Genomic DNA, 144,179 nt, shown 5'->3' on the forward strand with positions numbered 1-144,179 from the left:
AGGCTTGGTCTGCGCTCCGCTCCGTAACGATGTCATTGGTCTACATTTCATTTTCTTTCTTTGTATTATCAACTGTTGCTAATGATCCTTAGCGACAACCACACAGCTATGACGGCGTTCACAGCGGAAGTGAATGAAGGTAAATGAAACAATGGAATTAAATGGAATGATAATGTAGGCTATACCAACTGAGGGGAACTAACATTACATTGGCAGTTGAATATGTGTGGTTATTAGGCCTACTGACGGTCGATACTGATAGTTGCAAATATTTAACATGATAGACATAGGAAACAGAGAAAGTCAGTCGAGGTAGCCTATAATTAAGACATCCGAGAGTGCCCATCCCTGCAAGTTAAAAGGCCGTACAATTTAAATTCTGCATAATAGCACTGCATTTCATAAACTTTACTGTGGGAAAGTTGATATCTTGATATGCTTCAGTTTGCTGCCATATGACCAGTTTCATAATTGTCTCCAGCAGTTATAAGGTAAAATAGATCTAAAACAAGTGTCATTTATATTTACAATTCCCTTATCCAAAAAATATGACTTATTTTCCTAGCTCTTACCAATAACTGTTATGCATGGAGAATGGAGTTATTTCTATTAGAAAAAAAACAAGTAAATGCTTTTTCCACTTGGACTAGACCATATTTATGGTTCTCGTGCATAAAGGTGGTCTAATTATTAGTCTAGATCAGAATACAGTGTATCTGTAGACACACCCCTGCCACACATTCATATATTTCATCTCCACCCCAAATGAATAGCGGGCGAATAGCATGCTACTCTCATGCTTAAGTTCAGGGACTGTTTGTGCTGGCACCGCTTACCTCGGTTTCGGAATTCACCCCTTAGGTAATTGTGATAGAACCAAAGGGAGAGCTAAAACCGGAGCCGTGACATGTAAATGCACATTGACAACACACCCTGGTTCTCATTTGAACGAAGCATTTACACCATTTACTCCCATTAATCCGCAAAACAACCGCGTTCGAACATTAAGCCCAACCGGTAGAATTATTTGAACATTAAACAGGAAGTGTTTTTGTTTCTTCTCAGGGCTCCGGTCGTGAGTTAGGGGGACACGGGCATGTGGGGGGAGGGTGGAGTGAGTGAGGGTCCGACCTGATTGATTAACCTAAGGCACCTCCAGAGCTCTGCTAAAAGCCCTACTGTCAGACTGGACTAATCGTCATACACATAAACCCTGTAGCTACACACAAACACCAATGACCAGTGTGACAGCAGCACTAAATATTTATACTGTACCTACCTCTGTATATTGTATAGGTAAATGTATGTGTATGTGGGCTCCAAGCAGAAGATTAGTTCACTGGTTGCTACCATGCCAGTTTGGAGCGGTGGGTGAGGAATTTGGGGGAGAAGAGGGGGGAAGTGGCCGTGGGACTGGTCAGTTAGTCCCCCTCCCTCCATCCATCACTCATCAAGAGCCCCACCGCCCTCTTGACCAATGGCCTTCACAAAGGTATGTTGGAAGATTGATGGATGCCATTGTTCCACCCCCTTCCTGATATTGATAAGCCATGAAAGAGAGAACCCCAAAGTTTCTTTACTCTCTCTTTCTCCACTTTATTAATTACACATTGGACAGGCTCGACCCCAAGAACAACTGCAGGAAACCAGAGTGGGGGTGTAGGAGGAGTAGGAGAAGGGGTATGTTTGAAAACAACCCCCAGACAAATTGAAGAGCACACGTAAGATGAAACTTCATGGTCTGGCAGCAGCCGACTAAAGCCCAGGCAGGCAGTGACTTATGGGCCTTCCCCAGATCTCCGTTTGTGCTGGCACTGGTAATCTTGCTTGGAAAACAAGTCATTAAGGAATTTCAGTTACACTCCCTTGTATCAGTGTTGCCAAGAATACTTTCCCCTTCCCTAACCTGATTTACGAGGAGGGCTGAATATTCCTGAATGCCAATAGACTCAACATGCCCTTATTTAGAGACTGAGTGTATGAGTGTGTTAAAGGGGAGGGGAGAAGGGGGGGGGGGGGGATGATGAGGGACAGGGAAATAGGGAGGGTTTATTGGTTTGTCCTTGACCCCAGCAGTTCCCGGGTCCTGAGAGCCCCGGGAAAGGTCAGAGGAACTGAACCCAGAGATGGAGCTCCGAGATAAGGCCAGTATTACTCTCCCACCCACGTCCTGTGGAGCCGACAGTGGGGTAGCAGGGCAATGGTGTCATACTGACATACTGCCACCCACCCCTCTTGCTCCAGGACCAGGAAGTGTAATCCATACAGGCTGCATGCCACCAGTATACCCAGAGATTTGCTCAATTGCAGGCACACACATGTATGTGCACACGTGCACGCTTACATGAGTGCACACGCACGCACACACACACAAGTCTAAGGGGTCCCGCTATCCCAATAAATACATAACATGCCTTCAGAGACTTTGGCCCAGAGTGACATGACTCAATCATGTACACTTACATACCTGGTGGTTAGTCTCTACACTCTTAGAAATAAAGGTGCTATCTAGAACCTAAAAGTGTTCTTCAGCTGTCCCCATAAGAGAACCCTTTGAATAACCCTTTTTGGTTCCTGGTAGAACCCTTTTCAGGTCCATGTAGAACCCTTTCCACAGAGGTTTCTACATGGAACCCAAAAAGGTTAAACCTGGAACCAAAAAGGGTTCTCCTATTGGGACTGCCAAAGCCCTTTTGGAACCCTTTTTTGTATTTAGATCTTTTTACAGAGGTTACAGAGTCTGTAGGCTGATTTATGTTTATTTATAGCTCTATGGCTGACTTGCATTGATTTATCAAGACGTCATATAGAGACATCTCTTCATTGATTTGCATGAGAACTTCTGAAAACTTTGTACATTGACTAAAACATGTTTAATCGTCACATACTGTACACCAGATAGGTGCAGTGTAATGTGTTGTTTTACAGGGTCAGCCATAGTAGTACAGCACCCCTGAAGCAAAGTTAGGGTTAAGTGCCTTGCTCAAGGGCACATGAACAGATTTTTACCTTATTGGCTCGGGTATTCGAACCAGAGACCTTTTGGTTACTGACCCAACGCTCTTAACCACTAGGCTACCTGCTGCCCTACCAAACCAAACCAAAATACTGAACACGTTTGTAAGTGCCCACCATTTTTTGGGAGTTGGCCATATGTAGGTAGTAGGTCGTGCAGTTTAGCTTGTCAGGACCTAACATCCTAGTATCCCCTTCTCTTTTCATTATGTTCCCTCTAACATTATCCTTCCAACTCCTCCACAGGGTTGTGTCATTGGGCTTATCAGTTGAACTGCTATGAAAGATCGTACACTCCCCCCTATGTCACCCTAATGACCCTTCATGACAAGCATATGAAATCTTCACAGGTGGCCGTAAGCACAGTGCCTCCATCCCGATAGACCAGTGGATCCATCCACAGGAAGGATGCTGCTGTGTACAGGTCTAACTCAATTCTTCCATTGTGTATGGGAAAGGCTGACCCAAGTGCAACATCACCTTTCAACTCCTCTCAGCTCAGCTGGACCCAGACCCAGGTTCATGCTATTAGATTAAGTCAGTACTTGCTCGCCCAGCATACAGCAGATGAAAGTGGTTAGGACAGTCCCGTTAGGAAATTACAGTCTATGTTCCTAATCAGGGTTTGGCTAGAACAAAGGGAGGCTAAACTCTTACAAAAAAAGGTGCTATCTAGAACCTAAAATGGTTCTTCGACTGTCCCCATAGGATAACCCTTTGAAGAAGCCCTTTTGGTTCCAAGCAGAACCTTTCTGGGTTCCATGTAGAACCCTTTCCACAGAGGGTTCTACATGGAACCCAAAAGGGTTCTACCGGGAGCCAATTAGTGTTTTACCTGTAACCAAAAAGAGTGCTCCTATGGGGACAACCAAAGAACCCTTTTTGGAACCCATTTTTATAAGAGTGTAGATCCCATTGCTAAGTGGCCTGGGCCACATGAACACACGGACATCATGTAGCCAGGGCATGTGTCTGTGAATGAGTATCAGTCAGTGTGTTATTGAAACCAACAATCCTTGCTCACTTAGATATACAGTATGCGTTCAAACAGTCTGTGTCCATTTCCTCATTTATCTTCCACCCACAAATGACTGTTTTGAAGATAAATATGGTTGTCATTATCTAACCATTATCATAATTTGCATGGCTCGCTATCATAGCAGTTGTTTTAGTTTCACCACTTGAAGAACATCTACAGGTGTCATGCACTGCTTTATATCTTGACTGTATTTTATTCACCTTTGTGTGGTAATGAAATGGTAGATATCATATTTAACCACTTTTGTTCATATCTGCCTTGGAGCTTCTTTGCGAATCAAAGTTCAGCAATAGCGTACTGTGGTTTTCTCCTGACCTGGGGGAAGGCTGTTAATAACATAGATCATTAAATAAGACAAACGCAGCTGTCTCCAAAACATCAGAGAGGGTTGGTTCATCGCACAACAGGCTGTAACATTACACTATTTTTATATGCTTGTAAAAGCCCTTTTCACACCACTTTACCCCCCATGTTTGTATACTATAGTGATGGATGAGGAGATTACATGCACTGCATGTCATGCAATATGTGCATTCTATTTATGTATTTTCATATCACAGTAATTATCATATACATTTAAGCCAAATTGTCCTAATTATAGTAAATACTACCATAATGTTCTCTGTTTTGCTCTCCGTTAGTAAAACTAGTGTGAGATTTATGAGTTTATGATAAAAAGATTGTGGGGGCTGTTTTGTTACACTTCAGTGTGGCTTTTGCTGATGGAAAAACATATGTGTTATGGAGTTACACCCCCAGACAGGGGTATTATGTATTGAGATACATGGTACATATTGCTTTTTTGTTTTTACACTTACTGATCATTTCAAAATAATATTTCAATGCTAGCTTAAACAACGTGAAGAGGGGTTTGTTCTCCGTGTTCTTCATTTTATGGATCAAAAATTAACAAATCAACAATGAAAGTTAAATCAGGGTTCATATAATTTGGATCAAAATTAAACCTAATATCAGAGACTTTCAAATGAACATCAATAGTAGTTTATTTTAAAATAAAATCTAACTCACTCCAAAATATTCTGACATAAGAACAGTCCCAAAATAAATTGTCAAGAGTCTCTGGGTCACAACCACAAACTACACATTTGTCATCAATAGCTATTTTGAATCTGTGTATAATAAAGGTCTTTACAGGGGTGCTTGACTGCTGTTGTTGGTACATAACACTCAGATCAACCCTTAGAGAGATGGGTGGGGCTAAAGCTTAAGAGGGTGTGAACAATGCTGAATGGGTGTAGACAAAGAAGGGCTCTCCAGTAGTAGTACCAAAACATTCAAAGGCCATTTTCTCAAAAGTGAGTTTACAAGTTTATCAACTTTCAAAGCAAAATTACTTTCCCAAATGTTCCTCAAATGCAGTGTATGATATACAATTTTGTAGCTCTGAGTCTCTACTTTTATCCAATGAAAAAAAAACTATTTCAAATTTTGCTACAGTACATAACACCAATTTCAGCCAGTTGGTCACATATTGTTGATAAAGAGTTACCTGTCTAACAGAGCACAGAGGGTGTTCTTTAATGGAAGCCTCTCCAACATAATCCAGGTAGAATCAGGAATTCCCCAGGGCAGCTGTCTAGACCCCTTGCTTTTCTCAATTGTTACTAATGGTATGTCACTGGCTTTGAGTTGCAGTTAGTTTCAGAATGGGGGGCAAGGAATGGTGTTCTGGCTTACTGGTGTTCTTCCATGCCGTCCATGGGAGGGGTGCGTCACTTGAGTGGGTTGAGTCACTGACGTGGTCTTCCTGTCTGGGTTGGCGCCCCCCCTTGGGTTGTGCCATGGCGGAGATCGTTGTGGGCTATACTCGGCCTTGTCTTAGGACGGTAAGTTGGTGGTTGGAGACATCCCTCTAGTGGTGTGGGGGCTGTGCTTTGGCAAAGTGGGTGGGGTTATTTCCTGCCTGTTTGGCCCTGTCCGGGGGTATCATCGGATGGGGCCACAGTGTCTTCTGATCCCTCCTGTCTCAGCCTCCAGTATTTATGCTGCAGTAGTTTATGTGTCGGGGGGCTAGGGTCAGTCTGTTACATCTGGAGTATTTCTCTTGTCTTATCCGGTGTCCTGTGTGAATTTAAATATGCTCTCTCTAATTCTCTCTTTCTCTCTTTCTGTCTTTCTGTCTTTCTCTCGGAGGACCTGAGCCCTAGGACCATGCCTCAGGACTACCTGGTATGATGACTCCTTGCTGTCCCCAGTCCACCTGGCCGTGCTGCTGCTCCAGTTTCAACTGTTCTGCCTGCGGCTATGGAACCCTGACCTGTTCACCGGACGTGCTTGTTGCACCCTCGACATCTACTATGATTATTATTATTTGACCATGCTGGTCATTTATGAACATTTTAACATCTTGACCATGTTCTGTTATAATATCCACCCTGCACAGCCAGAAGAGGACTGGCCACCCCTCATAGCCTGGTTCCTCTCTAGGTTTCTTCCTAGGTTTTTGGCCTTTCTAGGGAGTTTTTCCTAGGGAGTTTTTCCTAGCCACCGTGCTTCTTTCACATGCTTTGCTTGCTGTTTGGGGTTTTAGGCTGGGTTTCTGTACAGCACTTTGAGATATCAGCTAATGTACGAAGGGCTATATAAATACATTTGATTTGATTTGATTTGAATAAGTTAGTCCTAAATACTTAAAACTTTAAAGCATTGTATTTGCGACAAATCATTCACTAAACCCTAAAACTCAACTAAATCTTGTAATAAATAATGTGGAAATTGAGCAAGTTGAGGTGACTCAACTGCTTGGAGTAACCCTGAACTGTAAACTGTCATGGTCAAAACATGTTGATACAACAGTAGCTAAGATGGGGAGAAGTCTGTCCAAAATAAGCGCTGCTCAGGCCCCAGTTTTGTCTCACCTGGACTACTGTTTAGTCTTGTGGTGAGATGCCACAAAGAGGGACCTCAGAAAATTACAATTGGCTCAGAACAGGGCAGCACGACTGTGTACACAGAGAGCTACCATTAATAATATGCTTGTAGATCTCCCATGGCTCAAAGCGGAGGAGAGATTCACTTCATCACTAGTTATTTTGTAAGAACTGTTGACATATTGAATGCACCGAGGTGTCTGTTTAAATTACTAGCACACAGCTCGGACACCCATGCATACCCCACAAGACATGCCACCAAAGGTCTCTTCACAATCCCCAAGTCAAGAACAGACTATGGGAGGCGCACAGTACTATAGTACATAGAGCCATGACTACATTGAACTCTATTGCACATCCGGTAACTGATGCAAGCAGTAGAATCAGATTTAAAAAAAAACATAAAAATACACCTTATGGAACAGCGGGGACTGTGAAGAGACACACAGGAACAGACACACATACACATGATAAGACACTCTACACACGCGTAGACATGAATTTTGCATTGTAGATATGTGATAGTAGAGTAGTGGCCTGAGGGCGCACACTTAATGTGTTGTGAAAAGTGTTATAAAATGTCATGTCATGTTTTGGCAGTAGCTAATGGGGATCCTTAATAAACACAAAATACAAACACATCTAAGTCTATGCCATCCGAGGTGTCACAAGCTATAGGTTTAATTCAAAGCATATGATTTACTCCTAACTTTAAGTGGTTAATATAATCCTAACCATAGTGTAACTATGTGTAACTCCAATAAACAGGGTATGGCACATGTAACCGGGCTGGAATGCAGTCAATGTACAGCAGAGTGGTTGTCGGGGGAAGTGTATCCAAGGAGGGTCACTGTTAATATCCTCTATTGGGAGAACATCACTGAACCAAAAGGGTAGTTCTGGCTCTGAGCCAGGAAGTGTCAAGTTGACATTGTTTCATTTCTTTCCCCCCAACAACCAGTGATGAGACTGAACGAAATCGAAGCTCGAACTAACTGCACACCTTGCGTGAACATAATTATGTTGTCAATCAATCCTTCCCCTCTTTTCCCTCCCTTTCTCCTCCCAGCAGCCCTCTCATCCTTTATCGTTTGTTGTTCCCTTGAAACGTGTGTTCATCCCTGTCAGCTGTCACCCTATCTGTCTCCCAGGGGAGATAACTCTGTTAAGTGAATTTGTTCGACTTGACTTTGGAAGCACATGAAAGAGAGGGGTGGAAAACTGTTAACGTGACGCTGCCAAGAGGAACAAATCAGCCAGAACAAGCAGGCACTAGGCGGACCTTTTTGGAAGCCGACCCAGGCCACATTCACTTCAGAAAACACACAGTCCATTGCTTTATTCCTGACGGGGTCCATTCTCTCCATGTTGAGTTCTCAGAGGTTTGTCTGTTGCCTCCCCCTCTTACATACAGTAGTATCACAGGATTGTTGTTTTTCATATTTCTATTGAATGAGGTTTCAAATATATGATCATACATAGGCTATCCGTAGTAATAAATCAAATGCTATGGAAAATAGTGACCAGTTTTATTTGAATAAACTATACAGTATTAAAAACAGATTGACTAAAAATAGCCATGAGGACACTTCGACTATGCTGCAATTAATTATTCAACTCGATTCATCTGCATTTTGAGAACCCACAGTGTTTTTTTTGGGAGCCCAAGTGGGAGCTGTTTCAATTTATAATCCTGACAGCTTCGAATTGTTTCCTCCTTAGTCCTCTCTGAAACGTTTGGTCACTTTGTATTGCCCTGCCAGGGTGTTTATGACCACTTGGACGACTTAGGTGTTTGTCGCAGTAGGGGAAGACCACCAGAGCAGGAGGAAGGTTGCCAGATGAGGGGTGAGGTTGCCAGACAAATGCCAGCCTGAAAACCATGGAAAACTCAATGGAGACAGAGCTCCTACAGACATACAGTGCATTCGGAAAGTATTCAGAGGGCTGTTGTGGGGACCGTATTACCGCCACACCGGTGGTCATAAGTCATGATGGCAGTCAAATTCCACATGACCGTTTAGTCACGGTAGTTAGGCTTCTCCAAGCTCTGAAGCTGCTGCTGGTCATTAGTAGCCTACCAAACTTGCTAACTGCCTGGTACTCAGCACTCTATTGTCCCTCTAATCACTCTGACATCATTGCAAATGTATTCTAAAATCTAATCAAACACTTCATGAGAGCCCATGAGCTCATGTTGTGCAACATTTCTATAGGCTATGCAATTGCGGGAGAAAACAGAGTGATGGCCGCTAATAAAAAGAGGAGACCATTAGCTTTCTATAGACTAGGCCTACTATATTTATTTCTCAACTTTCCTAATATTAAGCACATTGCTTATATTTACAACAGGAGTACATTTTACATTTACGTCATTTAGCAGACGCTCTTATCCAGAGTGACTTACAAATTGGTGCATTCACCTTATGATATCCAGTGGAACAACCACTTTACAATAGTACATCTATATCTTTTTGGGGGGGGGGGGGGGGGGGGGGGGTTAGAAGGATTACTTTATCCTATCCCAGGTATTCCTTAAAGAGGTGGGGTTTCAGGTGTCTCCGAAAGGTGGTGATTGACTCCGCTGTCCTGGCGTCGTGAGGGAGCTTGTTCCACCATTGGGGTGCCAGAGCGGCGAACAGTTTTGACTGGGCTGAGCGGGAACTGTGCTTCCGCAGAGGTAGGGGGGCCAGCAGGCCAGAGGTGGATGAATGCAGTGCCCTTGTTTGGGTGTAGGGACTGATCAGAGCCCGAAGGTACGGAGGTGCCGTTCCCCTCACAGCTCCGTAGGCAAGCACCATGGTCTTGTAGCAAATGCGAGCTTCAACTGGAAGCCAGTGGAGTGTGCGGAGGAGCGGGGTGACGTGAGAGAACTTGGGAAGACGGGCTGCGGCGTTCTGGATGAGTTGTAGGGGTTTAATGGCATAGGCAGGGAGCCCCGCCAACAGCGAGTTGCAGTAATCCAGACGGGAGATGACAAGTGCCTGGATTAGGACCTGCGCCGCTTCCTGTGTAAGGCAGGGTCATACTCTGCGAATGTTGTAGAGCATGAACCTACAGGATCGGGTCACCGCCTTGATGTTAGCGGAGTATAGCCTACCTGGCTGGCATGAAAATAAACCATGGGGAAAGCGTCCTCCATTCGCTATTTAAGTGCATAGATGACATGTATTTTTTTCCCGCTGCCCCTGTTTCGATACAGGTGCATGATAATGGTCTATTCTAAATCAAAACAAATGTCACACATGTATTATTTGGTATATGTAAAGACAAGATTAAATCAAGAATAGTCTGATGGATGACAATATTAGCCTATCACTTCTGAATTATATATCATCACTTGTGAATGATGCCCAGCATTTCTTGTGACTTTTTTGAATCATTATCGCACACCTCATTTAGCCTAGACCATAGGCCTATATGTTTTGATAAGGTTTGTATCATAACTAAAGTGACATATGAAATTAAGCATATTAATTCACTTTACAAGGAGTGTAGAGCCTAACCGGAAAACATAAGCAGCGAGTGAGTTTCAAGTGTGGGAAAGATAATTTCTTAAAATCTCTTTTGGAAGAAGCTAGCTAGCTAACGAAGAACAACAAAGAATATCTAGTTAACAGAAGAAAAGAAAGAGAAAATCAGGACAGAAGAAAAAGGATATCAAAGTGAAACAGTTCTCTAAAGACACAAGAGACAATAATACAAGAAACAACACTTCTGTAGCTTGTCAACTATGTGTCTGTCTATCCCTGTTCTCTCCCCTCTGCACAGGCCATACAAACGCTTCACACCGCGTGGCCGCTGCCACTCTAACCTGGTGGTCCCAGCGCGCACGACCCACGTGGAGTTCCAGGTCTCCGGCAGCCTCTGGAACTGCCGGTCTGCAGCCAACAAGGCTGAGTTCATCTCAGCCTATGCTACCCTCCAGTCCCTAGACTTCCTGGCGCTGACGGAAACATGGATTACCACAGATAACACTGCTACTCCTACTGCTCTCTCTTCGTCTGCCCATGTGTTCTCGCATACCCCTAGAGCATCGAGCCAGCGGGGTGGTGGCACTGGAATCCTCATCTCTCCCAAGTGGACATTCTCTCTTTCTCCCCTGACCCATCTGTCTATCTCCTCATTTGAATTCCATGCTGTCACAGTTACCAGCCCTTTCAAGCTTAACATCCTTATCATTTATCGCCCTCCAGGTTCCCTTGGAGAGTTCATCAATGAGCTTGACGCCTTGATAAGTTCCTTTCCTGAGGATGGCTCACCTCTCACAGTTCTGGGTGACTTTAACCTCCCCACGTCTACCTTTGACTCATTCCTCTCTGCCTCCTTCTTTCCACTCCTCTCCTCTTTTGACCTCACCCTCTCACCTTCCCCCCCTACTCACAAGGCAGGCAATACGCTTGACCTCATCTTTACTAGATGCTGTTCTTCCACTAATCTCATTGCAACTCCCCTCCAAATCTCCGACCACTACCTTGTATCCTTTTCCCTCTTGCTCTCATCCAACACTTCTCACTCTGCCCCTACTCGGATGGTATTGCGCCGTCCCAACCTTCGCTCTCTCTCTCCCGCTACTCTCTCCTCTTCCATCCTATCATCTCTTCCCTCTGCTCAAACCTTCTCCAACCTATCTCCTGATTCTGCCTCCTCAACCCTCCTCTCCTCCCTTTCTTCATCCTTTGATTTTCTCTGTCCCCTATCCTCCAGGCCGGCTCGGTCCTCCCCTCCTGCTCCGTGGCTCGACGACTCACTACGAGCTCACAGAACAGGGCTCCGGGAAGCCGAGCGGAAATGGAGGAAAACTCGCCTTCCTGCGGACCTGGCATCCTTTCACTCCCTCCTCTCTACATTCTCCTCTTCTGTCTCTGCTGCTAAAGCCACTTTCTACCACTCTAAATTCCAAGCATCTGCCTCTAACCCTAGGAAGCTCTTTGCTACCTTCTCCTCCCTCCTGAATCCTCCTCCCCCCCCCCCCCCCCCCCCCCCTCCCTCTCTGCGGATGACTTCGTCAACCATTTTGAAAAGAAGGTTGACGATATCCGATCCTCGTTTGCTAAGTCAAACGACACCGCTGGTCCTGCTCACACTGCCCTACCCTGTGCTTTGACCTCTTTCTCCCCTCTCTCTCCAGATGAAATCTCGCGTCTTGTGACGGCCGGCCGCCGAACAACCTGCCCACTTGACCCTATCCCCTCCTCTCTTCTCCAGAACATTTCCGGAGACCTTCTCCCCTTCCTCACCTCGCTCATCAACTCATCCTTGACCGCTGGCTACGTCCCTTCCATCTTCAAGAGAGCGAGAGTTGCACCCCTTCTGAAAAAACCTACACTCGATCCCTCCGATGTCAACAACTACAGACCAGTATCCCTTCTTTCTTTTCTCTCCAAAACTCTTGAACGTGCCGTCCTTGGCCAGCTCTCCTGCTATCTCTCTCAGAATGACCTTCTTGATCCTAATCAGTCAGGTTTCAAGACTGGGCATTCAACTGAGACTGCTCTTCTCTGTGTCACGGAGGCTCTCCGCACTGCTAAAGCTAACTCTCTCTCCTCTGCTCTCATCCTTCTAGACCTATCTGCTGCCTTTGATACTGTGAACCATCAGATCCTCCTCTCCACCCTCTCCGAGTTGGGCATTTCCGGCGCGGCCCACGCTTGGATTGCGTCCTACCTGACAGGTCGCTCCTACCAGGTGACGTGGCGAGAATCTGTCTCCGCACCATTCGCTCTCACCACTGGTGTCCCCCAGGGCTCTGTTCTAGGCCCTCTCCTATTCTCGCTATACACCAAGTCACTTGGCTCTGTCATATCCTCACATGGTCTCTCCTATCATTGCTATGCAGACGACACACAATTAATCTTCTCCTTTCCCCCTTCTGATAACCAGGCGGCGAATCGCATCTCTGCATGTCTGTCAGACATATCAGTGTGGATGACGGATCACCACCTCAAGCTGAACCTCGGCAAGACGGAGCTGCTCTTCCTCCCGGGGAAGGACTGCCCTTTCCATGATCTCGCCATCACGGTTGACAACTCCCTTGTGTCCTCCTCCCAGAGTGCTAAGAACCTTGGCGTGACCCTGGACAACACACTCCGCTAACATCAAGGCGGTGACCCGATCCTGTAGGTTCATGCTCTACAACATTCGCAGAGTACAACCCTGCCTCACACAGGAAGCGGCGCAGGTCCTAATCCAGGCACTTGTCATCTCCCGTCTGGATTACTGCAACTCGCTGTTGGCTGGGCTCCCTGCCTGTGCCATTAATCCCCTACAACTCATCCAGAACGCCGCAGCCCGTCTGGTGTTCAACCTTCCCAAGTTCTCTCACGTCACCCCGCTCCTCCGCTCTCTCCACTGGCTTCCAGTTGAAGCTCGCATCCGCTACAAGACCATGGTGATTGCCTACGGAGCTGTGAAGGGAACAGCACCTCCACCTCATCCACCTCTGGCCTGCTGGCCCCCCTACCTCTGAGGAAGCACAGTTCCCGCTCAGCCCAGTCAAAACTGTTCGCTGCTCTGGCACCCCAATGGTGGAACAAGCTCCCTCACGACGCCAGGACAGCGGAGTCAATCACCACCTTCCGGAGACACCTGAAACCCCACCTCTTTAAGGAATACCTAGGATAGGATAAAGTAAAGTAGGATCCTTCTAACCCCCCCCCCTTAAAAGATTTAGATGCACTATTGTAAAGTGGTTGTTCCACTGGATATCATAAGGTGAATGCACCAATTTGTAAGTCGCTCTGGATAAGAGCGTCTGCTAAATGACTTAAATGTAAATGTAAATGTAATAATTTTCACCATAAAAATGCACCTTTCTAATAAAAGCATTACATGCATAATTGAATTTGCCGTCACTTTTGATAATGGTGTTTTCCTGCTAATGGTTCGTTAGACCTACTCATCTTATTGGCAGACGAAAAGTAGATATGGACAGTTCTTCCAATATCTTCAATATGCACCTCGGAATTGGATAAGGACGCGCACAGTACTGAAGCTGATCTGTCTGTCTTCACTTGTAGCCTGTGAGAAGGACCCGATCACGTGATGGAGCTCACAGCACTCAGGGAGAAGGGCACAACAGCCACTGGCCGAGAAAGGAATGGATTTTTGTAGGATACATTACGAACACACAAAGGTGATGCCTCCGTGAAATTCTAGGAATTATCAAGTGCTTGTCAAATTGTGAATGAGTGACTGGTGTAGTGTGTACAGCCTGCGCAAAAAAGCAAAGCAGAGCTCATGCCTTTCAAGCAATTTTTTTCAAATCATCATTAGAGTCTCATCATGCAGCCTTATAATGTATTAAAAATCTTAACATATAGCCCAACATTTGAAGAACAACTAAAGTTACATTAATAACTCTAAATTAAGCATATAGGAATACCTATTTCTTTGTTAACCACTCAACACAGAATAGCTGCATGTGCGCACTCCCTCGAATCGTTTGGAGAAGATATCATGCTGTGGGAGTCGGGATCAAGGGAAAGATGTACAGAGAGATCCTTGATGAAAACTTGCTCCAGAGCGCTCAGGACCTCAGACTGGGGCGAAGGTTCACCTTCCAACAAGACAATGACCCTAAGCGCACAGCCAAGACAACGCAGGAGTGGCTTCGGGACAAGTCTCTGAAAGTCCTTGAGTGGCCCAGCCAGAGCCCGGACTTGAACCCAATCGAACATCTCTGGAGAGACCTGAAAATAGCTGTGCAGCGACACTCCCATCCAACCTGACAGCGCTTGAGAGGATCTGCAGAGAAGAATGGGAGAAACTCCCCAGATACAGGTGTGCCAAGCTTGTCACGTTATACCCAAGAAGACTCAAGGCTGTAATCACTGCCAAAGGTGCTTCAACAAAGTACTGAGTAAAGGGTCTGAATGCTTTTGTAAATGTGATATTTCATTTTTTTTTTTTTTTTATAAAGGTGCAAAAATTTCTATAAACCTGTTTTTGCATTGTCATTATGGGGTTTATGTTTTACGTTTTAATCAATTTTAGAATAAGGCTGTAATGTAACAAAATGTGGAAAAAGGGAAGGGGTCTGAATACTTTCCGAATGCACCGTAGGTAAAGTTAGGTACTCACTATGACACGAAGTCATACATTTCACAATATTCAACCACAAAGTCTGAAGAAAACCAATGGGCATCAAAGTCAAGCTTCAACACAACATTATTGTGTAATTTAACATCAGCCGTGGACAGGTATGATAGCATAAAATAACATTCATTGTAAAAAATAAGTTAACTAAAGGGAAAGTCTTATTTTCCCCGCCATCATCCATGCTTTGATTACAAGCAGGCTTGACTACTGTAATGCTCTCCTGTCTGGTCTACCCAAGAAAGCCATTGGTCAACTGCAAAATATACAGAATGCTGCAGCATGGGTACTGACCAAGACCAGACGGAGAGCACACTTTACACCAGTTTTAAAGTCTCTGCACTGGCTGCCTGTGAGTTTTAGAATACATTTTAAGATTATTCTATTGGGTTTTAAATCAATCCACGATTGAGCACCCCAATACATGTCAGACATGCTTTTAAGTTACCTGTATGTACCCAGTAGGTCCCTCAGGCCCTCTGGCACTGGCCTTTTAACTCTCCCAAAGCGTATGACCAAGAGGCATGGAGAGGCAGCCTTTAGTTTTTATGCCTCCAGCCTGTGGAATAGCCTGCCAGAGAACATGAGAGGGGCCGAAACTATGGACATACTGTATATAAAAGAGATCTTAAAACACATATTTTTTTGCTTTGTTTTTCCTTAGTTTTTCCTTGTCACCGTTTCATTTTTTTCTTATGTTTGTCGTGTAGTAAGTATTTCAGCTTTTATTTTCATAGTTTTTTATTCTTTTTTTCCCCTGTAAAGCATATTGCGTTGTATGTCTGAAAACCTTGATTTGATCATTAAAATGAAATATTCTTAAGAAAAAGTAGCTGTCCTAACTACTGCAGACCAAGGTTTTTTCTGCATTTGGAATGCAATGCTCTATGCACCATTATTTTCCAGTACATAAAAAAGTTGAGTAGACCATGTTGGGTGTGAAATAAGATGGAAACCCTGTCAGTCACAGCCAATAGCGAGGCCCCATGAGGTATAACAGACTAGGCTTCCATTACCCATCACCCTATCCCCTCCCTCTGCAAACCCCACAAGTAAGCCTTTGAAAAATATAGGGTTACCTCAAAGCAAATCCCCCTGAAACTGAACACTTTTATCCCGTATATAGTCACTCATTGGCAAGCGGTGCACTTACGTCTGAGAGAATTAAGAGCTATTTCTTGTATGGGGTGCAGAGTCCTCCACTGCTAGTCCACAGTATTAAACAAATGGCACTGTGACTTTCCTTTCTTTAGTGGGCTCCATATTAACAAAAACAGTAGATTATGTTGCCACATTCAACTTCCATCCTAGGAATATGAAGCAGTTTGTAAATTCAAGTTTGGTACACAAAATAAACAAAGAAATGCAAACAAATGAATTAGGTAATGCTCATTGGTACCGCACATTCATTTAAAAATGGATGGTTAAGTCATGCCTGATGTCAGCATAAGCAAATGAAACCGATGGAAAAACTGTGCGCACGCACATAGTTAAAGTATGCCGCACACACTCACTTTGGTGCTTTTTGTGTACCTTCCTAGCTACTTGCCCAGCCTCACCCACATGACATTAGCTTACCAGAGAGCTATTGGCTGAGCATCACCCAAAATGTTCAGATTGGATTGATTAGTGAGTCGTTCTCCAGCGTGTAAATCCAGAACACCCCGAAGGGCAGCTCCCTCACACGACAGTGGGCATTGAGTGATTACACATTCTCTACCACTGTCATCGAACTCATGGTTCTTCCTGACTCTGAATAGAAACGGAACGTGGTGGACACGGTACATGGTACTCTTTCCTCCTTTCTCCTGCTTTCACGCTCACAAACACAACCTTGTCTGGCCTGTAGGTGTGTTCCTGAAATTCATTAGTGAGTGATAACCCTTGATGATTTAGTGAGTGGACGAGTTGGAATCTCTGGACTTAACAGACAGCCAGTGGCCGTAAAACACACTCCCCGTATCCCCCCCCCCCCCCCCCCCCCCCCCCCTCCTCCACTGATGAAGGCCATAAAACAGGGCCTGTGACAAGCAGCAAAAGCAGCTGAGAGTGCAGACTGTTCTAATCGGGCCTCTGGAGAGAGACCCACACCTACGAAAAGGACCCCTAGGACACTGTAACATACATCAGGCGCGACAGGGAGGCCCCATGCATGGTTTTAACAGGGACTATCCCCAAGGCACCCTGTACAGCCGCAGGTGCATGGCTTCACGGAGTCATATGGACGGAGGTTAGGACCACAGCCCATAACCCCCAGCAGTTTCACAGAGGAGGGACTGAACAGGTTTTGGAATGTGCTTTCAATATGTACACTGAACAAAAATATAAATGCTACATGCAACAATTTTTAAGATTTTACTGAGTTACAATTCATAAAAGCAAATCAGTCAATTGAAATGAATTCATTAGGCCATAATCTATGGATTTTACATGACTGGGAATACAGATATGTATCTGTTGGTCACAGATACCTTTAAAAAAAAAGGAGGGCCGTGGATCAGAAAACCAGTCAGTATCTGGTGTGACCAACATTTGCCTCATTCAGCATAACACATTTCCTTCGCATAGAGTTGATCAGGCTGTTGATTGTGGCCTGTGGATTGTTGTCCCACTCATCTTCAATGGCTGTGCAAAGTTGCTGGATATTGTTGGGAACTGGAAAACGATGTCGTACACGTCGATCCATAGCATCCCAAACATGCTCAACGGGTGACAGGTCTGGTGGGTATGCAGGCCATGGAAGAACTGGGACATTTTCAGCTTCCAGGAATTGTGTACAGATCCTTGCAACATGGGGCCGTGCATTATCATGCTGAAACATGAGGTGATGGCGGTGGATGAGTGGCACAACAATGGGCCTCAGGATCTCGTCACGGTATCTCTGTGCATTCAAATGACCATTGATCAAATGCAATTGTGTTCATTGTCCGTAGCTTATGACTGCCCATACCATAACCCCACCGCCACCATGGGGCACTCTGTTCACAACGTTAACATCAGCAAACTGCTCTCAGGGAAGCATATCGTCCTCACCTGGGTCTTGACCTGACTGCAGTTTGGCGTCGTAACCGACTTCAGTGGACAAATGCTAACCTTTGATGCCATCTGCCCGGTACACTTCTCCAGCATGCCAGTTTATGCCAGTTTATGCAAAAATGTGTTGGTTGTCCAAATCCACAGTTTCATCACTTGTCCGGGTAGCTCATCTCAGACCAACCTGCAGGTGAAGAAGCTGGATGTGGAGGTCCTGGGCTGGCGTACTTACACGTGGTCTGCGGTTGTGAGGCCAGTTGGACGTACTGCCAAATTCTCTAAAATTACATTGGAAGTGGCTTATGGTAGAAAAATGAACATTCACTTCTCTGGCAACAGCTCTGGTGGACATTCTTGCCGTCAGCATGCCAATTGAACGCTCCCTTCAAAACTTGTGACATCTGTGACATTATTTTGTTTGACAAAACTGCACATTTTAGAGTGGCCTTTTATTGTCCCCAGCACAAGGTGCACCTGTGTAATGATCATGCTGTTGAATCAGCTCCTTGATATGCCACACCTGTCAGGTGGATGGATTATCTTGGAAAGGAGAAATGCTCACTAACAGGGATGTAAACAAATTTGTGCCCATAATTTGAGCAAAATAAGCTTTTTGTGCGAAGAGAACATTTCTGGAATCTTTCATTTCAGCTCATGAAAGATGGTCCCAACATTTTACATATTGCATTTATATTTTTGTTCAGTATAATTTAGAAATAGTTATTGAGAAACACTGACTCAAGAGTATAGAGAGTGTGTGTGTGTGAGAGAGAGAGAGAGTGAGAGAGAGATTAACTGAGTGAATCTTAGTTGTAATGATAATTGTAGGCACTTGTCACCTTTAGTTAATGTCACAACATAGGACAGGAGAGTTAATCATATGCACTAATTGCAGACCATTTACTTTACTCAGTGTTGAGTGCAAATTACAGGCCAATTACCTTATTTAACCTCTCTAGGGTAGGTGGCACCAAATCGTCCCACCTACGTAACAGCCAGTGTGATCCCGTGGCGCGTTATTCAAAAACCTCAAAAATGCAAAAACTTCAATTTTTCAAACATATGACTATTTTACACCATTTTAAAGACAAGACTCTCGTTAATCTAACCACACTGTCCGATTTCAAAAAGGCTTTACAACGAAAGCAAAACATTAGATTATGTCAGCAGAGTACCCAGCCAGAAATAATCAGACACCCATTTTTCAAGCTAGCATATAATGTCACATAAACCCAAACCACAGCCAAATGCAGCACTAACCTTTGATGATCTTCATCAGATGACAACCCTAGGACATTATGTTATACAATACATGCATGTTTTGTTCAATCAAGTTCATATTTATATCAAAAACCAGCTTTTTACATTAGCATGTGACTAGCATGTGACTAGCATTCCCACCGAACACTGCCGGTGAATTTACTAAATTACTCACGATAAACGTTCACAAAAAGCATAACAATTATTTTAAGAATTATAGATACAGAACTCCTCTATGCACTCGATATGTCCGATTTTAAAATAGCTTTTCGGTGAAAGCACATTTTGCAATATTCTCAGTAGATAGCCCGGCATCACAGGGCTAGCTATTTAGACACCCGGCAAGTATAGCACTCACCAAAGTCAGATTTACTATAAGAAAAATGTTATTACCTTTGCTGTCTTCGTCAGAATGCACTCCAAGGACTTCTACTTCAATAACAAATGTTGGTTTGGTTCAAAATAATCCATCGTTATATCCAAACAGCGGCGTTTTGTTCGTGCGTTCAAGACACTATCCGAAAGGGTAAATAAGGGTGACGAGCATGGCGCAATTCGTGACAAAAAAATTCTAAATATTCCATTACCGTACTTCGAAGCATGTCAACCGCTGTTTAAAATAAATTTTTATGCCATTTTTCTCATAAAAGAGCGATAATATTCCGACCGGGAATCTGCGTTTAGGTAAACAGACGAAAGAAAATAAAGCATTCCGTCGACTCGGGCACGCGCCTAAGCCCATAGTACTCTGATCGGCTACTTGCCAAAAACGATAATGTGTTTCAGCCAGAGGCTGCCTTGATATCGTTCAGCTTTTTCCCGGGCTCTGAGAGCCTATGGGAGCCGTAGGAAGTGTCACGTTATTGCAAAGATCCTCAGTCTTCAATAAAAAGAGCCAAGATGAAACACAACTTGTCAGACAGGCCACTTCCTGCATGGTATCTTCTCAGGTTTTGGCCTGCCATTTGAGTTCTGTTATACTCACAGACACCATTCAAACAGTTTTAGTTACTGGGCAGGAGTAGTAACCAGATTAAATCGGGTACGTTTTTTATCCGGCCGTGTCAATACTGCCCCCTAGCCCTAACAGGTTAATGTGTGTATAAAGATATTGCCCAACTTTACTGCTAATTAATTTACCCCTTCAATATGAAATCATCAGTTTGATCAGTCTGAACACATGGTGTCTGCTCACTGTCTGGTGTCCTTAGTTTTATTGACTAGATTGAGTCTGTAAAATGAGAGTAATTTTCAAAATAAAACAATCTTTCCTTCCAACTAAGATAAAAGGTTAAGTGATTTCACATGGTTAAATAAATTATTTAGGAAAAACAGAAATGTCTGGTTGGAAAATATGGCAACAGATGCAGAATCACTCCAAGATCAAGCTTGCCTGCCAGCTTTAGTGGAATCATTCACTTGGATTTTTCTTCTTGTCTTTCAAAAGAAAAGAAAATCTCCCTTGGCTGTAGATTTAGAAAAGATGGAGAGGGTCGAACCTGCTAATGTCTTTTCATCATAATTTATGTACCATCTGTCTGCTCAATCAGTACCTTGGAGACACCCAGCCCTGTTTGTCTGGACTGCCTTCACTTCTAATGGATATTGTAACACCTTTCAGTTACAGTGCTTCCATTCGCAATCAGCAAAAAGCACATACAAACCTAAGCTTCACTCTTGGCAGAAAGATGACTTATCTTCAGAAACAGGATGTGCCATCACATTCTGCATACATACATTTCTTGATAGTTTACTCAAAGGGAAGGGATTAGCTGGTGAGGTGGTCTTCTTCTCCCTGCGGTGCACTATGATTCCAGGGCTCCTGCCCATTTGAACAGTGGTCTGTTGATTCTCTTGAAGGAAGCTGTTTTGAATGGCACACATATCAGTGAATTCCTCTGTCCTGTGAGTTTACTCTCCCTCGCTCTCTGAACTTCACAAACCCGAAGTCAACCCTATATTATTTCTAAAATGCTTTGGTTAAAAGTCGATATTAACAGTTTTGCGCTGTATGCAGTCAGTACCACCTTCAAATTCGAATCTATACCAGCAAAGCGAGCAAGTGTGGTTATCAAAGATATTTCCTCAGCCTCCTGGATACTTTATGGACATGTTTTATAGGAGGATTCTTTTTTTTAAATAAGAGCTATCCATTGGGGAAACTCAAGTAGGAAAATTACTGGACCCTATGACCAAGAGCTAAATGATAAAGTCGGTGCTATGGCAACAAGTGGCATGTTCTCTCTGTGCCAACACCACTCAGGTGGCAGTGTCCATAAGGCATACATTTTCTGTGGAATACTCTGAAAGGAGCCATACCGTTAGAACTGCCCAGAGTTAAAACTTGTCCAAGTTCGCCACCACAAGATTTGTAACATTATTGGCAAATCGAGAAATGTCTCCCAGAAGGGAATAGCATTTGTCAATGTAAAGTCATCAACATCGGTTGCATTGCTCAAGTGAACTACATGTATCCACCCGAAGCTATCCATGACCTCTTTTTGCTAAGTTTTTCCACAATTGTCAAAATCACATTTAGCCGTCTTTTTACGGATTATCTATTGGAGATTGCTATTGGATGAAGATTGGACATCATTTATTTTACATCCGAGGGCCTTTGGGCTGCAGAAACGTGCAACGCCAGAATTTGTATGAAAGAAATGTGTGTGCAATGTTGGAACGTCATGAAATACGCAGCTTGTTTTTGAGTTTGAGTGATGCAAGTCTAATTGTGTCCGACTCTTTAAAAAAATAATAGTCCTTCCTGAGAACACTGAGTGAAATTCTGAATTCATGACTTGGACAAGGCATTAAGCCTATAATAATGATATTAACACAATGTCCCGGCACAGAGTTTCCCCCATTTCCCAGGTGGTCAAAGTGCAAAGTGCACTTGTCAGACAGAGATATCAGAAGCAAGTTTAAAGAGTAGGCCTACGTTTTAGACCTGAACTGTCAGAGGGATCTTAAGGTTAGCCTCCCTAGTCTTTTGATGGGGAGTGAATGATGTGTGTAGTCTTTCTTATCTACACACTCTGTCTGATCTGTAATATTGTGGTACCTGATAGTGCTCTCACACTACTAACAAAAGCAGAGCATGGCGTCAACCCATGTCTGTGGATATTAAACAATCCACAGGCTGGGTTGGAGGGGATTAGAAAAGTCCATGTATGGTTGGTGTGGGCTGCGGAAGGCAGCAACAGGGGACACCTGCATAGAGTCCAGAAGCTGCGGGGTCTGGCTCAGGACTTATGGGTGCTGTCACAGGGACCAGGGCCATGTCCTTACTGTCTGACAGGGTAACAGATCCCAGAAAGTAGCTTGGTAATGAGGCTGTCCATCTCACAGACAACCTACAGTGCCTCCATGTCTCCGAGCAGCGCCAGGTCACCCTCTCCTCTTCAGACTTCATGTCTCCTCTCAAAACAGCTAGGCTAGCTAGCATTCACCAGTATTAACCAGTATTTGGGTTGAATACTTATACACTTCTCTAAAGACACAATGGAACCAATGGTTTCAAAAGTGCAGACTCTGCACATCAGGCAAGATAAATCAAGCGCACCTCAAGTATTAGAAAGAAGAAAAAAATGCTCCAGGTTTCATTAGCACTAACATCCAGGCTAGCAGTAACCTGCCCTTTTCAATTAGCTTCAGCATTGTGCCTCCTCTTGTCATAGAACTCAATGTCATTAATGGGATGCTGGACATTGGATACAGTATGGTTAACTTCGAGATTATGAAATCCTATGACAAACCAAACATGGCATTTGACTACCATTGCTCAGTCAGGCAATTGTGCTCGCCCAGTTGTATGGTCAGCAGGAATCCGTGGTATGTAGAGTGTGGTGGTTAAAGGGATACTGGGAGATATTGAGATTTAAGTTGTTTTTCTACTTACCCAGAGTCAGATGAACTCATGGAAACCATTCTTATGTCTCTGTGTGCAGTTTGGAGATGATTGCAAGTGCAATTGCTGGAAGTCTCGCGGTAGGGGAGACTGGGGTTGGTTGTCACACTTTTTACTAATTCATGGATTTCTCAGCACCAGTATATCTTACAATAATATTTTCAATATTAGGAGAAAGACCAATGTTATATGCTATTAAACACACTCTGTCCACTTTTGACAACCAGCCCCATTCTGGGGTTGGTTGCCACACAGCATGTGTGTGGTTGGTTGTCACAGTGTTTGCCATTTGTTTTCCAGCAACAATCTAACCAATTGTCTAGAGTTTAAGAAAAAGTAAAGCAGTTGAATATTTGCTTGGACATTGTCATTCTTACACCACTCAAATTGCCATATCAGTGCTTAATATAACAAACAACAGTAACCATCTGATATTTAGATAAAAATGTAATATTTTGATAAAGTGAAAATGTAAAACTCTAAAAAACTAATTCAAACAGGATCAGCTGTGTGTGTGTGAATGTTGACGACCAAATCTGAACCAATCACAGTTTGGACAGCACAGCACACAGTAGAGCACAGCAGGTTACAGTAAAGACATTTTCAATGACGGCCTAGGAACAGTGGGTTAACTGCCTTGTTCAGGGGCAGAACGACAGATTTCTTACCTTGTCAGCTCGGGGATTCAATCTTGCAACCTTTCGGTTGCTAGTCCAACGCTCTAACCACTAGGCTACCTGCCGCCCCTGTACTCAGTACAGTACAGTAGAGCAGAGCACAGAAGGATACAGTACAGTATAAAGGAATTCATTACACAGCCCCCCCCCCCCCCTTGATTTTGAGCAATAAGCACTGTGACAACCAATCTGTGAGATAACGAACCCTTGTTTCCCTACAGTATCCAGCTCCTCTCAAAAACAGGGAAATACGCCTTCTAACTACTCCAAAGCTGTGTGGTTGGTCATTTATAGTCTTACAAAGCCATACATAGTCATCAATATTTTAGAAATGCGTTAATTTTACTGACAGTCCTAAGATCCTATCCATTTCCTCATTCTCTGTCCCATTGTTGCATTGAGATTCATAGAGATGTATAGAGAGCGCAACGTTGTATCTGTCTCAATGGCTTTGCCCGTGCACTCACAGACGCCATAATGGGACAGACACAACGCTGCAATCTCTATACATCTCTATGCGTCAAAGCGACATATATATTTTTAAACTAACAAGGCCTATGCTTTTAGCCATTTTCTTTAACAAAAGCCACAATACCTTCACATACCCGCTCAATTCGAGCCCTAGCTTTAATTTAACACACCATGGTCTTCACTGACACTGAGATATTTAAAGAGTGCATGGTGACTGAAGGAATTGGCTGACAAAATCTATGGATAGTAGACCTCTTATCTCATGAATTGGAAGAAACAGGCTCCAACACAAAGCCCTCTTGTTGTTAGTAGCCTAAAGTCGAATTAAAATCAAGACTGTTTAAATGAATCAGGCCTTCTCGAATTAGCCTACTGTCAGCACCCATCTCCGCGGCTGCTGCTTCTTTGTAATGTAAGTTGTAAATTACTTGAATATGGCTTATTGTGAGGTCAATAACGCTGATAAATAGCTTCATTATGGGCAACAAAACATATTGTTCTTATTCAAATCAATTATTGCAGTAGCAAGCTTACATCCGGTCCTCCTTCTCATCTTCGCACACCCCCTCGCAAACTGAACAGGACATCAGTAGGCCTAGTCCACATGCACAGTGCATTTTGGGAAAAATAAAAAAAAGTATTTTCGGAAGAAGCCTTCAACTCGCCTCCTGAAGTGCCAGCATACACAGCACAGTCATTGGTTAGGCAACAAGAAAGGGTTTAAATCAGCAAGAGCAGTGCAGGCAGGGGCTCGTGATTAAGAATGGCTATTCACTGCACTGTGTAATCAAGCAATAAGGAAATGTTGGCAATATATCACAAACCCCCGAGGTGCCTTATTGCTGTTATGAACTGGTTACCAACGTTATTAGAGCATTACAATTACATGTTTTTTCATACCCGTGGTATACGGTCTGATACACCACGGCTTTCAGCCAGCATTCAGGCCTTGAACCATCCAATTTATAATAAGCAACTAACTCTCAAACCCTGATCAATATGACATTTAATCGATTACAAATTACATGACCCTCCCCTGGACTAAATAAAAATATATTAAAACCTCCCCGATTGAATTTGAAAAAGCATGACCCTCCCCTATTTTCTTCAAGGTAACAATTATTTACATTTCGACCACTCCCTTACTACAGTACGTATAGCTTCGTAAGACTACAAATGACCAAACTCCAAACTGCACGCAGAGACATAAAAATGTTATCTTTAATGTTGAAATCTCGCAGTATCCCTTTAAGAAGTGTGTTGGGAGCAGTCACCTCTTCAGTCATTACTGAACACAACCCAATGCCTCTCTGAAAAGGCCAACTCCGCCCCTGATGGGATTACCGCCCCAAAACCATGAAGCCTCCAACTTCATGGCATTCTTCTTTAACGGGGGCGTGGTGAGATCAAACAGGATCGTTCTCCTACTTCGGAAGGGGCTGATCTGGGTGGCCTTTACTGAGATATTAGGGTACTTCTTGGATACTTCCTTTTCATTTTTTTTCTTCCCATTTCTTGTTATATTTTTCCCTCCACTATTTTTTTGTGATCAACAGCAGTTTTGCTATAGGGTTGCGTTACCAAGAATTGTTATGGTGTTTTCTCGTTGAATTTTTTTATAAAGTGATAAGTGATGAGAACCACTGACAAGTCTATCAGGGCTAAGCCTTTTCTTTGTTAGTGGGGTTTATTAGCCAGATGGATAGCATTGAAGTTTCAGAATCAACAACATGCTCTGTGAATTTCAACACCTGCACTACACTCCCCCATAAAAACCACTATGTATGCCTCTTTCCCAGGAATGAATTAATGGCATATAAGGCTCTATCACATCCCCGTAGACTGGGGCTCCAGGTTTCTCTGACTCGCTGCTGACATTCAATATTTGTCCGTGTTTATCTAGGAATCGCCGTTGTCATGGTTTTCCGAGGACTCTGAGGGCTTTGAGATGACCTCAAGATGACTGTCAGGAAGCTGTAGAATAATATGTAAGCTGAGGTACTTTTATTTAATATGACAGGCTTCTTCTGATTACGTAATGCTATATCAATAAGCAGTTCACTTTTTTCTTAAGTAATTAGTGTGTAGGCCTAAGCATTGCGGGACATTTGAAGTAAGGTGCAATGAGCAACCATAAAATGTTCAAGAAATGTACTTTATTACTGCAGTCCAGCGAGATTATCTAGGAAAAATGGATTACATATTTTGTAAGAATTTGTAATTGTAAACAGGAATAAAGGTAGAATAATAGTGAACAAGTGTTGTTAGCTCTTTGGACTGGTGAAATGTGTGTGGACCTCTCTGGCTCACGCCTGCCTTCATAACATTATTTCATTTAACATGTTTGACTTTACATTAACATTAAATATGTATTTAAAGTCTGAAGACTGATGTGCTTCTATTTCTCTTACCAGTATATCACTAAACTAATGTGCCTGAGAAGTTTAAATGAAAATCTTTTGACTTGTCCCCAATAGAGTTGAATATTTTCCCGGTATTTTACAATTTGTTGTTCCATCCCGAGAATAAAGCACAGTTAGGGACCCCCAGTTAGGGTCACCACTTTATTTTAAGAATGTGAAATGTCAGAATAATAGTAGAGAGAATGATTTATTTCAACTTTTATTTATTTCATCACATTCCCAGTGGGTCAGAAGTTTACATACTCAATTAGTATTTGGTAGCATTGCCTTTAAATTGCTTAACTTGGGTCAAACGCTTCAGGTAGCCTTCCACAACCTTCCCACAATAAGTTGGGTGAATTTTGGCCTATTCCTCCTGACCTGAGCTGGTGTAACTGAGTCAGGTTTGTAGGTCTCCTTGCTCGCACACGCTTTTTCAGTTCTGCCCACACATTTCCTATAGGATTGAGGTCAGGGTTTTGTGATGGCCACTCCAATACCTTGACTTTGTTGTCCTTAAGCCATTTTTCCACAACTTTGGAAGTATGCTTGGGGTCATTGTCCATTTGGAAGACCCATTTGCGACCCCCACAACATGATGCTGCCTCCCCCGTGCTTCACGATTGGGATGGTGTTCTTCGGCTTGCAAGCCTCCCCCCTTTTTCCTCCAAACATAATGATGGTCATTATGGCCAAACAGTTCCATTTTTGTTTCATCAGACCAGAGGACATTTCTCCAAATAGTACGATCTTTGTCCTCATGGCGGTTTTGGAACAGTGGCTTCTTCCTTGCTGAGCGGCCTTTCAGGTTATGTCGATATAGGACTCATTTTACTTGTGATATAGATACTTTTGTACCTGTTTCATCCAGCATCTTCACATGGTCCTTTGCTGTTGTTTTGGGATTGATCTGCACTTTTCGCACCAAAGTATGTTCGTCTCTAGGAAACAGAACGCGTCTCTTTACTGAGCGGTATGGCGGCTGTGTGGTCCCATGGTGTTTTTTTTTTAGCGTATTATTGTTTGTACAGATGAACGTGGTACCTTCAGGCTTTTGGAAATTGCTCCCAAGGATGAACCAGACTTGTGGTGTACAATTTTTTTTTTGAGGTCTTGGCTGATTTCCCCATGATGTCAAGCAAAGAGACACTGAGTATGAAGGTAGGCCTTGAAATACATCCACAGTTACACCTCCAATTGACTCGAATAATGTAAATTAGCCTATCAGAAGCTTCTAAAGCCATGACATCATTTTCTGGAATTTTCCAAGCTGTTTAAAGGCACAGTCAACTTAGTGTATGTAAACTTCTGACCCACTGGAATTGTGATACAGTGAATTATAAGTGAAATAATCTGTCTGTAAACAATTGTTGGAAAAATTACTTGTGTAATGCACAAAGTGGATGTCCTAAACAACTTGCGAAAACTATAGTTTGTTAACATGAAATTTATGGAGTGGCTGAAAAACTATTATTAATTACTCCAACCTAAGTGTATGTAAACTTCCGACAACTGTATATACCGTTCATAATATATTAGCCTACCTCCTCTTTCTCGCTCTATTGTTGCTTCATTCCTTCCTCGCTTTCAGCAGTTAAATGAAATAAGTTTTGTTGTCCTTATCTTCATCATTCTAATGACATCCTTGAATAATATAAGACTAGAATTAGATGCAGAAAGCTTTCACTTCTCTTCACGAAGATTGAATGGTTATGGGTCTGAATGAATAATTGCTACAGCCTACAGCCTACAGCCATTGCGTGTTCGCTCTTCTTTCAAGCTACCCGTGAGTTCTATTGGCTGCTGTCTTTAACGTTCAGCAAAAAATAACTTGTGTCCCTTTTCGAATAGTCTATTTGTAAAAGAAATGCAAAACAAATTATATCCAGCAAGCTATTCTAGTCTAGCTTTTTCTGCATGGGACTCCAAGAGTTAAGGAACATTTTTTAAGGAGAGGCCAGCAACGCACAGGTGCTTGCGTATTGTGCAAGAGACAGAGGCTATAAGTTAGAAGCTTATTATGCATAACTCATTATTAATTAGCTAAATATAAGGCTACTACTGCATTGAATGTATTACCTGAAAGAGGTAGGCTAGGACATCTATAAATAGGGCTATATATCAATCTAGAACAGGATTCTATATTTTGGATGCAATTTGAATGGAGTTAATGGAGAGAAAGAAAGACTGAGAGAGTGCTCAAGTGTGCACTGATTTAAAGCTACGATATTGGAGTGATAGGCTGTTTTAAAACTCTGGAGTGGTAATAAAAAAAACTATCTTTTAAATGAAAAAACATGGTGACCCCCGAAAGCCAGATGGATATGGGTAAATCAGACACACATTCGGTCTTTATATTACTGTAGCTTAGGCTATGCTGCAGCAAATGTAGGCCTTACCTGTCACAAGTAAAAAAGTAACCATGATAAGATGATAGGTATACATGCACTGTGAACTGTGCTCCATACTGAAATGGGCTGTCTGTCCCCACCCTGAGCGTTGATTCATCATGCAGAGGCCGTGGGGAAGCCAGATTTAGACATCGAATATAATTTAACAGTTCCATTTCACGCCATGCTGATCATATCAATCATTTATTCTAATTTACCGGTTTCTCACAGTTATTTATCCCGGGAAACGGGAGTGGTTTTGGGTGGTAAATCCCGGTAAATCTCGGTAACCGAGTTCCTGCTATTCAACCCTAGTCCCCACGGACCAGAAGAGACCTATGCAGACTTGTGGTGCTCTTTCTGTAGTTTTCTCTCTCTCTGCTTGTCCAATCAGACTGGCCTGCCGTAAGGTGTTTAAAGGTTGAGGGACGTTCCCACAGGAAATGACTGCTTCTAGGAACATGGATGGATCCGGCCTCCATGCTCTTTCCTGCTCCACAAACACAGCTCAGCCAGACCGGCGGCCATGATGGATGAAACAGGCAGGCTAGCCCTACCTCCGTCTTATTTATGGGACCAGAAAGCTACACATGGAACAGTGAATGTCATTACACAGGAAGGGTAGAAAAAAACATCTGACATTGAAATGAACTACATGTAACAGTTATGCTGGAAATGGGGAGTGATAGCTGTTTGTAATATGGACATTCCAGAGCTTGAGGTAATGCCGACCACCAGACCCTATTTCATTTTTCAGTCTGGTCTTTGGATCATGTTGTTCGTCCGTGGATACTGATCCAAAGCCTTGTAAGTGTTGTATAGTTGTCCAACTTCTCTGTATCGCTGGCTGTGTACCCAGGCAGTAATGATGACCTGTATTCATTAGGATGGGGTGAAAGTTGGTTTGGTCCTGGGTGGGTCATTGGAGTTTCTAACCGTGACATGAGCAACTGGAATCATGCACTGTATGGTTCAGGATGGTTTTGGCTCAGCAGGGTGTGTCGATGGGCTCGAATTATTGTGGGATCGTGCACAACAAGTGTTTTACCACTCTTGGCATTGATACAGTACAGCAGGAGTTTGTTGAACCTTTTGTTACAAGGTTTATGTAGGCTGGAGAAAATGGCAAAACATTTTATGGAAGAATGGAAACGTAAAAAGTCACATTTCCCTTGCTCCTTTCGTTTGTATTCAATCATGCTATCAGAGTTCCATCTAAGAGTAATTCATTTGTGTGTATTGGAAGCTAAACTGTTGACAAAACAAAATCAGGTTAGATTGGAAGAATATATTTCTAAAACTACTCTGCTTTGACCAAACTGTAAAATATGATATAATAAAAAATTGTACTGCAGGCAAAATAGACATTTGTCTTGAAAGAATTTTCCCTCAAAGGGTGTTATATACGGTCGTCATTTATTTGGCAAGGAAAATGTCCATTACAAAGGCTACGTTATTCACATTAGTTTAAAAGAGATTTTAGCTAGTGAGTGTGTATTGCTAACAGTATATCTTCCTTCACTGCCTCTGTCCCATACCTGGCTCGATCTCCTGCTCGTAGACACACGACTGCCCTCTGTGACAACATACCAACAGTTTGAGCTATCAAAAAAAATATCTAATTCGATAGCTCCATCAGAGTCATTTCAAGCTAGCTGTGGAGTGAGCTTATGGTACGTTCTTACACTCACCCCTTCTAAACTCGCTAGACAGCGAGCGACGCTGGCAAATGAGCCCAACTGGCAATCCGGGTCATGGCACCAGTGAAACGGACGTCAACCAGCTAGCACATAACATTCTGAGAACCATATGTTTCTTAAAGCTTGGTGAGAATGTGGTTGTCCTATGGTAATTTTGCATACAACCTTCCACAACTTTCTGGGAATGGTGCAGGATAGATGCTTGGCTGTGGAACATTCTCAGCATATTTAAGGAACTTGACAAAAAAAACATTATTTTCTTGGTATGTCATTACTTTGGTTACATTTAATTTCAATTTTGGCAATGTTCTAGGAATGTTTTCTAACTGGTTTGACATTGGTAAATGTTCTCAAATAGTTCAGAGAACATTAAAAACAATGCTCTTCTGTGGGAATTTCAGTACTTCAGCATAAAGTTTCCTACAGGTTCTATTTAAAGTAATGTTCTCAAATTGTTCCAAGAACATAAAAAAACAACGTTCTTCCATGGGAATGTCAATACATCAGCATAAATACAGTAAAGATGGAACACAGACCGTGGGGGATAAAAGTCAGTCACTGGATTGGTGCACATTCAACAAATCTGATCTAACAAAGTGGATATTTGTCAAATCCGTCATGATTAAAGTTTTGTAACAGGCCCACAATGTGGTTACTAAAGTACAATATGGATATATTTGGCTGTTTTCACTGCATAACAATTAGAAGTTGTTCCTTTTCAGGCTTAGAAGAAGTGACTGCTAAATGCTAACTCCCATTCGTATAAGCTGGTAGCATAGCTAGCATACAGAAATTGGTGGTGGTAGTCAAAGTTGTGTTTAACTGCAATACCGTTGATTGGTGACGATCACATGAACATGTATTGGGGTTGACATCCATACAGGCATTATACTCAGATTTTTACCTCAACATAATGTGAAATACACATAAACAATAGCCTAAATATAGTCTAATTTCGCTTGCGGGCAAAGAGAAGAATTTTGGGATCATTCCCCCAAGGCATCTTTCCCCCACATGTTTCCATGGCATTTCCATTGTTTTGGTAGAGCTGCATTGACCTCTTTACCGCATCTATGTTTTCTGCAGGTTTCTTCACGATTCTATTTAAAGTAATGTTCTCAGGATGTTGAGAGAACGGTAAGAAACAATGTTCTTCTGTGGGAATTTCAGTACTTCAGCATAACGTTTTCTGCAGTTTTCCTCACGGTTCTATTTTAAAGTCATGCTCTCAAAACAGTAAGAAAACTTTCCATAATAGCATGAAATGTGTAACGTTCAAAGAACATTCTAAGAATGTTATTTAAAAACATATGCAGTACATTCTGTTCTCAGCGTCGAACAACTCTCTATATTCTCTATCTTGTTACTTGTGTTCAGGTGTGTTGGCCTCGCTCTCTAATTGGCCACACCTGATCTTAATGACTGCTTGTTTTCTTTGAAATGGGATCTGTTCAAATAGATGGCACCATGCCACAATAAAAAATAAATGTGTTTGCATTTTAATTCCCATGTGTCCTAGCTGTTCAAAACAGTTAACCTAAGCTAGCGGTGTTATTAAAAATGTTACTGAAACATTCAGTGAAAGATTTAAGGAAGTTATTAAAAAAACTCCCAATAACCATAACATTTAATTGAAAACATTCACAACATTTAGAGAATGTTCTCAGAACGTTATTTAATTAACTTCAAATAACCTATAATTTCCATTCTCAGAACTTTAATAAAACCCAGGAAAACTTTCAGGGAACCCTAATAAAATGTTCTCTGAACATCCCAACAACCTAATAATGAACATTCCCAGAACAGGCAACATTTTCACCTCCGCTTTTACCGGTCAGGAAACCTATTGCTTTTTTCCCCAGAACCAATGTGAAACCAAAAACGTGCGTTCCCACAACTTCTAAGAAACCAAATGTGGTTGCTGGGAAGTGTGCTGCTATCAGTACATTGTATTTTCATCCACTGTCCCTGTACCCATACCAGGCTCGAACCAGTGATCCTCTGCTCGCAGACACATGTGACCGCACTCCTTGACAACATACCAAAGCTATCAATAAATATCTCATTAGATTGCTCCATCTGAGACAATTCAAGCTAGCTGTGTCGTGAGCTTATGTTATTTCCTGCCCAAGTCAATGACAGGCTAGCATTTCTATATGAGAAACCCATTGACCTTCTAGACTAGAACTAAGACTATGCACAGTAGCCTTGTGTGTGTTGCTAACGCAGTTAATTAGCCATGCTCTTGGCCAGGGACGAATCCACAGACATCTGTTTGCAGGATCAACTCTCTCTCTCTCTCCACGGTGGAGGTATAAAATGGTCAGTTTGCCCCCTGTTCCTTCCTCTGGGTCAGATATGCGTACTAGGGGAGTAATCGCAACATGCCACGGCAACAACACCAGATGATCTGAGGCCTCCCTTATGCCCTCTGAGTGCCTGTGAAAGAATGGAGTGTGGAGTGGGCTTAGGGGAAAAGGGAAGGATGGGAGGACGGGGGTGGGGAGAGATGGAGGGATGCAGAGGATTTCACAATAAAGATGGTGAAAAGTTAGGCTGCTCATTGACAGAATGGAAAAATTCTCTCCTCAGTTAAATGATAGACTGTGAGTCATGACAAGGAGCCCTCTCGCTCACAGAGCCATTTTATGAACAATTAGCCGTAGCTGTCAAAACACTACTGTAGTAATCCACCGCACCCAGGCCCAGCTTCCCTCAACTTGCCTTACGCTGCTCTCATCCCTGCCATGAATGCCTATGTGAGAAAAGAGGAAAGGGGAGACCTTGGCAACGTGTGCCCATACATCCATCATACCATCGTCTATCGAGCAGAATGTGGCCCAAAGAAACGAGCTGAATACACACCACTGAGCTTTTCAGATGAACATGGAAACACTTAGCTTTGAAAAGCAAATATTAGTTTCATGGCACCGTAAGGCCTGACGGGCCCAATCAGAATGATGCATTTCACTCAACAAAACAGGGAGGAGTTTATGAATTTCACCCAGATGAGATTTTGGAAAAACCGCGTGATACAACTCCTCAACTGCCCAAACCCATTCAGTCGTTGACATTACAGCAGGGCTTGGAACAAGACTTAAGTGAATTACTTATACAATTCCAGAGGCTGTCTGTCATCTGATAAGGAGCTGGAGAGCTGAATTGATCCTGATCTTAAACTCTCCTAAGTCCAGCAGATCCTGAAGATATCTGGAGCCCAGTCTCTCCTGGGCCACACGGCTAGGAAGCAATTTCCACTGCAGTTTTACTGATTTCCTCGTGTTCCTCGAAGTGGGGGTCAAGAACGAGTCTAATCAGAATAACTAACAGCATTAAAACAGCTTCCACATGGTACACAATCAGAAAAATGTTTCGTGTGGGATTGAAATAAAATAATATTATGTTGAGAGAAAGAGAGAAGGGGTGAATATATTGAGCCCCCCCCCCCCCCCCCCGGCAACAAAGGCCCCGGCTTGTCTATATTACTGGACATAAAAGTGGACAACATATTTTTATGACATTATTGTTATGGTGGAATAAATGCGTAAAAAAGATCACAGTTGACCTCTTTGAACTGGAGTCACAAGATTGTTGTGCAATGTCAGAACTGGTCTTTAGTTGTGTCTTGTGGTTCATGGAGATATCACTCTTGGGGATAGCTAACCTTGGATCCCACCAATAGACTGGCACTAAGTCAGCCTTGGAGTAAATAGACTGGCACCTTTCTGAGTCGCGGGGGAACAAGGGAACCGGGGAACCAGGCTAAGCCTACAGTATGTGTTGAGAGCTGAGGTAATGCTACAGAGACTTATTAAAGTCCTGGACACAACATGTGTCGTCATATGCTCGCTCCAATCCAACGGAGTTCTGTCATGTTCATGTGATGAGAAGTGGGAGGGAGTGCCATGGATGGTGCCAGGTCATAAATCCATCGCTAACACAGTGGAGCTCAGAGAGGACTTCAAGGGAAATCACTTGATTCATACTGTCAACTGGTTCTCTGAGAAGTAGAACTATGAGGGAATTTGTTTGTAAGAAAATGTCTGCCTACTGAGGGCAGTAAATATTTTTCTCATGGGAGATATAATCCCTAACATGCCATGACTACCACACACTCAAATACTTTGCTCCTGTTTCAAAACGTCCCACTAAATGTAATTGTTCTGTGTGCTTTAAATGAAGCAAGCTTTAACAATCATTCCTCCTGTTTTATTATTCACTACTTATGCTAATTCTAACTGGCTTGTTGAAAACCTGCATGAGACTCGAATGTGTTCGATGACCACTGTGTGTGTGTGTGTGTTCTCGCTCACGCATGTGGGTACTTGTACATGTGTGTCTTGTAGTGTGTGTCACACGTGTGGTCATCGATGTCCAAATTGCAATGATACTAACTCTGTCCATTACTCAATAAGTAAAAACAGTCAGGTTCGTTCAAGCACCATCTGGACATGACAGAGCTGCTGATAGGAACCTCTGAATGTCATTGAGTGAGACAGACATATTTCAAAGATTATGAAAGCAGGCAATTATTTCTAAGCCATCCCTTCCCTCTGGCCTGGGAGGGGTGGGGTTGGTCTTATGGCGTGCTTAACCCTGGTATAAGCTAGAGCGAAAACTTGTCCTCTTGTCTTCCACACGGATGATATTCCATCCTTATATTTACCCAACGTGCACATTTGTTTCCTTGGACATTGTGGGAATGTACGTTTTTGATTTCCCATTGGTTCTGGGAACAAAGTCATACGTTTCCTGACCGGTAAAACTGAAAGTTATTTAAACGTTCTGAGGACGGAAGTCAATATTTCGCCTGTTCTGGGAAAGTAGATTTTTAGGCTGCAGGGAGGTTTCTGCGAACATTTTATTATGGTTCCCTGAGAGTTTTCTTCTGAGGTTTTATTAACTTTTTGAGGATGGAAATTATAGGTTATTCGAAGGTAATTAAATAACATTCTGACAACATGTTTCAATAACACTTTTAATAACACTGCTAGCTTAGTTTGGATTACATGTTTTGGACACCAATCACAGATAGGACACATGGAAATTCATTTTCTTAGGCATTAATCATGTAAACATTCATCTCTCTCTCTCTCTCTACCGCAACTGCTGTCTCTAACTCTGAATGCTCGGCTATGAAAAGCCAGCTGATATTTACTCCTGAGGTGCTAACCTGTTGCACACACACTATAACCACTGCTGGTCATCTATGGGGTTTGGGGAACCAGGTTTCTGGCCAGGTTTCTGTACAGCACTTTGAGATATCAGCTGATGTAAGAAGGGCTATATAAATTTGATTTGATTTGATCTGTGAACATTTGAACATCTTGAAGAACGATCTAGCCTAAATGGCCATGTACTCTTATAACCACCACCGGCACAGCCGGAACAGGACTGGCCGCCCCTCAGAGCCTGGTTCCTCTCTAGGTTTCTTCCTAGGTTCCTGCCTGAGTTTTTCGTAGCCGCCGTCTGCATTGCTTGCTCTTTGGGGTTTTATGCATAGCTTGCTCGTTGGGGTTTTATGCATTGCTTGCTATTTGGGGTTTTATGCTGGATTTCTGGTTAAGTACTTTGTGACATTTTTTATTGTGGCACAGCATCAGTGAGATTTGAACCTCTGATCTTCTGTCCTCCATGGAATCAGTCCACTGTGCCACCAGGAGTGAGCTAGCATGCCATGTTTGTTTTTTTACTCATACAAGGTCTCATACTAATGTTTGTTTATTCAAACATACCCCAAACAAACACTCATTGAGATCAGGTGTAGCCAATTAGTGGGCGCAGCCAACACACCTGAAAACATAAGATAGAGGATAGAGAGAGTTTTTTTGGACAGTGAGAATGGAATGAACATTAATGTTTTCTTGTTTTTATGGAAAGTTTTCTTAATGTTCTGTGAACATGACTTTAAATAGAACCCGTGGAAAACATGTTGAAGTACTGAAAATCCCACAGAAGAACATTGTTAATGTTCTCAGAACATTTTGAGAACATTACTTTTAATAGAACCATGAGAAAACCTGTAGGGAACATTATGCTGAAATACTGAAATTCCCAAGGTTCTGGTGGTCTTCTCTGCGGGACTGGCCGTCGGCATGGACTTGTCGTTTCCCGGGCAGCTCCAGGCCAGGTGTCCCTCTTGGCTGGCCACAAGTGTAACACCTTCTCTGATCCACGCTAACTACCGGTACCCGCCTCGAGGGTGACCTGGGTTGAGTAATAGGAGGCTGTCTTGAAGCGGGGTTCAAATAGCTTTGTACCACGCGTTGGTTCTGCCTTGACTTCAGCCCTACTGGGCTCTAACCTGGTGATTTTCTAATAAAGCGACCAGGCACTTTGCGTCGGTAGGGAAGCCCCGGATACATATGTCCATTACCAGTTGATCTATTGCTGATGGCTTGTCCCCAGTGGTAAGCCAACTTCTAGTTAATCTAACCAGCTCGGCTATTTGAGGTCTTACAGGGGCGTGGCCATCATAGGCCCAGGAGTGGAACCGTTGGGCCCGGGTTGGTAGGTTGTGCCCATTTTAGGACCTAGAAGGCAGTTTTCAGAGCAGCGTAGTTGTCGACGCCCGCCACTGCCAAGTCCCTACAGGCCCTCTAGGCTTCTCCAGTCAGAAAGGGGGCCACTTTGCCAGCCTAGTCCTCCTTGGGCCATCGCTCTCTCGCTCTCTGCGATGTGCTGAAAAACCTCTAGATACGCTTCCATGTCATCTTCAGCAGTTAGCTTGGTTTGGACCTTTGCCTGGTTCCGTCATTCGGTCCGGCCGAACCGTGGCTTGGCTAAGTTGTGTGACGGCCTGCTAAGGGGCTCACCTCTCAAGGCCTCTGGAGCTGACCAAGATCTGCTCTTACCATTGTAGCTCCCTGCAGGCCCCCGGGGTTGCCACAGGGGCTAAATGTGTTGAGCACATACAAACAGCCACTTCCAACTGTTTATATTCTTAATAAACCCACCTAACTACCCCGCCACACAAACACAGGCACACACACACACACACACACACACACACACACACACACACACACACACACACACACACACACACACACACACACACACACACACACATTCATACTCACTCACATTAACCTCCCCCTCGGGAGGTTAAAAAGGTTTGGCATGGGCCCTCAAATCCTCAAAATGTTCTACAACTGTACTGTACCAATGACAGCATCTTGACTGGCTGCATCACTGCTTGGTATGGCAATAGCACTGCCCTCGATCGCATGGCGCTACAGAGGGTGGTGTGGACAGCCCAGTACATCACTGGGGCTGAGCTCCATGCCATCCAGGACCTCTATATCAAGCGGTGTGAAAGGAAGGCCCAGAAAATCGCTAAAGACTCCAATCACCCAAGCCATAGACTGTTCTCTCTGCTTCCATACGGCAAGCAGTAACGGTGCAATAAGTCTGACACCAACCGACTCCTGAACAGCTTCTATCCACATGCCATAAGACTGCTAAATAGCTAACTACAGTGAGGGAAAAAAGTATTTGATCCCCTGCTGATTTTGTACGTTTGCCCACTGACAAAGAAATTATCAGTCTATAATTTTAATGGTAGGTTTATTTGAACAGTAAGAGACAGAATAACAACAAAAAAAATCTAGAAAAACGAATGTCAAAAATGGTATAAAATGATTTGCATTTTAATGAGGGAAATAAGTATTTGACCCCTCTGCAAAACATGACTTAGTACTTGGTGGCAAAACCCTTGTTGGCAATCACAGAGGTCAGACGTTTCTTGTAGTTGGCCACCAGGTTTGCACACATCTCAGGAGGGATTTTGTCCCACTCCTCTTTGCAGATATTCTCCAAGTCATTAAGGTTTAGAGGCTGACGTTTGGCAACTCGAACCTTCAGCTCTCTCCACAAATGTTCTATGGGATTAAGGTCTGGAGACTGGCTAGGCCACTCCAGGACCTTAATGTGGTTCTTCTTGAGCCACTCCTCTGTTGCCTTGGCCGTGTGTTTTGGGTCATTGTCATGCTGGAATACCCATCCACGACCCATTTTCAATGCCCTAGCTGAGGGAAGGAGGTTCTCACCCAAGATTTGACGGTACATGGCCCCGTCCATCGTCCCTTTGATGCGGTGAAGTTGTCCTGTCCCCTTAGCAGAAAAACACCCCCAAAGCATGTTTCCACCTCCATGTTTGACGGTGGGGATGGTGTTCTTGGGGTCATAGGCAGCATTCCTCCTCCTCCAAACACGGTGAGTTGAGTTGATGCCAAAGAGCTCAATTTTGGTCTCATCTGACCACAACACTTTCACCCAGTTGTCCTCTGAATCATTCAAATGTTCATTGGCAAACTTCAGACGGGCAAGTATATGTGCTTTCTTGAGCAGGGGGACCTTGCGGGCGCTGCAGGATTTCAGTCCTTCACGGCGTAGTGTGCTACCAATTGTTTTCTTGGTGACTATGGTCCCAGCTGCCTTGAGATCATTGACAAGATCCTCCCGTGTAGTTCTGGGCTGATTCCTCACCATTCTCATGATCATTACAACTCCACAAGGTGAGATCTTGCATGGAGCCCCACGCCGAGGGAGATTGACAGTTCTTTTGTGTTTCTACCATTTGCGAATAATCGCACCAACTGTTGTCACCTTCTCACCAAGCTGCTTGGCGATGGTCTTGTAGCCCATTCCAGCCTTGTGTAGGTCTACAATCTTGTCCCTGACATCCTTGGAGAGCTCTTTGGTCTTGGCCATGGTGGAGAGTTTGGAATCTGATTGATTGATAGCTTCTGTGGACAGGTGTCTTTTATACAGGTAACAAGCTGAGATTAGGAGCACTCCCTTTAAGAGTGTGCTCCCAAACTCAGCTCGTTACCTGTGTAAAAGACACCTGGGAGCCAGAATTCTTTCTGATTGAGAGGGGGTCAAATACTTATTTCCCTCATTAAAATGCAAATCAATTTATAACATTTTTAACATGCGTTTTTCTGGATTTTTTGTTGTTGTTATTCTGTCTCTCACTGTTCAAATAAAATGATAGACTGATCATTTCTTTGTCAGCAGGCAAACGTACAAAATCAGCAGGGGATCAAATACTTTTTCCCTCACTGTATATGGCTAACAAAATGGATATACAGATTATCTGAGTTGACCTTTGTATTTTATTCAGATCTTTCCTCTGTTTCTATGCACACTCACAGGGCACTATTTACTACACACACTGATAATCCAACACACATACAAACACTCACTCCATCATTTGCTCACACACACATAATATTCAGATACTTGGCTTGGCACCTAAAGCCCTCAAAACTTTTACAGATGCACAATTGAGAGCATTCTGTTGGGCTGTAAAAATGTCTGGTACGGCAACTGCACCACCCGCAACCTCAGGGCTCTCCAGAGGGTGGTGCGGTCTGCCCAACGCATCACCAGGGGCAAACGATCTGCCCTCCAGGACACCTACAGCACCCGATGTCACAGGAAGGACAAAAAGATAATCAAGGACAACAACCACCCGAGCCACTGCCTGTTCACCAGAAGGCGAGGTCAGTACAGGTACATTAAATCTGGGACCTAGAGACTGAAAACAGCTTCTATCTCAAGGCCATCAGACTGTTAAATATCCATCACTAGCACATTCGAGGCTACTTGCCCTATATACACAGACTTGAAATCCCTGGCCACTTTAATAATGGAACACTAGTCACTTTACTAATGTTTATATATTTTGCATTACTCATCTCATATGTATATACTGTATTCTATTCTATACTATTGTATCTTAGGCTATGCTCTGACATTGCTTGTCCAAATGTTTATATATTCTTAATTCCATTCCTTTACTTTAGATTTGTGTGTATTGTTGTGAAATTGTTAGATATTACTGCATTGTTGGTGCTAGAAACACAAGCATTTCGCTACACCCGCAATAACATCTGATAAACATGTGTATGTGACCAATAAAATGTGATTTTTACATTTATACTGACTCTACACACACCCACTCATACACAATCATTATATACTCTGCTACTACTGTGTTTATCATATATCCTGATGCCTAGTCACATTACCCCTATACATATCTACCTCGATCGATCCAGTATCCCTGCACATTGTGAATAGTGTACTGGAACTGACCCTATATATTGTATGCTCACTTACATTATCGTGTTTTTCATATTTTTATATTTCATGTGTTTTAGTTCTACCTTGTTATTTTTAGTATTTCATTGTTATTGATTGGTGCATTGTTGGGGTTAGAGCATGCAAGAACTGTACTTATGCATGTGACATAAAAACTTGAACCTTGAAACACACACGTACCTCCTTGAAATCCTAGGATGACATCACACATTGCGATATCTCAAAGGTTGTGACATCATACCTCACACATGTTTCAGTGGCCCTTACCCCCCCCCCCCCCACATCTTTAGATATGAGACTCAACACATGCGCTCCACTTCTCTGGCATGTGTTTGTTGGTAGAACAGAGATTGAGTGTGAGGGGTGCCTTTTTGACTTGGACACATTGTAATCTTTAACAAAAACAAAGCGAGTCAGTGGCCAGCACCCAACACCCAGCTCAGAACGCCTACCCAAACAAAATCGTATTTTCATTTGGCTTTCTCGGCTTCGATTCCAAGTCCGATTAGCCACAGTCAAGCGGAGAAACGCTCTCCCAAGAGCCTTTGTTTGCTGTGGTTGTTTGGAAATGTTTATTGGTCGCTATGTTTCCTTCCCTTCTCTACCTCCTGTTATCCTCTCCTCACATATGGTCGGCCCCGGCATCACTCCTTATGCTTGCCTGCTGGCCGAGGCTTACATGGCTAATTGCGGGCCTGTGACCCATATTGTGCTACCGTCCATCTCAGAAGATGTGTGTCAATCTTCCCCATTCTCTCCTCAGCACTGGTGGAGGGAAGGCATGTGTAGCCCTACCCTCATCCTGGCTCCTACCAGTCCCATGCCCGGGTAGAAACGCTTACATACAATTGAAGTCGGAAGTTTACATACACCTTAGCCAAATACATTTAAACTCAGTTTTTTATAATTCCTGACATTTAATCCTAGTAAAAATTCCCTGTCTTAGGTCAGTTAGGATCACCACTTTATTTTAAGAATGTGAAATGTCAGAATAATAGTAGAGAGAATGATTTATTTCAGATTTTAATTCTTTCATCACATTCCCAGTGGGTCAGAAGTTTACATACACTCAATTAGCATTTGGTAGCATTGCCTTTAAACTGTTTAACTTGGGTCAAACGTTTCGGGTAGCCTTCCACAAGCTTCCCACAATAGGTTGGGTGAATTTTGGCCCATTCCTCCTGACAGAGCTGGTGTAACTGAGTCAGGTTTGTAGGCCTCCTTGCTCGCACACGCATTTTCAGTTCTGCCCACAAATTTTATATAGGATTGAGGTCAGGGCTTTTTGATGGCCACTCCAATACCTTGACTTTGTTGTCCTTAAGGCAGTTTGCCACAACTTTGGAAGTATGCTTGGGGTCATTGTCCATTTGAAAGACCCATTTGCGACCAAGCTTTAACTTCCTGACTGATGTCTTGAGATGTTGCTTCAATATATCCACATAATTGTCCTTCCTCATGATGCCATCTACACGTACGCTACGGTCACAAGACGCAGGCCTCCTAATTGTCCCTAGAATTTCTAAGCAAACAGCTGGAGGCAGGACTTTCTCCTATAGAGCTCCATTTTTATGGAGTGGTCTGCCTACCCATGTGAGAGATGCAGACTCGGTCTCAACCTTTAAGTCTTTACTGAAGACTCTTCTCTATCTCATCTCATCTCATCTATGATTGAGTGTAGTCTGGCCCAGGAGTGTGAAGGTGAACGGAAAGGCTCTGGAGCAACGAACCGCCCTTGCTGTCTCTGCCTGGCCGGTTCCCCTCTCTCCACTGGGATTCTCCTCCTCTAACCCTGTTACAGGGGCTGAGTCACTGGCTTATTGGTGTTCTTCCATGCCGTCCCTAGGAGGGGTGCGTCACTTGAGTGGGTTGAGTCACTGACGTGGTCTTCCTGTCTGGATTGGCGCCCCCCCTTGGGTTGTGGCGTGGCGGAGATCTTTGTGGGCTATACTCGGCCTTGTCTCAGGATGGTAAGTTGGTGGTTGAAGATATCCCTCTAGTGGTGTGGGGGCTGTGCTTTGGCAAAGTGGGTGGGGTTATATCCTTCCTGTTTGGCCCTGTCCGGGGTTATCGTCGGATGGAGCCACAATGTCTCCTGACCCCTCCTGTCTCAGCCTCCAGTATTTATGCTGCAGTAGTTTATATGTCGGGGGGCTAGGGTCAGTCTGTTATATCTGGAGTATTTCTCCTGTCTTATCCGGTGTCCTGTGTGAATTTAAGTATGCTCTCTCTAATTCTCTCTTTCTCTCTTTCTTTCTTTCTTTCTCTCTCTCGGAGGACCTGAGCTCTAGGACCATGCCTCAGGACTACCTGACATGATGACTCCTTGCTGTCCCCAGTCCACCTGGCCGTGCTGCTGCTCCAGTTTCAACTGTTCTGCCTGCGGCTATGGAACCCTGACCTGTTCACCGGACGTGCTACCTGTCCCAGACCTGCTGTTTTCAACTCTCTAGAGACAGCAGGAGCGGTAGAGATACTCCCAATGATCGGCTATGAAATGCCAAGTGACATTTACTCTTGAGGTGCTGACTTGTTCCACCCTCGACAACTACTGTGATTATTATTATTTGACCATGCTGGTCATTTATGAACATTTGAACATCTTGGCCATGTTCTGTTATAATCTCCACCCGGCACAGCCAGAAGAGGACTGGCCACCCCTCATAGCCTGGTTCCTCTCTTGGTTTCTTCCTAGGTTTTGGCCTTTCTAGGGAGTTTTTCCTAGCCACCGTGCTTCTACACCTGCATTGCTTGCTGTTTGGGGTTTTAGGCTGGGTTTCTGTACAGCACTTTGAGATATCAGCTGATGTAAGAAGGGCTATATAAATACATTTGATTTGATTTGATAAGATAAATAATCTGTCTGTAAACAATTGTTGGAAAAATTACTTGTGTAATGCACAAAGTAGATGTCCTAACCGACTTGCCAAAACTATAGTTTGTTAACAAGAAATTTGTGGAGTGGTTGAAAAACGAGTTTTAATGACTCCAACCTAAGTGTATGTAAACTACCGACTTCAACTGTATGTTAGCATGTTGATGCTAATGTGGGAGGACGTCTCCCGGCTCGCCTCTGCTCTCCTCTCCCCTGACCCTGGCTTCCCCTTCCCCGCTGAACATTAGTCTCTCAGCCCTCTTCTGAAACTCTATCCTCCTTCTCCAGCAACTGGCTAAAGAGGATACAAAAAATGTGTCAGACTGGTTGCTTTCAATGTTCCAGGTCTGCCAAGCTGCTCCTCTGGTTTCGATTTCTTTTAAGCTATTAGCACTCATGACCTGATAAGGGTGTGGTCAGTTGAACACAAACATCCCTCTCCAAATACATATGTCATAGTCCATATGTGTCTGACTTGGGGAATAATATCTGCTCCTGGAGCACTTTGACTTGGGGAATAATATCTGCTCCTGGAGCACTTTGACTTGGGGAATAATATCTGCTCTTGGAGCACTTTGACTTGGGGAATAATATCTGCTCCTGGAGCACTTTGACTTGGGGAATAATATCTGCTCTTGGAGCACTTTGACTTGGGGAATAATATCTGCTCCTGGAGCACTTTGACTTGGGGAATAATATCTGCTCTTGGAGCACTTTGACTTGGGGAATAATATCTTCTCCTGGAGCACTTTGACTTGGGGAATAATATCTGCTCTTGGAGCACTTTGACTTGGGGAATAATATTTGCTCCTGGAGCACTTTGACTTGGGGAATAATATCTGCTCCTGGAGCATTTTGACTTGAGGAATAATATCTGCTCTTGGAGCATTTTGACTTGGGGAATAATATCTGCTCCTGGAGCACTTTGACTTGGGGAATAATATCTGCTCTTGGAGCACTTTGACTTGGGGAATAATATCTGCTCCTGGAGCACTTTGACTTGGGGAATAATATCTGCTCTTGGAGCACTTTGACTTGGGGAATAATATCTTCTCCTGGAGCACTTTGACTTGGGGAATAATATCTGCTCTTGGAGCACTTTGACTTGGGGAATAATATTTGCTCCTGGAGCACTTTGACTTGGGGAATAATATCTGCTCCTGGAGCATTTTGACTTGAGGAATAATATCTGCTCTTGGAGCATTTTGACTTGGGGAATAATATCTGCTCTTGGAGCACTTTGACTTGGGGAATAATATTTGCTCCTGGAGCACTTTGACTTGGGGAATAATATCTGCTCCTGGAGCACTTTGACTTGGGGAATAATATCTGCTCTTGGAGCACTTTGACTTGGGACACAGAGGTGAAACTACTGGGGCATAATAGTATTATACGTTTATATAATCCTTGAAAACGGTCAGAATATCATGTTTTGCATTAGCAATGTTCTCTGCTCAGTAAATATATCCCTCCTTGGGAAATGACTTGGAAGCCCGCGAGGTTGTTAGGCTATTGCGCAGGAAGCCGACCAGGGGAAACGTAATATGCCAAAGATTGTTTTTGAGGATTGCTTGCCCTTAGCTTGATTTGAATAAGCCAACATTGTTCACATGCTAGGACTGTCTCCTCAACTTAATTTCTGTTCATGTATTACTAGTTCAGCAGAAGAGAGTCGTTTACTTTTGTAATACAGAAAATACTGGCAGACATGCGTCTTAGTCAAACATCTTTATATGGTGATATACAATGTACTTAATTTGCTCTCTGGCAAGACATCAGTTAAGTCTGTGTTGGCAGTTGCTAAGCCATTCAAGTGGTTACCAATCTTTAAAAAACATTCTGGCACAAGCTAAACAATAATGCTGTGCACACTGTTGAAATGGGATATTTTACCATTCCATTATACACTTAACAAAAATATAAACACAACATGTAAAGTGTTGGTCCCGTGTTTCATGAGCTGAAATAAAAGATCCCAGAAATGTTCCATACGCACAAAAAGCTTATTTCTCTCAAGAGTTTTGCACAAATTTGTTTACATTGGTGTTTGTGAGCATTTCTCCTTTGCCAAGATAATCCAACCAATTGACAGGTGTGGCATATCAAGAAGCTGATTAAACAGCATGATCATTACACAGGTGCACCTTGTGCTAGGGAGAATAAAAGGCCACTCTAAAATGTGCAGTTTTGTCACACAACACAATGCCACAGATGTCTCACAACTGCAGACAACGTGTAACCACGCCAGCCCAGGACCTCCAAATCCGGCTTCTTCAGCTGTGGGATTGTCTGAGACCAGCCATCCGGACAGCTGATGAAACTGTGTCAGAAACAGTCTCAGGGAAACTCATCTGTGTGCTAGTTGTCCTCACCTGCGTCTAGATCTGACTCCAGTTTGGCATCATAATCGACTTCATTGGGCAAATGAGTGCCGATGGTGACAGTGGGGTTATGGTATGGGCAACCATAAGCTACAGACAAAGAAGACAATTGCATTTCATCTATGGCAATTTGAATGCACAGAGATACCGTGACGAGATCAATGAGATGTTGTGCCATTTATCCGCCGCCATCTCCTCATGTTTCAGCATGATAATGCACGGCCCCATGTGGCAAGGATCTGCAAACAATTCTTGGAAGCTGAAAATGTCCCAGTTCTTCCATGGCCTGCATACTCACCAGACATGCCATCCATTGAGCATGTTTGGGATGCTCTGGATTGACATGTACGACAGCGTGTTCCAGGTCCCGTCAATATCCAGCAACTTCGCACAGCCATTGAAGAGGAGTGGGACAACATTCCACAGGCCACAACCAACAGCTTGATCAACTCTATGTGAAGGAGAGGTGTCGCACTGCATGAGGCAAATGGTGGTCACACCAGATACTGACTGGTTTTCTGATCCACGCCCCTACCTTTTTTTTAAGGCATCTGTGACCAAAATATGCATAGCTGTATTCCCAGTCATGTGAAATCCATAGATTATTTTAATTGACTGATTTCCTTATATGAACTGTAACTCAGTAAAATCTTTGAAATTGTTGTGGGTGTATTTTATATTTTAGCTGATGAGCGTAGTAGTGTGTTTAGAGCACAAGTCCAGAAATCACTTTTGTTAGGCAACATAGCCTAACAAAAGTGATTAGCCTGGGAAATTGGCAGCTGAACGAAGGGCTTAAAGCAACATCTTGTCAGAGGAATCATTAAAAGTTCATTTGACTTATACAACATTACTATGTTTCTATGTAAATATCAGTTATTTCGCTAAGTTTGGGAGGTGGGAATCAGTGGTTATAAAAAACCTGTCAGTTCTATAAATATTCACTATACCAGTACATGCCATGAAACGATCAGGAACCGTCTGTGAATCCACTAAAGTTGATTTGTGGGGACCAAATCTGAGGCTTTTGCACTCTCTCTTTTAATAGCCGAGGCCCCCATAGACTTTCTGCACCTGGTGCTAAGAACCTCAACGACGGCCCTCGTATTGGGCGTAGTTAAGTTGCTTTCGAGTAGACATATGACGTGCCCGAGGGAAACCGATTGTGTCTGACCTGCCATACACCCTCATGTTCCCTAGGCCTACCGAGGTCGACGCTAGGTAATTGTGGAGTAATGGCCTGTATAAACGCAGTAACATGGGCAGATGCTTTTGTCAGCATCAATCTATTAAGGGTACTACTCATGTACTGCACTTAAGTACCTGTTCTTGAATCACTGGGAAACTTAGTCGGATGCCAGCAGTTTGAGCTAAAAAGCATGGCATGTCTGCTCTCTTGGATAGGGCTTGAATATGACTGAATATCAATTGTTAAGTCATTGGCAAGGGTAATGACAAGCACTCACTTACAAATAGTTTCCACTCGGTTCTCTGTTTTGTATTTACTACAGTTTAACATTATTTGGTCTTCTAAAGTGCTGTAGTATACTAGGTGCCAGTTATAATCATTCAGAATTACGTTGGTCCATAAAACTCATCATAAACACCTAATTTGGTGCATTGGAGTGCCTGGATCCAGTAAGTGTTTGTAGTTGTCTGGGAGTCCAAGTTTTCAGTGAATAAATTAGGACCTTGAGGGAGGCGAGAAAACAGGCTGAATGACGGGTTCTATGGCTCGTATCCACCTCTATGAACAAAGCAATGTTGCTGTTGTGACTGAGCCTCTAACATCTCATGTGTGAATTCCTTTGTGCAAATTCTTCTTCCTCTCCTTTTGTGAACCGGGCCAGACATTCCAAAGAGCTACAAAACCTCAACTTCCTAATTGCCGATATGTGTTTTCATGAGACACATTGAGGAGGTACGCTTAGCGTGCAGGTACAGATAAAGGAGAGAAAGACCTTGACAAAGCAGCCCATTCAAGAGAAGAATGATAACAAACACACAGTTCTTTCAAATATATCTTTACTTGATTCGTGTACTGTACAGCATTTCATTATTATCTGACAGTCACTATTATTCTATATGACAATAATGGCTATCATTTACTACAAAAAGTTGCATAAATAATTTACATGTGGAAATAAAAAATAAATATGCAGTTCATTTCTTTGAGTCTGCAAGGTTTTTTCCCCTCCAACTGCTTTTAGCCAAAGACCAGACAGGAACAATATGTACAATCAAGCTATACATGACAACTCTACTTATATGACAAAATCCTTTCCAGTTGCTATTTCAAACACACAATTGAACAAGAAGGAAACATTGTCAGTACAGTTTAGAAAACTGAAAAACAGGAAGCAATATGAGAGAATGGAACAATGGAATGTGGACAATAAGTGGAAACGTTATGAGTATTCTTTATGAAATACAGGCCAGGCCGTAGTACTGTAAGGGTTGAAAAAGGGGAATGGGTTGTCAGCATGGGCAGACTGGGCATCCACAACCTTTTCCTGTCTGTCTGTCTGTCTGTCTGTCTGTCTGTCTGTCTGTCTTTCTGTCTATTTCTGTCCGTCTGCATCCTGCAGGATATCAACAGCCAATATCAAACAATTTAGATTTTGATTCCGTTTTTATCTCATTCCTATCTTTGCTGTCAGTGCTATTCAGAGAATGGGGCTGAGAGTCAGAGAAGACAATATTTTTTTCTCCCTCACCCTAAGAACTTGGTTCACAATGAATAGAATAGGGATATGACTAGTTGGTCGCCAATGTTATTTGCTGCTAACAAAATAGTTCCAGTCTGTGTGTTTAGTGGAGAATGTTGTGCCAAAAGGTAACAACAGGCACAATTACTGGAGCCGCCTCCACACGTGGACCTTTTGTGTGTGTGTGATTCCTGCAAACAGGAACCAGCCATGTCTAGCGGAAATTCTAAACACAGGAATGGGCTCATTTAGTCATTAAGATGAGTCACAGGAATGCCCAGTTGCCTGTTTGACCGAAGGGACCCTGGTCTTGGACTGCTGACACAACCATTTACCCTCTCTCGCTCTCCCTCTCTCACAGGGGCTCTAGGGCCACTGGGCCCGAGGCCCTAACTGACAGCTCCTGTAAGGCTGCTACGGAGCGAGGAGGGCCCTGGGAGGCTCCTGGTGAGTGAGGTGCTGCCCGGGCTGTCATGTGACTGCGCGGTCTGGGGTCGAGACCAGGGCCTCTCAGGCCTGTCAGCAGCCCACTTCCAGAGCCTGAAGCCCCAGGGCTACCACGTGCTGCTACGGTACAGTACACACAGCCATGGAAAAGATGGATTAGAACCAGTTACAGCATAGAGACACCTTTCAACCCTATAGGCCTATCAAGCAGTGTATCCTGCCCGCTGGATGTTTTCACAGGTGGGTTTTGAGTTTAGGTGAACCTCTTGCTGTGGCTAAGGTAGATTCTGCTTGTGCCTGAGTCAGAGGCCGTTATCTATGAACAGGAGCAAGTAATGATAATCTACACTCCAATCCTAGCAGTGTTCCACCGTTCCTGACCAGTCACATGGCCTTCCCTGGCATAGTCTGTCGACTCATTTGGTCATGCAAATCAAAAGTTCTGAAATATGTTTGAAAATAGGCTGCAAAATCTACAGTGCCTGTCTGGTGAGAAAAACGCATGTCAAGCCAGTCCAACAAACAGCTTAACAAATCCCTTTTTGTTGAAATGTCTCTTCCTCTCCCTCTTCCAATGAAGGAGCCGTGTTGGGTTGTGTGTAACATGTGCGTGTGTATGAGTGAGCGTGTTACTTTGGTCTCTGCATTTGTACGGAAGAAGGAAAGGAATCCTCAGTAGGAGTTGCTGACCAGCGTCGGGGTGTTGCTCTTGCTCTGACTCCCGGGCAGCCGGGTGCGTTTCTTGTTGCGTCGGGGCTCGGGCGAAGAGGAGGCCTCCTTGGCCTCTGACTGGTTGTGGTGGCGGCTATAGCGCTTGCACTTGCAGGAGGTGACCACGCGGATTTTGTAAGTCCGGCTGTTGCCGTTGGGGCACTGCAGCTGCACCCGCTGGGTTCGGGAGTGGGCTGGGATGCAGCGGTAGTTGGAAGCGCTGCTCCGCCACCATTTGCCGCGCACGATGGAGTTGGGTAGGAGGTGGGCGGGCATGCACTGACCCGAGCACACCAGCTCCTTGACGGGCTTGGCACTGCGGCAGGAGCCGTCAGTGATGTAACGGGTGGAGCGCAGCTCCCTGCAGCTCAGCTCCGAGGCACCTGGGGTGAAGAGGAGGATATCAAGGTTACACAATCTGTGGCATCCCTCCAAACCAAACACTTTGAAGTCGGACCGACTCGGGGAAACAATCTTCCATTTAACTGTTCAAGGGCAAAGAGCTTGACAGCTGTGTCTCTGTGAGACGTGCTGAATATGTCAATGACAAAAGTACGTGTGTGTCAGTGTCAAAAGTATGATTCCGACTGTGCGTATAATGTTATTTGTTTATTCTAAGAACTTGGTTTGATTGCATGCGTGGAGTTGGGCTGGGAAATGGAATATGAGTCAATTTAATTCATCGGAAATGTTCATAAACTCTTCCTTCCGTTTCACCATTCAGAAAAACATAACATTTAGAATTTCTTAACGCAAAGTGCACTTTTTACATCAAATTTGAACGGTAATTAAATAAATGCAATGTTGATATACAAATCCAATTCAAAATCAATGTTGTCCCCATGTTTGGTTAAGGGCTCAGTATAAAGGGGGGAAATAAGTAACTGAACACTAACGTTGATGCATGATCTGATAATGACTGTTGCCTGACAATGAGGTTGGATGTGGAATTCCAGCTGGCAGCAATCAGCTGATAGTAAATCCAGACCAGAATGCTATTAAAGAGCTCAGTCAAACATAATGGAGATTTAAATCGGAAACAAAAGCTGGCATACACAAAACAGGCCCTCCGGAAAAAGGATGTGAAGATTGGAAACTTTCTCTAAATGCTTGTTGTCATTCTTAAATACAACATTTGACAATTGGAAATGAGACAAATGAACCAAACAATTTGAGAAAGCATATTCAGTGCATAATTGGTCATTCAATATGTTGGCCATGGTCTTTTCAACAGCCCTATGCATGAGTTATTGTCCTTTTTTTTTCTTTTCTTTTTACATGTGGCGTGTAGAATGGCAGAGGACATGTCAGTTTAAGAAATTATACACTCTGAGATGCATCTGTTTTCTTCTGTGGCTTTTCTATTGCAAAAAGGCAATAAAAAAAGGATTCATGGAAGGATGACTTTTTTCTCCCCTCAGAGAACCCGATCTGGTGTTATTTTGTGGCTCGGCTGGTCGGGCGGCCACAGCATAAGGGCTCTCCCCTGTTCTCAGGTCTCTCCCAGTGTGCTGACTGCTGGGCCCAGGGACCAGGGATGGACTGTCCTGGAGGGGAGCCAGACAGAGGTCACCCTCTCTGGCTCAATGACCCCACTGGGACCATGGGAAGAATCATGGGAAGATATAATACTCCCAGAGGAAGGCAGGTAGGCCTATGAGGAAGACCCCTATCGCATATAATATGACCCAATAGCTGATTATTTCTCTCTCGGTTGATGGATATTGCTCAGTATAAGAGGAGATTTAGAAAGACGTGTGTTCTTCCAACCCCACCATGAAGCTACAGGTGTAGGATCTTAACCTGATCGCCCTGGTGCAAGAAATGTAATATGTATGGTGTATTTGAGGTTTAAAAAGCCTTCTGAAGTTTATAATTCCCACTTTGACATTTCTGACTTGACTTCCCCTCACGAAAAATATATCAAGCCCTACAAAAATGTTCATTAATTATAATCTACATAATAAATTACATTTCCTGTTGGTGCAGGTTTATTTTCCTTTTGTAGCAAACTGTCTCAAATTAATATCCTACATATGTATCTGTTGTTTATCGATTTCAAGTATTATGTTAAATGTATCTCATCCATCATTACAGTATTTTATATCCTAATCACAGCATTTGTCATTTTAACTCTATGTACAACTTCTTTCAGATTTGAGATGACATGATTAGATTAGGGAAAACTGGGAAAGAATGATATTGTGCATCTTGAATCCATGAGACAAGGCAATCAGAGATACTTCCTCTGCAAAAATCAGCATGACTACAGCATAACCTTTACTGGCCACAGGTGGGACTCATTCTCTATCACAGTGTTGCAATTTCCAAATACCCTGAAGAAATCCACTAAGAGCAGAAACTCTTGGATTTTCTATTTGGACACATGATGTTGCAATTAAATAGTTATGGCATTGGCAGACCTGAACTAATTCGTTGTATAAAAGAAAGGGAGATAGCACCAAGGATAGAGTGAAAACCCTGATCTCTCATAAGTGCAGCTCTTCAGATTGTGTGAGGATGTTGCTCTATCAGCCTTGGCATAGCATTCATCTAACCGCAATCCGGCTTCCTCCATTGAACAGTACAGCTGTTCCAGTCGAAAGCATCAGCAGGGAAAGCTGCAATTTAAAACAGCCACTGAAGGTTGAGGCTTTACCCATGATATTGCTATTAACTATTCTACATACAGAAAGTAGCACTTCTCGGGCACTGAAACATGATTAGATATTCTGGGTGGTCTTGGGGGGGGTTCTTGACATAATAATCATCATAAACCACACAGGTGAGTTTTCATTATTCTCCAGAGACTATAGGCTACATTGATATTTTAACCGATACCTCGCGCATTTCTTTATGATTAAAAGGACGTGTGTGGTCTTGCACATTGACGGAAACGAATTAACCCGTGCCTAAAGGATGAGACGCTATGCTGGGAAATTAGCAGTTCGCGCTCTTTGAACAGTGCTGACGGTCCAAAAGCTCAGTGCTTGAGAAATAATGCCTTATCTATCTCACATGCGTAACATTACAGGTTATTCGATATTGTCAAAACGTTTACCACAAATTGAACACGCTATTTTTTCACTAAGTGACTGCGCACATTACGCACGAGAGCATATTGCGCATTGATCTCCATGAGATATTAACGCTATTCCACGCAGTTTATTTTAAACTCCTCGATTTGATATAAGTATCCTACGAATAAATATAACTATGTGTTAGAGTAAAATTCGAAGGAAATATTTGTTAGATTGATTAAACAATATCCCAACGTATTCAATTAAATTGATGAAAGATTATCCATACAGATACATCGTTTCTCTATACCAATGTCACATTGTAGGCTACGAGTGTATCACAAGTAAAGCAAGTAATTATTACAAGTATTCATAATGCGCCTTGAATATGGACATATGTACATCCTATATTCCTTCTAGCTATGTAGGCTACCAGACAACGTAAAAATAAATACTCACTATAGGAGGCTGTGTTTGCTGATGATCTCCTTCCCCCGTGTTTTGGTCGATTCATTGTATTATTGTTATTATTAGAAGCTTGCAGTATCGGTTCCTCGGGAGGCTGTATGCCTTCAGTATATTCTGGAACGATCTCTGTAGCATCGTTTTTTAGCACCCTCCATCCTTGCACGAAGGTACAACATCCCTGTAGCAGCAGCAGCACGGTGCTGGAGACAAGGAGCGCGAGAGACACCTGCATGCTTATCGATCTGCGGAGCTGGAAAAAACTATGGGTAACATGCGCTCTGTGACAAGTTGACCAATTCCACCCATACAAGAAACCTTGACGCTATTTAAGTACCTCAGCGTTCGTCAAAACGGAGAATTAAGTGCTTACACGAAGTGGGAGGGGTCCTGCCCCAGCCAAATTCATTGAAACTGGAGAGGTGCATGTGCGCGCGCCAAGAGAGGTGCGTGCGGGTTTTGGGTTCGTTGGTTTGAGGGAGACGGCGCGTCTAGTTCCTGTATTGCCGCATTTTTCCTTCGTGATTCATGCAATATGTAAGTGTCTCTAAAACATTCCAGTTGTTTTGATGTGGTTTTGTTTGGAGTGATGCAGGGCGCAGACTCGATGACCATTGAGTGATGTTTCATGGCGAGGCTGGTTCCCTCTCCATCATAGACAATGTGTTTGATAGCTGGCGCAATTTTGTGTTGTAAAAAAATATGCGAAATTGTGAAATTCGTACACGTTGACAGGTCGCAACAGTCTATTTGCAATATTACTTGTTTGTTTTATAGTATTTATTTCATTGTTGTTTATTGTATGCTCGTGTATCTGCTTTTGAATTAATAGACTATTGACTAACTTGACTATTGACTAACTTCAAACATTTATTGCAGTCAGACCACTGAAAAAGTATCTATAGAAATGTAACACCATTCATCATCAAACAATCTCATTAACTCATTATCACAACAACAAAAAATGTATTCACTGAGAATGACACGTGGAGTCCCATCCTGGTTTCAATAAGATAATTAGGATGGAAAAGATGGACCCAGAAAATTCTTGGCATCCTTGAAAATCACAGCCTTTGGATTTGCAGAGGTGTCATGCCCATATGGGGCACAAGGGCACCTGCTGCCTGATATTTTGTTTGTTTATGTAATTAAAAATAAATAATATATAGTCTGTATTTATTTATTATTATTTTTTTAAATACATTTTTCAGATGTTATATTAATTACTTAAGTTCATTTTTAAGACCACGTTTTATCATAATGATTTGTGTATATAAAAAAAAGAACTGTCAGTGGTGTTTTGCAGAGGGGGCACACTACCTGGACCATGCAAAGAGTAACCCCCTATTCTCCCTAGTAAATGGTTCTTTCCAAGATGCACCATGGAGCAAAGATATGCTAAGGAGGACAATCTAATGCTTGCAGACAGTATCATCAGTTGAAGAGGAGAGAGTGACACACACATAGCATTTGATTTGATGTTAGCTGCCGGTCATAGGCAAGACTCACAGGGGGTGTGCTTGTAAATTAATTTGATCAAGCTACATTACATGACCAAAAGTATATGGACACCTGCTCGTCGAACATCTCATTCCAAAATCTTGGGCATTAATATGGAGTTGCTCCCCCTTTTGCTGCTATAACAGCCTCCACCAAACTTTACAGTTAGCACGATGCATTGGGGCAGGTAGCGTTCTCCTGGCATCTGCCAACACCCAGATTCGTCCGTCGGACAGCCAGATGGTGAAGCGTGATTCATCACTCCAGAGAATGCGTTTCCACTGGCAGCAAGTTTACTCCAGCCGACGCTAGGTATTGCGTATGGTGAGCTTAGGCTTGTGTGTAGCTGCTCGGCCATAGAAACCCATTTCAAGAAGCTCCAGATGAACAGTTATTGTGCTGATGTTGCTTCCAGAGGCAGTTTGGAACTCGGTAGTGAGTGTTGCAACCGAGGACGGACAATTTTTCCACATTACGCACTTCAGCACTCACCGGTACCATTCTGTGAGCTTGTGTGTGCTACCACTTCGCGACTGAGCCGTTGTTGTCCTAGACGTTTCCACTTCACAATAACAGCACATACAGTTGACCAGGGCAGCTCTAGCAGGGCAGAAATTTGACGAACTGACTTTTTGGAATGTGGCATCTTATGACAGTGCCAAGTTAAAAGTCACCGAGCTCTTCAGTAAGGCCATTCTACTGCCAATGTTTGTCTATGGAGATTGCATGGCTTTGTGCTCGATTTTATACACCTGTCAGCAATGGGTAATTTGAAGGGCTGTCCACATGCTTTGTATATACTGTATAGTGTATGTAGCCTATTAATTCCTTCTTTAAGATTAAATACAGCAAAAATGTTTTGTTATTTTTCTGTAATACTCAACCTGGTCTCAGAGCATTACGTATTATTTCATATGTAAATTCGAGACACGTTTGGTATGGTATCTATCAATTTGTGGATGTCCATCACCCATTTTGTATGATATGTTACGAATTACAATCATATTATGTTACACATTTTTTAAATGTACAAAATGTTACAAATTTGAAAAGTGTACAATATATTACAAATTTGCGAAAGCATATGATATGTTACGAATTCTAGCTGGGTGGCTAGGTGGCTAACGTAAGCTAGCTCGCTAACATTAGCTAGGCTAGGGGTTATGGTTAAGGTAGGGTTAAATTTATGAGTCAGGTTAAAGGGTTAAGGTTAGGGGAAGGGTTAGCTAAAAGGGTTGAGGTTACGGTTAGGTGAAGGGTTAGCTAACATGCTAAGTAGTTGTAATGTAGCTAAAAATAAGTAAGTAGTTGAAAAGTTGCTAATGAGTTAAATGCTAAAGTTGTCTATGATGAGATTCAAACTCGTAACCTTTGGGTTGCTAGACGTTTGCGTTATATGCCCCCCCATCCACCCTGACCAAGTAACCCTCTGTCTTATGTAACCATACCAAACGTAACATATCATACTAAATGGAGTGTCTTGGATTTACAGTGTGTACAGAATAATACAAAATGCTTAGAGACCAGGTTATAATACTAGCCACCTGGCAATATTTGTTAAGTTGGCTTTAGCTAGCCAGCTAGATTTTCCCAATCTCCCAACCTCATAACTCGCTACCAAGACATTTCAGGCTATCAATCAAGTTAGTGTAGTTTGTCTTACTATCTTAGCTGGCATGCCTGCTGGCAAAGTTGCTAGACTTTCGAAAGTACTAAAATTGCTTTAATTCTTGGGTTATACTATATGTGGCAGTTGTACTAAACTCCTAAGGCAGAATAATGGGTACATGACATCCCTGATTGGAGACGGAGGCTCAATTGTACAAATACTGCCCTCTTGAGGGACAATAAACAAATAAACTGTTCAGAGGAAGCAGATAGGATTATGACTGCCCTCTGATCAAACTGAAATGTTGTCTTATTGGAGTCCTTTTAAGAACACAGCAGACATGCACAGACAGGCCAACCAGGGTGTGTTGCATGAAAAATTATACTTTAACACACATTCTGGTAAAATAGTACTGTTCATGACACATTGTCTCCTGTCTTACTCATTTTGGGAACTGAGCTATGGTCATAATGAGATGTTTGATGGTTTCCTTCTAGCTTCAGGCCTATTGAAACCCTACATCAGGGTTTGAATAAAGGGAGCCATCCAACTGGCTTCAAAACCATGCCAATAACAATCAAGGATGAAGATGATTCATTATTGCTGAAATGCTCCTTTCAGGGGCCACAACAAACAAACATCATAAAACCTGTCAAAAAGAGAGATCATTATCTTTGTTGATGAAGTTCTAGCTTTGGCACAGTGATTTAGTGGACTGGACACCGCTCTCCCTAAGACTCTGTCCATGTGTCTCCATGTCTTCCCTTCTGTCGTCACGCTGGTGAAGAACGGTGCCGTGTTCACCCCAGAGCCAACTCTGATTACTAGCTTCCCTCCGTCCCTGCCGCTCACAGTCCTCATTTAGATCTCTCTGGCTTTCTGAATAGAACACCCGGGCTCCAGTGCTTTTTAACTGCTTTATCGATAGCAGCCGAGGAACTGAATAACAATCAGATGCTCTCCAGATTGTGGGCCGCTAGCAGCGAGAAAGGATGGGTGGATATTTTATTTTATAGGAGACGAACAAACAACGTCTGAGCCACATAAACAAAACATTTAGCTGTCCAGGACTCAACCTGGTCTCATAGACTAGACATAACATAGTAAACGTAAATCCAGGACACTCAAATTAGTATGCTATGTTTGGTATGGTTACATAAGACAGAAGGTTACTTAAGGCAAAAAAACGAGTAGGGTGGTTGGTCGGGGTGGATGGGTGAGCGTATAAGGTTGCGAGTTTGAATCTCATCACAGACAACTTTTGCATTTTAGCTAATTAGCAACTTTTCAACTACTTACTACTTTTTAGCTACTTTTCAACTACTTAGCATGTTACTCAACCCTTCCTCTAACCCTAACCTTAATCATTTTAGCTAACCCTAACGTTAACCCTTTAACTTAACTCCTAAACTTAACCCTAACCTTAACCCCTAACTTAGCTAACGTTAGCCAGCTAGCTAAAATTCGTAACATATAGTACGTTTGCAAATTCGCAACATATAATATGAATTGTCATTCGTAACATACCATACGAAATGGGTGATGGACATCCACAAATGAATGCATACCATATGAAACATAACACATCATACTAAATGAAGTGTCTCGGATTTGGATACAGATTAATACAAAATGCTCTGAAACCAGGTTGCAGCAGCCAGGACTGGAGGACTGGGTGTTGGGAAACAGTGATTCAAGATGCTAACTACTTCACCACACATGTTTGAAAAATATGTTTATTTCACATGCAGTATAATGGGTGAAAATAGTTGTAAATGGGGCGTGAAATCGTAAATGTCTGTTTTGCAACTCATTTTGGCCAAATTCTTAATTGTTTACATTTTTCGTCATTGTTTAAGTCAGTCAACAATGTGTCGTCTGTAGTTCTGCAGAGTATCAAAAGAACCTCTCATATCTGGCATCTTCCCCTAAATACACCCTGCTGGCGTGATATCTATCTTAATAGTTTCATTTGTAGAGAGGGTCATATAGAGTGCAAAATGGAAAGGACATAAAATGCAGGCAAACATGTTGATGGAACAATATACTGTATACTGTATCACCATGCATTCATGTCCCTCTGTTCACATAATATGACAACTGCATAGGACTGTACTTGAGGACTGGAGTGTCCAAGCAATTCAAAAGACAAGAAGAGTGCACTAAATCTACTCAATTTAATGGAGGGACCCTGATAACCACAAATTGTAAGAGATATTGTAGGAATCTGTCTACAGTTGGGGGCTCCCGAGTGGCGCAGCGGTCTAAGGCACTGCATCTCAGTGCTAGAGGCATCACTACAGACACCCTGGTTCGAATCCAGGCTGTATCACAACCAGCTGTAATTAGGAGTCCCATAGGGCGGCGTGCAATTGGCTCAGCGTCGTCCGGGTTTGGCCAGTATAGGCCGTCATTGAAAATAGGAATTTGTTCTTAACTGACTTGCCTAGTTAAATAAAGATTAAATATATATATTTTTTAATTCAGTTGCTTTGGAGAGTAGATATTGGATACATGGAAACATTTAACAATGTGTATTAGCTAAGCTACCTGGGGAAAGGTTATCAATCCCTGCACGTTTAAAAGCAATGCATTATTGGCAGGTGTTCTGCACTGTATCACAGTGTATATTTTACAGGGCAGGAATGCTTTGCTTTGCTTTCAAACAGTCCAGGCACTTGATTTATCATCCATTCATATAAACACAATTCATTCTAAACCGCTTCTGCACATTGTCACACAATGAAAAAGATTGATCAATATACAGTATAATGTTGCACTCTCCACAAAACAGAACACAGGACATTTTCTATCTAGGAAAGGCTTTATGATAAACATTTTCACTCTGCCTCTATTGCTGAAGCTAAACTAACTGTGTGAAAATCCTCTACTATTTCAACGGTGAAGCTAGAACTTCAACCATTTGTCATGACAGGACTGGAATTGTTGAGCTTTACACCACCCATCTCCCATTTACTTGCAATGCATGACGCATGTGGCAAGGACTACAGACTATCAAGGACTACAAGGCAAATCCAGCTGTGTGGTGCCCACCGAAGCCTCCCTCCCAGACGAGCTTAACACATTCTATGCTCAATTCGAGGCAGACAATACCAAACCATCCAGGAAGACTCTCGAAGCTCTGGGCGACCAGGTGCTTTCGCTTTCCTAGGCTGACGTGAGGAAAACTCTCAAAAGCCGCTGGCCCAGATGGCATCCCTGGCTGCGTCCTCAGAGTGTGTGCTGACCAGCTGTCGGGCGTCTTCAGACATCTTCATCCTGTCCCTGTCCCAGGCTGTAGTCCCCACTTGCTCAAGGAGACCACCATCATCCCAGTGCCCAAGAAAAACAAGGTGCCCAAATGACTATCGCCCCGTCAAACTCACCTTGGTCATCATGAAGTGCTTCGAGAGGCTGGTTGTGGTCTACATCAAGGCCAGCATGCCAGGCACACTGGACCCACTCCAATTTGCCTACCACTGTGGACCAACAGATCCACAGAAGATCCAATTTTCATCGCTATTCACACGGACGTAACACATCTAGACAAGAGGAACACCTATGTGAGAATCCTGTTCATTGACTACAGTTCAGCATTCAACACTATTGTTCCCTCCAAACTCGTGTCTGGGACACCACCCTCTGCAACTGGATCCTGGACTTCCTGACTGGCAGACCACAGGCTGTTAGGATTGGCAACAACACCCCCTCCACACTGACTCTTAACACAGGAGGGTGTCCTCGGTCCTCTGCTGTACTCCCTGTTCACCAATGACTGCATGGCTTTGCACGACACCAGCTCCACCATAAAGTTTGCTGACAAAACCACGGTTGTAGGCCTGATAACCAACAATGACGAGCCAGCCTATAGGGAGGAGGTAAGTGAACTGGCATTGTGGTGCCAGTTCACTTACCTCTCCCTCAACATCAGCAAAACAAAAGAGGTGGTTGTTGACTTCAGGAAGCAGAGGAGGGAACATGGCCCGATCCACATCAACGGGACTGCAGTAGAGAGAGTCAGCAACACTGACTCTACTTCCTAAGATGGCTGAAGTAATCCGGCATGCCACCCTGGGTCCTTTCCAAATACTACCGCAGCACCATCGAGAGCATCCTTGCCGGTTGCATCACGGCCTGGTATGGGAATTGCTTCGTCCATGACTGCAAGGCCCTCCAGTGGGTGGTGAAGATGGACCAGTACATCACTGGGACCGTGCTCCCATCCATCCATCCATCCATCCATCCATCCATCCATCCATCCAGGACATCTACTCAATGGTGCCTGAGGAAGGCCTGCAGCATCATCAAGGTGCCCACACAGCCTAGCCACGAAGTGTTCACTCCCTTACTGTCGGGCAGTTTGTATCGGAGCATGAGGTCTGATACCAACAGGTTCAAAGACAGTTTCTATCTACAAGCATTAGACTGTTGAACACTTCAACTGGACAGACCACATGCTCTGATTCACCACACTTTAGCAAGCACACACACACACACACACACACACACACACACACACACACACACACACACACACACACACACACACACACACACACACACACCCGTGTGTATCTCTCAGCTCTATCCTCTACTAGGCCTAAAACCTAATGCTGCATATTCTCGTAGGTGGACAGTAGTCTCATTCTATGCCCTGGCAGACAAGGCTAAGTAGACACCAGCAGGAGCACATAACATCCTTTATCTCATGTCCCAATGCTTTCCAAACTGAGCCTTCATCTAAATCTGCTCCGTACACCAAAGCAGGCATGAGCCATGTGGTGGGAACTGTGGGAACCTCGACTGCGGCTTGACTGGGGAGCCTGAACCATGTGCTAACCAGTTGCGCTACCCAGCATGCCGCTCACCATGCCGCAGGTGCTATTCTTAGCTGCCAAAGTAATTACCCTACAAATCAAATTATTCACTGCCAATGTGAAGGCTTTCTCTGGAGCGTTTACCAAGAAGCTCTAACATAGCGGTAGATTACGAGGCAAGTGAATACAATTCTAGCTTCTTTCTCCTCTCCTTGACTGACCTCTCACGAAATACACATGGCTGACGCCAGGAGAAGAAATCTCTGATGGGATATTTTGGAGGAGAGCAGGGGTTTTTGCACACAACATTAGTGGTTATGAAAACCAAACGTTATTGTCCTTTTCCCAAAAAAACATTCAATATCAACTGTGTGTCCACCCCCCCTTTCTTTCTCCGCAGGCCGGCATGTTTCTCCTGATTGTCTTTGGTCGCTGCTCCACGTTGTTATAATCCAGATTGCTACTTTTGAAATGCTTTTATCAAATGGGGGCCAGGATTGCCAACTGAGATTCAAAAGAGCATTGTTTCCCATACCTTAAAATGACCTCTTAATTGGTTTGGCATTGTCAGTCTTCTCTGTGACCTATGTTTGCCATTTGATGTTCACTGTCGATGCTATTCATTAGATTGGAAACCTTGTTGGTTTACAAGACTGTATTATACATTGGCCATAAAGTATGTGCACAGTGATTATTTAACCTCTTAGAATGGGGAAGCTCCAACGAGGCTTCCTGCATGTGAAGGCCGATTGGGCCAGGAGGAGAGGTCTGCTTGTGGGATTGTGGCCATATGGTTTGTTAATGGAGCCCTCTCTCGCTATCTCTGTGTGTGTGTCTATATAGTGGTATGGCTGTGGAGGTCACACTCACAACCCCACACACATGAACAGAGATCCTGAATTTGGCCCTCTACACTAACACGATCCAGGGCATTTTGATATGGAACCTGGTCCAATGTATGATGTAGTGGTATATCCTAAGTATTTCTTATCCTACCAAATATTCCCTGACTGTGTTTTTTAAAGCTTTCGATATTCCTTGCCCACGTCAACCTGTCAGGAAATATGGTATACGCCCAAACTCAACTTGAGAAAATATAAGTACTAGCAGCGTGGCCCACCCAAATCTAAACTATAGGAAGCTTGATACATATTGATGAATGAGAACCCAGAGAAAGGCAACACATTCCAATGGAGTGTGATAATCTCCCAGAATACCGAGTGAGGTGTTCTTAGTAGCCATGAAAGTACAAACAACCTTCAGCTGCTGAACAGACAAGAATTTACATCCACACTCTGGGTGTAAAAACATTTTTATTCTTACAGCCGTTCAGGATGAATAAAACGAGGTAGGAAAAGTGAAAATAATCTCCAGCTCTTGCATCTAATGCAATAAAGACTAATTATGAGCAGAAATGAGGGGGTCATGCCACAGATTGTCTCATAAAGGTAGCTGTTGAGCGTCGCCGATAAGCAGCCATTCCCTTAGGCCACCCAGCCTGCTAGCTTCCAGAAAACACTACCCACCTCCAAACTCGAACACTGCCTATCCATTGCTGACAGTAGTGTGAAAACAAATCTGTTGCGGATAGAAACAGATTAACCCTAAATTCCTAAGTTAGATGGTATATCCCTGTGTTTACCTCCACCATTGGGTGTTTTCATTCAGTAATGTGGGCTTTCATGGGTTGGCTATGTGATAATAGAGATCGATAAGGTAGATATGGTCATGGTATAATAGTACATGTATATAAAAAAGAATGTCTCCTTGTTCATGCTATGAGTATTGATAGTGTATTTCTTGCAAGAATTTTGCCTGTTGCCGTGTAGTTCTGGGTGGTCTTTCTCCACAGCCAGTGGCAATAATAGGGTGCAAATACAGGCCATATTTCATTTATATACCCTGAAGTACATTTTCTTTCAGATGTATTGTGAATGGCGCTAACAAAATGTTCCTCTCAAGCTACAGTACCTTTGAATCCAGGTTATGTTATGTGGGTGGTACACAGTCACACAAAGCTATCCAGAGTAAATGAAAGTAAGTAGTACTCAATATCACGTTGCACAATTGATATCCAAACACATGCTATTTCAGGCTAACCTTGGCAGGAGGACATATAAGCCCTATGTGGAGCGTCAACAATATCACCCCAGTTTCCTCTGTTATGACTTGTTATTACTATACCTTAGCAAGAGTTTCATGCGGATGTTAGGCCTGTGAATAATTTGACCACATTATGTTTGATATTCCGCAATATTAATAATAATACTTTTCAATGGGGAAGAGTGGGGTAAGTTGAGATTTTTTTTTTTTACATTCAACATCACTCAGTCAAGGGAAATGTAGTTTTCTTTCTAATAAAGATATCAACATATATTTCAGGATGTCGTGTATACCTGGAAATAATCCGAATTCAAGTAAACATGACAGTTTTTGAACACATAGTCCAGAAAAAGTGGTCTCTTGGCACACCTTACCCCTGGTTTGGGGTAACTGGAGCCGCTGGATAGGGAAAGTTAAGCCACCTCCAAATATCTGTACTAAATGAAATATTACCACTGCCTTTTTAAAATCATGTCAATAGTTTTTTCTCCCGAACACAATTCAACACAATCACTTGTTTGTCTTTTAATAATTGTATGCATCTTTTAACAAAGGCTTAACACCTAACAAACACTTTGTACTTTATTAAACACTTTTAACATAGTCCAGGCCCTGCTGTTACCTCATATCCCAGCGATAATACCTTGCATTACACCTACAGTACAAGAATGCACTTTCATGCTAGGTTTAGGACATCATATTGAAGTTTACAGAGACCCCTCGACAGTCTCCAGTATCTATTCTAGGGAGGTTAGGGTCAGTTTGTCTTACCTGGTGTCCTTGTGTGAATCTTAGTATGCTCCCTCTAATTCTCTCTCTCCCTCCCTCCCTCCCTCCCTCCCTCCCTCCCTCCCTCCCTCCCTCCCTCCCTCCCCTCCCTGATCCCTAGAATCATGCCACATGACTACTTGGCCTGATGACTCCTGGCTGTCCCCAGTCCACCTGGTCGTGCTGCTGCCCCAGTTTCAACTGTTAAACTGACTGCAGCTAGGGAACCTGACCTGTTCACCAGACGTGCTACCTTGTCCCGGACCTGCTGTTTTGGACTCTCTCTCTACCGCAACTGCTGTCTCGACCTCTGAATGCTCGGCTACGAAAAGCCAACTGACATTTACTCCTGAGGTACTGACCTGTTGCACCCTCTACAACCACTGTGATTATTATTTGACCCTGGTGGTCATCTATGAACATTTGAACATCTTGAAGAACAATCTGGCCTTAAATGGCCATGTACTCTTATAATCTCCATCAGCCAGAAGAGGACTGGCCACCCCTCAGAGCCTGGTTCCTCTCTAGGTTTCTTCCTAGGTTCCTGCCCTTCTAGGGAGTTTTTCCTAGCCACCGTGCTTCTACACCTGCATTGCTTGCTGTTTGGGGTTTTAGGCTGGGTTTATGTATAGCACTTTGTGACATCTGCTGATGTAAAAATGTGATTGATTGATTGAGTGTAAAGTACTTAAGTAAAAATACTTAAAAGGGTATCTGTACTTTACTATTTATATTTTTGAAAACTTTTACTTCACTACAGTCCTCAGGAAAATAATGTACTATTTACTCCATACATTTTCCCTGACACCCAAAAGTACTCGTTACATTTGGAATGCTAAGCAGGACAGGAAAATGGTCCAATTCACACACTTATCAAGAGAACATCCCTGGTCATCCTACGGCCTCTGATCTGGCGGACTCACTAAACACATGCTTCGTTTGTAAATTATGTCTGAGTGTTGAAGTGTGCCCCTGGCAAACTGTATACAGTGCATTCGGAAAGTATTCAGACCAATTGGCTTTTTACACATTTTGTTAAAATGGAATAAATAGTCCCCCCCCCATCAATCTACACACAAAGCACCATAATGTCAAAGCAAAAACAGGTTTTTAGACATTTTTGCTAATCGATAAAAAATACAAAATTCAGTACTTTGTTGAAGCACCTTTTGTAGCGATTACAGCATCGTAATGTCCAAGTCTTCTTGTGTATGGCGCTACAAGCTTGGCAAACCTGTACTTGGGGAATTTCTCCCATTCTTCTGTGCAGATCCTTTTAAGCTCTGTCAGGTTGGATGGGAAGCGTTGATGCACAGCTATTTTGAAGTCTCTCCAGAGATGTTAGATCGGGTTCAAGTCCGGGCTCTGGCTTGGCTACTCAAGGACATTCAGAGACTTGTCCCTAAGCCACTCCTGCGTTGTCTTGGCTGTGTGCTTAGGGTCGTTATCCTGTTGGAAGGTGAACCTTTGCCCCAGTCTGAGGTCCTGAGTGCTCTGGAGCAGGTTTTCATCAAGGATCTCTCTGTACTTTGCTCCCTTCATATTTCCCTTGATCCTGACTAGTCTTCCAGTCCCCGCTGCTGAAAAACATCCCCACAGCATGATGCTGTCGCCACTATGCTTCACTGTAGGGATGGTGCCAGGTTTCCTCCAGACGTGACGCCTGCCATTCAGGCCAAAGAGTTCAATCTTGGCTTAATCAGACGAGAGAATCTTGGTCTGAGAGTCTTTAGGTGCCTTTTGGCACACTCCAAGCGGGCTGTCATGTGCCTTTTATTGAGGAGTGGCTTCCGTCGGGCCACTCTACCATAAAGGCCTGATTGGTGGAGTGCTGCAGAGATGGTTGTCCTTCAGGAAGGTTCTCCCATCTCCACAGAGGAACTCTGGAGCTCTTTTAGAGTGACCATCGGGTTCTTGGTCACCTCCCTTACCAAGGCCCTTCTTCCCCGATTGCTCAGTTTGGCTGGGCGGCCAGCTCTAGGAAGAGCCTTGGTGGTTCCAAACTTCTTCCATTTAACAATGATGGAGGCCACTGTGTTCTTGGGAACCTTCAATGCTGCATGCATTTTTTGTACCCTTCCCCAGATCTGTGCCTCAACACAATCCTGTCTTGGAGCTCTACGGACAATTCCTTTGACCTCATGGCTTGGTTTTGCTCTGATATGCAGTGTCAACCTTTATAGACAGGGGTGTGCATTTCTAAATCATGTCCAATCAATTGAATTTACCACAGGTGGACTCCAATCAAGTTGTAGAAACATCTCAAGGGTGATCAATGGAAACAGTATGCACCTGTCGCTCAATTTCGAGTGTCATAGCAAAGGGTCTGAATACTTATGTAAATAAGGAATTTTAGTTTTAAATTTTAATACATTTGCTAAAATGTCTAAAAAACTGTTTTCGCTTTGTCATTATGGGGTATTGTGTGTAGACTGATGAGGAAAATATATAATTTCATCAATTTTAGAATAAGGCTGTAATGTAACAAAATGTGAAAAAAATCACGGGGTCTGAATACCTTCCGAATGCAGTGAATTTAAAAAAAAGAAAAAAGAATATGGTGCTGTATGGTTTGCTTAATATAAGGAATGTTAAATGATTTAAAAATGTTACTTTCACTTTTGATACTTATATTTTAGCAATTAAATTTACTTTTGATACTTAAGGATATTTATAACCAAATACTTTTAGACTTTTACCCAACTAGTATTTTACTGGGTGACTTTCACTTAAGTCATTTTCTATTAAGGTAATTTTACTTTTAGTCAAGTATGACAATTGGGTACTTTTCCCACCACTGTATAGAATCATCTTAAGGTTAGCTACTTTGGTTTAGATACAAGCATCATGAAACCTCTAACACAATAAATTCAATTGACTTGGTGAAAATATGTTTTGGGACCTAACTTGCTTACCAATTTTTCCATGGGATTTCTTCCTTCACAGACACCATGAAATGATGACCAATGGTCAAATGATACATACCCATTTGGAACAACTTACCACACCCTCCCCTATAGGAAACAAGGTGATTCACATCATAAAATAATACAATTAAAGTATAAACAAATAAACAAAAACAGGAGGATGGAGAATGAAAAAAAAGATAGCTAATTATACTTTGAAATCATACATTAAAATCATACATTAATAGTATACTTTTAAAAGTGTGTTCAGCAGGGATTTAAAAAGAGGCACTGAATCTGCAAGCCTGATCTCATCTGGCAGATTATTCCAAAGTCTAGGGGCCCTAATGGAAAATGCCCGGTCTCCTTTTGTTTTCAACCTACACTTTGGATTGGCCAACAGTGCCCAGCCAGAGGATCTCAGGCTGTCCTGGCTCATAGGGAGATAAAATATCTGCGACATAGGATGAGGATAAACCAATAATGAACTGGTTCCCTATTAAGTAAATCCATCATTATTACTGTCTGCCACTATTATAACTATTACTCTGCATGTTTCCCAACACAAATCAAATGAAAAGCTTCGGAAAGAATAACAGACATTCTGCAGCAGGCAAGCTGGTGTTATACACTCCCTACCGCTTTCCCTCCAAGGTCAGAAAAATGAAAACGTTTTTTTGTTGATTTATTTTGTGCGTGGGGGACATTAAATATGTTATGCTCTCACCACCAACTCTTAAAGGGATGGGTAGTTCTAAAGAGCTTGGCGGGCATCTTTTGTCAAGCATGACATGACAGTTACTTCTTTCTCCTTAATAAACATCAGAAAGGCGTGCTTGGCTCGGCTCCACATCGCTGTAAAACAACAGAGCAGGAGGAGATGAAAAGAGCAACACCACCACGGGCACAGGCACTTGGAAGAGGATCTGAGGGCCATCCATTCCAAACCCCATTCTATCCGATATTTCCCAATAATTAGCGCTGCGCCACAGATGTTCCCCCTCTTCCCTCCCTCTATTCCACCTCACCGCCCTGTTTTTTTTGTGAAATGAGCGTGGTGGAGTATTAGGACAAGGAGTTAAGGGGAGCATCATGTGCTTTTCATTTGATAAAGTCATTAAAAAGAGGACAAAGATGAAAGCGGAAAGGCCTACATTAAAAAGACATGTAAAGAATTGCAAAAGAACCTACATTATCGCTGCAGAGATGGAATTCAGATCCGAGCCGTTCGATGAACTCAAACATATTGGTTTCACCCAGAACGCAGAGCTAATTTTGAACTTAAAAATTTGCCTGCTGGTATTTTGACATTATAAACCCCGAGGGGAAAGGGATAAATTAGTCGACTAGCATTATTAAAGATTTCAAAAGACATCTGACAACTTTATTTGGTGGAATTACGGGAGACACATTGATAATAGTCTTGGGTTGAAACCGATAATATCTGCTTTACATATGACTAGTATACTACACCACTGAAGCATCTCCTTCCTAAGCTAATAAATATCCCCATAAAACTTGAGTGCTAGTTTCAACACATGCTGGGTCATGCACTGTGTTGTCGCTGATGTAATGACAGCTCTGTAGGAGAGACTGGTTTTGTTGACATCACTCAGATTACAGGAAGACAAGTCTCTCTCTTCCAGCATTCTGACACATCCTCAGAGCATCTGACTGTTTCCCTAATATAGCGAAGGAATGAGGCCATTCTCACTTCCAACTGTGCTACATATCCCTTTGCAAGATGTCCGCCTTGGATCCTCTGCCATCACCACAACACAGCGTAGGAAGTGTCTATCTGAGAATACCACTAGCTGCAGATAGCTGAAGTAAATTACACTTCATCATGCTAAGCCTAGCTCGATTACTGATGAGATTCCGGATACAGCGATCCTGGATTAACACTGAGCCACAGAGATCTAGGGACCCATAGCCTGCTACATCCAACACATAATCCTTCCACTTTCCTCCTGCTAGTGTCTGACCTCTGCTCCCCCGCCCGCTTCTCCGGCAGGGGCCCTGGATATGAAAAGGCAGGGAGGAGACCCCTGGATCTCGGGTGCCCCTGCGGAGCGTTACAGCTGGGCTACAGTAATTGCAAAGTGCAAGGGGCCGTGGTGAGAGAAGGGAGTCAATGCAGAATCAGTATCGGGCCTTTTCAATAATCCTCGTGGACACATGCTGTTTGAGCGGGTCCATCCCCGGGCCAGGTGTGTGTCACTTCAACGTTGCAAAACCTAAAAGAGCATTTAGATCAAATCAGGGAGACGTGGCTGCTGGCTCGATGTGTGAAAAGGAGAGAGAGAGAGTGAGTGAGAGAGAGAGAGAAAGAGAGAGAGCAAGAGCGAGATTTCAACCAGGCTCTCCAGAGGAGTGTGTCTCCATCTAATGGTCAGGTGATACAATGCCATTCAGGAGATAGAATACAGAGAAGATGTGACATTGGATCAGTGTCACCCATAGACTTGGTTAGACGACTCATCTTTGTATTTGTCCCATTATGGCGTCTTTGAGAGCACGGGCAGTGTCATTGAGGCCATCTCCATCCTTCCTTAACCCATCCGAAGTCCCACCCAGTTGACTACATCAAAATGGTGGAAACCCTCAATTGCACTGTCCATGCAAAAATAGTTTTTTCAAAGTAAAGATCTCTATCCATCTCTATGGTGTCACCTCACCCACCAGTCTTATCTGACGCTTGCCTGACGACTCACCCTGAATTTAATTCCGCTGCTCTATTGATTGCTACATACATTCAGTCTGAAACTTCCATCCTAGAAGTCGTTTGCATGACCTCAAAATAAGGGGCGTTGTACAAAACAAATTCATCAGCGGTTGGATCGTCTCTTAACAAATCTAACCGATCAGAGTATCAAAGCTGATAACGTCATCATGTAGGCTGGCTCAGGCTCAACCCATCTGTTTCTTGGACCAATCAGAACTGTCAGAATGGGTTCTCATTCTAGAAATCGTCGGGGAGGGAGGAAAATCCAGACTCATCGTGGAAAAGAAACATCAGTTGGCCGGAGCGATGTGGAGGGGTAGCCAGGTAAATCTACCATGACCAATGTGGGGAGCTGTGTTTGTGTCACCTTTGAGGATTTGATTGACAGGGAGATGATCACAAAGGACTCCCCAGTAGAAATCTGTATCGCAGCTGTTGCAACAGTGAAATACAGCCCAATGTTTTCAATGCCAGTCAAAAGTTCATTGTGCTGAAGCGTGGAGTGCAGACTGAGCGAGTACAGTAATGCATTAAGGTAGTATCCCTCCTGTCAAATGTGTCAGAGATACAGGCCTGATAAGTATCACTACATTACTGCGGATATACACAGGGTTAGAGTGAGCCCACCGGGCACAAACTGGTTGAATCAACGTTGTTTCAACATATTTGGTCAATATATTTTGTCAACGTACTATGACGTGGAATCTAAGTGGAAAATAGATTGGATTTGAAAAAAAGTCATCAACTGTTGTTTTGAGGGTGAAATTTCAACCACAGGATGATGTCATCATGGAAACCAAATTTCAACATAGACAAACCTTGTATAAAATATGTTGAATTTGTACCTTTGAAACGACGGCAGATCTTCAACGTTATGTCCACTATCCCCCAAAAATGTAAATAGGTTGGGCAGCAACTCCTACTGGAGAAATTGATCGATCTACAGCTTTCATTTAGTCTCCCATCCGGGGTTTTTACCAAGCCCAGCTATGATATTTGCCACTGACTATTACCAATGTGCTATCGTGAGAATGATTGAGAGATCTCCACTTAAAAACGAAATAGATCCACTGTTGCTATCAAAGTCCTTCCAAATGGTAGGTTTAACAGAGCAAATGAAATGTGACCATACCTTATCATTCAGGCCTATATAACATGTGCAAAGTCATCAACGGCTATTGTTTCAATTCAACCCAGAATTCAATAATAGAGACGCTACAATAGGCCTAGGGTTTCAAGCTCTGGTTGATTTCAAATGTAATGATATTTAGTGATATTGAATTGAGTTCGGTTGTCAACGCAACCAAATATAAACTTTTGAAGGAGATGCATCTTCTGCTTGGATAGTTCCATCTGTGCCACTGATTTATAGGATGTGTTCATAAATTCAAACTGGAGTGCCAGAGTATGCTCTGGGCGTTCGCAAATTCAGAGCGTTGTCAGATTGTCTGTTCGTAAATTTACAGCGTTTCACTCTCTCTGAGCGTTCAGAGCGCAGACTGGACGTCTGGCGGAGGGGTAGGGTAGATCCGAGCGTTCTGACCCCACAACGGCAGTCAAGCACTCAAGCGAACTGGCTAAAGTTGGCTAGCTTGCTAGCTACTTCAAGACACAAATGAGTGAACACCTCACTCTGACCATTTTACTCACTCTAGAAGAGGTGCAGAATCTCGAACGGCATTGATCATTTGCACCATGTACATTTAAATGTAATCTCAACTGCAATCCAGGTCATTTGGTTCTGCTATTAGATGAAGCATAGTGATAACACAGTATTCTAAATATCTGACATTGTATTCCCATTTGAACGTTGCTGTGCTTTTAAATGGTTGAAGATGCAGTGACAGACATTTGGGTGACAACTAAACCAAAAATGTGACTTTGTTTTTCTATTGGAATTTGGTTGTGTTTTTAGATGGTTGAACGCATAGTGAAACCACATTGGAAATTCAACTTGTGGCCTTTTATCTATGAGACAGGCTGTGTGCCCAGTGGGAGGAATCCGCTTTCTGTTTTAAGGCTAAAGACATCAAATATTCTGAAGTAGCTCTCAGGTAAGCACTTCTTTCAACATTTTGTCATGTCCTTCAAAATCTCGTATCACTTAATTTGAACAGTATTTTCACATGGCCTTCAAGTTTTGTACAGCTTGGTTTGATTGAAGTCTCTGTTCCGGCCAGGCAGGCCTTTGACCGTGGATGGTCATGGCCTTCTCTTCTGTATACTCTTGTGATTTGGGACTATTGTGTGCTCTGTTTTTCCTAAATGCATTCTTCTCCTCTGTGGTAAACAACAGCCCATCAAGACAAAGGAAGGGATAGCTTGCAGCTTAAGATAGAAAATGCTCCAGTATTAGAATATTGTCATGCAAGCAACACAGCTCCACATAAAACATGTGTCCTTCTCATGCATGGATCTGCTTGGATGCGCTCTACCAGGAAATCGTGGAATTATGGGTTATTAGAGTATTTTACAATGATGGCTAGGCTAATAAATTATGTTATACCATGTTTACAGGGTAATTGATGAGGCCAATGTCAAACACAACAGAGCAAAACATGAAATAGAGGCATGGAATATCTAAATATGTGCTGTATCTGTCACAGATCAAGCTAAATGACAGATTAGTTTGTGGAGAAAACAATATGGTAACACTCCTTGACACCTAGGCTCGTCAGTCCCAGCCGACAACCTGTCATAATATGGTCATAACACTGTCATGACAAATATATTTACATGTGACAGATCACTTTATTTTATGGCCGATTATGGCACACAGTGTCAAAACCCACCTTTCCTTTTGTTTTAATGTTTCTTAAATCCATTGTGAATTCTGTAGTCATGTTGTTAAATCATATTCTTAATAACTTGCAGAAAACACACTTTATGACACTGTCATGAAGCATTGGGACCATCCTGTGCCACTTCACTTTGACTAATAAAAAAAACACTATGAACATCATAACCATATAAGACAGGCTTATCATGTACATGCCCTTATTTCAGTCATTAGTCAAAAAGAGGGGCTCTTGTCCTGCTCCTGAAATCATCCCAATCAGCAAAGGAGCATTGGGGTAGGTGCATGTCTGACAATGTGTGCGCAACTACAATTATCATTTAATAAGGTCAATAATCAGAAAACGTTATACAACATAAAAATTACTGTTGACATATTGTGGAACAGAATGGAATGTTTTTGCCTTGTCTGGTAGGTTGTTTGTTAACACTTATGGAGTCATAACCAGCCATAAAAATAACAATGCGTCAAAAAGGTCATGATCATATCGTGTCATGATCATATGACAAGTTGTCAACGGTTATGACATGGCTGTGACGGTGTCATAACGCTAAGTGTCAAGTAAAGTGTTACCAAAAATACGGTATCATACACGCAAGCTGAAAAAAATTGCCATCCACCAAAACAAAGGTTAACATTTTAGCCATTTATTGTTCAACATAAAAACACTTTAAAAAAGGTCAGAAAAATAACATTGCAATTCAAACTCAAGTGCACTTCAACAAGCAGTCATCTCCATCTGCAAGGGTGCTGTCCTTCCAAACGGTGTGAAGAAAGTACATCTTCAGTGTAAGGCTTTTGGGTGGGATTCTGTGTCATTACTGTCATGATGCATTTCCTGTGATGAGTTTCCTGTTCCTTCTCCAGGCAGTGCCCGCTAACCGCTAGTATGAAAAGGAAATTAACCCCAAAAAACTATATTTTTGATAGTGGTAATCCTCAGTGACAAGAATAAGGACACGAATGTAACGTTGTGAGAACGTGAGAGGATAACTGGGGTGTGGAAGCCAGGCAGTGTGGGGCCATTTGTACCAAATCTCCTACTACTTCATAATGCCTGAACGGAATGGAGGGGGCACTGATGTCACCGATTGCAACGTGGAGTAGGGAAAAGTCAAGTGACATTTAGGTCTGTCTGAAAACCCAAGGTAAATCAGACGGGGCTGGAAACATGAAAGACCTTCAGTGAAAGTGAAGGGTGACTTAGGAAAGGGTGGGTGCCAGAATATTAACCGTTTATAAGAATACAAAAACAACAGCATTTATTAGTACAGAGAAATAACTAGAAACAGCATACTGGTACACAATGATATATTACCATAGGGCTGATTAAATGCCTTTTGTGATTGTAAAATCCAGTGACTCACAAGAGCCAGAGCGCAATTACTGTGACTTACATATCCCTCATATAGTAATATACAGTAGAGTAACATCACATTATTAACACATCACATAGCAAAACCATAAGCACAGAGATGTTACATTAATCATTCAATTGTATATTATATTCAAGAGTGACTATACAGCACATAAATTACATTTCATGGCACACTTTATTCAAAACAGACAAGAACAATAGTCCCAGGTCAGTGCACAATACGTACAACTGTATAATAGACAGCAGAAAACAAGGACCAATGATAATTTGCAAATAAGTGTCATCTTAATGGCATTCATTAACTGAATAAGTTGTGCAAAAACCACTGGAATCATTTGAAACAGCAGGGGGCAGTGTTTATCCTTCAACACTAACAGAAGGGTGTGTTTGATGCTGACCTATGGAGCTGGTTCAATGTATTTTACAACCCCTTGTTTGTTATAAAGTTAACCATTTAAACTAACTTGTGGTAAAAATGGGTACTAAAAATCTGTAAACTGTAGGCAGATAATGCTGAATTATTATTTTTTTTTACCCTCATCTTAGACCAATAGCCAGAAATTCTCCCAATGGGTTGAATAACAACCTTTAAAATTGGTCATCAATACAGTATCTAATAGTGTCTTGTTGCCTATTGTTGTTCAGTAGGAAAACAGACTTATGGACCTGATAGAAATAGGCCTATTAGAACAAGATAGACAACACTCCTTTCCTGTTACCAAGCCAGTCTTTTACATTGTAACCAGCTACTGTAGCTTGCTTGGAACAGAACATCTTGGCACACTGTATGTTTGCATTGATGGCAAAAGGGTCTCAGTAACTACAGTAGGTTAGGTTGTATAAATCCTAAGTCTTCAGATCATACAGGAATGTTAGACATGTCTGGACTATCATTTTGTTTTAATATGGATTCATTAGAAAAACTATTTTGCGCTGGTGGCGGTTATGAATGGTAGTGCGTGATGCGTGAATGATGGTGTTATGAGGCAACTTGGGGTCAGAGCATAGAGCATCAGAGTTAAAGAACATCCTATTAGTTAGCACCATGAGTCACAGAATCGATACTAATCAAAATAGATCTCCAAATCCCTCCATGTATATCGCACCATCTTATATCCCCAACTAAACAGATAGAAAAATGCATGAAAGCATCTTTTAAAATACAGATATTGGAATATAAGAGAAATGTAGAGGAGTTAGTGGTGGGAGGATTGAATCTAAATGCTGACATAAGAATGCCAAGTGTGTAAATGTTGAATTTATGGGGTAATTCATTTATAGAGCTACAGTAATGACACAGTATAACAACTAAACACATGTACTAATGATACCTACACATTATAGACACATTGCTTAAATATGTATATACACATGATTAATATTATATTAAAAAGGAGACATAGAAAGTGCTGTATGAGCAGGTTGCGTTTTCAGAGTTCATTTTCTCAGCCAGAGAGAGAACTAATCCCACTTCTATTCCTTCCATCCATGGACGCACCAATAAGTCAGTAGGCCTCTATGGTGAGCGTTATCTGATTTGACACATGGGAAGAACTGGGTGAATAAACTGTTCTAGAACCCTCTTTAGTGCATCATGTCCAAAATGGAGTGATGCCAGTTATTAGGACTCTGTCCATGTTAGTGGGGTTGGATCCAATGTCTGTCTTTCACTTTAAGATGAAGTCAAAAGACAACACCGGATATCTGAGCGGTGACCCCACCCCCCCTAAGGCTAGATGTCTAGTGAGCTCACCTGTGGAGCATTTTTCTTCCCATTGATTCCGACGTAATTGTTTCAGAAAAGCCTACCACAATTCATCTCAGTTGATGTACAACTCTATGTGCAACACCAGATATAATAAGTTCTGACGTTTATATCTTGGATTCGATCATACAATATACTCTAATAGGATGGTAGGCAATGTACTAACAGAGACAAACGAAGGCCTTGGGATTTCACCTCATTATGTGCATATTAAGCCAAAAGAGGCATAACATTAGCATACACATATTTTGGTGCAAGGCAGTGGACATGTAAGGGCCAATTGGAATTGCTGTGAGTGACATTGATCGACAGTGGAACTGTAGATCTATGGGACGGACAGAACGGATGTGTATTATGGAATTAGTAGGCGGTAACTCTGGCACGGTAAGTGCGTATTCCTTTGGCTGACATCTTGGGGAGCCACCTTTCAGGTCTTAATGGAATGATTTGTTGATATACCAAATTAATCTAGCCAACACTACATTTGTCCCTTCCTGGTGTGATGGCAGAGTGCTTGGCTGTCACACCCAATCAGGAAGTCTAGACCAGGTATTCCCAAACTAGGGTGCACGTAAGCACAATGCCGTCGAGGGTACGCCAAATAAAAATGTGATTCACATTTAAAAAAAGTACATTTATATTTTCCAATGCAGCTACAAAAATACAATTAAACCATCTAGCGTTCAGCGAAATAATGTCAAATACAGGTAGCCTAGTCAAATAATTAACAGTTGAGGGAATTCCACTAACGGCCCGTATGTAGCCAAACGTAGCTGCTGCTCATTCCGTATGTAGCCAAACGTAGCTGCTGCTCATTCTAAAAAGGCCAGTGTCCATAGACACATACCAGCTCTACCGGCAGTACTTCTACTACCAGCAGTACTACACCTGCACCTGTCGACAACAGAAGTTGTTCTGCTTCCACGAGCACATCCAATGCTAGCATCAGTAATTCTACATTTGTTGTTAGCCCAGCTAGCATGGACACTGACAATTGTGAATCTGATGCAGCCGAAGAGCTACTGCCCACTTACCCGGGAAAGCACCGAACAGACAGGGATGTTAGACCATCGAAGAGGTGCAAATATGATGAGAACTACATTGATTTGGGGTTCACTTATATTGGGAGTAGTGCCTTTTCTTAGCCACAGTGCATTATATGTGCAAAAGTACTCAACTCAATGAAACCTTTACTCTTGCGCAGACATTTAGAAACAAAACATGCCAATTTGAAAAGTAACCCACAGGAGTTTTTGGAACAAGGATTAAGACGACTTTCGAGTAGTAAGACTTATAAAAGCAACAGATACCATTAATAAGAAGGGGCTAGAAGCGTCGTATATGGTGAGCTACCGAGTGGCTAGGACAGGCAAGCCCCATACTATTGTGGAGGACTTAATTCTTCCTGCTGCCACAGATATGGCTGGGGCAATGCTGGGGGGAAAAGGCCACCCAAAAGAACTACAGTCAATGCTTTCATCAAACAACACTGTCACAACACATCAGTGACATGGCAGCAGATGTTTTGAAACAATTGCTGCTTCGCATACAAGCCAGTGAATTCTGTGCGTTACAGCTGGATGAGTCAGATGTGGCAGGCCTGGCACAGCTCCTGGTATAGGTTGGTTACATTTATGGGGGGGGTCAATTAAAGAAGACATCCTCTTCTGCAAACCACTGGAAACCAGGACAACAGGAGAGGATATTTTTAAAGTACTGGACAGCTTTGTGACATCAAATGGACTTTGGTCGTAAAGATGTGTTGGTATCTGTACTGATGGCGCAAAAGCCATGACAGGGAGACATAGTGGAGTGGTAACGCGCGTGCAAGTAGTTGCTCCCGACGCCACTTGGGTACACTGCAGCATCCACCGAGAGACTCTTGCTGCTAAAGGAATGCCTGACAGCTTGAAAGATGTTTTGGACACTACAGTGAAAATGGTTAACCATGTTAAAGCAAGGCCCCTGAACTCTATTGTATTTTCTGCACTATGCAATGATATGGGCAGCGATCATGTAACACTTTTACAACATACAGAAGTGTGCTGGATATCAAGGGGCAAAGTATTGACACGTTTTGTTTTAATTGAGAGACGAGCATAAAGTTTTTACTGACCATAATTTTCAGTCTGACCGCTTGCATGATGACGAGTTTCTCAAGACTGGCCTATCTGGACAATTTTATTCCCACTCGCCTCAATCTAGGATTACAGGGACTCTCCGCAACTTTATTCAATGTGCGGGACAAAAATCGAGGCTATGATTAAGAAGTTGGAGCTCTTCTCTGTCTGCATTAACAAGGACAACACACTGGTCTTTCCATCATTGTATGATTTGTTTGTGTGCAAATGAACTCAAGCTACGGACAATGTCAAATGTGAAATAGCGAAGCACCTGAGTTGGGTGCTCAATTACGCTTTTCCAAAACTGATAAACTGGATTCGTTATCCCTTTCATGCCCTGCCTCCAGTCTACTTACCGATATCTGAACAAGAGCCTCAAAATTGCAACAAGCGGTTCTGTGAAAATTGAATTTAAAATCAAAAGCCACTGCCAGATTTCTGGATTGGGCTGCGCTCAGAGTATCCTGCCTTGGCAAATCCCGCTGTTAAGACACTGATGCCCTATGCAACCATGTACCTATGTGAGAGTGAATTCTCGGCCCTCACTAGCATGAAAACTAAATACAGACTGTGTGTGGAAAAGGTTTTAAGACAGACTCTCTCCAATACAACCCAACATTGCAGAGTTATGTGCATCCTTTCAAGCACACCCTTCTCATTAACCTGTGGTGAGTTATTCACCATTTTCCATTAACAAATATGGTTTTATATGTAAGATGGTTAAATAAAGAGCAAAATTATTATTATTAATTATTATTGCCCTGGTCCTAAAAGAGCTCTTTCTCACTTCCCACGAGCCGGGTTGTGACAAAAACTCACCCTCATTTTTATGTTTAATAAATGTATCATATAGTGTGTGTGTGTGGCAGGCTTACAATGATGGCAAAAAACAACATTTGAGAGTGCGCTGACCCTGGTGCTAGAGGTGGTACGCAGCTGGAGGTTGAACGTTTGAAGGGGTACGGGACTATAAAAAGTTTGGGAACCACTGGACTAGACCAAATAAACCAGTGTGTCAAAACATTCCAGACTGGTCAGGGATAATTGTGTTGGTGTCATGACGTCATTGTAGTCAGACAGCCCTGGCAGTGGGATACTATGGAGATATTGTGCTATAATCTATTATTCGTACCTCAGAGCTCCAAAAGTGGCACACAGGGAGAGCTGTCCAGTATTCTAAACCTATGGTCTAGGGAATGCTTCATTGGTCAGGTCAAAACCTCACACTGGGAGAACTTTGGCGCTGTATGTACTAGCAGTGGCATGTATGTTATTGGAATATAGAGAGAGAAGATGGGTGACAGAATATACGTTAAAGCACTGAGCCATGGTTAGAAGGCTTCCATCTCTCCTCTGCCTATCATAACTCCCCCGCTGTTGGACAGATGTACCCAAGGACACCGGCAGACGAAGAGGACAGCAGCATGACAGATACAGTGTGTGTCAAAGAGAGAGAGGGAGAGTGTTAGTGTGTGACTGTCAACATGTATGCATGCATGTAGTGCTGTGAACAAGTATTTGCCCCCTTTTTGATTTTCAAAATGTTTGCCTATTTTTGATACGGAACGTTATCAGATCTTCAATCAAAACCTAATATTAGATAAAAGGGAACGTGAGTATACTAATAAATTATACACATTTTATTTATTTCAAAACAAAGTTATGCAACATCCAATGCCCTTGTGTTGCACCCTTACACTCAATAACTGGTGGTGCCACCTTTAGCGGAAATGTGTGCAACCAAATGCTTCCTGTAGTTGTTGATCAGTCTCTCACGTCACTGTGGAGGAATTTTGACCCACTCTTGCATGCAGAACTGCTTTAACTCAGCGACATTTGTGAGTTTAAGCATGAACTGCTCATTTCAAGTCCTGCCACAACGTCTCAATTGGGATTAGGTCTGGATGTTGACTAGGCCATTCATTGCAAAAGTTCAGATGTTGCTTTTTAGACATTTTTATATAGACTTGATTGTGTGTTTTGGATCATTGTCTTGCTGCTTGACCCAGCTGTGCTTCAGCTTACAGATGGATGGTGTGATATTCAAGTAGAAATCATGGTTCCCTCTATTAAAAAAGGCAAGTCGTCCAGGTCCTGAGGCAGCAAAGCGTCCCTAAACCATCACATTACCACCACCATGCTTGACCGTTGGCATGAGGTTCTACAGGAGAACGTCAGGCCATCCGTCTGTTAATGCTACAACAGAAGTTAATGGGTATATGTAGGAGGAATGTACATGGTAGGGTCAATGGAGGTTGGATAAGAGCCAGGGACTTGGAATGTTACTAAGTAAGGGAAAAGGCAATCATATGGTTGTGGTCACTGATAAGGGTGGCTAGCTGTGGATTAGTGGGTGAATAAACTTGGTTTGAGCTTTACTCTCTTTTAGAGCCTAACAGCTGGCGCTACGAGCAGGGTCAACCATGATTTAAAGTCCAAATAGAGAGTCCGAATCAGTGAAACAGGAGCCGGCACCAAAAACAAGGTAGGCACAGTTCCTATACCTGTTATCACTCATTCTGACATCTTGTCGAGATGAGTCGTAGGCTGAACCAATTATAGGATACGGACCTAGAAAGCCTGAGCATATTCAGTTGTCCCATTGTATTACGACCGATCGTAGATTTATGATATATGGTAAGTCACGGAAGGTAAGCCCGAGCAGGCTAGTACCTGCAGAGGGTAAGTCCTAGGGGGAAAGGGGGCAATTACTTTTTCCACACAGGTGCATTGGGTGTTGCATAACTGTTTATGAAATAAGTATGGTAATTGTGGTATTTGTTCACTCCGGTTCCCTTTATCTAATATTAGGTTTTGGCTGAAGCTCTGCTAATATTCCATATAAAAATAATTATAATAATTATTATTATTTTTAAATAGGCAAAAGTAGAGAAATTTAGAAAGGGGGCAAATACTTTCACAGCACTGTATGTATATGCATGCATGTTACAGGTTGTGGATGTACGTGTGTGCATGTGTGTCTGAGTGATGCGTTTCTGGTCAGGGTGGATTGAGTCCGGTTGGCTCTTAAGGGAGCAGAGACCTATAGAAGGCGTTGGGTCACGCTCTCTTGCTCCCTTATTTGGTCTTCAACTTGGCCACCACGACTGGCATCACCCCATTCAACTTTCCCTCCTTCGCCAGCTTCTCGTTGAGTTGGCACAGCTGGCGCAGAAAGCCGTCATTGGGGCCGATCTCTCTCTTGAGCCTCACTGTGGCGACCGCCACCCGGGCGTCCAGTTTGTGGCGCAGCATGAGGTAAGCAATGACAATGGTGGGCGAGCGGCTGTAGCCCTCTCGGCAGTGAACGTACACCTTCCCTGATGGACAGAGACACAGACAGACACTTAGGGCTATGTCCCAATTCTTTTCCTTCATGACACTGACAGTTGAGAGGACTGGATAGGGTTTCACTATACTGCTTGCACCCATCAAATCCTGTCAGATCTGTGGTCTTAAAGGAATGGGCAAAAAAAAAGGAGAGCATTTATGTCATTAGGATTCTGACGAAGACGGCGACTGAAGTAAAAGGAAAAAGAGGGAAGACTGAGGTACAGTGATAATAGGAGGGAGGGAACAGATGCTCCAAATATAACCTCGCCTGGCGAAGCATCTCAGCCAGGGAGATGCAAATCTAGGGCCTGACCTCTGCGGCAGACAAGTCAATGTCAACCATCTTCACTGTACCTACCTACTGCCCTAGCCTCATCAGAGCAGTGTGCACACCTGGATATGTAGGTTATGCGTATCATCCTCAACGCATACGTTCGTTAAAAACCAACCTACCTACTCGCCCGGGAGGAATTCACCATGCCGACTTCACTGAGAAGTTGATCTGCTTGTGCTCGGTTCAGAGCTGCCGGTTGTGCAGCGTGTTCAAAACCCGATGCCGCCAGCCGATCAACGCATGGCTGACTGTAGCAGCTCATTACATACACCTCGCCGCTTCCCACAGTCCACTTGAGCAACCCGGCTGACGAGTCACATGCACAAGCTCCAACGCTGACCTTTCCACAGCTCTGCACGGTGGTCACAAAATGTCACTGATCAAGCCTCGGTGGGTTATAGCAGGACACTTTATCCATCAGGAAGGGGCTGGTGTTACGGCATTGTGTGTCTCGTTGGAAAGATGTCCACCACCTCTTTCTCTTCCACCTCCTCTACTGTAGTACACTGTGATTTACTGGGGTGGCGATGCAGCTGCCACCTAATTGGCTGAGAATTAAGATGATTTGTAATTGCGCCGCTGTGTCAAAGCTTCCATTAAATCCATGCCACAAAACAGTGTTCAGGGCTCCAATGAAATGGGCACCCAGGGTATCTCAACACACCAGTAAGATTTGGGAGAGGAGAGGAGAAAGGAGCCAGAGGCGTGGTCAGAGATAGATGGCCGTTCTTGTTCTTTCTGTCTACAGATGGCTGTTATGAATTAGAGGGTTTTGGTTGAAGTGATGGGACTCCTTTGATCTTTTCTTGTTTGCTTCCTTGATAGATTTCCATTTGTTTTGTGTTGGTGATCTGATACAAATCAGACATTTCAAAGAGTACGTCTTACAGTACTATCAAACGCAATCAATGTGCTGTTCAACGCAATATGTTTCAGTGTCCTGGTACTGTACATCAAATGGTCCTCTTTAAGTAGCATCTTCTAAGCATGTTTTACCTTTGGAACACAGAGGAAAGGAAAAATAACTTGTGGCAAAGTGGTGTCTGTTTACTCTCTATGGAATAATGTGTGGGGTTTGGTACAACAGATCTATCACCAGCAGAATGTACTCAAATTTAACTGACCAAAACATCAGCTGATACAGCAAGGTGGAATAGGACTAGCCTGAGAAACAGTTTAAAGGAGATTCCATCTCCACTTTGTTAAGCCGTGGTATGATGACGTACACGGATTATACAAAACATTAGGAACACCTTCCTAATATTGATTTGCACTCCCCTTTACCCTCGGAACAGACTCAATTCGTCAGGGCATGGACTCTACAAGGTGTCAAAGGCGTTCCACAGGGATGCTGGCCCATGTTGACTGCAATACTTCCCAGAGTTGTGTCAACTTGGCTGGATGTCTTTTGGGCGGTGGACTATTCTTGACACTCACGGGAAACTGTTGAGAATGAAAAACCCAGCAGCGTTACAGTTATAGACACAAACCGGCACGCCTCGCAACTACCACCGTACCCCGTTCAAAAGCACTTAAATCTGTTTCTTGCCCATTCACCCTCTGAATGGCCACACACAACACAATCCATGTCTCGAGGCTTAAACATCCTTCTGTAACCCCCCCTTCATCTACACTGATTAAAGTGGATTTAACAAGTGACATTTTGTATACTCAGTGTCTATTCCATCATTAAACGTGTTAGATCCTGTGCCCTGAAGGACAGTTGCTGTTACTCCTCTTCTCATAACTTGGACTTGGAGAAACAAAGGTCTGTTTACAGTTTTTACCAAGGGGAACAAACTATTGATAGCAGAGGATATTACTGAGGAGTCATTCAACCTCAAAAAGCACAAGAAAGAGGACTGACATCCATCATCTCAGATTGCTCTAAAATCATTTGTTAGAAACATAAGATCAGCATTCCTGAAACATTTTGTTGAAATGTCATTAGATCTGAGAAATGAAGCAAAATAATTGCACCAAAAATTGGAAACCAGTAAACAGTATCAGTTCTCCATGTTTGACAAATAGTATGGAGCTGCTGCTTGGAGTATTGCAGCTTCATCCTTTGTAATGCATTTCCTGTGAATCTGGTGATGTTTTTTCCCCTGTTCAGAGAAGAGAGCCATTTGAAGTCGCATGCATTATTTAGCGTAACATTTGTGAGAAAGTACCAAGCTTTGCCCACTAGATGCCACTTACGGAGTACCACTATCCATATTTTCAAAGCATAGTGGTTGCATCATGTTATGGGTATGCTTGTAATCATTAAGGACTGGGGAGATTTTCCATGCAAAATCCTAGAGGAAAACCTGCCTTAGTCTGCTTTTCACCAGGCACTGGGAGATTAATTCACCTTTTAGCAGGACAATAACAGAACACACATGGCCAAATCTACATTGAAGTTGCTTACCAAAAAGACAGTGAATGTTCCTGAGAAGCTGAGTTACAGTTTTGACAACAATAATTTTTTTTAAATATATATTTTTTATTAAATTATAATAGATTTTCAAACCTATGGCAAGACTTGAATATGGTTGTGTAACAATGAACAACAAACTTGGAATTTTGAAAATATTGACAAGTACTATGGATTGTGTAATCCAGGTGTGCAAAGCTCTTAGAGACTTACCCAGAAAGACTCACAGCTGATATTAGCTAAAAATGCCAACATCGATATCGGCCCGATGTCTAGTTTAACGCCGATGTTAAAAACCGATGTGCATACCTAGATAAACGTAGGTACACGATGTAATGACGCCACGTAAAATGTTACGCTACACGTGCAACACAGCATCCTAACCTAGCCCACAATGTCTGCTGTGTGGATCAAGCAGTCAACAAGTTGAGCAGTCATTTGAAAGAGTAAGAACATTTCAGCGAGACAACACAAAAGGCGAAATCCATTAAAGCCAAGATAATAGAATTCATTGCCCTTGACAATCAACCGCTTGTCGTGGGTGATGTTGGCTTTCGCCGACTGGTCGGGCACCGGTGCGCTATTTTTCCGATGTTGCCCTACCGGAGTTACACAGTAATAGCGCCACTGCTATCAGCTTCACGACATACATGCTTACATACATACTATGGAACTCCGTTTGGGTCTTTGCGTGTCATAAAAGATACAGTAGCACTGTCAAAGCTGTACAAAAAAAGTCAGCAAACACCGAGATGCAGTGCATTAGACCGCTGCGTCCGTATGGGTGTTAACTATTTAACTGTACTAGAATGCTTAGAAGGTCGCAAAAATTGTAAATATCGGTATCGTTTTTTTTTGGCAAGGAAAATATTAGATATCGGTATCAGCCAAACAAAGTCATATCGGTGCATCACTAGTTATTATACAAAGTATTGAACACTTGTGTAAATTAGATCTGTTTATAACCTTAACCTCTTTCAAGAAATTTGCAAAAAAACATGTTTCCAATTTGTCATTATGGGGTACTGTGTGAAGATGGGTGAGATTTATTTAATACATTTTGAATTCAGGCTGTAACAACAGAATGTGGCATATGGTGTATGAATACTTTGAAGGCACTGTATAAGAGGCAGTTGCCACTATTTTATAGTATAGAAATCAGGTATTTGCTTATATAATACATGGTGAAATGGTTTAAATACACAATAGTCACCTATGAATAAGGTAAAAGAGAACCCAGAGTGGTCAGACTCACCTTTGCCATTGTTGTGTGCCAGAGCCTTCTCAATAAAGTCCGCCCCCTCCTCAAAAAAGTTACTGAGGTTGAACTGTGGCTTGTCATTGGCTTGGATGCCATGGTAGGTGATGCCCGAGCCAGCGTAAAAATCTGCATTGGTGTTGACGTGCATGAAGGAGTTGCCTTCCGCCACATTCAGGATGTGGGTCACACCCAGCTTCTGCAGACGCATCAGATTCTGGCCCACGAACCTGTGGGATAGAAATAGATATTTCTATGGTTTATGAGGTAGACATTGATTAAGCACGGGGAACACCCGAGTACATTAATTTGGAACACTTCAATAAAGTTATATTGAAGGCTTCCATAATCACTCTAATCAGCTTTGTTGAGTAGCTACTCAAGGGTAGATACAGCAAAAAAGCAACTGCGAGACCTACTTTACAGTTGCTGTCAAACTAAACACACAGTACATGGTTCAACAATACCAGGTTCTAGCAGTTCTGACAAAGTTGTCCCAGACATGCTATTCAAGCTATTGTCGTAACACCGTCTCAAAGCCTCACCTGCTGGTCACCCTAAATGTTCTGAGTACCCAATGCACTCTCAGAGCATCATTGTGAAAATGTGATGTGTTGGATGCGCTTCCTGCTTGTCGATTATCGCACCAAACATAGGCCACTCCATCTTGCCCAGTCTTAAACCTACACTGTATATACACAAAAGTATGTGGACAGGCCTTCAAATTAGGTGACGGCTATTTCAGCCACACCCGTAATCGAGCACACAGCCATGCAATTTCCATAGACAAATATTGGCAGTAAAATGGCCTTACAGAAGAGCTCAGTGACTTTCAACGTGGCACCGTCATAGGATGCCACCTTGCCAACAAGTCAGTATGTCAAATTTCTGCCCTAACAGAGCTGCCCCGGTCAACTATTAGTGCTGTTATTGTGAAGTGGAAATGTCAGCTTGTTGAGAAAGAAATAGCCCAAACCGATTCTGGGACAATAGAGCCCAACAGATAATTTCATATGAATAGGCTACATAATATAAATTATGTAGCCTATTCATATGAAATTATCTGTTGGGCTCTATTGTCCCAGAATCGGGATAGATAGATAGATCTATATATATGAATCCTTTTCTTCTTCTCCCTCACAATTGACCGGTGGCAATTTTATTAAAAATCGACTTTTCAACAACAAAATTTACAGCCAAAAGCACGCTATTACCGACTAATGGAAACACTGGTCTGCATGGCACTGGGCTCTGAACACTCCCCTGTCCCCTGGGGGACCACTAACATAGGCAGACATATCCACTGTCTAAAAGTGGTGCCACCAAACTTTGCTATGGGGGATTGTACACTGCTCAAAAAAATAAAGGGAACACTTAAACAACACAATGTAACTCCAAGTCAAATCACACTTCTGTGAAATCAAACTGTCCACTTAGGAAGCAACACTGATTGACAAATTTCACATGCTGTTGTGCAAATGGAATAGACAACAGGTGGAAATTATAGGCAATTAGCAAGACAGCCCCAATAAAGGAGTGGTTCTGCAGGTGGTGACCACAGACCACTTCTCAGTTCCTATGCTTCCTGGCTGATGTTTTGGTCACTTTTGAATGCTGGCGGTGCTTTCACTCTAGTGGTAGCATGAGACGGAGTCTACAACCCACACAAGTGGCTCAGGTAGTGCAGCTCATCCAGGATGGCACATCAATGCGAGCTGTGCCAAGAAGGTTTGCTGTGTCTGTCAGCGTAGTGTCCAGAGCATGGAGGCGCTACCAGGAGACAGGCCAGTACATCAGGAGACGTGGAGGAGGCCGTAGGAGGGCAACAACCCAGCAGCAGGACCGCAACCTCCACCTTTGTGCAAGGAGGAGCAGGAGGAGCACTGCCAGAGCCCTGCAAAATGACCTCCAGCAGGCCACAAATGTGCATGTGTCTGCTCAAACGGTCAGAAACAGACTCCATGAGGGTGGTATGAGGGCCCGACGTCCACAGGCGGGGGTTGTGCTTACAGCCCAACACCGTGCAGGACATTTGGCATTTGCGAGAGAACACCAAGATTGGCAAATTCGCCACTGGCACCCTGTGCTCTTCACAGATGAAAGCAGGTTCACACTGAGCACATGTGACAGACGTGACAGAGTCTGGAGACGCCGTGGAGAAGGTTCTGCTGCCTGCAACATCCTCCAGCATGACCGGTTTGGCGGTGGGTCAGTCATGGTGTGGGGTGGCATTTCTTTGGGGGCCCGCACAGCCCTCCATGTGCTCGCCAGAGGTAGCCTGACTGCCATCAGGTACCGAGATGAGATCCTCAGACCCCTTGTGAGACCATATGCTGGTGCGGTTGGCCCTGGGTTCCTCCTAATGCAAGACAATGCTAGACCTCATGTGGCTGGAGTGTGTCAGCAATTCCTGCAAGAGGAAGGCATTGATGCTATGGACTGGCCCGCCCGTTCCCCAGACCTGAATCCAATTGAGCACATCTGGGACATCATGTCTCGCTCCATCCACCAACGCCACGTTGCACCACAGACTGTCCAGGAGTTGGCGGATGTTTTAGTCCAGGTTTGGGAGGAGATCCCTCAGGAGACCATCCGCCACCTCATCAGGAGCATGCCCAGGCGTTGTAGGGAGGTCATACAGGCACGTGGAGGCCACACACACACTACTGAGTGTCATTTTGATTTGTTTTAAGGACATTACATCAAAGTTGGATCAGCCTGTAGTGTGGTTTTCCACTTTAATTTTGAGTGTGACTCCAAATCCAGACCTCCATGGGTTGATAAATTGGATTTCCATTGATTAATTTTGTGTGATTTTGTTGTCAGCACATTCAACTATGTAAAGAAAAAAGTATTTAATAAGATTATTTCTTTCATTCAGATCTAGGATGTGTTGTTTAAGTGTTCCCTTTATTTTTTTGAGCAGTGAAGATTGGCTCAGAGCGTCAATAAGGCTTGAATTAAATTGCCAAAATTAGATGGCCTAATTAGCCTAGACAGAAATACAATCATTCAAAATAGGCTGCTAAAGCATGATTTGGACAGAGGTTGATTAGCTTCCCTAGCCTTAAATAATTTTTGATTGTATTACCTACATTTGGAAAGGCAGCACGCGCTGCAAATACCAAATAGGTGCTTGTTGAGTTGCAACTGTCAGTGAAAAGTAGAGGTCTAGCCAGGAATATCGCAATATAAAAAATAAAAATCGCGGGAAAACATAGATTGGAAAGAAAATGGCCAACGCTGTAAAGAGAAGAGAAAGAAATTATTAATCTAAATTCTCAAATTAATTGAGGGAACAGTAGCCCTATTACCCATCTTATTGGCACCAGCGGAGAGCATCGGCCATATCCCCGGTGAGTACGCTCATTCACTCTATTATTGTTGGGTCAGTAACACTTAAGTTTGTTTTTGGACAATCATGTCCTCTTATTTGAGTCTCCCCTTCTCGTAGGCCTATTATATGGACAACATAGTTTTTATTGATCCGAGTGTCAGTAGAGTATGCTACCCTGTAATTTGTCAAATAAAAAAAGTCATATAGCGTAGTAGTATTGCGTGAGGGAAAACACATTTCATGCAAAGAAATAAGTAACGTATCTGACTATCGCCAAGGCCTCTACACTATTGGCCTTTCGCAATGCATTTAACGATATTTTTTGCGAACAGTGATGGAGTTATGGCCATCTACTCATCACATTACAAATAGTAGGCTCTTACATAAGTCTGCAAATGAGATGACGCATGGAATGCTTTATTGTACAGTGCATTCGGAAAGTACTCAGACCTAGACTTTTTCCACATTTTGTTACATTACAGCCTTATTCTAAAATGGGATTGTGAGAGCAAAATTGCAACATTGTTCATTGTTATAATACTGTAACTGCATCAAATGGTTGTTTCATGCAACAGAAGAGGGTTCTTATAACTCTATTGTGTCTGTGTGAACTAAAAGTGGACCTCTGGGAGATTTAACACTGACAGAAGGAAGACGATGCCTTTGGGTGATACCGCGTCCCAGAGCATGAGTTAATGTTTGTTCTATTAAAAAGGTACAAGGGAGAGATGGCTCGGGGACAGACACTGGTTTCTACGCAATGAGAACAGTTTTTACAGCAGATACTGTCTGCTGTGAATTGTAAGTATCTTTCATACGAATCTTAACCTTGTGACTCATTCCATACATCTGTTGTTTGTCATGTAGACTGAAGGGGGTGTATCTTTGCTATATAAGGCCATGGTATCTTTTGTCGGTGTGCTCAACGAATCACCTACGAGGGGGGGGGGGGGACCTCATTGACAAGCTCCATTAGTGTAGAAATTAAAAACATTTACTTGTTTTGAAGAAATGTAAAAGTCTCCTTTTGATTACAATAATTCCACGACAGGATTCAATAGTTCCCACCACTCAATCTGCAAACAATACCCCCATAATGACAAAGCAATAACAGATTCAGAATTTTTAGTAACTGTACTTAAAATAAATATGAAATATCACATTTACTGAAGTATTCAGACCCTTTACTCACTACTTTGTTGAAGCACCTTTGACAATGATTACAGCCTCAAGTCTTATTGGTTATGATGCTACGAGCTTGGCACACCTGTATTTGGGGAGTTTCTCCCATTCTTCCCTTCAGGTTGAATGGAGAGCATAGTTGCACAGCTATTTTCATGTTTCTCCAGAGATGTTCGATCGGGTTCAAGCCCAGGCTCTGGCTGGGCCACTCAAGGACATTCAGAGACTTGTTGGAAGGTGAACCTTTGCCCCAGTCTGAGGTCCTGAGCGCTCTGGAGCAGGTTTTCAAAAGCATGATGCTACACCACCATGCTTCACCATAGGGATAGTGCCAGGTTTCCTCCAGACATGACGCTTGACTTTCAGGCCAAAGAGTTCAATCTTGGTTTCATCAGACCAGAGAATCTAGTTTCTCATGGTCTGAAAATCCTTCACGTGCCTTTTGGCAAACTCCAAGCGGGCCATCATGTGCCTTTTACTGAGGAGTGGCTTCTGTCTGGCCACTTTACCATAAAAGGCCTGATTGGTAGAGTGCTGCAGATATGGTTGTACTTCTGGAAGGTTCTCCCATCTCCACAGAGGAACTCTGGAGCTCTGTCAGAGTGACCATCGGGTTATTGGTCACCTCACTGACCAAGGCCCTTCTCCCCAGATTGCTCAGTTTGGCCAGCTCTAGAATGAGTCTTGGTGGTTCCAAACTTTTTCCACTTAAGAATGTTGGAGGCCGATGTATTCTTGGGGACCTTCAACGCTGCATTTTTTGGTACCCTTCCCCAGATCTGTGCCGACACAATCCTGTCTCAGAGCTCTTTCATTGAATGCAGGTCCCGTTTACTGTATTTACTATGCTCTGGGGGCTTTATCATCTCATCCCAGAGTGCTCTGCAGTCGGATGAGCATATCATCAGGCTCCAGGCAGGGGCATGGAGAGGCTGAGTAACTCTGGATGGGTCCCCTGGGACAGAGGGTCAACATGCCTGCACTGTCTCCCACTGCAGGGCTAACTAATAAAGATCCAGTCTGCCACCATCTTAGTTTATGACTAGGGGGATGAGGTTGCCCATCTGTCTGGCCAAGTCTACTCTGAGGTGATGGAGCGATGGCTTGAGTACATGAGGCTCAGCCGCTCAGATCTGCTCACATAACCCGATATAGCGACCCTTCGCTCTCCTCCCTTTCTTTCCTGTGTCTACTCCTCTCCATCTCCCTGCCATCTACTTCGCTCTCACTATTCCCTCTGAGGCTCGGTATATTCTCGCGAATCCAGTCACATTTCTCTTGTAAAGACAAAGCCTTTGTGTAAAGGGGTGAGGATGAATGTGTAACTTTGAGCATGTGTACAGTACATGTTTCAGAGGACGTGCCTGTAAGCACCAAAGTGTACAAATAAAGCATCTATGCGTCTGAATGTGTTCGTACACCAGTGCATGCATACCCGCTTGTGTTTGTATGTGTGCGCGCATATAGGTGCATGCACAGGCTGAACTCGGTGCATGGCTAGTGCCTTCAGGCCCTCCATTTACCTGCCCTGTCCTCCACTCAGTCCTCCTCTGTGCAGTCCCAGCCCATGCATTATTAAAACAAGCCCTTACAAAGAACCAAAGTGTGCCGTCATCCAGGGGCTGCCCAGCACTTTATATTAAAGACTGAGCGGGTGTCGATAAAAGCATTTTAGTACACCTTACGTCATGGCTTCCATGGATTGTGTGGTTTGAGAGTGACTCACGCCTTAAGTTTGTGTAATGAGCTTGTCTTGAATCCGGTCACTGAGACGTGTAGTAAACGTATAATTCAGGGAGTGTTCGACCAGCCAGGATAAACAGACAGTATTTTCAAAATCTAAGTTGACATGTCTAACGTATACTGCCCTAATTTCTGTAAGAATAATTATACTAATCTCCCCTACAATTAAAATAAAACATAATTACTATTCATCATGAAAGTAGTAGCACTTCCTAAAGACTATCTGAAGATAGTAGAGCGGGAGGTTTGAAACTGTATTACAAAAAAAAGGTACAGGTGGTGGACCCCCCAAAAAACAGGATCACCTGGATGAATGAAAGACAACAATATGACAATTCCCCCACCCAAAAGTGCATGAGTAGTCTCCCAATAGTCATCTTCGTGTCCCTCATTTCTTTGCATTTCTTGGTCCACCACTTCTAGGTCTTCTGTCCCAGATATCCCTCAACCCTGATCTTACTCTTCTCTCTGCATCAACGACTACCTGTCCACTCCTAAAACATACATTGAAAACACTTATCCAAATCAAGACGTGTTTTTCCCCCCCCCAATTTGAGACTATTGTGTGTAGGTTGTCAGCAAATTGACAATTAAATCCATTTTAACCCTTCTTTGTTACAAAATGTTGAAAAACTCAAGGGTTGTGAACAATTTCTGAAGGCACTGTATATGTTGATAGATGACCACCTGTCGTAGCCATCTGTATTTTCTCACCGAGATGTTGAAAAGGAACACGACTGCAATAATTCCAACACATCACCACAACGGTTTCAAAATAGTGTGTTTCGACCCTCCAGGAGCGGAATTGAATAGCCCTGATTTAGAACGTACTGTTTAGTAAAAATGTATGCAGTAGGCAACAAATATCAACATGCTAGGCTCACCCATACTGAGAATGTATTTTCTAAAATGTGGAATTGCGTTGTTTCCCGCCATTCATTCATTATGCTACAACCAGTCCCCATGGACAAAATATCAGTATTTTTCACAATATTTTATGTTTTTGAACAATAAGTTCCATATTTGCTTTATGAGTAGTGCGTGACCCTAGGGAGGCAACACATACATTCTAAGTGATTTCAATGAGTCTTTCTTCATTCTGATTGTTTCTTAGTGTTCAAGTCAACCCCCCCCCCCAAAAAAAATCTGCATTTCCTCCACTCATTTGAGATCATTTCCACACTGACACGTAGGGCTGCACAATAGGAGCAAAAGAAATCTAGGCCTTATTTTTTATCAAAATGTTACAATTGTGATTTGACTTGAGATTTAGAAGAACACTTGGATGAACTGTTAAGAGTCATGGAAATAATTATTATTCTCATTCTATATTTAGAATATAATAGTGGGCACTTTGAATACAGTGTTTGACATGGCAACAAAAGAAAATGCCAGGGAGGAGTTCATTTGACAGGGTAGGAACCAGGAAACAAAGTGTTGGTCAGTGTTTCCTAGGGGACCCTATAATCTTTGGCCAACATTCATACTTCGCCTATTCAAATCTAATTTGTCACATGCTCTGAATACAAGAGGTGCGGACCTTACAAGCCCTTAACCGACATTGCAGTTAAGAAAAAAAACAAAAATAAGTAACTAATAATTAAAGAGCAGCAGTAAAATAACAACAGCGAGGCTATATACAGGGGGTACCGGGTAAGAGTCAATGTGCAGGGGCACGGGTTAGTCGAGGTACTATATACACACTAGAGGTCGACCGATTATGATTTTAACGCCGATAGCGATTATTGCAGAACCCAAAAAAAGCCGATACCGATTAATTCGGCCAATTTTTTTTATTTTTATTTCTAATAATGACAATTACAATACTGAATAAACACTTATTTTAACTTAATACATCAATAAAATCAATTTAGCCTCAAATAATGAAACATATTCAATTTGGATAAAATAATGGAAAAACAAAGTGTTGGAGAAGAAAGTAAAAGTGCAATATGTAAGAAAGCTAACGTTTAAGTTCCTTGCTCAGAACATATGAAAGCTGGTGGTTCCTTTTAACATGAATCTTCAATATTCCCAGGTAAGAAGTTTTAGGTTGTAGTTATTATAGGAATTATAGGACTATTTCTCTATATGATTTGTATTTCATATACCTTTGACTATTGGATGTTCTTATAGGCACTTTAGTATTGCCAGTGTAACAGTATAGCTTCCGTCCCTCTGCTCGCTCCTACCTGGGCTCGAACCAGGAACACATCGACAACAGCCACCCTCGAAGCAGCGTTACCCATGCAGAGCAAGGGGAACAACTACTCCAAGTCTCAGAGCGAGTGACGTTTGAAACGCTATTAGCGCGCACCCGCTAACTAGCTAGCCATTTCACATCGGTTACACAAGCCTAATCTTGGGAGTTGATAGGCTTGAAGTCATAAACAGCGCAATGCTTGAAGCACAGCGAAGAGCTGCTGGCAAAACGCATGAAAGTGCTGTTTGAATGAATGCTTACGAACCTGCTGGTGCCTACTACCGCTCAGTCAGACTGCTCTATCAAATCATAGACTTAATTATAACATAATAACACACAGAAATACGAGCCTTTGGCCATTAATATGGTCGAATCCGGAAACTATCATCTCGAAAACAAAAGTTTTTTCCTTTCAGTGAAATACGGAACCGTTCCGTATTTTATCTAACGGGTGGCATCCCTAAGTCTAAATATTCCTGTTACATTGCACAACCTTCAATGTTATGTCATAATTACATAAAATTCTGGCAAATTAGTTTGCAATGAGCCAGGCGGCCCAAACTGTTGCATATACCCTGACTCTGCGTGCAATGAACGCAAGAGAAATGACAATTTCACCTGGTTAATATTGCCCGCTAACCTGGATTTCTTGTAGCTAAATATGCAGGTTTAAAAATCTATACTTCTGTGTATTGATTTTAAGAAAGGCATTGATGTTTATGGTTAGGTACAGTCGTGCAACGATTGTGCTTTTTTCGCAAATGCGCTTTTGTTAAATCATCCCCCGTTTGGCGAAGTCGGCTGTCTTTGTTAGGAAGAAAGTCTTCACAGTTCGCAACGAGCCAGGCGGCCCAAACTGCTGCATATACCCCGACTCTGTTGCAAGAGAAGTGACACATTTTCCCTAGTTAAAAGAAATTCATGTTAGCAGGCAATATTAACTAAATATGCAGGTTTAAAAATATATACTTGTGTATTGATTTTAAGAATGGCATTCCGATTGTTATGAAAACTTGAAATAGGCCCTAATTAAATCGGCCATTCCGATTAATCGGTCGACCTCTAATATACACGTGGGTAGAGTTATTAAAGTGACTTACGCATTGATAATAACAGAGAGTAGCTGCAATATTTTGATTTAGAAGGTACTGTTGCACAAACATGCTGATTTAGGCCTACACCATCATTGGTATCAGGCTGTATAGCTAGCTACATTTGCTCAGTTAGTAGCTAACAGAATTTAGCCACAATTTGCTAAGAAAAGGCAAACTAGCTGTTTGCAGATGTAAGAAACAAACTAATAGAGTAATTATAGCATGCTTGTGGATTAATATTAAGCAAAGTGGGAAACAGCATAGTTGTCATCAACATTGTTGCATGACCATGCAGACTGAACACAAGTGTATCGTGGTCGAGCAACAACAAATGCGCTGCTTGCGTGACAGGGGGCGGGGCACGGTCTGTGTCGAAAGTGGCATGGAGAGAGCGGCGAGAGATGACTCAAGTAGCGGAGTAGACTATAAAAAGGTGTATCACATTTAACAAACCAAACATTTAAAAACCCGAAGCAGTCCGTGCATCAATAATGGTATATAGTAAAATACGGTATACCACCCAGGGGCCCTGACCTCCAAGGGGCCCACATTGATTTTGATAGTCATTCTCACATGGCATACGTCATTAAAAAGTTCAGAATTGTAGGAAATTGGCTTTAAAACTGTAAACAAATGCTCTAAACCCATGGCAAAGTGTGTAGAAATGCAGGAAATTACATTTACATTTTAAAGTTCTCTACCGGCAAGAGGGGGACCACTAAAATGTTTTGCTGCGAAGTGGGGGGCATCCGAACCAAATCTGGCTTAGGGCCCCCAAAAAAGTCTAGAGCCGGCACTGCACACGATTTTCTTCCCCAATACAGCACATCAGCTTGAAGTGCTAAAAATCGGAAATGAGTTACCTCTGGTTCGTTCAGCCATTGCTATGGGGAAGAAAAAAAAAGGTTTTGGGGATAAATGCAGAAAATAAAGGTCTGAAGTTAACATAGGCTTAAGAGATCTTATACGTTTTGTTTTATAAGATAATCAGTCAGACCTTTATGAATTATGAAGCCTTTGTGCTTTTTCCTGATTATAGAAATGCCAAATTTTTTTATACAAAAACTGACATTTGCTGATGAAGATTCTCTCAAGGAACAAAATGTACAAGAGCCCCTAATCCTGCACTTACCACATACCTTATTACCGCCGTTCATCAAAAAACCCTACAAAAATGTATTTTCCCATAGGCTTTGTCCAACGAACCATGGCAGAGTTAGCGCCTAGGAAAAAAAGACACCATTAGTCTGTAGCATGAAGTGAATTCTACTAGACGAAAAGCCGAAACGAGTATGACATCCTGGCATTTAAAGCATACTCATCTTAAAGATGTCATATTTTTATATTTTCTCATATCCAAAAAGCCTACCATCTAAAGCACTATTACAGGTATTTAGACACAGCCAATATCGTCTATTTTTTTTAAGGGGCAAACTGATAAATCTGCCACTTCTGACTTAAATGTGAATGACACCTGGGTGTGTGTGTGTGTGTGTGTGTGACCATTTAAAATGTCAAAATTAAATAACGGGGATTCTTAACATTAAGAAAACACCTACCAATGTTTTATTTATATAAACTCAGCAAAAAAAGAAACGTCCTGTCACTGTCAACTGCGTTTATTTTCAGTAAACTTAACATGTGTAAATATTTGTATGAACATAACTAGACTCAACAGACAAACTGAACAAGTTCCACAGACGTGTGACTAACAGAAATGGAATAATGTGTCCCTGAACAAAGCGGGGGTCAAAATCAAAAGTAACAGTCAGTATCTGGTGTGGCCACCAGCTGCATTAAGTACTTTAGTGCATCTCCTCCTCATGGACTGCACCAGATTTGCCCGTTCTTGCTGTGAGATGTCACCCCACTCTTCCACCAAGGCACCTGCAAGTTCCGGGACATCTCTTCGGGGGGGGGGGGGGGGGGGGTACAGGCTCCAGAGTACAGGCTTCAGTGTAACGTTCATTCCTTCAAAGATAAACACGAATCCGACCATCACCCCTGGTGAGACAAAACCGCGACTCATCAGTGAAGAGCACTTTTTGGCAGTCCTGTCTGGTACAGCGACAGTGGGTTTGTGCCCATAGGCGACGTTGTTGCCGGTGATGTCTGGTGAGGACCTGCCTTACAACAGGCCTACAAGCCCTCAGGCTGAGAGAGGCTGGACTATTGCGGACAGTCTGAGCACTGTGCGTTTCAGGTGTAACTCATGCATTTGTTGTTGCCATCCTGTACCTGTCCCGCAGGTGTGATGTTCGGATGTACCGATCCTGTGCAGGTGTTGTTACACGTTGTCTGCCACTGTGAGGACGATCAGCTGTCCATCCTGTCTCCCCGTCTTAGGCGTCTCACAGTACGGACATTGCAATTTATTGCCCTGGCCACATCTGCAGTCCTCATGCCTCCTTGCAGCATGCCTAAGGCACGGTCACGCAGATGAGCAGGGACCCTGGGCATCCTTCTTTTGGTGTTTTTCAGAGTCAGTAGAAAGGCCTCTTTAGTGTCCTAAGTCTTCATAACTGTGACCTTAATTGCCTACCGTTTGTAAGCTGTTAGTGTCTTAACCGTTCCACAGGTGCATGTTCATTAATTGTTTATGGTTCATTGAACAAGCATGGGAAACAGTGTTTAAACCCTTTACAATGAAGATCTGTGAAGTTATTTGGATTTTTATAAAGTATCTTTGAAAGATCAGGTCCTGAAAAAGGGCCGTTTCTTTTTTTGCTGAGTTTATATTTTAAATCCGCCACAAAAATTTAAAAAATCCCAGTGCAGCTGGCTCAACTGTGCTTTCTTTGCTAATGATGCAAATGTGTTCAGTCTTCAGTTGGTTTTATGTAGAATATCATAGACTATTCACTGATGATGCCACATACATGGCCAAAAGTATGTGGGCGCTAGCACATTTAACATCATATTCCAAAATCATGGGTATTAATATAGAGTTGGTCCCCCTTTGCTGCTATAACAGCCTCCACTCTTCTGTGAAGGCTTTCCACTAGATATTGGAATATTGCTGCGGGAACTTGCTTCAACTTTACAGTTGGCACTATGCATTGGGGCAGGTAGTGTGCTCCTGGCATCCGCCAAACCCAGATTTGTCTGTCGAACTGCCATATGGTGAAGCGTGATTCATCACTCCAGAGAACGCGTTTCCACCGGTCCAGAGTCCAATGGCGGCGAGCTTTACACCACACGAGTCGACGTTTGGCATTGCGCATGGTGGTCTTAGGTTTGTGTGCGGCTGCTCGGCCATGGAAACTATTTCATGATGCTCTTGACGAACAGTTCGTGCTGACGTTGCTTTGAGGCAGTTTGGAACTCGGTAGTGAGTGTTGCAACCGAGGACATATTTTTCTTTTTTTCCCTACACGCTTCAGCACTCGGCAGTCCCGTTCTGTGAGTTTGTGTGGCCTACCACGTCGCGGGGGAGCAGTTGTTGCTCCTAGACATTTCCACTTCACATTAACAGCACTTACAGTTGACCGGGGCAGCTCTAGCAGGGCAGAAATTTGATAGATAGGCCTAATGCACGGTTCTGACTACATCTGCCTGGTGGCCGACCTGCCCCTCCCCTCTAGTTCATTATAAAAGATGTGAGTGTTTGTGTTCTTAGAAGTACACCAACTAATCAGTCTCCTCCATTCCAAAAATACTGAATCTTAGGAGTTGATTACTAATGGAAGATATGTTTTCTACTAAATGTCTTGGTAAGTCACGGTATTTAACACACTTTAAAGTACTTTGTGTGCAGGCAGGCTGCGCAGAGGCAGTTTGAGATTTGATTGACAGTTCTGGTTGCCTAGTGGACGTTAGTCCCGCTTCAGAAGCGTCATTCCTTTACAGCCAAGTAAAATGCCTGTACAGTGGCGCATTTCAAAAGAGTGTAGGCTAACCTTCCAGACAAACATGCCGTATCCAAGGAGCTTTCAAGGATGTTTGCGGTAGATAACTTCATTGCCCGGCCCTAGAGGTCATATATACACATTCACAATGCAGAATAATGGTCCTGTTAACAGACATGGAATTTTATGATTTTCTTCTTATCGTTTTAAAACGACATCCCTAGTGCGTGTCCATTGTTTTGATTGAACAGCAGCCAGCTACTCATCAGCTTGAGCTATGGTGGCAACATTTCTAGCTGACCTACAGTATTCACATGATCTGTGATAGCCACTAGTCTCTGTAGTAGACAGTGGTGTGAGTGGTCCGTGTGAGGACCTTAAATAGATAGGCAGTCCATACATCTTACTTGTACCTACGCCTTAACTCTGCATTGGAGGATGGCACTTCACAATATGCAAGGTCATATTAAGCATTATTTTAATTGTGTGAACCAATAATAAAACTGAGTGAAATATTCCATCTAATTTCCTGTAAGAACAAATGAGATGCACGTATTTAGTGTGCCGTCTCAAATATATAAGGGTCTACTTTACACATTTTAAAATCAAGGCAAAAACAGCCTTTTGCACAGACACCTCACCCCCTTAACCCAGGGGTGTCAAAATCATAGTGTCTGCAGGTTTTCCCTTTCAATTGAGCCCTAGACAACCAGGTGTCGGGAGTTAATTACTAATTAGTGACCACAATCAATCAAGCACAAGGGAGGAGCGAAAACCAGCAGACACTGAGCCATCCGTGGAATGAGTTTGACACGTGCCCTAGAACATGACTATTGTGTAAACTTAGAGGAAGACAAGACGTCTCGTCGACATGTTAGCTGGCTCTTGGCCCTGGATTGGGGCATAGTCAAAATGATTTTGTTGTAACAGAGGTAATGTGCTTGCTTTCTGTCTTGCTCACTCTCTTGCTGCTCTCTAGACAATGTCTGGAGCCAAGTGATGAAATCATTATATAATAGAGACTTCCTTCTACAGTATGGGCTTCCTGTATATGGCCCTTTATATAGCTTTACTTTCTCTTTACCCATATAATCTACTAGACTCACGTATTCTATATAATAACATTTACATTTTTTGTTATTGCACATGTCCTCAATGTGGATTTATTTCACCCAATACATGTAAACATACCTTCCATGCATTTTTTATTATAATTTTTTTTTTTACATTTACGTTACTGTGTCTAGACTATGTATATGCTGTGATTGTGAGGTAGACTTTGCGTATACATGAGGACCCCCACACCTCCTGCACACACAATCAGCATAAAGGATGACTAAGAACTGACCTTAGTGGAATGGCGGGCTATAAATTGTAGGGAGCCGGCACATACATCGCCTATAGGCAGCAGCGTAGCCTAGTGGTTAGAGCCGTTGGACTAGTAACCGAAAAGTTGCACTGTTCCTAGGCCATCATTGAAAATAAGAATTTGTTCTTAACTGACTTTCCTAGTTAAATAAAGGTAAAATAAAATAATAGTACCCAGTCAACCAACCACAATGGATTTAAAGCCAGTGGAATGCCATGACAGACTGGTCTAACCCTCCATCCCCCTTTGATTGTGTGTGTAAAAGGTAAGTGAGACAAAAGGGAGGTGAGTAGAGATGTCAATGAAAGTGTGTCAATAAACAATAATATGGAATTGTTTCATTTAATAAAAATAGGGCTTCGTATCGCCCTTGAAATACGAACGTTCGAGAGGGTGCATCTCTTTCATATCGGCAAGAAATTATTTTCAAAAAACAAAAAGGTTAAATTGATACACCTTTATAGGGTTAGGGTTCCCACATGGCCATGTTACAGCGTTTGTTTATGGAAATCAGGCGGAAGACAGTAGACTACCTGTGCTTATTAGCTATCTGTGTCTCTGAAATGGTTGACAGGTCACATGTGTGTATTTTTCATTTGTCAAATTATCGGTGATATTAAAGTACTGGGATTTATGTTTCTAGAACCGTACCGCAACTGAGAATCGAGTCACATTTAGATTGAGTATTTGGCTGTTTTGGCTTTGAGCCAATTCACCCTTAAAAGCTGCAATAAGTAACTTTTTGGGCAACTGACCAAATTCACATAGAAATGTGAGTTATTGATATGTCACTCATTGAAGTCTAAGCGGCAGATCTGTTCTATATACGCCATTTCTGCGCTTCCCATTCTTACGTTTTTTTGTTGTTGCTTACTTTAGGTTTTCTACACCAGCTTCAAACAGCTGTAAATACTATATTTTGGGTTATGGAAAATATATTTCACAGCGGTTTAGATGGTACAATGATTGCTTGTTTTGTCACAAACTGAAATTAGGCAAACTATTAGAATTTTTGCAACCGAGAAATGGCAGTGATTTCTGCATTTTGCACCTTTAAAAAGAACACGTAAGATCCTTGGACTATGGAAACTCCTTTAGTCCAATATTGGGCTACCTCCTCCCATGCTCGTGGCAAATATTATGAAGAGATTGCATTAGCCTAATGCATGAAATGCATTACTTGACAAGATTAGTTCAATCCAATTGAATCCGGAGACACTTTAAAAAATGTTTTGGGGGGAATTGGCTTGATTTGGAAAATATTCGTTTACAATAGGGTTTTAATTGATGGTGATGAAATTGTATACTGGGGCTCTCCAACCCAGTTCCTGGATAGTTACTGTTCTGTAGGTTCACTCCAAACCTAATACAGCGCACATGATTGTAATAATTAGTTCGTTAATAAATCATGTTAATTACAACCTCGGGTTGGTACCCAAACCTACACGAGTGTAACTCACCAGGAACAGGGTTGGAGAGCCCTGTTCTATACAATTATTGTTATACATTAGACATTTTTCAGCACAGCAAAACGCACACATTCCTCAGAATTCGGTCAAATAAAAATAACTTACGCGTTACCAACGTATATTCTAGGGAAGACCTCGTTGAAATGCTGTGTTGGTAAACTGTAAAATCCGCTGCTGTTTGACAAAAGCTCGTTCAGTTGTTGCACAGTAACCTCGTTGTCTGGCACGGTGACTTCAGCTGGTGGTGGTTGCTTTGGCGGGCTCGATTTTTTCATGGTTCCAGGCTCTCTCTCTCCGAACCCGCGAACAAACATGTGTCAATTTATGATTTTTGCAGCATTTTATTTTCAGTTAATAAGTAATGTTGTGTAACCGACACGGTGTCTTCGTAGACACACCCCAACTCGCCCACCGCGGGTCAGACACTCGAGATAGGAATTGGTTGACGACACGCGCGCGCAACACAAGAATAGCTACCGGATAAAAAGGCGGAGAGGACGCCATTAAAGGGAAAGTAAACCCATTTTTACATGTGGCCTTATTTTCCTTCTTTCTTTGCTAGTTGATCTCCGCCAAATTTTAGTTTAATTACAGAGAAAATCGGTTGTAACATTTTGGCGAGTCATCACTTGCCATTGGCTTTAATGCAATATGCAAATATGTCTAAAGCATCTTTAAAAAAAAACATTTAAAACACTCCATACAAACTCATACTACATCATAGCTTGTACTAATCAGAGAGTGGAAGACATGTCTCTAACATGTAGGCTCACTTTTTGTGAACAGTCCCGTTTACCTGTTTTCTGCTGATTTTGTCCTTATGTAGCAGGTAATCTGAGACGATTGTGTATTTTTTACAGCTTCTTCTTTCAGACTGATAGCCATGCAGTTAGCATGGTAACAGTCTGATGATTAGACAATTTAGATCAGAATGATGACTCTGCAACAAAAAAAATATATCCACTGACATAAATCCATTTTTCTAATTATGCTGTTTACAATTATAACCAAGGAAAATATGGATTTATGGGACAGTGGAACATAAAAAAAAATAGTGCAGAGACATTCAGAATGGGATTCTGATGTAATGTGAGTTGTTTTGGAGTGTTTTGGAGCTTTTTCTAACATGTTTTAGACACATTTTAATAATGCATTGTAATCAATGGCAAGTGAAGACAGCAAAATGTGCCTACCAATTATCTCTGTAATGAAACATAATATGGCATTTCCATCTAAAAGGACCCATGAGCAACAACATATGAAGTTCAGAGGAGCATGTCAAATTGGGTGTCTATATATTTTTTTTAAATTAAGGCATATATACAGTGCATTTGGAAAGTATTCAGACCCTTTGACTTTTTCAATATTTTGTTACATTACAGCCTTATTCATAAATAGATTACATTATATTTTTTTCTCATCAATTTACACACAATACCCCATAATGACAAAGCGAAAACAGGTTTTTAGAAATGTTTGCAAATATATTACAAATAAAAAACAGAAACCTTATTTACATAAGTATTCAGACCCTTTGCTATGAGACTCGAAATTGAGCTCCGGTGCATCCTTTTTCCATTGATCATCCTTGAGATGTTTCTACAACTTGATTGGAGTCCACCTGTGGTAAGTTCAATTGATTGGACATGAGTTGGAAAGGCACACACCTATCTATATAAGGTCCCACAGTTGACAGTGCATGTCAGAGCAAAAACCAAGCTATGAGGTTGAAGGAATTGTCCAGAGACAGGATTGTGTCGAGGCAATGATCTGGGGAAGGGTACCAAACAATTTCTACAGCATTGAAGTTCCCCAACAACACAGTGGCTTCCACCATTCTTAATTAAATGGAAGAAGTTTGGAAACACCAACACTCTTCCTAGAGCTGGCCACCCGGCCAAACTGAGCAGTCGGGGGAGAAGGGCCTTGGTCAGGGAGGTGACCAAGAACCCGATGGTCACTCTGACAGAGTTCCTCTGTGGCGATGGGAGAACCTTCCAGAAGGCCACCATCTCTGCCGCACTCCACCAATCAGGCCTTTATGGTAGAGTGGCCAAATGGAAGCCACTCCTTAGTTAAAGGCACATGACAGCCCGCTTGGAGTTTTCCAAAAGACACTTGAAGGATTCTCAGACCATGACAAACAAGATTCTCTGGTCTGATGAAAGCAAGATTGAGCTCTTTGGCCAAAATGCCAAGCGTCGTGTCTGGAGGAAACCTGGCACCATCAGCAGCAGGGACTGGGAGACTACTAGCCAGGATTGAGGGAAAGATTAACGGTGTGAAGTACAGAGATCCATGATGACAACCTGCTCAGGACCTCAGTCTGGGGCGACGATTCACCTTCCAACAGGACAATGACCCTAAGCACACAGCCAAGACAACATAGGTGTGGCTTCGGGACACGTCTCTGAATGTCCGTGAGTGGCCCAGCCAGATCCCAGAACATCTCTGGAGAGACCTGAAAATAGCTGTGCTGCGACGCTCCCCATCCAACCTGACAGAGCTTGAGAAGAATGGGAGAAACTCCCCAAATACAGGTGTGCCAAGCTTGTAGCGTCATACCCAAGAAGACTCGAGGCTGTAATCGCTGCCAAAGGTGCTTCAACAAAGGACTGAGTAAAGGGTCTGAATACTTATGTAAATGTGATATTTTTATAAAATGGCAGAAATCTATAAACCTGTATTGCTTTAGTCATTATGGGGTATTTGTGTGTAGATTGATGAGGGGGGGGGGGGGGGGGGAAACGATTTAATACATTTTAGAATAAGGTTGTAACATAACAAAAAGTGAAGGGGTCTGAATACTTTCTTAATGCACTGTACATTTTTCAACCATTTTCAATTCTAAAAAGGCTTTGATTTCTAGGTCAAACAGATGGAAAAGAGGCCATGGACAACATCTACCAGACCAATTCCTAAAAGGTATTAGAAATGCATCAAAACACAATGTTGAAGGAAAGACCCCTGCCAACTAAAATCAACACTTTTATATTTAGTTTGGGAGAAATTTGCCTTCTGTAAGTTTAAGCAGGCTGTATCACAACCGGCCGTGATTGGGAGTCCCATAGGGCGGCGCACAATTTGCCCAGCGTCGTTAGTGTTTGGTCGTGGTAGGCCGTCATTGTAAATAAGAATTTGTTCTTCACTGACTTGCCTAGTTAAATAAAAAATGCCTTGTACCTGTAATTCCATTACCAAAAACCCACATCTCAAATCGAATCAAAGTTTATTGGTCGCGTACACAAATTTGCAGATGTTATCGCAGCTGCAGTGAAATGCTTGTGTTTCTAACTCCAACAGTGCAGTAATACCTACAGTGCCTTCAAAAAATATTCACACCCCTTGACTTTTTCCACATTTTGTTGTGTTACAGCCTGAATATAAAATGGATTCAATTGAGATTGTTTTGTCACTGGCATAAACACAATACCCCATAATGTCAAAATGGAAACGTGTTTTGACATTTTTACAAATGAATAAAAAATGAATAGCTGAAATGTCTTGTGTCAATAAGTATTCGATCCCTTTGTTATGGCAAGCCTAAATAAGTTCAGGAGTAAAAATGTGCTTCACAAGTTTCATGGACTCTGTGTGCAATAATAGTGTTTAACATGATTTTTTAAATGTTTACCTTATCTCTGTACCCCACACTTATAATTATCTGTAAGGTCCCTCAGTCGAGCAGTGAATTTCAAAAACCGATTCAACCAGAAAGACCAGGGAGGTTTTCCGATGCCTCGCAAAGAAGGGCACCTATTGGTAGATGGGTAAAAATACAAAAAGCAGACATTGAATATCCCTTTGAGTATGGTGAAGTTATTAATTACACTTTAGATGGTCTATTATTACACCCAGTCACTACAAATATACAGGCTTCCTTTCTAACTCAGTTGCCAGACAGGAAGGAAATCACTCAGGGATTTCACCATGAGGCAACATTGCAGTTCCCCCACAAAACTAACCTAATTGATAGTGTGAAAAGAAGGAAGCCTGTACAGAATAAAAATATTCCAAAACATACATCCTGTTTACAAGGCACTAAAGTAATACTGCAAAAAATGTGGAAAAGCAATTCCCTTTTTGTCCTGAATACAAAGTGTTATGTTTGGGACAAATCCAATACAAAGCATTACGGAGTACTATTCTCTATCTTCAAGTATAGTGGTTGCTGCATCATAATTATACTTCCGGCGCCGACAAAGATGGCCGCCTTGCTTTGCGTTCCTAGGAAACTATGCAGTATTTTGCTTTTTTGTGTGTTATTTCTTACATTGTTACCCCAGGTAATCTTAGGTTTTACTACATACAGTCGGGAGGAACTATTGGATATAAGAGCAACGTCAACTCACCAACATTACGACCAGAAATACGACTTTCCCAAAGCGGATCCTCTGTTTGGCCCACCACCCTTCTTCTACGACGCCGTTGTTTTGGCTCGCCGGCTGGGATCCTAGAATGGATCGGATCCCAGCCGGCGAGCCAAAACAACGGCGTCGTAGAAGAAGGGGCAGACGGAGCAGTCTTCTGGTCAGGCTCCGTGTACGGGCACATCGCGCACCGCTCCCGAGCATACTACTCGCCAATGTCCAATCTCTTGACAACAAGGTAGACGAAATCCGAGCAAGGGTAGCATTCCAGAGAGACATCCGAGACTGTAACATTCTTTGTTTCACGGAAACATGGCTCACTCGAGACACGCTATCTGAGTCGGTACAGCCACCTGGTTTCTTCACGCATCGCGCCGACAGAAACAAGCATCTCTCTGGTAAGAAGAAGGGTGGGGGTGTATGCCTTATGATTAACGAGACGTGGTGTGATCATAACAACATACAGGAACTCAAGTCATTTTGTTCACCTGACTATCAAATCTCTTCGATTATAATCACAGCCGTGTATATCCCCCCCAAGCAGACACATTGACAGCCCTGAAAGAACTTCATTGGACTCTATGTAAACTGGAAACCACATATCCTGAGGCTGCATTTATTGTAGCCGGGGATTTTAACAAGGCTAATCTGAAAACAAGGCTCCCCAAATTCTATCAGCATATCGGTTGTGCTACCAGGGGTAGCAAACCCTAGAACACTGTTATTCTAACTTCCGCGACGCATATAAGGCCCTCCCTTTGGAAAGCTGACCACGACTCCATTTCGTTGCTCCCAGCCTATAGACAGAAACTAAAACAGGAAGCTCCCGCCCTCAAGTCTGTTCAACGCTGGTCCGACCAATCGGATTCTACGCTTCAAGATTGCTTCGATCACGAGGACTGGGATATGTTCCGCATTGCTGCGAACAACAACATTGACGAATACGCTGAGTCGGTGTGCGAGTTCATTAATAAGTGCATCGGTGATGTCGTACCAACAGCGTCTATTAAAACATTCCCCAACCAGAAACCGTGGATTGATGGCAGCATTCGCGCAAAACTGAACGTGCGAACCACTGCTTTTAATCAGGGCAAAGTGACCAGAAACATGACCGAATATAAACAGTGTAGCTATTCCCTCCGCAAGGCAATCAAACAAGCTAAAAACGTCTGTACAGAGACAAAGTGGAGTCGCAATTCAACGGCTCAGACACGAGAGGTATGTGGTAGAGTCTACAGTCAATCATGGACTACAAAAGAAAAACCAGCCCCGTCGCGGATCATGATGCCTTGCTCCAAGACAGACTAAACAAGTTTTTTGCTCGCTTTGAGGACAATACAGTGCCACTAACACGGCCCGCTACCAAAACCTGCGGGCTCTCCTTCACTGCAGCCAACGTGAGTAAAACATTTAAACGCGTTAACCCTCGCAAGGCTGCAGGCCCAGAAGGCATCCCCGGCCGCGTCCTCAGAGCATGCACAGACCAGCTGGCTGGTGTGTTTACAGACATATTCAATCAATCCTTATCCCAGTCTGCTGTCCCCACATGTTTCAAGAGGGCCACCATTGTTCCTGTTCCCAAGAAAGCTAAGCTAACTGAGCTAAATGACTACCGCTCTGTAGCACTCACTTCCGTCATCATGAAGTGCATTGAGAGACTAGTCAAGGACCATATCACCTCCACCCTACCTGACACCCTAGACCCACTCCAATTTGCTTACCGACCCAATAGGTCCACAGACGACGCAATCACCATCAAACTGCACACTGCCCTAACCCATCTGGACAAGAGGAATACCTTTGTAAGAATGCTGTTCATCGATTACAGCTCAGCATTTAACACCATAGTACCCTCCAAACTCGCCATTAAGCTCGAGACTCTGGGTCTCGACCCCGCCCTGTGCAACTGGGTCCTGGACTTCCTGACGGGCCGCCACCAGGTGGTGAGGGTAGGTAACAACATCTCCACCCCGCTGATCCTCAACAGTGGGTCCCCACAAGGGTGCGTTCTCAGCCCTCTTCTGTACTCCCTGTTCACCCACGACTGCGTGGCCATGCACGCATCCAACTCAATCATCAAGTTTGCAGACGACACTACAGTGGTAGGCTTGATTACCAACAACGACGAGACGGCCTACAGGGAGGAGGTGAGGGCCCTCGGAGTGTGGTGTGAGGAAAATAACCTCGCACTCAATGTCAACAAAACAAAAGAGATGATCGTGGACTTCAGGAAACAGCAGAGGGAGCAGCCCCTTATCTACATTGATGGGACAGTAGTGGAGAGGATGGAGAGTTTTAAGTTCCTCGGCGTACACATCACGGACAAACTGAAATGGTCCACCCACACAGACAGCGTGGTGAAGAAGGCGCAGCAGCGCCTCTTCAACCTCAGGAGGCTGAAGAAATTCGGCTTGTCACCAAAAACACTCACAAACTTTTATAGATGCACAATCGAGAGCATCCTGTCGGGCTGTATCACCGCCTGGTACGGCAGCTGCTCCGCCCATAACCGGAAGGCTCTCCAGAGGGTAGTGAGGTCTGCACAATGCATCACCGGGTGCAAACTACCTGCCCTCCAGGACACCTACACCACCCGATATCACAGGAAGGCCAAAAAGATCATCAAGGACAGCAACCACCCTAGCCACTGCCTGTTCACCCCGCTAACATCCAGAAGGCGAGGTCAGTACAGGTGCATCAAAGCTGGAACCGAGAGACTGAAGAACAGCTTCTATCTCAAGGCCATCAGACTGTTAAACAGCCATCACTAACATTGAGTGGCTGCTGCCAACACACTGACTCAACTCAAGCCACTTTAATAATGGGAAAATTGATGTAATCAATTTATCACTTGCCACTTTATTATTTATATTAGATAATGTTTACATAACCTACATTATTCATCTCATATGTATATACTGTACGCCATACCATCTACTGCATCTTGCCATCTTGATGTAATTCGATGTATCACTAGCCACTTTAAACAATGCCACTTTATATAATGTTTTCATAACCTACATTACTCATCTCATATGTATATACTGTACTCTATACCATCTACTGCATCTTGCCATCCTGATGTAATGTATCACTAGCCACCTTAAACAATGCTGCTTTATATGTTTTCATACCCTACAATACTCATCTCATATGTATATACTGTACTCCATACCATCTATTACATCTTGCCTATGCCGTTCGGCCATCACTCATTTATATATTTTTATGTACATATTCGTATTCATTCCTTTACACTTGTGTGTACAAGGTAGTTGTTGTGGAATTGGTAGATTACTTGTTAGATATTACTGCATGGTCGGAACTAGGAACTAGAAGCACAAGCATTTTGCTACACTTGCATTAACACCTGCTAACCATGTGTATGTGACAAATAAAATTTGATTTGATTTGTTATGGGTATGCTTGTAATCGTTAATGACTTTTTCAGGATAGTGGCCGAATTAGTGTTGAGTTAAATCTGTTTGAAAATCAATGGCAAGACTTACAGTTGAAGTCGGAAGTATACATACACTTCTGTTGGAGTCATTAACTAATTTTTCAACCACTCCGCAAATTTCTTGTTAACAAACTATAGTTTTGGCAAGTCAGTTAGGACATCTACTTTGTGCATGACACAAGTACTTTTTCCAACAATTGTTAACAGACAGATTATTTCACGTATAATTCACTGTATTCCAGTGGGTCAGAAGTTTACATATACTAAGTTGACTGTGCTTTTAAACAGCTTGGAAAATTCCAGAGCTTCGGATAGGCTAATTGACATAATTTGAGTCAATTGGAGGTGTACCTATGGATGTATTTCAAGGCCTACCTTCAAACTCAGTGCCTCTTTGTTTGACATAATGGGAAAATCAAAAGCCAAGGCCTCAGAAAAACAATTGTAGACCTCCACAAGTCTGGTTCATCCTTGGGAGTAATTTCCAAACGCCTGAAGGTACCACGTTCATCTGTCCAAACAATTGTACGCAAGTATAAACACCATGGGACCACGCAGCCGTCATACCGCTCAGGAAGGAGACGCGTTCTGTCTCCTAGAGATGAATGTACTTTGGTGCGAAAAGTGCAAATCAATCCCAGAACAACAGCAAAGGACCCTGTGAAGATGCTGGAAACAGATACAAAAGTATCTATATCCACAGTAAAACGAGTCCTATTTCGACATAACCTGAAAGGCCGCTCAGCAAGGAAGAAGCCACTGCTCTAAAACCGCCATAAAAAAGCCAGACTACGGTTTGCAACTGCACATGGGGACAAAGATTGTACTTTTTGGAGACATGTCCTCTGGTCTGATGAAACAAAAATGGAACTGTTTGGCCATCATTATGTTTGGAGGAAAAAGGGGGAGGCTTGCAAGCCGAAGAACACCATCCCAACCGTGAAGCACGGGGGTGGCAGCATCATGTTGTGGGGGTGCTTTGCTGCAGGAGGGACTGGTGCACTTCACAAAATAGATGGCATCATGAGGCAGGAAAATTATGTGGATATATTGAGCAACATCTCAAGACATCAGTCAGGAAGTTAAAGCTTGGTCGCAAATGGGTCTTCCAAATGGACAATGACCTCAAGCATACTTCCAAAGTTGTGGTAAAATGGCTTAAGACAACAAAGTCGAGGTATTGGAGTGGCCATCACAAAGCCCTGACCTCAATCCTATAGAAAATGTGTGGGCAGAACTGTAAAAGCGTGTGCGAGCAAGGAGGCCTACAAATCTGACTCAGTTAAACCAGCTCTGTCAGGAGGAATGGGCCAAAATTCACCCAACTTATTGTGGAAAGCTTGTGGAAGGCTACCCTAAACGTTTGACCCAAGTTAAACAATTTAATGGCAATGCTCCCAAATACTAATTGAGTGTATGTAAACTTCTGACCCACTGGGAATGTGATGAAACAAATAACAGCTGAAATAAATCATTCTCTCTACTATTATTCTGACATTTCACATTTTTTAAGTAAAGTGGTGATCCTAACTGACGTAAGACAGGGAATTTTTACAAGGATTAAATGTCAGGAATTGTGAAAAACTGAGTTAAATGTATTTGGCTAGGGTGTATGTAAATTCCCGACTTCAACTGTACATTGATACTATTCTTAGAGGCGACCAGGAACATTTTCCAGTCTGCATGATCAACACAAACTTGAAGCATATATTCCGATTGGTCAGACCAATGTGGAACAGTCATTACCACGGGTTCTTCCTGCTTAAATTTCTGCCTATAGGTGTCGAAGGGAGGGCGGGGGAGAGCCTTGTAGCCTTCCCGGAAGGTAGAGTAACAATGATCCAGAGTCCTCTATGTGAGTGTAGCACAGGAGAGCTGTTGATAGAATTTCAGTGGCGTTTTACCCAGATTTCCTTTATTAAAGTCCCCAGCTACAATAAATGCAGCCTCAGGAAATGTGATTTCCAGGAGGGAGGATAATGAAACTTCACAGAACTAACAAGTAAAGGCAGACCTACCAATTAGGGTTTTTACTGATATGAAGTTTGTTTATTCATTATTAAGTGATTAAAACTCCAGTGTAGTTCTTTGAGAGCCGTCGTGGTGTCGGCTTGGGAAGGAATATACACGGCAGTGACTATCACCGAAGAAAATGATCTCGGGAGGTATTCCAGATCGGAAGAACAAAAGGACTTGAGTTCTTTCACATTACCACAATCACACCATGAGTTGTTAATCATAAAACAAACTCCTCCATCTTTTTCCCAGAGAGTTCTTTCTTCCGGTCTGTGCGATGGACGGAGAACCCTAAGGACTAAACGGCCGGGGATAAAATATCAGGAGAGAGCCATGATTCAGTAAAACGGAGTATGTTACAGACCTTGATGTCTTTCTGGAAGGAGATCCTCACCCTGAGCGTGTCTACTTTATTGTCCAGGGACTGAACGTTAGCAAGTAATATATTGGAAAGCGGTGGATGATATGCACAGCACCTGAGTCTGACTAGGGCCCCACTTCTTATTCCTTTTCTCCGGCATTGGCATTTTGTTGCAGCCCCCGGGATGATAGAGCTGCCTTGGGAAGTTCAAACAAAGGATCCAGGTAAGGGAATTTCTGATAGAATTTCTGGTGAGTGACCACCCATCTAATATCCAAAAGTTATTTTAGGCTGTAGGTAATAATACAAAAAAAAATTCTGAGCAAATAATGTAATAAATAACACAAAAAATAAATATACTGCAAAGTTGACTACGAGTTAGAAAAAGGACGACCATGTCCGTCCGCCTCACCTTTAAGATATTTTCACATTTCCCTCCCTTATGAGGAGGGAGGATAAGGAAAGTTCACAGAAGTAACATGTAAAGGTAGACCTACCAATTAGTTATAGCATTTTTACTGATATCAAGTTTGTTTACAAATTATTAAGACATTCAAATTCGTAATTCTGTTACCAAAATCAGAATTACAGCAATTGAATTGCCTACAATGGGAAATCATAGTAGTCACAAAAAGTAGTCACAAAAAGTTTAAAAATCCAGTAAAAAAATAAATAAAAATAAATGTAAAAAAAAATGTTGGGTCACCTGCTACTGTCCTCCCTTCAACTGGCATACTGTAATGTTTAGCTCAAAAAATATTTTTGATCTTTCTGTTGTCTGGTGATCAAAGCAAGACTGAGAAAACAGTCTGGACAACCCCTCCCTCTCGCTCTCCCTATATCTCTCTGCCGCTTTCTCTCTCTCTTCTCTCTTCTCTCTTCTCTCTCTAGCTCTCCCGGTTCTTAGTGACACCTACCGCCTACCCTCTTTCCATTTACTGTAACAAGCATCCTCACCCACTGAGCACCGACCGAGACTGGACGTCCATGGACATTGAATAGTACCAACATGTAATTGGTCTACCCTGGCCAGACCAAATCTGACCAAATCTGAAACAGTCATAGACGTCTATGTTTCACAAGTTTGGACAGCACAGTACAGAGCACAATATAGAACAGTACAGTATAGAACAGAACGGTACAGTAAAGTATAGTACAGTACAGTATAGAGGTCGACCGATTATGATTTTTCTACGCCGATTCCGATATCGATTATTGGAGGACCAAAAAAAGCCGATACCGATTAATCAGGCAATTTTTTATTTATTTATTTGTAATAATGACAATTCCAACAATACTGAATGAAAACTTATTTTAACTTAATATAATACATCAATAAAATCTATTTAGCCTCAAATAAATAATGAAACATGTTCAATTTGGTTTAAATAATGCAAAAGCAAAGTGTTGGAGAAGAAAGTAAAAGTGCAATATGTGCCATGTAAGAAAGCTAACGTTTAAGTTCCTTGCTCAGAACATGAGAACATATGAAAGCTGGTGGTTCCTTTTAACATGAGTCTTCAATATTCCCAGGTAAGAAGTTTTAGGATGTAGTTATTATAGGACTATTTCTCTCTATACGATTTGTATTTCATATACCTTTGACTATTGGATGTTCTTATAGGCACTTTAGTATTGCCAGTGTAACAGTATAGCTTCCGTCCCTCTCCTCGCTCCTACCTGGGCTCGAACCAGGAACACATCGACAATAGCCACCCTCGAAGCAGCGTTACCCATGCAGAGCAAGGGGAACAACTACTCCAAGTCTCAGAGCGAGTGACGTTTGAAACGCTATTAGCACGCACCCCGCTAACTAGCTGGCTATTTCACATCTGTTACACCAGCCTAATCTTGGGAGTTGATTGGCTTGAAGTCATAAACAGCTCAATGCTTGAAGCACAGCGAAGAGCTGCTGGCAAAACGCACGAAAGTGCTGTTTGAATGAATGCTTATGAGCCTGCTGCTGCCTACCACCGCTCAGTCAGACTGCTCTATCAAATCAGACTTAATTATAATATAGTAAACACACAGAAATACAAGCCTTAGGTCATTAATATGGTCGAATCCGGGAACTATCATCTCGAAAACAAAATGTTTTTTCTTTCAGTGAAATACGGAATCGTTCCGTATTTTATCTAAACTGAAACCATATCATGACCAAGACTGGGCATCGATAAGGTATTATTTATGCATACATTTAAGCAATGAGATATATTAGATACACAAAACTAGTCATCCCTAAGTCTAAATATTCCTGTTACATTGCACAACCTTCAATGTTATGTCATAATTATGTAAAATTCTGGCAAATTAGTTCGCAACGAGCCAGGCGGCCCAAACTGTTGCATATACCCTGACTCTGCGTGCAATGAACGCAAGAGAAGTGACACAATTTCTTGTTAGCAGGCAATATTAACTAAATATGCAGGTTTAAAAATATATATTTGTGTATTGATTTTAAAGAAAGGCATTGATGTTTATGGTTAGGTACATTGGTTCATCGACAGTGCTTTTTTTCGCAAATGCGTTTGTTAAATCATCACCCGTTTGTCGAAGCAGGCTGTGATTCGATGAGAAATTAACAGGCACCGCATCGATTATATGCATTAGATAAACTTCCCTGTGGGTCAGTTGGTAGAGCATGGTGTTTGCAACGCCAGCCTGGTGTGTGCAACGCCAGGGTTGTGGGTTCCATTCCCACGGGCGGCCAGTACAAAAAAAAATGTATGAAATGTATGCATTCACTACTGTAAGTCGCTCTGGATAAGAGTGTCTGCTAAATGACTAAAATGTAAATATATATCATCAACCATGTGTAGTTAACTAGTGATTATGTTAAGATTGATAGTTTTTTATAAGATAAGTTTAATGCAACTTACCTTGGCTTCTTGCTGCCCTCACGTAACAGGTAGTCAGCCTGCCATGCAGGCTCCTCGTGGAGTGCAATATAAGGCAGGTGGTTAGAGCGTTGGACTAGTAACCGGAAGGTTGCAAAAACAAATCCCCGAATCCCCCCTGAACAAGGCAGTTAACCCCCGTTCCTAGGCCGTCATTGAAAATAAGAATGTGTTCTTAATCTCACTTGCCTAGTTAAATAAAGGTATACATTTAAAAAAAAATATTTAGAAAAAAAAATACAAAATACAAAACAATCGGCAAATCAGTAGCCAAAAATACCGATTACCGATTGTTAAGAAAACTTGAAATCGGCCCTAATTAATCGGCCATTCCGATAAATCGGTCGACCTCTAGTACAGTACTATACAATAGAGTACAGTACAGTAGAGCACACTAGAGTAGAGTGTATTGTACTGTACTCTACTGTACTGAACATATCTACTTTACTTGAGTTTACTGTACTGTACTAAACTCTACTGTGCTGTGCTGGACTGTCCAAACATAGACGTCTATGATTGTTTCAGATTAGGTCTGGCCAACTGACCAGCCAAATGTGGAGCTCATTACAATAATAGCCAGTGTGTATAATAATAACCAAATATGCAAAAGAAGGATATGTCATATTGATATTGTTTTTGTACATATTCAGGACACATCACAACGAAGATAATGACATTCATATCCATAATTATGCATTTCTGTATAGTACAGATCAGGGACCCATGATTTACAGTGGCAAGAAAAAGTTTGTGAACCCTTTGGAAACATCTGGATTTTTGCATAAATTGGTCATAACACTTGATCTGATCTGCATCTAGATCACAACAATAGACAAACAGTCTGCTTAAACTAATAACGCACAAACTATTATTGAACACACGTGTAAAACATTCACAGTGCAGGGTGGAAAAAGTATGTGACCCTTGGATTTAATAGCTGGTTGACCCTCCTTTGGCAGCAATAACCCCAATTTAACATTTTCTGTAGTGGTGGATCAGACCTGCACAACGGTCAGGAGGAATTTTGGACCATTCCTCTTTACAAAACTGTTTCAGTTCAGCAATATTCCTGGGATGTCTGGTGTGAACTGCTCTATTGAGGTCATGCCACAACATCTCAATCAGGTTGACGTCAGGACTCTGACTGTGCCACTCCAGAAGGCGTATTTTCTTCTGTTGAAGCCATTCTGTTGTTGATTTACTTCTGTGTTTTGGGTCGTTGTCCTGTTGCATCACCCAACTTCTTTTGAGCTTCAATTGGCAGACAGATAGCCTAACATTCTCCTGCAAAATGTCTTGATAAACTTGGGAATTCATTTTTCCGTCGATGATAGCAAGCTGTCCAGAGCCGTGAGGCAGCAAAGCAGCCCCAAACCAGGTTTTGATGTTGGTGTGCTGTGCCGTTTTTCTCCACACAGTTTTGTGTGTTCCTTCCAAACAACTCAACTGTAGTTTCATCTGTCCACAGAATATTTTGCCAGTAGCGCTGTGGAACATCCAGGTGCACTTTTGAAACAGTTTTTTTTGGACAGCAGTGGCTTCTCCGTGGTGTCCTCCCATGAACACCATTCTTGTTTAGTGTTTTACGTATCGTAGACTCGTCAACAGAGATTTTAACATGTTCCAGAGATTTCTGTAAGTCTTTAGCTGACACTCTAGGATTCTTCTTAACCTCATTGAGCATTCTGCGCTGTGCTTTTGCAGTATTGCAGTATTGCAGTATTGCAGCTTTGCAGGACGGCCATTCCTAGGGAGAGTAGCAACAGTGCTGAACTTTCTCCATTTATAGACAATTTGTCTTACCGTGGACTTATGAACATCAAGGCTTTTAGAGATAATTTTGTAACCCTTTCCAGCTTGATACAAGTCAACAATTCTTCATCTTAGGTCTTCTGAGATGTTTTTTGTTCGAGGTATGGTTCACATGAGGCAATGCTTCATGTGAATAGCAAACTCAAATTTTTATAGTGTTTTTTATAGGGCAAGGCGGCTCAAACCAACATCTCTAATCTCGTTTCATTGATTGGACTCCAGGTTAGCCTAGGGGTTCACATACATTTTCCGACCTACACTGTGATTGTTTAAATGATGTATTCAATATAGACAAGAAAAATACAATAATTTGTGTGTTATTAGTTTAAGCGCACTATGTTTGTCTATTGTTGTGACATAGATGAAAATCAGATCAAATTTGATTACCAATTTATGCAAAAATCCAGGTAATTCCAAAGGGTTCACATACTTTCTCTTGCCACTGTAATTATGTTACTGTGATTTCTTTACCGGATGTTAATCCACTTCATCTACTGTAGTTCAATAACCAAAATACGTTTTTTCGAACTCAAGGTCACAGCTGACAGCTCATTATTTCTGCAGACATCTTTGAATCTTAATTTGGAGCAGATAACGTGCAATTATCTAGTTAAGGCTGCTACTGATTTCTAAGGGACATGTTGGTCTGCACAGGCCTACATTTGCATAGACCTATCAACATTTAGGCAATATTCAGCACTTATAGAATGCAAAGCTGTCTATACACTCTTAGAAAAAAGGGTTCCAAAAGGATTCTTTGGCTGTCCCCATAGGAGAACCCTTTTTGGTTACAGGTAGAACTCTTTTTGGTGAACCCTTTTGGGTTCCGTGTAGAACCCTCTGTGGAAAGGGTTCTATATGGAACCCAAAATGTTTTTTTTTCTTCTACCTAGAACCAAAAGGGTTCTACTTAGAACCAAAAAGGGATCTTCAACCCTAACAACACCCCTGCCAATATATCCTCCAAACACCGGCATCTCCGGCATTGTCACTTAAGTAGAGCATTCACCTGTTCAGTCATAATAGCCCATGTCCATGCACTTTTACTTAAGTAAGACATTGGGTCTTACGACTTCAGTATACTGTCATTGGTGCCCTAAAGATTTGACCAAGTTACACAACCTTGTTGTGTCACAGCCAGGCTTGCATACCTTGGTCCTAGGCTCTCCAGTCTCCACGGGCAGTGACCGAAACTACATTGATCAAACCAGACATTGAGGTCACACTAGAACTATAGTTACATAGACTTATAGGCCTAGCTATGGCTCTGCATCACACAGAGTGGATAATCACCCTACCAATGAATGGGAAAATGAAATTTGATTGATATTTCCATATGATGTAGCTGCCAAGCTAGATATATTCTAACATAATCTACTAAAATGGTGGACAACATGTTCATGCAGAAGTGTGCAGGTAAATATTGAACGCAGGCCAGTTCTTTGACATGTTTATGCATCTTCTTTAGCTTACAGTGAAGCTCTCTGATTGTTGAGTTCATATTCTTCCCCACAAGGGGTCAGTGTACCCCATTCTTGGGACACTAACTTCCAGAAATGTAGTCTATCCCAACAACAAAATCTGGTATCTAAAACTTTGTTCATGTCTATTATATAATCACTTTCTCTTTGCCCCATCGCTTTGTTTGAGTGATATTTTAATATATCCTCTATCCTTAGCCTATTTCTTACCAAATTCCTTTCCATTGCGTGTCCCTCTGAAATCATGTTTTTCAGTAGGCTGTAACAAAGTACTTGCGATAAGTTAACTATTAGTGCAGATTTAAATATACTGCAGGTCCCTCAAAATACTTTACTTGTGGTCGATATCATGGCTTCCAGACTGTTCTGGATCTGGCTGTAGTCGATATCATGGCTTCCAGACCGTTCTGGATCAGGCTGTAGTCGATATCATGGCTTCCAGACTGTTCTGGATCTGGCTGTAGTCAATATCATGGCTTCCAGACTGTTCTGGATCTGGCTGTAGTCGTGGCTTTTGGCCACTTTATGCATATTGGAGCTGCAACATTATTATTCCATCAAATGCCGTCATCTCTCTCTTCCTCTCTTCCTCTCAAGCATGTGTGCATTTGTGTGTATTGAGCGCACATATGGGGCTGATTCTGTCGAAGTTCAATATGTATCCGGGTTTTTTCTTTCTTCCATATATCTGAAACACCAGTAAGATAAGCGTCATATCGTATGTGTGTAATAATGTCCCATATATGCTATTGCGCAGTATGTCAAACATAAGCCATCAGAGAAGTTTGTCTACAACATCATTTTTTACAGAGATACCTAAAATAACATTATAAAAGTGAGTCCATCTAAGCTGATGTTTCTAGCTGAGTGATCAAAGTGAAGAGCCCATCTGGCTGATATGATAGGGCAGGGCATTCATTTAAAAAACATCTCTATTGACAGTTTCATTCAGGTCATCCCTCATGCTGACCAGCTGATTGGAACGTTCACCAGATGATTGGAACGTTCACCAGCTGGGTCCAGGCTGTAAATCTAAGAGCCCACCAAACTCTATTCAGGGTAATTCATGTCTGCTGCCGCTAAAGTTTGATAAGCTAACGTGAAACGCGAACAGCAGGTTTCCAGATGCAATCCATTAGATATCATGTCACATAGGCCTAATTCTCCTTGTCGTTCCACCTTGCCCTCTGATAGGTTGGATGGAATATACGTATGCCAGTCCAATCCTTTCATATCTACAGTACACAGGTGGCTAAGAGATCACCAGGGGCTATGGATTGTTTCTGAACCAGGGCATACTCTTGCCCTTCATTGTCCTTGACTGGGTCCCAGGCAGGGACAGTACATGTCAGTTAACAATGAGTAAAGAGCTTTCCCACAGAGAGTGACAAAACATCAGCACACACCAGCAGGGTCTCTGTCTCACTCTGGGGGAGGTGGGCTACATCCATAGGGAATATGTTGGTTTCACTTGCATCCTGATTGGATAAGCAGTCATTTTAGTGACAACAAATCAGATCCAAATCAAATCAATCATCAATGTCATTTGTCACATGCTTCGTAAACAACAGACGTAGACTAACAGTGAAATGCTTGCCTATGGGACCTTTTACAACAATGCAGAGTGAAAGATAAAGATAACAAATTGAAATAGTGACACAAGGAATAAATACACAGTAATTAGTGAATATCACTAACGAGTAAAAAATAACATGGCTAAATACAGGGAGTACCAGTATCGAGTCGATGTGCAGGGGGACAAGGTAATTGATGTAGCTATGTACATATAGGTAGGGGTAAAGTGAGTAGGCAACAGGAGAGATAATAGACAGCAGCAGCAGTGTATGTGTAGAGCTCTGCTACCCGACCCAAGCCGAGCCCGACGGGCCCCGACATTATACATCAGGTTATTTTTCATCAAAAACTACGGTACGTGCAGGGCTCGGGTATCACTAAATTGATCACTAACATTTTAAAGCTGAGCCATTTGCTCGTGCTTTGCTGCACAGTCAAAGTCATAACTGACTAAGATCATAACATGGTGTGAGAAGTCCTTCAACCTCTTCAAATATAAGACAGAAGAGATTATTTGGAGTAACGAAAAGTAGCTAACAGCTAACTGCTCTCTCGTGTCTCTTTATTGAGCAGAGTAGCCTAAGCGGAGCTGTTGCTATGGATACACACAGACTCAGGGCTGGCGTGAGCAGAACGCATGCAGAGTGAATTGCACGCAGGGAACAAGTGACAGAGAGAGAGGAGCAGCTAATGGATTTACTAACCGAGGAAGTTATTTTTGATTTCGGGTTTCAGGTAGGGCCGGAACTTACATTTGGCAGAAGCAATCGGGCCTGAGTTGGGCCTGAACATCATGGGCATGGGTTGGGCTCGGGCTTAAAATGATTGCCATGTCAGGACTCTACATATGTGTGTGTGGACTTGTTTAACTATCCTTGTGGGGACAATAAGTCCCCACAAGAATAGTAAACAAACCAAAATTTGACCAACTGGGGACATTTTGTTAGTCCCCTCATGGTCAAATGCTATTTCTAGGGGTATTAGGGTTAAGGTTAGAATTAGGGTTAGGGTTAGGAGCTAGGGTTAGTTTTCGGGTTAGGAGCCGTGGTTAGGGTTAGGTTTAGGGTTAAGGTTAGGTTTTGGTGTTAAGGTTAGGGTAAGGGTAAGAGTTAGGTTTAGGGTTAGGGATTAGGGAAAATAGGATTTGGAATGGATTTTGTGTCCCCACAAGGTTAGTTGTACACAACAAATTAAATCAAATTGTATTTGTCACATGCGCCACACACACACACACCCAGCCCCTTACTGTTTATTTACTAAATAAACTAAAGTACAAAATAAAATAAAGTAACACAAGAAAATGACATGGCAATAACGAGGCTATATACAGGGGATACCGGTACCGAGTCAATGTGCGGGAGTACAGGTTAGTCGAGGTAATTTGTACATCTAAGTAGGGGTTAAGTGACTATGCATAGATAATAAACAGCAAGTTGCAGCAGTGTAAAAACAAAGGGAGCTTGTGTCAATGTAAATAGTCCAGGTGGCCATTTGATTAATTGTTCAGCAGTCTTATGGCTTGGGGGTAGAAGCCTTTTGGACCTAGACTGGCACTCCAGTACCGCTTGCCGTGTGGTAGCAGAGAGAACAGTCTATGACTTGGGTGACTGGAGTCTTTGACAATTTTTTGTGCCTTCCTCTGACACTGCCTAGAAGAGGTGGGACCAAGTCTTAGCACTCAAGTCCCAAGTCAAGTCCCAAGTCAAGACAGGCAAGTCTGAGTCAAGTCTCAAGCCAAAACCAACAAGTCTCAAGTCAAGTCTCAAGTCCTAAACTTTGAGTTTCGAGTCCTAAACAAGTCATAATGTGCTCTTCACCAAATGTAATACCATTTCATATTTTCAACAAGAGTAATAGTTAGTATATTACATTTACACGAATCATGAATGCTTTTAAAAATATATATATTTATTACTTTCCAAATAAACTCTATATTTTCATGGAAATACATGGGTAGCCATGAAAAAAAAAAACCCTCCATAGCGATCGACTATCGAGGATCGCTATGGGGGCGCAATCGGGATATGTAGGCTTGTACACAATCGCACAACCTTAACACACACACACACGCTCTGTGTGGTTACAGTAGGCTAACGTATGTCAATGGTTTCAGGAACAGCAGTAACATCAGGCAGGATTTAGGCTACCAACTGCCTAGCCAGTTGTAGCTCAATCTTGGGTGCAATGATCACGTTCCCACATGGCGGCCAGGTCTCTGACTTCCTCCCTATAGGCTGTATCGTCGTTGTCGGTGATCACGCCTACCACTGTTGTGTCATCGGAAAATGTAATGATGGTGTTGGAGTCGTGCCAGGCCGTGCAGTCATGCGTAAACAGGGAGTGGGCACACACTGGTTGAATCAACATTGTTTCCACGTCCTTTCAATTAAATTACGTTGAACCAATGTGGAATAGATGAAACACAGGGGCCCCTCAGGGGTGCATGCTCAGTCCCCTCCTGTACTCCCTGTTCATGCATGACTGCACGGCCTGGCACGACTCCAACACCATCATTAAATTTGCCGATGACACAACAGGGGTAGGCCTGATCACCGACAACGACGATACAGCCTATAGGTCAGAGACCTGGCCGTGTGGTGCCAGGACAACAACCTCTCCCTCAACGTGATCAAGACAAAGGAGATGATTGTGGACTACAGGAAAAAGAGGACCGAGCACGCCCCCATTCTCATCGACGGGGCTGCAGTGGAGCAGGTTGAGAGCTTCAAGTGCCTTGGTGTCCACATCACCAACAAACTAACATGGTCGAAGCACACCAAGACAGTAGTGAAGAGGGCATGACAAAACCTATTACACCTCAGGAGACTAAAAGGATTTGGCATGGGTCCTCAGATTCTCAAAAGGTTGTACAGCTGCACCATCGAGAGCATCCTGACTGGTATCATCACTGCCTGGTATGGCAACTGCTCGGCCTCCGACCGCAAGGCACTACAGATGGTAGTGTGAACGGCCCAGTACATCACTGGGGCCAAGCATCCAGGAACCTCTATACCAGGTGGTGTCAGAGGAAGGCCCTAAAAATTGTCAAAGACTCCAGCCACCCTAGTCAGAGACTGTTCTCTCTGCTACCGCACGGCAAGCGGTACCAGAGCGCCAAGTCTAGGTCCAAGAGGCTTCTAAACAGCTTCTACCCCCAAGCCATAAGACTCCTGAACATCTAGTCAAATGGCTACCCAGACTATTTGCAGTGCCCTCCCTCTCACCCCCTCTCACCCCCTCTTTACACCACTGCTACTCTCTGTTGTCATCTATGCATAGTCACTTTAATAACTCCACGTACATCTACGTACACACTACCTCAAATAACCGGTGTCCCGCACATTTACTCTGTATCCATATCCCCCTGTATATAGTCTCACTATTGTTATTTCACTACTGCTCTTTAATTACTTGTTACTTTTATCTCTTATTCTTATCTGTATTTTTTGTTTTTTGACTGCATTGTTGGATAGGGGCTCGTAAGTAAGCATTTCACTGTAAGGGCTACACCTGTTGTATTCGGCGCATGTGACTAATAAAATGTGATTTGATTTGAATTAAGGTGTGTGCCCAGTGGGGTATGGCTTGGATGGATGGAGTCTTTGACATTTTTTGGGGCCTTCCTCTAACACCGCCTGGTGGGTGTTAGAGGAGGGAGCTCGGCCCCAGTGATGTACTGGGCTGTACTCACCACCCTCTGAGATACAAGAGTATCTGTTGTTATGCTCATACTGCTTCATTCAACCATAACATGTAAGGCATATAGTAAATGTGGTACAGGTGTGTCTAATACTGTTTCTGTGTACACTCCAAACTAAATTCTCATCACTTCAGGCCTAGACATTGACTAACCAGTAGGAGTCACTCTCCCCTTTGCGACAACAAAACCACAACCCCAACTACAGTCCCACTTCATTCTAGAGACCATAGATACTTGTACAATCATCCAGACGCTCTGCGCTGTACTCTATCATTATATGCATCCTCTCTATATGTTTATCCCATTGTCATGCATATAAGCATGGGGGGATTTTTTGCCTATTCTCCATTCATATCAAAATCAGTGCATCCCAATAAATAGGAAACCATTGTCTTTCCCTTCATCGCAGTGGTCCATTGTTTCATCTTGCTTCTCAACAATACCTAATTCCAAATGGAAGGTCCAACAATGGTGATCCATGATTAATATACAACCATCAGCCTGTATAGGCAGCTTGATCAAACAGGACTATAGAATTAGCTTACTGCTATGAATGCTTTGAAACTATAAAAGGTTATGTATAATAGTACACATTGTCCAAAGCATGTGTAAAACGCATGATGAAAGTACTTCTCCTGTGTGTGCGCGTGCATGTGTGTGTGTGTGTGTTGGAGCTGAGGGATGAGACTGACCTTGCCGACCACTCCACCCCTCTCCTGGGTGGCCAGACTATGGGTGCATTTAACCCTAAAGTTGAGAAATTAGGTTATGACCCTTGATGTTTCTCTCTTAGATGGGGTCATCTACTCTGTTAGGGTAGAAGGGTTTGCTCACCATTTTGTTTCCTGCCCCCTAACCAACAGACCCGTTGTGTCTGTTGTCTGTTGGTTAGGGGGCAAAAAATGATTGACCTTCTTTTGTTCAGACAAAGGTGTACGTTTTTTTATTAGATCAACGATTGGTTTACTCTTTCGTTTTTTTTTCTTGTTCAAGACATTATATCAAAGACTTTTACAGATAGGCTACCAGTCATTTCAAAATAAAAAGTGGTTCCTTCATTGAAAAGCCTTATATAACGGCCCACAAAAATTGAAAAAGAGGAAAAAATGGATGAATCAACACAGCATGTGGATCGTGTAAGTAGGATGGGGAAAATCAGAGAGTGACATCACAGCAACGGGAGATGACGGTCTACTATTATTCAGACCATTCAAAATGTTGCATGCAGCAACCTGCTGGGACCTGCTCGTGCCTTTGCCAGTGGTTCATACCAGTTCACCACAAGTGGCTCCTAGATTCATAGGGAGTAATCAATGGTGTGTTGTACTACAGACGCAGGAGGGATATTGGCCTCCAGTTATTGACTTTTGTTTCTATAAGAGAGGAATTATTCTGGTTGTTAATGTCCACCCACACGACTGAGAGTTGAATGAGAATCATATTGCTCCTTGCCTTATTCCCTGCACTAAAGCTAAATTATTAACATTACAAGTCCAGGCCAAAAAAAATGCATTATTTAATACCATCTATATTAGTCAGACATCGCATATTGAGTTAAATGCTTCTCTTTTATAGGGTAGATTTTCATTATTTTATAATATGGAACACGGTTTTTGTGTCATATATAGGCTAATATCTAGCTAGTGCCTGAAAGGATAAGATGACTCAATTTGGGCTTTTGACATTGACATTTGGATGGAGTTACAGCATTCGCTAGGCAACAAAGTACATAAACGGCATCAGCAAACCGGCTTGTTTGTGGAAAGGATTTCTAGCATTTTCTGCAATGCGATTTACTACCCCTTTGTCAACGTGGCTGAACAATGGCCCTGTTTTCAACCCCTGACTAGTTCTAATGTTATTTCAACCATCAGGTGATTATCACAGCAGCCCAGTGTTTCCAAGTAATCACCGTTTGTGAGTAATCAAATATTGACCCCAGCAAAAGTGTATGTGGGAGTGTGGGTAGTAACAAGGCAAACTCTTTATCTAAGCTGACAATGGGTTGCTGTCAGCTCCTAGGATAGGGGAGTGGATTTAAATAATGTCATGCAGGCATACAGTACCAGTCAAAAGTTTGGACATACTTACTCATTGAAGGGTTTTTCTTAATTTTTTTACTATTTTCTACATTGTTGAATAATAATGAAGACATCAAAACTATGAAATAACACATATGGAATCATGTAGTAACCAAAAAAGTGTTAAACAAATCAAAATAGATTTTAGATTCTTCAAAGTAGCCACCCTTTGCCTTGATGACAGCTTTTCACACTCTTGGAATTCTCTCAACCAGCTTCACCTGGAATGTTTTTCTAACAGTCTTGAAGGAGTTCCCACATATGCTGAATACTTGTTGGCTGCTTTTCCTTCACTGTGCGGTCCAACTCATCCCAAACCATCTCAATTGGGTTGAGGTCGGGTGATTGTGGAGGCCAGGTCATCTGATGCAGCACTCCATCACTCTCCTTCTTGGTCAAATAGCCCTTACACAGCCGGGAGGTGTGCAAACCAAATGGGATGGCGTAACACTGCAGAATGCTGTGGTAGCCATGCTGGTTAAGTGTGCCTTGAATTCTAAATAAATCACAGACAGCATCACCAGCAAAGCACCCCCACACCCTCACACCTCCTCCTCCATGCTTCATGGTGGGAACCACACATGCGGAGATCATCCGTTCACCTATTCTGCATCTCACAAAGACACGGTGGTCTCAAATTTGGACTCATCAGACCAAAGGCCAGATTTCCACCAGTCTAATGTCCATTGCTCGTGTTTCTTGGCCCAAGCAAGTCTCTTCTTATTATTGGTGTCCTTTAGTAGTGGTTTCTTTGCAGCAATTCAACCATGAAGGTCTAATTTACGAAGTCTCCTCTGAACAGTTGATGTTGAGATGTCTGTTACTTGAACTCTGTGAAGCATTTATTTGGGCTGTAATCTGAGGTGTAGTTAACTCTAATGAATTTATCCTCAACTGACCATTGATTCCGAGGGGTTGGGTTAAATGCGGAAGACACATTTCAATTGAAAGCATTCAGTTGTACAACTGACTAGGTATCCCCTTTTTCCTTCCCATTAACATTTTTCTTTGCTTTTTGTAAGAGCCTAATGCTTTATTTGCGTGTTGTTCTATTTGTTGTATGTCTACTTGTGCAACAGAGTGGTGTAAAAGGCATTGCATGATGTCCCCATAGCTTTTCCAACTCCCATTGCATTTTATCTTGGACAAAGTGATCGTCACATCCAAATCCAATAATTCATAGGATTTAATAACGTTTTCACTCTATCCGTATACGTTTCATTGTGATTGTCAGTCATTCCCGAAAATAAGCCGGCCATGTTGCAAAATTCTATGATCCAATGGACTTACATTTGAACACTGGACTGACTAGGAGCAAAGCACTGTCAAACCATTTGCGAAGGCAGCTGTAATACATTGTTTTGTTTCCATTTTTCATTCGTGATCTCTATCTGTGACCTCTAGCCATTCATTCCACAGTACCTCTAGTCTATGCAGTAGGATTGGGTGTGTTAAATATAGGCCATCACACCATCGCTGTAACTAAGAATAAGACTGGAGTGGGTCAAAGGGAAAGAGAGACAGCTAGACAGCTAGCTCAGACAAGGGTTCTGAGTGTGTGTGGCTTAGTGGTTTTAAAGAAAGATTAGGCTACCTGGCCAAAACATCACACCACCACACACCTCAGAAGCACCCATATCATCAACAGCAGCCTCAGGGCCAGGCAGGCGTCTCAGACCGACTCAAGGAGGTTTACTACCGTAGCCCTATTTTGGAATGGTTCAGTGCCAGTTCTATCTATAGCTCAACAAGCTAATCACAAGCAGGATTGGCAAGATGTATCAAAACGGGAGCCTGAACAGAAAGTGGATCACTGAGCCTGGTGTGATTTTCTGCTAATTCCGTCCATAACACTGTGTGATGGGGCTGATGTGCCAAGTCTGACCATAACTATCAGTAGGTCTATCTGAAGCGGGGCTCTGGTGTGGTGACATATTCAATGCTAACAGCCACTCTTGGGCTGGGCTAGAAGCGACACGAATGGGTCACACTTTTGGCGGATTGGCGAAAATATTCCTATAATCCTAGGCAATTGAAAGAAAATACAACAACAAAAAATTGGACTGAGGATTTGTTGTTTTGAGATTACAGTGGAATGGATTCAATTCTGTTTACCAGGGAAAGATCAGGAGACGAAGTCTCAGGACCTGTCATTTCCTGGAGGGTTGTAGCCACTACAAAGTAGTAAAGCACAAAGAAAATGACTACAAGATGTGTGTAATGGCTGTCAGGAGAGAGAGTAGACCATGGCGCAGCAGAGTTAGTGTTCATCATGATTGTATTTAATTAACGTAAGAACACTATACAAAAACAAGATAACCGACAGCAAAACAGTCCTGTTCGGAAATAATCTAAACAGAAACAGAAACAATTACCCACAAAACCCCAACGGAAAAACAGGCACTTATGTGTGACTCCCAATCAGCAACAACCAACAGCTGTGCCTGATTAGAAGCCACACGGCCAAAATCAATGAAACAGACAACATAGAAAATGAACATAGAACACCCACCCAATGTAACACCCTGGCCTAACCAAAATAAAGAACAAAAAACCCCTCTCTATGGCCAGGGCGTTACAACGTGAAATGTAGTCTGTTCTTAGTTGAGAGAAAATAACCAACTAACCAAAGAAGGTGTCCTTCACTACATAGAACAAATGATGAATGCATATTACATCATCAAGTATGCATTCTATACTCGATTATGTAATATTCCTCATAGCCAATATCAGTCAACCATGCACATTCATTATGTGAAGCTTACTCTCAGCCCAGCAGTGGTTTTACACCAGCCATTCAATGGGGGCCCTCGTTCTGTAGAAACCCTGTTCTGTTTGCTCAGGTACCTGCTCCTCTCCCTCTGTGCCTTTGTGCCTCTGAGCCTGTGTGTACGTGTGTGTGTGTGTGTGTGTGTGTGTGTGTGTGTGTGTGTGTGTGTGTGTGTGTGTGTGTGTGTGTGTGTGTGTGTGTGTGTGTGTGTGTGTGTGTGTGTGTGTGTGTGTGTGTGTGTGTGTGTGTGTGTGTGTGTGTGTGTGCGCGTGCGTGTGTTTGTATGTGCGTGCTTGCATACTGTAACCTTGAGAGAACACATGCTCGGAGTGTCCGGGAGCGCATGTGCTATCTTTAGCTTTTGTAGATGGTTTTCTACTGGCCTCTTCCTTCTCTACTCCTCCTGCTCCATCTCTTCTCCCTTTTGCCCACATCACTCACTCACTGCAAACAAGACTGAAATGTTACCGGGCAGATTAGCAGAAAAAAAACCACTTATGTGGGAAAACACGTGCCACATGTTTGTTTTTGTTGCAGAGTGAAATAAATGGCAATCGCACTCGCTGGCCTTGATTCCTGCCAGCCGGCATCTGTCAGGCCTGGGTAGAGGATATACTGTACACTGGGAAGTACCCACTGGCTCTGCACATGCTGAATAAATGTGTTTCACACGAGTGGTGATGGTGTGGAATGCAGAATGCTGGGACCTCTATATCTTCTGGCTGATAGTGTGCTGTGTGATGCCAAAGGGATTGCCTGCAAGAGCTTAATCCTACAGCCTGAATATATTTGCTGTAACTATACATAGACTAGAATAGCGCCTGTGATTTAGCTTACTGGCTCACTGTGGGTGACATGGTTACTTTGCCCTTTTGTGACTATTCCATTGGATCTTGTATGCAAGATAAGTTGAATCAAGGTATTTGAAGAACAATTTTGACCCTTGTCTAGTCCATGAATAGCTTGCTCACTCATATCGATCTGTGTAATACGTCTGTGCGGGTGTGCCAACGGGGGACTGAGGGTATAACAGGGTCAGTCACTCCAGCCACGTTTTAGAGAGAGGTGTAACAGAGCCAAGCCAATTAGCCAGGTTTACACTATTAGGTCAGATGCCATGAGGCCTTATCATTGTTAGGCTGCACCTAAATGGCTTCCTTTCAGGCATCTATTGAGGTCTCTGGGGCACGTGACGCCAGAAGAATCTGAGGTACAGATGGACAATCCAAAGTTGTTGGTACGTCATTTTAACTTTAAAATGTCAGTCTTGATTTGCCCTAACAAAAAAAAAAAAAGATCAACCCCTACAAAAAAGATCAATTAATTATAATCCACATAACAATTCATATTTCCTGTTGCTACAGGATTATGTTCCTGCTGTAGCAAACTGCTTCAAATTCAGATACAGCATCTGTATATGGGTAAGCTGATTCATTTCCCATGTCCCCCTTTCTCGGTTCAGACCTGACCGTCTGATATACAGTAAGTACGGTATTTCAGATGGTTATCAGAATGTGTGAAGTTAGGAGAGTATACCCACTGGGCACAGATGTCGGTTCAACGTCAGTTTTTTTATTTACATTCTGTTGAATTATCAACTAATGTGAATTCAACATGAAATCAACTAAAACATTCACCATGTCGTTGGATTTCCATGATAAATTCCCACACGTTGATGACATTTTGCAAATTCAATCAGTTTCCCACGTTGATTCAACGTCATCACACAGATTTTTTTATTGTTGAAATGATGTGGGAGCAACGTTGATTCAACCATTTTTTCCCCAGTGGGTAGCATGACATTCCCCTGAGCTACATAACTTTTTTTCTGACTTTGACATCCATTTTGATATAACTAGTCACAAAGAGCAAAGCACGATATCCATTCCTGATGTGAGAATGACCCAATAACTATTTAAAGTCCCTTGTTTAAAGGTCCCGCACAGTCACCCTATTTCCCAAGTAAAAATAGCCATTGAATGACCAAAACATCCCCCCGTGGTATTTTTACGCTATTAAAATGCTCAGACTTGACGAAATGTTCCCTTTTCTCTCATCTCTAACTATCAGGAAGCCTAAAAGAACAGGCTAAGTGGGCGGGGAGCTTATATTCATGAGCTCGCCTTGACTGACAGCTTTTTGAAACGCCCTTGTGGTCGTTGCCAGGTAACAAGGTAAACAATGGGCCATGTCATTCAAATACTTAATTGTATGCCTCAACCAATTTTCTCAGCAAAATGCTTTCATGGTCAACAGAGCTGATCTATGGACTGTTGGAACAGCAGCAATACACAATTACATTTCTATTGTAATGTATTGTTTTGTAACTATTTACAGAATACAGTTAACCTACACACTTTTTCACACTAATTAGTAAAGCATGAGTTACCTTGGAAGTTTAGACATTTATTTTATTTAACTAGGCAAGTCAGTTAAGAACAAATTCCTATTTACAATGAAGGCCTAACCCGGCCAAACCCTAACCTGGACGACACTGGGCCAATTGTGCGCCGCCCTATGGGACTCCCAATCATGGCCGGTTGTAATACAGCCTGGAATCGAACCAGGGTCTGTAGTGACACCTCTAGCACTGAGATGCAGTGCCTTAGACCCGCTGCACCACTCGGGAGTCCACAAAATATATATAGCTTCCCCAAATAAGGGAATGTACATGAAAACAGCATGCAATAAGTGTACTGGACAATGTATTGGTGCCTCTGCATTAGCATTGTAAATGACAATATGATCTGAATTTGATGTATTGATCAACATGAACACTCATGTTAAATAAAGGTGAGAAATAATGGGGAGACATCATTTGACCTAAGAATTAGATCCATAAGCCTAATCTTGGCCGCCCTACAGTGTGCAGCACACACTGATTCGTACAATTTGTAGCACTCATCTCCCATCCGAATGCTTCAATAAAACAATACAAAGTAACAAAATGTGATATCATGTCACGTAAAAGTGAATTACTTAGGCTTTAGGAAATTTCAACCAACTACAAAGATTGATGGGGAGGGGAGCGAGAGAGGAGCGGGACCCATGTACCCCGGTTCAATCAAGTAGGCTTCAGTCACCCACTTGGCTTCAGTCATCTCCAAGATTGAAGTGGGAGACAAATCCAGCTATGGCCTCCTCCTTGTCAGGCCTCGCACACCGGGCAGACAGGGGTCCTGGGAAGGGCCGCGCACAGAGCTTCCCTACATACGGCTGTGGATCAAGGGGGACCTCATTGAAGAAGAGATCCAGGAGCCTGTCTACGTAGCATGTCATGTTTTTGAAAAGGGAAATGTTTGTTAAAGGGGTAGTACATTTTATTTCATGTTATTTACTGTTCTGAGTTATGATGCTATCAATTCATAGTGATCTACTCATTCTACAATGTGTTTTCGGGTGTTTCATAAGTACTCAATTTGAAATATGCAATATTTGGTTGTGTACTTTTTTGGTCGTGAAACTTCTCAATGTTTGTACTTGACATTTGTGTGTACTTGAAATGCTCAGTTCATGCATATTTGAAATGAATAACTATGACTTCCACTATGTTGGGTCTGTCTTCACAGCCTTGGGTTAGCTCATTTTGTATCGCAGCATTCCTGCTGCGGTGGTTGCCTGCCTGCGGTTGGTGTTCTCATTGAAACGCATAGATGCTAGGTATAGCCTAAAATTATGAGGGTTTGTTTAGGGGAAAGGATACTACTGTAGTCACTGCGCATTACAGATGATGAAAAACACGTTTTTGCGATGTAATATACCTGCACAGCATTCCAACGCAGGAAAAAAATACTTTCTTGGGCGTAAACCTAAGAATAAGGCTGTGGAAGCTTTCCAGGGCAGAAGTCTGGTGGACAGGGCTCAGTTTGGCAACGTCCTTCAGTAAATTCTTGTTGAGCAGCTGCTTCTCCAGCTTGTACACTGGTTTGGTTGATAGAATAGAAGTGAGTAGTATTAAATATCTGAAAAAGATTTGATGATAATTTGTTGTATTACGGTACACACTGCATCAGCCATTTGTTGGTGCATCTGGAGCATGGAGGCACTTTGGGAAGAGAGGATTGTCATGTGTGTGTGGACATCCTGCAGGTGATTGAAAAGCGATGTCCACCTGGCCAACCTCTCTTCCTCACTTGCTCCAGGACTAGCCGATCAGTAGAGGTGGTTAGTTATGCTCCGCACCCATTTTTTCACCTTCAGACATTCCTTGTCCTTGACTACAACTTCCACTTTCCCCGAGATACCTGATAATGTAGAATTCACAACAAAAATACAAAGGAAGTATTGATTTTATCAAACATAAATTCATGTTTCTTTTACGTTGCTTGGGTACACTTGCTTGAGTTCGATGGGTGAGCAGACTTGGCACTTTTGGAATTATTGCCATTGTACTAGTCTAGCTAAATCAAGCTTTTATATGACTTCTTACCATTTGTCACATGCCAGGGATCATAAAAGTGGATGATCCCAGGATACACCTCTCTGAGGAATTTCTGGATCTGGGGATACCGATCCGTGATCACAGATGCGATCCTCACATTGGACAAATCTTATTGCTCTTTTTAAAAGAGAGATTAAAGTGAGTTTGTAAAAAGAACACCTGGTCAGATAACAAATACCTGTGACAGGGGTGGGCAACTTTACTATATTAAGATGGGTCAACGCAAGGCATTTGTTCCAGACCATCGGCAACCAGACTAATTATCAAACCGATCATCAACACATGATACTATGGAATAAAGACTAACTTGTACAAGCTGGACATCCACAATCTTGGCAGTTTCAAGGTCCATCACAGAGTATGACCCAAACTTTGGTAATGTTTTCACAACCACCACTCCTCCCTCCCTCCCTCTGTGTCATGGACCGAATCAGCTATGCCTGCTCTGTGTGATAAATACAAATGATGGTAGCCGCAAATCATCCTCACACGCACAGCTGTCAGCATCTGTAAAGACATTGTGGTTGAATACATGGTTTTGAACCGGAATGGCAATTGAACAGCAGAATATATCCCAGTGTGTGCCTTTAACTTGCCTTCTTTGTCTGGATAAAAGATGACCCAGTGAGGTATATGGCAGCAGAGAGGTGGAAGTTTCCTGCTGGGATGCTACCAATGAGAGGCTGGCTCTTCCACTGTCTGAAAAATGAGCAGACAAGAATGTCGTCCTCACGAATCATGTGACACTGTACACCCTTCTGCAGATGGGGCAGTGCTGGAAAAGTTCCAACAGGCAATCCTCATACACAATGTATTTTGGAATGTCCTCCATGGAATATCCACACACAGGTATGACTCAATAAATCTCCCAACACTCAAAAAAGTATCTAGACTCAAAATCCATTTCAAATTATGATCATATTTAGGCTACTTTATCCCAGTTATCAATCATGGAAATAATGTTTTGAGGATGAATCTACATTCTGCCGGTATGAGTGCAGAAAACAGCCCCGCAGTAAAAGGTCATATCAGAAATGATTAGAGTAACTCTCTATCAAATCTTTGCTTCCTCCCGTCACTGTTGTCCCTTTTATGTACAACCTCTCCCAGCATGATGGAGGAGAGGATCAAAGGTCTATCCACTTAGATCTCCTCCTCCAAGGAGCAATGATATTGAGATGAGGAGTTGAGGACACATGGATGGGAGTAAGTAAGTATTTTATATCTAGTGAAGTGCGGTGTAGAGACATTCAGATCAGTGTCACAACCAGTCCCAATTCACTCCCTAACACTGCCACTTAGCCCTTAACAAGTTGATACAAGCTCCACTAGTACTTATAACTATACACACTATTGAGATCTGTAAACATTGAAGTGTTAGGGACAAGGGGAAGGGGGGGGGATTGGGACTGGCAGTTCACCTTCCAATACCAAGGCCATGGTAGAGTATAATGGAGAAGATCTATAGATCCATAAAGATCTAGAGTAGCTTACAGTTTGATTGGAGATTCATCCAAGCCTGAGACACTTGGATGGTATGAGGGATCCTCATCTTCATCCTCAGGGCATGTGTTTGCAGTGTCACTTTCATCCAAACAGGACTCCATCCGTGACCGTTTTGCAGGTGCAGGTTGGGATGTTCCGTCTTTGACAGGTGACTCGAGCATGGTGATGCCTACACCAACAGTTTTGGTGGATGTGGATGCCTGGGAAGCTGTGCAGACAGAGTAGATGTTGAATTTTCTAAAATGTCTATCATTACAGCTTGATGATAGTGGAAAGACAAAAGACAAAATCTGAAAAAGTAATACCCCCCTAATCATCATGATTAGCCTCAATGACACAAGCTACATCAACTGTAAGACAACAACCCTCACAATGGAATGGCAAAATGTGATTTTCAGGGATAAATTACAAATACTATACACACAGTGACTCCTTTTGGGGACAACATTCCTCTGTGCCAGCTGTGTGCTGGTAGTTCTCAGACTCCTATGGGGAGGATTTGTCTGGCAAGCAAAATAATTTGTTGGTAATACTGACTGGTAAACAACGTTATTTGTTGGTAATACTGACTGGTAAGCAACATCATTTGTTGGTAATACTGACTGGTAAGCAACATCATTTGTTGGTAATACTGACTGGTAAACAACTCAATTCGTTGGTAATACTGACTTGTAAACAACATCATTTGTTGGTAATACTGACTGGTAAGCAACATCATTTGTTGGTAATACTGACTGATAAGCAACATCATTTGTTGGTAATACTGACTGGTAAGCAAAATCATTTGTTGGTAATGGAAGCTTACATTGACACTCAATCTACCTTGTTGGTGTGCTGCCACCCAATGTAGGGGGCTTGGATGGAAGATCAAAAACCATATAGTGACTATCAGGTGTGTTACAGAAAATATACCATTCACAAGTCAAAGCAGCCACAGTTGCATTATCTAACATTAGCCCCCGATCCTCCAAAAATGTTGGCTACCAAACCTCTGATACTTACGTTAACCTCTATGGGCTAGGTGGGACGCTTGCGTCCCACCTACTCAACAGCCAGTGTAATCCCGTGGCGCGATATTCAAATACCTCAAAAATGCAAAAACTTCAATTTTTCAAACATATGACTATTTTACACCATTTTAAAGACAAGACTCTTGTTAACCTAACCACACTGTCCGATTTCAAAAAGGCTTTACAACGAAAGCAAAACATTAGATTATGTCAGCAGAGTACCCAGCCAGAAATAATCAGACACCCATTTTTCAAGCTAGCATATAATGTCACATAAACCCAAACCACAGCTAAATGCAGCACTAACCTTTGATGATCTTCATCAGATGACAACCCTAGGACATTATGTTATACAATACATGCATGTTTTGTTCAATCAAGTTCATATTTATATCAAAAACCAGCTTTTTACATTAGCATGTGACTAGCATGTGACTAGCATTCCGGCCGAACACTGCCGGTGAATTTACTAAATTACTCACGATAAACGTTCACAAAAAACATAACAATTATTTTAACCTGTTGGGGCTAGGGGGCAGTATTTGCACGGCCGGATAAAAAACGTACCCGATTTAATCTGGTTACTACTCCTGCCCAGTAACTAGAATATGCATATAATTATTGGCTTTGGATAGAAAACACCCTAAAGTTTCTAAAACTGTTTGAATGGTGTCTGTGAGTATAACAGAACTCATTTGGCAGGCCAAAACCTGAGAAGATTCCTTACAGGAAGTGGCCTGTCTGACCATTTCTTGCCCTCCTTGATCATCTCTAACAAATACAGGGGATCTCTGGCATGACGTGACACTTCCTACGGCCCCCATGGGCTCTCAGAAGGCGGGAAAAAGCTGAACGATGTAATTCCATCCCCAGGCTGAAACACATTAGCACGTTTGGCAAGTGCTCTATCAGAGGGCCATTAGACTGAGGCTCGTGCATGAGGGGATAGCATGCTTTTACTTTCACTCTCTTTGTAATAAAAAACGATTTCCCGGTCGGAATATTATCACTTTTTTACGAGAAAAATGGCATGCAATTATATGCATATTCTAGTTACTGGGCAGGAGTAGTAACCAGATTAAATCGGGTACGTTTTTTATCCGGCCGTGCAAATACTGCCCCCTAGTCCCAACAGGTTAAGGTCATCGCTTGCAAGATCCATTGTCAATGATGGTACAGCATCCGTATTCAGGATTTGCATCCTGACAAGACCCATCGCATGTTCTCCTCAGTTGATAGAGCCACTTTGCTCGAAATGTGATACCGCACACGGGTGACATGATCGTTATTTTCGGTGGAGCCTGTCCACCCAAAATGAAAAGCAGCCGCTGCTGTCAAGCTTTTCATTCTACGTTAAATAATGTACCGTTAAATTTACTCGATGGCATCTTGTCACAACACAATGTGCTTTTGCTTAGCATGCTGCTAAGTCTCTTGCTAGCCAACAGTCACACCACAGATGAAAGGTTAACAGTATCTTTGGTCGTATGTTCTGCTTGAGCTAGCTAGCTTACGGTTTATAAACATGTGATGATAGTTTTAGGCAGTACATATTTAAATTAGTTCAGCTGATAAGACACTACCATTAGTGTATAACATTTCCGGCTTTATGTGACGTTGCATAAAGGCAGATGTAAATCCTTGGTAATGCCTGCTCCCTGAATCCAGGTGTTTTACACAGGGGGCGAGGACCAGTAACTTTATGATCAAACTTTATCAATGTACCAGCTACAGTTATTTGTCATACTTGGATCACTCTACATTGAAATGGTTTCATCCAAATATCATCCAATTTGAATGAAAACATGATTTTCACTGTTGGGACCTTTAAGTTTCAGTCAGGTAGTTGTAGAATGTAGGATCTTAATTTATTGTTGAGAATGTTTCCTGCACCGCATGAAATGCAGCTGAGCATCGTGATTGACATAAATTCACTGAAAACCCACACTGACACACGGTTATATTAACAGTGTTGCACTTCTCATGTAGCCTACCTTTGGCCAGCTAATAGCTTAACCACCGATCAAGCAACATGGACAACATTTTCAAATCCTGTCGCTGCAGGATTATTTTGCTTTGACAATATAAAGTGAGCTCCAAAAGTATTGGGACAGTGACACATTCTTGTTGTTTTGGCTCTGTACTCCAGCACTTTGGATTTGAAATGACACAATGACTATGAGGTTTTAAAGTGCAGACTGTGAGCTTTAATATGAGGATATTGCCATCCATAGCACTTTTTGTACATAGCCCCCCCATTTTAAGGGGACCAAAGGTATTGGGACAAATTAAAGTCAGTGGTGTAAAGTACTTTAGTAAAAATACTTTAAAGTACTACTTAAGTCATTTTTGGGGGTATCTGTACTTTACTTTCCTATTTATACTTTGGACAACTTTACTTTTACTTCACTACATTCCTAAAGAAAATAATGTACTTTTTACTCCATATATTTTTCCCGAAACCCAAAAGTGCTCGTTACATTTTGAATGCTTAGCAGAACAGGAAAATGGTCCAATTCACGCACTTGTCAAGAGAACATCTGTCAGTAAATGCTAGGAGTGGTGGTAGGAGTCAGGCGCAGAGAGCAGAGGTAAGGAAATAATGTGTTTATTCCGTAAAACACAAAAACGGTCGACGCCAACACAACCGGCGTGAAATGCGAAGTGCCCAGAACAACAGGTACACAGCACGCACATAAAATAACACTAGTCGATCGCCAGCACATCCAATAACAAAAACACACTCTGACGCAAATAATCCCGCACAAACCTGGGCGGGCTACACAGGCTTAAATAACCATAAATCAAGAGAACCAAATGAGGAACAGGTGCAAACAATAAGACATAGCAAACGAAAAGGAAAAAGGGATCAGCGGCGGCTAGTAGGCCGGCGACGACGACCGCCGAGCGCTGCCCGAGCAGGCAGGGGAGCCACCTTCGGTGGGATTCGTGACAATATCACTTGTCATCCCTACTGTCTCTGATCTGGAGGACTCACTAAACACACATGCTGTCACGTCCTGACCATAGTAAGATGTTATTTTCTATGGTAGAGTAGGTCAGGGCGTGACAGGGGATGTTTTGTGTTTTTCTATGTTTTCTATTTCTATGTTCTTAGGTTCTAGTTTTTGTATTTCTATGTTGGCTTGTTTGGGATGATCTCCAATTGGAGGCAGCTGGTCCTCGTTGTCTCTAATTGGAGATCATATTTAAGTAGGGGTTTTTCTTCCTGGGTTTTGTGGGTGATTGTTTGTGAGTAGTGTGTGTTCTCCTCTGCGTCACGGTTTGTTTTTTGTCTATTCAGTTATTTTTATGTATTGCATGAGTTCCACAGAGTAAATAAAATGTGGAATAATCAACACGCTACGCTTTGGTATGCTCCTTTCGACCACCACCAAGGGACCAAGCAGCATGATATGGACCTCTGGACATTTGAGGAGATAAGGAGGACTATATCCAGGGCTTTGGAGGATTTAGGGGCAGGAGAAGAGCGCCTCCCAGGGGACCAGGTATTGGACAGATATCGAAGACTGCCGGGGAAGAACGAGAGGCAGCCCCCCAAAACATTTTGGGGGGGGCACATGGGTAGTTTGGCGTGGTCAGGGGTGAGACCTGAGCCAACTCCCCGTGCCTACCATGGGGAGCGTGTGACGGGGCAAGCACAGTGTTATGCGGTGATGCGCACTGTGTCGCCAGTGCGCGCTCACAGGCCTGTGCGATCTGTGCCCACGCCTTGCAGTTGTCGAGCTGGGTTCAGCATCCAGCAAAGACGGGTTGTGCCAGCCATAAGTTCCAGACCTCCAGTGCGCCTCCACGGCCCAGTATACCCTGTCCCTGCCCCACGTACCCGGCCTCCAGTGAGTCTATCTAGCCTGGTATGTCCTGTGCCTGCTCCTCGCACTCACCCTGAGGTGCGTGTTACCAGTCTGGCACCACCTATGCCAGCCCCATGCATCATGCCTCCAGTGCGTCTGCCCAGTCCGGGGTGTCCTGTTCCTGCTCCCCGCACTCGCCCTGAGGTGCGTGTTACCAGTCTGGCGCCACCTATGCCAGTCCCACTCATCAGGCCTCCAGTACACCTCCACAGCCCAGTACGTCCTGTGCCTGCTCCTCGCAATCTCCCTCCAGTGCGCCTCCATAGCCCAGTATGCCCTGTGCCAGTTCTGCGCACCCGGTCTCTAGTGCGTCTCCCCAGTCCGGTGAGACCTGTTCCAGCTCCACGAAAGAAGCCTGTAGAGATGATCTATGGTCCGAAGCCTGTAGAGATGATCCATGGCCCGGAGCCTGTAGGGATAATCCATGGCACGAAGCCTCCAGTGATGATCCATGGCGCGGAACCTGTAGTGATGATCCACGGCCCGCAGTCCGGAACCTCCTGAGACGGCCCGCAGTCCGGAACCTCCTGAGACGGCCCGCAGTCCGGAACCTCCTAAGAAGGCCCGCAGTCCGTAACCTCCTGAGACGGCCTGGAGTGTTCAGCGACGATCCACAGTCCGGTTCTTTCGAACGACGATCCATGGTCAGGTAGTAATAAAGCAGAAGGATCAGCGGGTGGAGCGGGGATTACACCCCGGAGCCGCCTCCTCTGCTGCAGGTTGTGGACTGCATTTGAGCCACCATAGATAGGAGTTACCCACCCAACCATCCCTTTTTGTTTTTGTTTATGTTTTGTTTGGTAGCATTCGGAGTCTGCACCTTTGGGGGGGGGGGGGGGGGGGGGGGGGGGGGGGGGGTACTGTCACGTCCTGAACATAGTAAGATGTTATTTTCTATGTTAGAGTAGGTCAGGGCGTGACAGGGGGTGTTTTGGGTTTTTCTATGTTCTTAGGTTCTAGTTTTTGTATTTCTATGTTGGCTTGTTTGGGATGATCTCCAATTGGAGGCAGCTGGTCCTCGTTGTCTCTAATTGGAGATCATATTTAAGTAGGGGTTTTTCTTCCTGGGTTTTGTGGGTGATTGTTTGTGAGTAGTGTGTGTTCTCCTCTGCGTCACGGTTTGTTTTTTGTCTATTCAGTTATTTTTATGTATTGCATGAGTTTCACAGAGTAAATAAAATGTGGAACTATCAACACGCTGCGCTTTGGTCTGCTCCTTTCGACAGCCGTGACACATGCTTCGTATGTAATGATGTTGGAGTGTGCCCCTGGCTATCCAGAAATAAATACAAAAATATGTAAGCAAATGGTGCCATCTGGTTTGTTTAATATAAGGAATTTGAAATGATGTATACTTTTGATACTTAAGTATATTTAAAACCAAATACTCAAGTAGTATTTTACTTGGTGACTTTCAATTTTACTTGAGTCATTTTCTTTTACTTGAGTTATTTTCTATTAAGGTATCTTTTACTCAGGTATGAGAATTGGGTACTTTTTCTACCACTGATTAAAGTTTCATATTTGGTCCCATATTCCTAGCACGCAATTATTACATCAAGCTTGTGACTCTACAAACGTGTTGGATGCATTTGCTGTTTGTTTTGGTTGTGTTTCAGATTATCTTGTGTCCCATAGAAATGAATGGTAGATAATGTATTGTGTCATTTTGGATTCACTTATTCTAAAAAGGTTTGAATGTGTTTCTAAACACTTCTACATTAATGTGGACGCTACCATGATTACGGGCAGTCCTGAATGAATCGTGGAATAATGAGTGAGAAGGTTAGAGGCATAAATATCATAACCCCCCCCCCCAAAGAAAAACTCCCCTGTTATTGTAATGGTAAGAGGATAGAATGTCCTGGGGGTGTAATATTTGTGCTTCGGAGTACAGAGCCAAAACAAAAACAAATGTGTCACCAATACTTTTGGAGCTCACTGTAGGCTACATTAAGATCCTCCAACAGTAGGTGTTCTGTATCAATTGGTTACCTGTGATAATGTGTTCCACTTCCTCTGCGTTGCAGTGTAGTGTGGAGCTGTCAAGAGTGCGTACGTGCCACCGGTATCTGTGGCCTCTGCCTGTCAGCTCGGCCCTAGCCACAGACAGCACATCCAGTAATATCATACACTCTTTCCTTTGTCCTTTGACTTTACTTTTTGAGCAGTGCTCCCCTGGCACATACCGAACTGAATTGTGAGCAGTACTGGCCACAGTAGAGAAGAGAAAAGAGAGTCTTGCTTTGTGTTTTGTTGTTCAGCCATCCAGCTACTGCGAATGATTGTAGTATAGGTATGTTGCTCTTCTCTTGCCACAAAATGCATAAATGTGTTAAAATGAAAGGCAATTTTTGGGTGATTTCAATGTTTTTTAAGTCGTGTTTTTTTCTCTGTAATCATGGTGAAAGGTAGACCTGATTTAAGCTATTATCACAGTGCTATTATTCCTGCTACGTTGAATGTAGCAAAAAATGTGTTCTTGTCATGGATGGCAAAAGCAGGTCATGTATTTCAGAGCACTCCACACCAGTGATTTACACAGCTGCAGTCTGTCCTTGACAGTGTGTCTGGGTACTAACTGACTTTCAATGGTTGCGATTGGGGACTATTTGATTTATTTGATACATTCCACTCAGGTCTGTAACGAGCTCCTAATGAAAAAGAGAAGGGAAAAGTTTGGACTGACCTTGTCATTAACGGTTACACATCATTGGGCCTTGCATGTGAGGTCATTTAGAAGTGTGCAGAAGGACACGTTCGGATCGTTTACTCCGAATGTTCAGATGGTCTCCGGCCATTTTTCTTTCCTATCCTGTAATAGGGAAATGGCTGCAGTAGACAATATGATTATGCAATTTCCTGAGAAGAAATGCACTATTGTAGTGATCTTAACCCGACACCTAGCAACACTGTGGACAATTGCTGGATTGGGCTTCAAGTCCCAGTTAGGTCTACCATTTGAATTTACTGCAATATGATTCATGTCTACAAATGGCTGTTCCTGCATCATTCAATACCAACAACAAATACACCCATGAAATTGGATCACATTTGTCTTGTACTACAGTATCTTTCTGATCTTGGCCAGAGCTTTGGACTGCCTGGCACAGGTCACAATCCATTGGCTCCCATGTCTGATTCATGATCATTTTTTACCCCTGACTCTCTGCTCTGACATCAGTGATGCCTGGCAACACTCCTCTGTGTAGTATAACAGGAATAAAGGAGGATGAGAGTGCTTTGGACATGTCACACATGGACACAGAGGTCAAATACCAGCCATACACAGAATTCTTAATGTATAGTGTAACCATGTAACGACAAGACAAAGGAGACCATAGTAATAGCCTAATGGGAGATTTTATAATACATTTAGCCCATTATACATTTACCTAGTCCATGTCTCCTTTGGTCTATCTGTATACTGTATGTATGATACCTTTGGTCCATGTTTATGTATTTGTATAATACCTTAGCCTGTGTTCCTATGGGCTTATATTATATTCGAATTTTGGCCCGTATACTTATGTTCTTACATGTAGTGGACTACATGGTTAGCAAGCCACAGTCAAAGCACTGTACCAGCAGTGGCTCTGACACGATGTCAAATGGAGTCAACTCAAAATAACTGAAGACGTACACAGTCTATGTGTTCATTATCAAGTGTCCCAGCCAGACGATTAGGTAGTGGAATCTGCCTCTGCTATTTTATTTGTGCCTGGCTGTTCTTCTGAATAATTAGACGAGGAGTTTGGTTGATCATCGTTTGTGTTATATCCATACTGATGGTTGGTTTGTTCTGTAGTTCATGTTCACTGAAGCGGTAGTGTCTAGGAGTAGCAGTGCTAAGCTAACTCCGTGCTCCAACCATTGAACTCCATTGGCATGGTTCACAGCAACAGGAGCCTGAAAAACAGAAGAGTTTGGTCCTTCTCCAGTCTAGGGTAAAACGTGATGTCCAGTCTCTGAACCAAACCAGCTCACCTGACAGACCTGGCAGTCTGTTCCAAAAGCCTCCAACAGCCAACTATTGATTGAACAGTCAAAAAGAGAGACAAAACAGAGTGTAATGGCCGATAAAAGACTAACTTAACTGTGATGAACAAAATAAGCACTATAGATGTCTCTTCAAGGGCCTAAATATGTTCTGCACAATCTCCTGTTTGCACTTGGGTCTATTTGAGTAAATCGCAACATATGCGTAAGGCTAGTATCCCCCATGTCACTGCCCAATGATTTCCAATAGTGCATGTAACAGCCACTAGTTTCAGTAAGTGAAAAAACAAAAAAGCAATACGTACCATAAAACTTTTTGACAAATTTAAAATGTATCTTGATATGTAATACCTCTCTGTCTGTTAGGTTTATGTACTCTTACTTGTATATTTCTGGTTTTGTATTTGATTTGTTCATAACAAGAGCAAAAAATAACAGCTAGTACTGCATTTAGCACAGCTGGAGGAGAGTGAAGGTCAGAAATAGATCTTGTCCTGGGCAGTAGGAGGTTTGAGTAACAGCAAGGCGGTATCTTTACTCTGCCCAGGAAAAAGTTGCTGACAGCCAGAGTTGTCCCGCGAGCTCCTCGGCTCACGTGGTCACTCCTTCACATGTGCGCTCCCTATCTCAACGAGGACTCACTCACCTACCGGTGTCACGGCTGGTGGAGCATGCAGAGGCGGCGTGTGCGCTAGTACTACAGTCTGCATAGCTAGCAAGGCTATAGCACTAGTTGGAGTGACAGGCTCCCGGGGGAGAGGAACGGTCACATATTCCTTTAGTCAGGAACGGTAGACCCAATACAGCCGGAGGAAGGGAGGGATGGAGGGATCTAACACGTGATGCTGTGGTGAGCCTGATCTCTTGTACAGAGAGCAGTGAAATCAAACACCACATGGACAGGCACTGGGCAGTCCAAAGCAGGTGCAGTCTGCAGTGGATTACAGTACATTGATTTGTCTCGGTGCAATGTCATCATGTGACTGACTTAATTGATCAGTTTAATGCTCATACAGCACACTGAAGTAGTATATTACATGAGTATAATATAGTATATGTACAGTATGTATACTACATGTAAACTACATTCTACATTTGTCATGCCCTGACTTGAGAGAGACGTTTTATTTCTCTATTTTGATT

The 144,179-nt window shown here is 42.8% G+C and overlaps 1 protein-coding gene across 3 annotated transcripts; it reads right to left on the reverse strand.

Moving 5' to 3' along the window:
* Window positions 1-48,259: 48,259 nt before the first annotated feature.
* LOC106589308 (dual specificity protein phosphatase 3) lies at window positions 48,260-102,156 on the reverse strand. 3 transcript variants are annotated; one of them, XM_014179104.3, is made up of 3 exons: window positions 101,788-102,151; window positions 85,435-85,667; window positions 48,260-50,500 (listed from the first exon to the last, which is right to left on the reverse strand). In XM_014179104.3, the coding sequence occupies exons 1-3, from the start codon at window positions 101,994-101,996 to the stop codon at window positions 50,079-50,081; spliced, it is 864 nt and encodes a 287-aa protein (XP_014034579.1). In that variant the 5' UTR covers window positions 101,997-102,151; the 3' UTR covers window positions 48,260-50,078. The 3 variants fall into 3 exon arrangements, with proteins under 3 accessions (XP_014034579.1, XP_082826522.1, XP_082826521.1); XM_082970395.1 differs by lacking the exon at window positions 48,260-50,500 and adding an exon at window positions 73,459-81,413 and having other exon boundaries at window positions 101,788-102,156; XM_082970396.1 differs by lacking the exons at window positions 85,435-85,667; window positions 101,788-102,151 and adding an exon at window positions 53,597-53,969.
* Window positions 102,157-144,179: the final 42,023 nt, after the last annotated feature.

Source organism: Salmo salar, chromosome 28 (genome assembly GCF_965601325.2).
Source record: "Salmo salar chromosome 28, fSalSal1, whole genome shotgun sequence".
In the NCBI taxonomy this organism is placed as follows: Eukaryota; Metazoa; Chordata; class Actinopteri; order Salmoniformes; family Salmonidae; genus Salmo; species Salmo salar.

What these genes read in the sequence shown, in the direction of transcription:
- LOC106589308 (XM_014179104.3), bottom strand. Translation starts at nt 101,996, where the DNA reads ATGTTTGTTCGCGGGTTCGGAGAGAGAGAGCCTGGAACCATGAAAAAA. An exon ending in AGAATATACGTTGGTAACGC is followed by an intron (nt 85,668 to 101,787) that starts GTAAGTTATTTT and finishes TCTATCCCACAG; the next exon opens with GTTCGTGGGCCAGAATCTGA. An exon ending in GGCACACAACAATGGCAAAG is followed by an intron (nt 50,501 to 85,434) that starts GTGAGTCTGACC and finishes TCTTCACCCCAG; the next exon opens with GTGCCTCGGAGCTGAGCTGC.